We start from the raw sequence: 144179 nt of genomic DNA, 5'->3' as shown, positions 1-144179 counted from the left end.
ATATTTATCAGCTGTTATTACATTACCCCCTATATGTTTGTGTAAGAAACAGAAGACCACACTTTACAAACAGCTTTTCTTTCTTCTAAAAGGACGTTGTGATGAAGACATTGGATTCATAGAGGACAATGGACGTGTGGTAGGAGGAATTAATGCTGCCAAAAACTCTTGGCCATGGCAGGTCAGTGCTAATCTAATTTAAATGCCTCAGCTTAACTAATACTGCACAGTTATTCCATGAAAAGGGGAAAAACATCATGTTGGAGAGTCCATTTACTCTTTATAAATAGGTAGTAAAACATGAGAAAACAACATATTGGGTGCAACATATTATTATTAGTATTACATTTTTCATTGTGTGTATATTATATTACGAAGTTGCTATTAGCAGAGCTGTCAAGAAACTCTATGTCATTAGGGTGATAATGATTCACTCCAGTCATCTTTGAGATCTTATTTTATGTCAAACCTCGTTTCGTGCAATATTCGGTACATGTATGGTGGCTCCACAAGACGACCGATATCCCAAAGGCAGGTTAAAAGATTTTGATTGGGCGCTGTTGAAGGCGCCCGAGCAGAATCTACATTTAGGGCTGAATCGGCAGGTGGAGGTAGAATTTCTATTGTTTCTACCCACATATCTGACAATTCAGCCCTGAACGTCAATGGAGGGTGGGAACAATCTTTCCTGTGAACAATGGTCCCACGAAAGTCGTTATTGCTACGTGTATAACCACCTTTACTGTTTTGATTGAAGAGGAATTGGGTTAATGACTATATGATTATCACCCTAAGGGCATAAGGTTAGTTGACAAATAAAGGCGACATGGTGCATTATCCTTTTGAGAAGCATTCAAGGCATTACAGAGCTACTGAGAGAGCACCTAGATTGGCAGACAGAGAAAGGTCTTGAAAGGGGTCCTCCAGCTTTTGCCAGGTTTCTGAAATAACAGATGAAATGAGAGGAGCCATGGATGGATCCTGGGGTACAACCTGAAAGGTCAATGTACTGTTTATAATTCCTAAATTGTTTTAATAATATCAAAAAAAATGTCCCTGAAATGATATAGGGCTAAGTTTACTGCTATTATACAGTTTTCTGTATTACTGCTTTACATTAAGGGATCTTATACTAATACATTTATATCTCTAATTAGCAATACATATAGATAAATGCTGAAGACTGCAATTATTTCTTTGCAGCCATAATTGCATCTAAACTATTTTCTAACTAGCTCTTCACCAGCAGATTGTATAAGGGGTCAATTCTGACCTCCTGGGCAGTGTGCAAAGTGCAAAAAACTGGCGCAATGAAGAGGCAATTGCACAATGCTTCTGCTATTGCAGATAAATTTCAGAGCACAGAGACCTGCGTCTACCAGCATTCTATTCAAAAGAGCTATGCACCAACATGATGTGTCCCCTAGACAAAAGTGCTGCCTGAATGATCACTAAGTATCCTATTTAGTATCCTGTTTAACCCTTACATATTGCCATATGATATGCAACAGAAATGATTGCTTAAAATAAAAAGTGGCAAAAAATCCAACTTCAGAAAAACCCAAGCAGCCCCTGATTTATTGTATTTTATATATTTGCGGTTTATCATTGGTATAAAAACAAAATCAGGTGCAAAAGGAATATAACTGAAAGCTTATAATTTTCCTGCAGAATGTTATTTCCACAGTGGTTCAGACTATTTATTGCAAGGATTTTACTATAACTACATCATATTTGTAGATCTGTTACATTGACTCACACATTAGTGCATATCTAACTTTATCTGAAAACCAGGCCTAGAATAGTTTTTGTTACTCATTGTTAATATTGTACTATGTATTTAGTTAAACCCAGGTTTAGAAGCATGATGCAATAAACAGTAAATATAGACACCTTAGTATAGATTGGCCCAGGTCACATTTGCTGTTATAGAACTTGAACTCCGACCCCCTTCCAAAAATGCTGACGCTGTCTTTCCATGAACTACTAAATTATAGAGACCACATACACCTATACCTACATGTTTAGGAGACACATAAATAGTACTTCAATTGAATATTCAATAAGGCAGTGATCCCCAACCAGTGGCTCGGGGGCAACATGTTGCTCACCAACCCCTTGGATGTGGCTCCCAGTGCCCCCAAACCAGGTAGTTATTTTTGAATTCCTGACTTGGTGGCAAGTTTTGGTTGTAGAAAAACAATATTTACTACCAAATAAAGCAGAGGGCAACCATTTTGTAGAAGCCGTTATCAAGAGAAGGTTTGAATCATTCCAAAATCTTGTTTATGTGCTAGAATGGAGGACCTGCTTCCCATGCCCAGTTGCAGGCTTCCACAGTGATAGACTGTGAGGAGAGAGGGGGCATCAAGGAAGTGCAGAATGAAAGTGATTTCTGTGCCCAACGTATAGAGGAGGGGCAGGCAATATATGACTAGCTGTCTGGATGATGGGTCCCCGTCAATGTCATATTCAATCTGCAATCTCATACCATTTATGGCTGTTTTAACAAGATAAACACCACACAATGTAGTTATGTTCAGGCAAACTCTAGCATGGGAAAAGAAGCTCAAACTTGTTATGATTTGTTCCAGCCCAATGCCATGTTTTACAATAAATGGGTATCGCTTTCAGACTATTGATCAATGTACACTTGACAGTCTTTTAACAAAAGATTCATTGTCATTAGTCATTTGTTCCTTTTAAATTGATTTGTTTACTCTCAGTGACTATTACTTGTGTCAGCAATATCTTTTCTCTATGTTCTCCCCAAGGTTTCTCTCCAGTACTTGTCTAGTGGTTATTGGTACCATACCTGTGGAGCAAGTCTCATCCGTGCCAACAGAGTCTTAACAGCTGCTCACTGTGTGGACAGGTAATAGTCCATCCAATGCACTCTGAGTACATGCTATCAGGTGCTTGTTGAACCTAAATTTAAAAAATACACTTTTCACTGTGTTTTAAAGGTCTGTTTCCTTCCGTGTTGTTTTGGGAGATCATAATATCAATGCAAACGACGGCACCGAACAGTACATTTCTGTTTCAAGAATTATAAAGCATGCTAACTGGAACACAAATAATATAGCAGCTGGGTAAGAATCTTGCAAATACTTCTGTGATATAGTCCTGGTTTAAAGGAAAGCTAGAAATAAAATGTAAACCCACTGGGCATTGAAAACCTAGGATTCGGGAACCTAGGAATCTTTTTAAAAGGTTGCAGCCTCCTAGGATAAATCCAAGTACACTTCAAGTACACAAAGGGCCCAGACAGCCCAATAAATAGTGACTGTCTATGGCTTCTTACTGCAGCCCTTCTGACATTTCCCAGAACCCACAGATTGCCAGTCCAGGACTGGACGTATTTATTACTTGCATGTGTGAATACAGAGTATGTGCTACACAATGCCTGGACTTTGAGGACAGATGAGGCACACAACTGTGACTGACTTACAGAAGAACTAAAGAAGCTGCAAAAGTGCAAAGAATTTAATTCACTAAGTAAACAAGGTATATCTTGGTTCCATCTTATAAAGTCTCTCTCCCTTGCAGGTATGATATTGCAGTCCTTCATTTGGCCTCCAGTGCCACCCTTAACAACTATGTGAGACTGGCCCAGCTGCCCGCTGATGGTGTAGTCCTGGCCAACAACCATGGCTGCGTTGTTACAGGATGGGGCAGAACCAGCAGTAAGTTGCATTAATATGAGGGTTTTACAGGCTGGGCAGCTGATACTGCAGGGCCCTTAGTAAGGTATATTTAGGAACCTAAAATGGATGCACATTTAAAAAATGGGAGGTAGTTCTGTTCCAGGCAGTAGGTATAATTTGTTAACTCCAGGCCTATACAATGCCCTGCAGCTGTCAATCAAAGGGGAAGGAATGAAGCACACAGAAAACTAAAAGGTCTTAATAAATCCATGAAAGCTTCCGAGGTGAGGCAAACCTAGCTTGGTAGCTGCTAACAATAAATGATGTTGTATAGCCAATACAAATGTACTCTGATAACTAATAAATATTGTAATTATCTTATCTAAAGTTGTGCACCCCTTGTAAAAAAAAAAAGGCACCTCATAATTCCATGGTATGTGACCATATACAATCACATATCTCTGTGTAAAAAAACAACACTGATTACAAGAGTGCATATATTACCCAAGACTCTTAGCAATGTTAACAGATATGTAGGTTGCAGTTTGCATGGAAATTGAAGCATATAATAATAACATTTAGCATCAAGCTGCAAGGGACCCATAAAATATTGTTTATGGTTTTAAATTACTGAGAATACTAAGCTAGTTATGTCTCCTGCAGCTGGGGGATCTCTTGCCGCTATCCTGCAGCAGGCTCCTCTCTCTGTGGTTGCACACTCAACTTGCTCCAGCAGCTCCTGGTGGGGCAGCAGCGTGAAGACCACTATGGTGTGCGCTGGTGGTGATGGAGTCCGTTCTTCTTGCAACGTAAGTTAATTACAGAATGACAATCTCTATCCTGCAACACATTTTACACATCAAATGAACCTTAAGGGAAAAAGTTTAATATCAAGGTAGGGTAGAAATGCTGTACCTTTTTGTTTTGGGCTTCTGTGCCACCAAACCTATTTCATGGTGAAGATCTGTGCCTCCAATGAATTCAAATTCACATAATATGCCAGCACAAAAACCAGTGCATTTGATGGCCCTGTAGTCTCAGCTTAAATGATAGATGTAACTTCAATTTCTGCTGATGTTTTGATGATCTCAAACCTAAAGCTTAGCTTCTAAACAGCAGTCAGAGAACACAGAGCATGTGCAATGCCACAGAGACCCAAAAGTTGGCCTTACAAAATCAGATGATGGGGCTATCGTTGAATTTATGGATCATTACTGTGATAGGGCTACTGATGCTCTAGGCTGGTAGAGTAGTTTAAGTATATAAACTCCAGCATTTCTAGTTATAGTTTTAGGCTTTACAGTAATAGAACAATTAACACACAAACACACCTTACTGAATTACAACATACCTACTTGTGGTGCAGTGCAAAAGAACTCTGTGACCTTGCATCACTTCATAACCAAAACAAGGCACAGAACACAGCATTTTTTTCAAGCGATACTTGCATGTAAAGAAATGTTGGACCATTATATTGAAGCAGACAGTCCCACAGTTTGGAAATATGTATTTGGAATATGTATTTCTACATGCATTTTACTATTTAAACAGCTTTTTCTGGTGCTTCCTCCACCTATTCACTGTTCCCTTGTATAACAGGGAGATTCTGGTGGCCCCCTAAACTGTGCTGTTAATGGAGTCTATCAAGTCCATGGTATTGTCAGTTTTGGATCTGCCAGCGGATGCAACATAAGTCGAAAACCATCTGTATTCACCAGAGTGTCAGCCTACATTGCCTGGATCAACAATGTAAGTTCTACATGTATTTTATATTCTGAATAAATTGGCTTAACAGTTAAATATTGCCACATTTACTTAAGGCTACTGGATTCTTTCTGTTTACTAGTATGTGGAAATGTAATATATTCCCCCATAGTTAACGAGATGCACATATTCTTTGCACCCCTGGCCCAGAATGCGCAGTACTGCACCATACACACCCCCAGGTTGCAAGAAAAATCTCCCAAAACTTAAGACTATCGGCAGCGAAGCACTCAGAGATCCAGATGAAAACAGCACATAAGCCCCACAATGGGGAGTGAATATTATGTATAGACCACAATACAGAAAAGATCATCATTGTCCTTTTCTACAGCTGTGATTATACTGTACACTCACCTTTATAAGTAGGCACAGTGGGCATTGCTACCTCTTAGTGGTGGGGTCTTTGGGTTATTTCGGAATGGCATTTGTATGCAGGTTTTTGTGGATGTTCTGGTTTCCTCCCACACTTCATAAAGTCTACTGCTAGGTTACTAGGCTGACCCCATTTTGTATTAGTGCTAAACAAGGGTCAGTGAAATTCTTTATAAAGCACTGGGAAATAGGTAGTATTAAAGAAAATAATACAAAAAAATAACAGAAGAGCAACTTCTAATAAAGTTCCCAAATAGCATATTTGATTAACTCTGAATTCTAACTTGTCATTTTGTTTTTCAGGCTCTGTAAAGAGACTACAATCAACATATGTGAAATTTATTATACTTATCGTGTTAAAACAGCAATAAAGAACCAAATGCAAATATTCTGTCTGTTTTGGCCTTCTTGCATGCAGATATTACAAATGAAGGTATGCAGAATAATTAAAATATATATTTGTGTGCTCTCCTGCCTTCTATATGTTCTTATTTATATTGGTTGTGAGATCTCTTCTAGCCATATTGGCAAATGCATCAACTAAACACACCTGAAATGGGGCTGTACAAAACAGGTGTGTAACAGGCAGGACTGAAGCAAATATTGGTTTTTTAATTAAATTCAACACAGTGACCTTTGGCTTTGTTTTTTTTGTGTGTTTCTAATTTTGAAAAAAAAAAACTTATCAAGGACACAGGATATTTTTCCATTAAATAGCCTAATAATAATAATAATAATAAACAAGCATATAACTGGGCTACTATGGGGTTCTGTTTGTCCAAAGCACATTTTGTCTACAAAAATACATTCTATATACAAAAAACAATCCTCAGTAAACAGAATTAATGTGTGGACATATACACTGGTAAAAACTATACAAAAGATATATTTCTAGTGAAGAATGACAACAAAAATCAATTTTGTACACAAAAGGATATTATTATTATATTACAAACTCCATTCTGTAAATTTTAACAAGCATTCTATCTCACAAATGTATAATATTCATACAACAAAACCAATTATGTGTAAAGTTACATAGAGAATGAATTATGTAAAACAAAACTTCAACAAAATATATAATGGTGTAACTAAATAGCATATTCTAGCTAGATTTTTATAACAAAATAAATGCTGGTGACAGAAAGCAAGATTCTATACCACAGAATTCATTCTATCAACAAAATGAATACTCAGTTCCACAAAACAGATAAAATTCCATTCTGTGAAACAACACCGTCAATCAAATTTGCCTCTTCTGCCTACCCCTAGTTCTGGCCCTGGCTTCATCATATTTTTGTATTGCATCAGTCATAGGGTAAATGCTGTTGTTACAATATCGACCTAGGGACATATTTATTATAGTGTGTAAGCCAGTTGTTTGGTTATTTGGTTGCTATGGGTAAGATCACCAGTGATGTTGGCTTCAACAATATAATACATATGCCTCCTAATGTGTATGAACAACTATTGAATTTACAAATAGCAATTGTTTGGTCTATAAACACATTTGCAAGATCAAGTGCATTGACTTTAATCTCCCAATGCAAAGCACTGCGGGTTACTTTCAGTATCCTGGAGAGCATTTGCTTTGCATGTGACCCTGTTTAAGACAATCCATGAAAACCTTTACTACAGTCAAAACCTTTACCTTTGTGTCACACAATATCCTGAAAAAAAAACAATAGAAGAATAAGCAAATATCATTTTGAGTTGAAGTATAGGGTTTTTATTATGGCTTTTAACCCGAAATGTGAAGATTAAGCGTCAGTGTCAATACTACCAAAGGGGCATTATTTAATGTAGTTTCATTTGCAGACTATTTTTACTGAAATGCAATTCCTGTATATTTTGATAATTTACACAGTATCTCATATTAGTACTTGAGTAGTTTGGAATACAACTTGGTTTTATGGAATGAGGGTTTAAATATAAAGATTGTGCTGTTGTGTTAAAAGAGCAGGGCAATAGGATATGGAAATCTTAATCCCTTCAGTTTTCTTCACACAATGTAGGATAAAGGCAAGTGAGAGTGGAGATGTTGCTTGGGCAGGATACTGCACTTGCTCATACATAGCAATCAGGATCCTTCAGCAACTCCAGAACAGGCTGTGAAACTCCAGAAATTCTAAGAACATTCTGGAATTCTCATTTTTCCTGCAAAAAACATCAAGCCATGTTGTTCAGACTGGAAACTGCTACAACATCCAATGGGAGTGGAATGTCATGTTCAAGAAATAAGGACAAAGATGCACAGCGTTAACAAGGATCCTCTAATATTCTCCTTGTGCAACATAGTTATATGTCTACTGTAACTGTAATCAAAACCATTCTCCCCACCAAAACACCAGCATGTGCGTTGTTTGGGAATAATTGCATGTAAATTACTATTTCTGGCATTTAGGGTCGGGCAGAGAAGGTATTTGCCCAAGGTAAATGTGCTAGATATCTCTGACTTAAGTTCACCCCCAAGTTGCCTGAAACTGGCTCTCACAGTATATTATTGATATGCTTTGTCACATGCAATTAGTATTTTCATTTTTTTTTTTTTTAAATGACCGTGCCATAACAAAAATCATCAGTCCAGAGATTTTGAATACTGACCAAAAATGCATTCATGGAATTTTGAATCTTTACAATAATTTATATTGTTCTAAATGTGGCATCAAGGGTTGAAAGTGGTGCGGTGGCTTTTAAAGTCACCCCTGTTCTCCCGCCCCTAAGCAATATCTGTCCGCTATGCATATTGGGCATCAAACTCTCCAAAAGGTCCCTAGCATTTATATTTTAGATGTTTTACACAGTATAGTCAAGCTTTTGTGTGGATTTTTAGAAATTTCATAAAATAAAGAATGACATTTTTACCCACTGTGAATTTGCAATATGTGTACTTTCTAAAAATGTCATTTTATAGGGTAGACTTACTGTTGGTGCCATTGTTCATTGTCAGGTATGGGATCCAGTAACCCAATTTCCAGCAATCTAGGAATTATGGGAAGGCATCTCCCGTGATTTCCTTTGCCTCTGTTATAAGACAGGACTTTGAACTTGATGGTAACTAAACTGCATGAATCCATATTAGTGGCAAAACGATCCTGTTGGATCCAAAAAAACTATTGCTCTTTCAAGCTACAGTGTAATTGTTATTGTTACTTTTGACTACTTATCTCATTCAAATGACTCCCTGGTTGCTAAGGTAATCTGGACCCTAGCAAATTTCAAACTGAGGCATTGCTGAGCAAAAAGTAAAATAATTTAAAAACCACAGATAATAAATACATTACTCTCAAAGATGAACAACCCCTTGAATGTTTAAATTACCAGTGATGTAACCACCAAGGAAGCAGAGCCCACAGCCAGGTGGGTGCCAGGGAATATCCCCACAGACCTTCAAAGAGGGGGCCCAGAACTTCCTACACAGGGGGGCCTGGGCACCAGAATTCACGTCCCTGCCTGTTACACAAACATATTCATCCAGCAGCCTTTGGTTGGATATCCCTGTTCTAGATTGTAAATGAACAAAAAGAAGACCACATGTTTGGCGGTCTCACTCACCTGTGCATGGTTGTGTGGGAACAGCAAAACCATGAAAAGCATGTACTTTTTATCTGTTCTCCCTGTGCAGTAATGCTGCTCCATCTGCTCTGATGAAGGTGAGAGGAACATGTAATATTACTTACTCAGCCTACTGTTTTACAGTTTCAAACAAAATGACAATTTGGTAGATTCCTGATCCCTACAGAAAACATTTTCTTGCCTTTTCACCTTCAGGGAAAATAGAGTATTCAATAGAGTATGAGTATGAATTAGGCTTTCCTTGTCCTTTACTGAGACTTATTGCAATAGTTTTCACACTCTCTCTTACCTACACTGATACAATCACATACAAACAGACACAAAATCAATATTGGCAGAGCCATATAGTGGCTGGTGCCTACCCAGAAAGTGGCTTGTTTCAGTGTCGGACTGGCCCACCAGGATACCAGGAAAACTCCCGGTGGGCCCAGGGGTCAGTGGGCCTTCTTGGTCACCCAACCATTTGCCTTGTATGCCTATACCATTGCCATTACTCAATTCTATATGAGAAGGGACAGAAGAAATGGAGGAAAGGATAGATAATAGTATGTAAAAGTAATTAAGAGACTAAAGAAAGTGAGTGAACAGAGAAGGCAAAAGTAGGCCAAAGGTCTAAGGTTTTCTGGTGGGCCCTTGGCACCCCAGTCCAACACAGGCTTGTTTCAAACCAACTAATTAGAGTTTCTGTTCCTTAAAGTGGACAATAACAAGACAACACAAATCTCCATACCTCTACACAGAGTATATTGTAAAATATTGTAAGTACAGTCAGTGGCATTATTGCAAGGTGCAGCACATCATATAATCAGCAATGGAAGATTATTATCTTTTACTGGTATAATAATGTCTCCTTTAATCTTAGTAAGCTGAACTTACATAAGTAGGCTGCAGTCCTTGAGTTAGGTGTAAAAATATCTTTGCTTCCACTCAGTTGACACCTGTTACAGCTTTAACATCTGTAAATATTCTCACCGCTTGAGAAAATAATCTTACCGCCTAACACTGGAGTATAAAAACATGGCCATATGTGCCCAGAAACCTTACTGGAAACAAACGCAAGATGTTCCGACTACTGCTACTTGCTGCCCTGGTCCTTTGCGGTAAGCCGTTACCTGCTCACACTGTGCCAACTATCCAGGATGCACATGAGAGTTTATTTACACTTTCTAGAGAATGTTACTATTACATAATAACTAATTTTAAAACATTTTCCCTATTTCTCTGTAATAAAAAAACTGCCCAGCTGAGACATAATTAGTCCTTATGGGTGACAAAACAATTATATTGGCTTTATTTAATGTTTAAATGTTTTTTTAGTAGACAAAAGATATGATCCACATTACAGAAGGCTTCCCTTTCCGGGAACCCCCAGGTCCTGAGAATCCTGGATAACAGATCCCTTACATGTACTTCTACTACTGATACTCTTACTACTACTTCCCCTTTAAGTAAAACATGAAACAGCAAACGTTCCACTGTTTAATCAAAAAATTTATGAGAGCAGGATAGCTTTAACTGTGTCCCACTGGCTTTTTGTTACATAATAAATCCATTTTCCAACTAGCAGTCCATTGAATGTGTGGAACTGGTAGAAGTTCTAAGTGATATTCCTGTATAACAGTCAGAAGAGAACACTTCATAAACAGTTTTTCTTTCTTTTTCTTTCTTCTTCCCAAAGGACGTTGTGATGTAGATGACAGCTACGTTGAGGACGCTGTACGTGTGGTAGGAGGAACAAATGCTGCCAAGAACGCTTGGCCATGGCAGGTCTGTAATACTCTTACTCTATTTGTAACCCTAAGTCACACTGCAAAGTTATTCCACGAAAAGTGAAAACAATTCTATAATTGAATTTGGCTCCTCCTAATACGCTAGCAGTAAAACATTATAATTTATTGGGTGCACGTGCCTGCCAGATGATCTCTGGACTTAAAATTATTCCTCAATAACTGCTGAAAGGAGGAACCTTCGCACAACTTCAGGTTAACGTAGCGATGCAAAGAGCTTTCCACCGGTGACTCCTATTGTCGCTGACGGAAAGCTTTTTTGGAGGGGTTTGTCGCCCGCAATAGTAGAAATCTATCACAGGCAACTTAACCGCTCTGTGGGTTCCCTAAAGGTCACCAGAAACCTACACAGTACTTTACAAAGCTTAAAAACAAACAGAAGTATAGTTGTTATACATTAGACAGTGAAAATAATCTCGCATTCGGCTATGCGAAAATTAACACCTACTACAGGCAGGCGAAAAATTATACAAAAGTAAACAGTAAACAGTAAATGAGTTTTTGCAATAAAATATGGACTTTGCAGTGTTATTTATTCAAGTCTGTGTTTCCCCTAGAGTGACGCAGCCGCCAGTTTGCAGCGAAATGTTCATTTTTAATACAGTAATTTTCTGCAAGTATTGGCGTGTATGGCTAACATGGCGTGCGTTCATTTGCGCGACTATTCATATTCGGCTACAAGTGATGAAATGTTTCGCCAGGCATGGATTCGCAGCAAATTTTTGGACGTGCGTTGAATTTTTTTGCGGCGGATTTTTTCATGCGTTTCGCAAAACAATCCGCCAATGGCAAAACTCATGAAAAAATTTGCCACGCAAAAATTCACCACACATACAAAAATTTATACAAGCGTCAAAAAATAATAGTCACAGCAACAATTTTTTTGCCCGCACAACATTTTTGCCGTTTCGTGGATCTTTCGAAAGATTTGCTAATTTTTCACTAAAGATAACCAGAACACATTTGCTCATCACTAGTGGCTACTATTTATAAGCATCTACTATTTATATGATACCATTTATATGTTTCTAATATTTATATACACCATTTATATGCGGCGACAATTTTTATACACTATTTCTAAGCTACCATTCATATGCGGTGACTATTCGCGGGCGTAATTTAGCACATGTACCAGCAAATACCGCATTGAAATAGTCTTCGCGAGTTAAATAACACATGCAATATCGCGCGTAAAAAAGCGCGAGTATGCTTATAGTGAATCGTGCTAAAAATCGGCAAAATTAAGCCGCGGTAAAAATTTTAGCGCACAATAAAAATAGCGCACGTTTTATCGCCCTTTAGTGAATCAGGCCCATTATCTGTTTTCAATAACAGAAACTTTATATTATTTACAAAATACAGATCCAACCAAAAGGGATCTTGAAACTTCTCTAACTGCACAGGCTCTTTGGGAAGTAAATCTGCAACTCAGCAACTTTATCCCACTATAACCTCATCCCTGTTCATGACTGTAGTGCACTAATATGGAAGCAAAATAGTGATCCCTTGACAAATTGCTAAGAATCACAATGCACACAGTTTGCCCTGTAATTGTGCTGGAATGGCATCACTTTATGGGCAAGGAGTTTCTAGCATAATTAGAACACAGTTTATTTAGCACATTGGCTATTGTGGCTATTGACGCAATTTACTAAAGGAACTTTGGAAATACCACAATGTCCAGGGATCCTGGGATACTTTGCATCAATGTGCTGACTTGCATGTAGTTCATTACATAAGGCTGGGTTGGCACATTATACATTTGGAAACAAGACAAATGACTTGTATGTTCCTTTTACTTTTAGACTGCAATTTTTTCAGAATTCCACCTTCAATGACCATTTCTTATAGTAATATCCTTCCTCTATTTTCTCCCCAAGGTTTCTCTCCAGTACTTGTCCGGCAGCGCTTGGTACCACACTTGTGGGGCAAGTCTTATCCGTGCCAACAGAGTCTTAACAGCTGCTCACTGTGTTGACAGGTAAAAGGAAAATTTCCAACTGATTGCACAACATAATGCACCCGGTTTATATAAGTATACTTTGTGTATTTTCCTAATAAAGATACTTAAAGGGATAGTTCATCTTAAAATTAATTTTAGTAGGCTATAGACTTCAATATTGTTTTACCATTTGCAATCAGTCTTTAGTTTGTATTTTTGTAGTTTCTGAAATAGTAACAGTTTGGGTTCAGCAACTTTCCAAATGTCACTGTTATCCAGTTCCTTATTCTTGATTACCCTAACAACCAGGCACAAAGATTAAAAGGAGAAGGCCTGAGTAATCACAAATAAGAGTTTGAGTCAGTAACCCTGAAAACAAGACAGCATATTCAGCTGGGGAATAAAACCATTATCCATAAAGCTAGTTAAAAAAAGTACATCTAGAGAACATACTTAAAGTAAATAGAAAGATGAATCTGTAACAGCTATAACAGAGCTACAGATGTATTCAGTATAAGAGTAGTTATCTCATATGGTTCAAACAATGACAATACATGACAATGAGTCAAGGAAACTAAGAGCCAGTGTTCTGCAGCCCACCCAATGTACTCTGGGTACATTCTGTATATGGTACATGCATGAATATGTGTATAGCACAAAGCTATTCAGTTGCTTGTTGAACCTAAATTAAAAAACACACTTTCCCTCCTTCTCTGTGTCTTATAGGGTTGTTTCCTTCCGTGTTGTTTTGGGAGATCATAATATCAATGCTAATGATGGCACTGAACAGTACATTTCTGTTTCAAAAATTGTAAAGCACGCCAACTGGAACACAAACAATGTTGCAGCTGGGTAAGAATTGGTTAAAACTAACCTGTCCTATAATCTTTTAAAACAGTAAGGGCCATTCTCTAATGCAGCGCAGTGCACAAAGTACAATTTTTGGCTGTGAATCGGCATGCATATTTCCCTTTAATACAGTCTTTTCCTATTGATGCAGCCCCCTAAGGGAAACCATGGAATTACAATCACATTTAGGGCGGTGGTAGATGCAGGGTTTCCTAGCGTCAAAAGGTGCACTTGTTCATTATTCATCAAAGCAGGCTGGGTGGTCCCATTGCTGCAAGGAATATGTTTAGATGCAAGTGAGTGTGTTTTGGCAAAGAAGAGGCACACAGATGTGTCTGCCTTACACTAGAACTGTCTAAAGCTGAACAAGTGCAAATAAAGGGGATCAAATGAGGGAACCAGGCTTGATTCCATTGAATAAAGTCTCTTTTTCTTGCAGGTATGATATTGCAGTCCTCCATTTGGCCTCCAGTGCCACCCTCAACACCTCTGTGAAATTGGCCAACCTGCCCGCTGATGGTGCTATCCTGGCCCACAACTATGGCTGCATTGTTACAGGATGGGGCAGAACCAGCAGTAAGTTGCCTTCAAAGGAAGGGTTTTACAGACTTGGAAGCTGATACTGAAAGGCCCTTTGAAAGACACATTAAGGAACCTAAAATGAATGCACATGTCAATGTATCCATTTTTTAGAAGGGGATATGGAAGGCAAATGGAAATATTGGATGCAGTAGTTCTGCTCCAGGGTGAGGGTCAAAGTTTATTTTTCTCTGGTCTGTACATTGTACTGCAGCTTTCAGTTGGCATTTGAGGAGGTAGAGGAATGAACTACCTAGTAGGTTGACCAGTATGGGCAGGAGAGGAAAGAAGGTGACTTGTCTTAATAAACACATATTAACTAACCATTGAGAATGCAGCACAACAACATATGAACACCCTTACAGGTCAGTGGCACACACTGATCATCCATTGCATAAATGTTATCCCTAATACAAATCTAATTTGTTGGTTCTACCAGATTGTTTAGCTCTAGTATAATCATTATGAAGATTATAATCTGACAACTAATAACTATTGTTATTAGTTATGTTATAAAACCGGCAATGTGTGAATGCTGAGAGTTCTTAGTAACATCAGGGGAAATCTAAAACTCAGCTACCCATTGCCACTGAACCATATGCCAGTTTAAAATAATATTTTGCATTAAACTGTTAACATGAACATTAATATCAAGCCTCAAGAAACCCAAGCCTAACACATCCTTTAGGTTTTATGTTAGTGAGAATACTAACTTAGTTATGTTTTTCTGCAGCTGGGGGAGCCCTTGCCTCTGTCCTGCAACAGGCTCCTCTGTCTGTTGTCCAACACTCAACTTGCTCCAGCAGCTCCTGGTGGGGCAGCACTGTGAAGACCACTATGGTGTGCGCTGATGGTGCCGGAATCCGTTCTTCTTGCAACGTAAGTTAATGGTTTATATATACTATACTGTAACAGCTCTTACACTCTAAATGAAGGAAAAATAAAGTTAAGCAAAGAGCTAGAAATATTTTGGGATTGTTTATACACACATATATACATTTTTTACGGAACTACATGATTTTTTTACTACATTATACAGTACTGAACAACATTGTTTCAGAATTCTACCTTTCTCCCATCTATAAGACTTGTTTATGAAGGGGTTTGCACAAGCAATGGCTCATTAAGGAGTACATACCATATACTTTGCGCTTGTGCCTACTCCAGATGCAGTGCAACTCTGTTCCTATGTGAGTTGTGTGTTTGTTAGCACACCCAAAACAATCAATTCGAGCAAACAAAAAGAAAGTAAACCAAAATAATAAATAAAAATAAATTGAAACACATTAAGAAAAGGGATACGAAATAGTAAAGGTATTCGTACCAATATGATGTAGAGAACCGGGTGTATAAACCCCGGGTCTGTCGCATGAGTAGTTAAACCAGAATCCCAATACAGTCAAAGTTCAACTTGATTCAAGTAAATGAAATAAAGCTCACCGCAGTCCAGAAGTGGTCCGGGTGCTCAAAGCCCCGAACCCGTAGCTGGGAAGGCAAAATCATGCATAAACAAAGAGACTCCAAATGCACCGGATACAAGAGGTTCACTAAAACTTTATTAAAACTTCACTAAAACTCTTTATTATTCCATTAAAATCTAATTGCCTGACACGTTTCGTGCACTTGCGCACTTAATCATAGGCATTATGATTATGATTAAGTGCGCAAGTGCACGAAACACGTCAGGCAAGTAGATTTTAATAGAATAATAAAGATCGAGTTTTATTGAACCACTTGTGTCCGGTGCGTTTGGAGTCTCTTCGTTTATGCACATCCAAAACAAGGCACTATAGAATGCAAGGGAACAATGTACATAATGCCATAGGCAGGAGCAAAGTAGAAAGGGTCCCTCTGTACATTGCTCTTACCTGTGTTAGTGGCACAAGAAAATGGGTTGTTGGAAGAAGGGAAAATTATATATAAATAGTTTCTGGACCATAACAGTTTGTACTTTAAAGTGTCCAGTCCCACACTTAGGTAATATATGTATTACTGTATGAGAATTCTGGGCATTTTTTATGCAGTTTGATGTGTGCTTTACCCACTAGCTGTTTTCTTGTGTAACAGGGAGATTCTGGTGGCCCCCTGAACTGTGCTGTCAATGGAGTCTATCAAGTCCATGGTATCGTCAGTTTTGGATCTGCCAGCGGATGTAACATAGTCCAGAAACCATCTGTATTCACCAGGGTGTCAGCCTACATTGCCTGGATCAACAGTGTATGTTCTACATTGTATATCCTATTTCACAAAACATTTATTTTATACCTATTGGATTTATCCCATTATTTACTGGTATGCATTTATTATAGGGCAGATGCATTTCACCATCCATTTGTGTTTTACAATACCATGGGAATGTATTATATTAACCTACATATAAAGAGGGACACATAATCTTTGCACCACTCTTATGCCTTTGCCTGCCCAGAATGTGCATTGCAGCTTCTTTTAAACTCTAAGCTTTCCCACTGTGTTGAATTTTGCAACTTCAGAAGAAAGAGTCAGCACTACAGCTGTGATTATAATGTACATTTTCCCTTACACATAGGCACAGTAGGCATTGCTACCTCTTAGTGGGGGAGATCCCAAGCAGCAGATCCAATTAGCTTTGAATATTAACTTGTAATTTTCTCATTTCAGGCTCTGTAAAGAGATCACAATCAACACAAAAAAATCACATCATATGTGCAACTTATTTTACTTATCCTGTTAAAATGGTAATAAAGGACCAGAAGCAAATATTCTGTCTGTTTTGCATTTCTTACATTATTGTCATTAGTTATATTGCACTACTGTCTCCTGCTGCACTTTACAGAGTAAAGGGACACAAATACAAGACATATCAGTTACATATACAGACACTTACCAGAACTAAATTGTTAGGAGACAATTGGGCATCTAAGAGCATGTACATGTATTGAATAAGATTCAAAACACTATATCTGTCAATATTCCTATTTTCAAATAATGTGAATGCTAAATACAGTGACAAGTAACAAGCATGAGAAAATGATTTTGCATATGGGCAGCCAAGTTAGCAATGTACCTATATGCACCCCCAGTTTGAGATTTGTACCATTACCAGGCTATTAGCAGCACCAACCTTAGCAACCGACAGCAGTTTAGTAGTAGAGATGAAAAATTAGCAGGAGATGGCCTGAACTGAAAGATGAGAAATAGAATGTTGTAAAACTTGGCTTTGCCATCAGTTTGTATTCTTGTTGCAGGGGTCCCTGATCCTAGAAACCATTTTGAATTTAAAGGTAAAAAGAGGAACAGTAGAAAAGCAAATAATACAAAATTCTAAAGTCCCTTTGTCCAATAAGATTTTTACATAACTTACATATAAAACACACTAAAGTGAATTTAAAGGTAAACTTGAGCAAAATAAAAAATGCCACAGCATATGCAGCATCACAGCATATGATGTGTCCCAATTTGTGAAATAACACAATTTCATGAAACAGTTGTCAGCCATTGTCAGCCTTCACCTTCCTATATTTGCCAGCCAGTATATGGTATGCATTTGCCAAAGTTTAATGTCTTTAATAATGCAGAAAGGTGGCCATGCACAACCTTCATAACAATAATAACTAATGCCCTGACAATAATAACTAATGCCCTGACAATGTGTGGCTTTAGTGAGGGTATGAGAACCAGGAAAGGCCTGAGTGAGAGACACCATTTTACTTTGTAATGATCAGAAGAAAGGATAAGTGTCCATTGGACCTAACCAAGAAACTCACTGGCAACATTCATTAGAGCATATCTATAATGCAACAGGTTCCACAGTTCTTGACCTCAGGTCTAACACTACCCAATAAAATGTATCTCCCATAAGTGAAGGTGTAACATGTTCACACACAGGGGGCTATTCACCATGCATTGGAAACTTATTAAAACACCAGTGAAACATTGTAAAAAGTGGTGTAGGATAGATAGCAAAACTGTACAGCTAAGTATTTTCATTTACTCCAATCTATTGTCATATTTTAAGTGATTTTGTTATGCCATTATATTTATGGCTTATTAACCCATTCAGTAGAAAAAACAGTCAAGTCAATCAGGCAAGTAATTTCTCACAGTAAAAAACAGCGATTCGTGTCACTGGAGGATCACTGTTAGATCTTAGACAAAATATTTGCAAGCAGCTGCTGCTTTTATACTCGTTGGAGGACAAAGGTTTCAAATGCCTTTGCTTCAGGCAGTCCCCATAAGGGTTAAACCATTTGAGAGCTGGTCCTGTTTTGCAGTTGACCTTCATCAGGTTCATGTCACTTTGATACCTAAGGGATAAACTACAGCATTTTTGATCATGTGTCTTATAATCATGTGGGTGTAGGCTGCTTAATCTTCCTACCTGCAAACAATTAGTGATAATGTGAGCCCTATATAGCAGCAGGGTCAGATGAGGGATTATATGAACCAGCACAGCATCACTAGCAGAGGACAGGCTAGTTCAAAGTTAAAAGAGGGGTTTATAGGTGGAATGGTGGAGTGGGCATATAGTTGAGTCAAAAGGAGTGGTAGCAATGCACCATTTAGAGTGGGCAGCATAAAGAAAGATCCCCATCCTCCCTAGTATTAGGGGGACAGTTTTATTACTTTAGTTTTTTATTTTCTAGTTGTCACACATGTGGCCTTGCAGGGTCAATAGATACACTAGTTATTAGATCACTAGTTAGGGTTTGGAAAGGAGTTAAGTAAATTTGGAGGGGTGCAGTCTGCAGTTGGCAGTCATCACAGCTTCGGCAGTCTACCAGGAGGGAATCTGTTATGGTATGCCTGACCAAATTGAGTGGGATGGTTTAACCTCTAAGGTGGGTGACCAGTGGTGTGGCTGGAGTGGAGTTGTGGAACAGCAGATTGATGGGGAACTGTACTTATATTTGTATCATTATGTATTGCTTATCTATGTTCATTAAATTGTGTTGGACCCGTAATAGCTGTGGCCATTATAATTTCCAACAATGATATAGTCATGCACGTTATTGGTTATTTAGGTGAGTGAGTGCGGGATGATGCATGGGTCATAAGCATTCGCAGTTGAAGTCCATCCAGACCTGACTTTAGCTATGAGTGCTCTGGGTCTGAAATCACTTACAGCGGTGCTTTTATGTTTTTTCCTGAACATGTAATGAAAACAGGGCAGTATTGGGGGAGGTGCACTGGTTCAGTCAGGGAGGGAGGCCTCTCCAAGACTTCTACATTTTATCCATAGCTTTCATTCTTTTAAATTTGTAATCATTTTAAAGTTATTACAAGTTCAAGTTTATTGCCTTTTCTACAAGAGCGCATAGGAAAGAGTTCTATGGTACTGGGCACAACATTGTAAATGTAACTACAGTTGAAATCAGAGTCTGTTTATCCCTTTCTCTTCTCTGGGACTACAGTTGACCTAATAGAATGCTATGTAAGATTTATAATCAGTTCAGCACCCGTGCTGGTACATAAGCCATACCATATCTCACCTACAAAACTGCACTGCCATGCAATGGCCAGTTTGCAGATCTGGTGAAAAAGTGCTACTGCAACCAATGTTAAAGGAACAGTAACACTAAAAAATAAAAATGTTTTAAAATAATTAAAATGTAATGTACTGTTGCCCTGCACTGGTAAAAGTTGTGTGTTTGCTTCAGAAAGACTACTGTAGTTAATAGAAATAGCTGTTGTGTAGCCATGGGGGCAGCCATTTAAATTGAAAAAAGGAGAAAAGGCACAGGTTACATAAGAAGATAACAGATAACTGTGTACAATACAATGGGAATCTATGCTACTTACCTGTTATCTGCTTAGTAACCTGTGCCTTTTCTCCTTTTTTCAATTTAAATGGCTGCCCCCATGGCTACACAGCAGGGTATTTATATAAACTGTAGTAGTGTTTATGAAGCAAACACACAACTTTTACCAGTGCAGGGCAATAGTACATAAAATATTAATTATTTTTATACACTTTAATTTTTTTGTGTTACTGTTCCTTTTATCTATTAAAGTTAACATTACTTTTGAATGAAGAATTGCCAAGAACTTCCCCTGCGTTTACAGCTGTAGCTGAAGGCGAGGGTGCAGGGAACAGTACATTAATGCTGGCTAGAATACACCGTGTGTCCAAGGATATTGCTATATTGGTTGTTAGTTTATCTTCTTTTACAGCAATAAGGTTTTCTAAAAATATAAATAAAGAAAGTAACTTTGCCACCTGTCATGTTTGTGCCGTTTATATACAATGTCACCTGGGAATATTCACACTAACTTATGGCAGCGAGTATTTAAAGGAGAAGGAAAGGCTAATAAAGACTTAATCTTAAGCTGCAGGCATACCTTCAGTTCTCTCAATAGTGCCCTTAAGTCTCCCCAGATTTCTCCCATTCAGATGATCAGAAGCTGAGCTCTGTGAAGAAAGTTCCCATAATGCCTCACTCCTACACCAAGGGGCATATTTATTATGCTGTGTAACAAACGTCGAGAAAATTCGCCACACATCGCCAGGCTTCGCTGTGTAAAAATGGCGTAAAAACGGTGTAAAATTGGCGTAATTGTTTTACGTGTTTTTTCTTCCACTGGAACTTATGGAAAATAATGGTGTAATATCCGGCGTTCAGATGACGATCTTTTCCATTTATTTTACACAGCTTTTTACTCCGTTTTTTCGGCGAATTAGTTATACACAGCATTATAAATACACCCCCAAGACCAGTGTACATGCTCAGTTTGTAAGACTATGAGGAAGCTTCCTGCTGATTGGCTCAGATCACACATTCCTGAGTGGGGGGAGTGAGTTCTTAGCATTCTTGAGGGAAGGGGGAGCAGGAGAGAGGAGAGATGTGTGTCTCTGGCACAGGAAAACAAAGAGACAACAAATCCTGTTTCTTTTGACAGAGAAGTCAGTGCAGCATTTCTGTGAGTGCCTATGGCTGTATTTTCATAGACCTTTCTGATAAAGCATATATCTAAAGTTGGCCATACACAGTCCGATTTTTGCCACCAACTTGTCAACTTCCAGACTAAACAAATAGCTTGACTGTGTATAATGATACATAGGACTTTTTGACATTCGTATTAAAGTGTGACCAACACAGTACCCAGAGTGCCTTACCATGTCAATTTTGTGTTTCAAAATACATTGGCAGGCATTTCCATGTGATTATGTGATTGTGCAATTGGAATAACTTACCTGAGGCACTTGAAGCATTCCAACAGGTAAATACCTCATTTAGTATTACAGTTCCCATACTTTTTATTCTTAAACACCCTGCCAATTACATTCAATTCAATCCCTGGTGCTTTAATAGAAACACACTTAAGAGGTCTGTCTAACAAAACCCTATTCAGTGCTTCATCGTTAAATAGTACAAGTAAATACTTTCTAATGATGGGGGACATGTGACTCTTCTCTATATGGAAGGTGCTTTATGGAGGGTGGTGTATAACTACACCTTGCACTGCAATGTGTATTTGAAAAGTGCAATAATTAAATAGGTGGACACCAGGAGCTCTTGCAAACAAAGATAACTGTTTATTTGTCCAAGACAAATGGTGGTAATGCAGGGCAAATCAATACTCACTCTCTGATGAGGTATAACAGGATTTCAGTAATACAACTGATGATAAAGCAGATTAAGCAATTAAAGTATGGTGTAGTTTAGGCAGGGTAAAGACAACCAACAGAGAGACTGGAGGTAAGTCCACCGGTTTATCCCTCTCTTGTAGAGTTAGGGCAGGGTTAAGACTGGCCTAGTCCCTGGCACTTCTATGTCCCTATTCTAAGGCAGGTAAGCTTGTAGGAGACTACTCCTTAACTCTCCTCTCCTGGGTGGAGCAAGAAAGCTGCTCTTTCTAAATACAACTGTCTGACTCACTTTCCTAGAAAGTGCTCTGGTATTATTTAACCTGTTTTTCCTTTATTTCGTTCACAGAGCCCCTGCTCCCCGACTTCACTAAGGATATTTGTCCCCTTAGGGCCTAACCTTCTGGGCCTTGTGGATCACAGGCTTCCTGGACACATCCACTTAGATCAGATGCTGCAAGCCAAGAAGAAAGATCCACCCCTTTCCTAACACTATATTAAAGTGTGGTCTAGCCTTGGGCCAATAATACGGTATATAGTAATACCAAATAGATACATTCATCCTTGCCTAGTGACAAGGAGAAAAGGAAAGGTAGGGTTTAAAGCCATAGGCTTTACCAGCTAGGCTTGTAAAATATGGCTGGTTGGCAACCCTTGTAATGTCTCGGGGAAGGGATCGTCAATACCACTGCACTCTGTATAGCACTCTCTAAATCCTAACCTTTCTCTTTCTCTTTCTTCTACAGATATTTGAGCACTTGCATGCACTGTGATACAGAGTATGCAACTTTTAAAACTCACCATGTTGTAGAACTACAACCTTCTCTAGCTCCCCCTTCTCCACACACACACAGACAGCTATGAAACAGCTGGATGCTGGGAGTTGTAGTTTATGACAGCTAGAGTTCCCAAGGATGCCTTATTGTTATCTTTCGCAATGAAAATGACATTTATTAATGGTAAGGGCAAACCAGTTTTCTTTTTAAATCCGTCATTGGTTTCAGTAGTGGAAATATCCCCCTTTAATAAGATTCTAAACATCTGAATGCACCAAAAATAGGATGTAAAAATGTTGTCATATCAATGAATATCCTTGAATTGTTGTGTTCTTACGTCTACACATATATATGTATCTGCTTGTTTAACCCTGTCCCTGACTGCATTCAGGCGGTTAAACCAGATGATAAATAACTTTCTCAATGCTGAAAACATAAATATGCATTAAAGGGTGAGGTGGTTGCAAAAATAAAAACCACCCTGACATATTCTCACAGGAGGAAGTGCTGCTGTATAGGAGGAGCTGTCACTTCTGCCTTTCTCTGCAAAAGTCTGCAAAACACAAAAAAACCCTTCAGAGGAACTGTCAGAAAAGACTTTGCTCGGAAGCAGCAATGGCAGAGGCCAAGCAAGGAGGTGCTGGGGGGTTTGCTAAAAATGTCCAAAAGAGATTCACCCGCGCACAGGAAAAGGTAATGGAAAGGCGTTTCATAATAACTGCTGTTTGGCATGTGTATTTGTATGTGCTAATCTGATAAATTAAAGTAACACGGCTTTTAATAAAAGCCGCTGCTGCTTTCACATTATGTTCCCTAAACCCTTCTTTATTGAATGCATGAGCAGGGGCGTCTCTCCCATGGGTGTAAATATAGTGTTAGCCGAATATAATGAGAAGCTGGGAAGCTATAAGGGCCCAGTGTTTAAGGTGATCTCCACTATACTAAGCAACTTGCCAGTATACATTCATTAGATATTTTCAATTGTTTTAAAGCTGTTGGTAAATGAAAGCGGCTATGGAAATCTGCCTGACATTCTATCTTTTGCACTTCTGGTTCTGACTTGTGAAACAATGTAGCATAAGCCCACTGGAGGAAAATTGAGTTCTGCTACATTGTTTTGAGAGTCAGAACCAGAAAAACAGAAATAAATAAACACATTTCAAAAATACCCTACCCCATAACAGCTACATAGACTAGCAGAATTAAACACTGTTAGAACAGCACCTTGTTCTAAGGTCCACATATAGCAGTTTGGGGTGTTTCCCCACTGTGTTTATTAGCAATTTAAATGCTCATCTACAAAACACAAAATGGCTTGTCAGAAGACTGTGACACAAGGACTTTACACAAGATAGCTACTTGCAGTGTATTGCTTTGCATACCCTTGAGTGAAGTGCTTCAGAGTTCATAACTTATATTATTAGTCTGCATCCTCTTCATGGCTTACATTCAAATGATACTATTTATTAGACATGCTACATACTCATTTCATTTAATAGTTGTTTTCTCTGACACTTCTGTCTCTGCATTCTCACAACATAATGCATTCTCTGCCAACTTGTTTTACTTTTAACCTTCACTGCAACCCAATACAGGTGCTCCTTTCTTTAACGAAACCTTTAGATCAAATGTAACCATATTAAATTACAATTAAATTACAGTATCTTTATATGAATAATGTTGCAGCCTTAGTCCTGTTAGTCCTGTTACACATACTGTATGTGATGATCCCCCCAGGTACAGTTCCAATGATATTACAGAACTGGGTTTTCCACATTTTTCTGACATTTAGTTGAAGGCATATTTTGTCACCCTTTTGCTGTAACTGTTTTACACATTATATTCAAAATTTGAATCATAGTTTGCTATATTAATTCTATTAAATAGGCCTTCTTTCTTTACTGGTAGACCTTTTGTTCAATGGTAGAGCTTTCATGTCTTATTGCAGAGCTTCATGGTTCCATAAATTTTCTTTGTTCCATAGTACACCTTTTTTCCATAGTAGAACTTCCAAGTTCCATGGTAGATTTTCATTGTTCTATGGTAGACCTTCTGGGTTTCATGTTCCATGCTAGAGCTTCTAGTTTCCATGGTAGTCCTTATTTGTTCCATGGTAGAGCTTCTGTGTTCTATGGTCAAGCTATGTTTCATGGCAGGATTCTATGTTTTATCGCAGAGATTCTATGTTCCATGGCCTGAATTAGTTAATCATATTAAAGGAGAACTAAAGCGTAACTTAAGAAGTGGGCTAGAAATCCTTTTCATGGGCTCCTGGAAATGCTCTGTCACTTACTGAGCTCAGGGACCGATGCACATATTTTGTATCCAAAATAAAATGTCATAATATATGGCAGATTAGTAATTATTTCAGAATCACATTACATGGCAACTCCATAACCAGTTAGCATTCATGATGAGCAATTTTTCACATTTCGCTATTGGCAAATTTTATTGTGAAACTGCAGCAAAAATTCACAGAGTGAGGAAAAAGTAAAAAAAAGATGGGTTGCGTCAAAAAAAGACATGGTTGCATAAAAAAAACACAGTCGAGTCAAAAAAAGTTGCCCACATGGTAGACCGCATTTCTCAATTCACTCATCACTAATTAGCACCAGAATTTACTAACCACTAAGGCTTTACTTTCTGCTTGATAATTTGTGACGACCCCTGAGCTGAGCTTTTTAACTGCTGCCCAGAGCCCACTGAGCATCTGCAGTGTCACAGACACTTTCTAAGATGGGGAGCTCCTGTTACAAGTGTAAAGACCTGGATTATTGCTGCTATTGAGATGCTGAATCTTTAGGCTGATTCAGTAATTTCAGTATATAAAATATGGCATTTTTCGGCCTACCCCTAGTTCCCCTGGGTTCAGTTCTCTTTTAAAGAGCCTTGATGTCTTCAAAGCCCAGAATTCTTCACTTTAACAAGGACCAAGGTGATAGAAATGGCTGAATTACTCCACCAGTCTAGGAAGGTGGTGAAACAGTGTGTACAAGTCAGAAGCAGACTATTTTATTTTTCTATCAAATCCCAAATGAATGACAAAAAGGGAGGTATCTAGTCTACCAATTTGGTAGTTGGACAGAATGTGTAGATTATCAACTATTTAGGCAGAGGCCGCCCCATTTTATGTGATATATTTTTATAGAGACCTACATTATTCAGGGGTATAACTTTCCTTCAAGGTAAAGTGAACCTCCTGCCAGACTGCTGTCAGTCCAATAATACTAAATAGCACCACATGGTGCAACAAAACACTGGGCAAAATTAAAAAATGTCATCAACCATGCCTGTTCCACATAAAATCAGCACTAATTACATTCCTACGGAATTAGGCCTCAATCGTTATTGCTAATAGGAGACATATTACCAAATATTGGCCTTACAGGGGGTTGTGGGGCTGCGGAGTCTGCTCCCTTCATTGTTATACACACAGTTTGTATGTCTATGGGGCAGGGACCTCCTTCATCTTGTGTTTCTGACTCTTATTGCAACTGTACCTTGTATTTATTTGTATTTATTGTTGTACTTTGTATTTATCCATTATCTTTAACCCCCTGTTTGTATTAATGTATTCTACAGTACAGCGCTGCGTACATAAGTAGCGCTTTATAAATAAAGATATACATACATACATACATGTCACTATGTCTGTGCTTGATAGCACAAAACATGTTGTATTAACAAAGGGATTTTGCATTAATATTCAGCATTTCTACATTTGAATGGATGTGCAGTTTGGGTCTTGGATCTGGCCTTATAGAGAGCTGACCTCAGGTATCTGCGTTTTGCAGTTATAATACAAGTGTATCTACAAGAGTTTCACCAGTACATCATCTCAACAGAAAGGGAGTTCCCAGCTTATAAGGCTTCAGCCATCAGACACAAGTGCCACACAGAGCACAATGTAGGTTGGCATACAGTATGTGGGCGCTACTGGCAAAGCTTAGGCACATGACAGCATTCATGGTAATGTTTATTAATAGTATTGGTTACTGTTGTACAACACAAAAGGAAAAAAAAAAAATAAGGCCTTACTGTTAGGTGACTGCCCTGGGACCTTTCTACTACATTGTGGTTTTCATTTCCTGTGTAACCACAAATGCTGTTACCAAACATTCACAAACCTTTAAGTGTAAAACTTAAGTAGGATCTACTTTGACTCTTTAACATCAAAGTGGTCTTATGGCTCATGTCATCTTTTGTTTCAGGATATAAAAATGCAGCTACATGTACATAAAACATTTAACCCATTATATAATAAAAGGCAACCAATACTGTGTATGTGCTTCTAGTTTTGTTACTGATGCTTACGAATACCACAGATGTTTTCTCTGAATTCCCCCACCTTCTGCACCCCCCTTTTCTTCCTGTGTTGGAAAATAAAATAAAGAATATTTTTCAAAAAATATATGTGCTTTTGAATAGGTGATGGGTAAATTTTATCTGCTGTAGTTACTGCAACTTGGCAAAATTTGTGCCTTTTACCACACAACCCTATTAAGACCAAACATTGTGCCTTCTATGCATTTGCCTAATTTCTTCAGGCCACAGTGGCACCTACTGCAATGATTAACTACTACTCCTTGTTTGGGATCCCCGTCTCTTCACCCTAGCCTCCATGAAACCTGCCCTACAGATGTGGTCAGCAAAGACTTAAGGCAGTGATCCCCAACCAATGGCTCAGGGGCAACATGATGCTCACCAACCCCTTGGGTGTTGCTCTCAGTGCCCCCAAACCAGGGAGTTATTTCTGAATTCCTGACTTGGGGGCAAGTTTTGGTTGAATAAAAACAAGATTTACTACCAAATAAAGCCTCCTGTAAGCTGATAGGGTGCATAGAGGCTCCCTAATAGCCAATCTTAGCCCTTATTTGGCTCCTCCATGAACTTTTATGGTGCTTGTGTTGCTCTCCAAGTCTTTTTACATTTGACTGTGGCTCACGAGTAAGAAAGGTTGGGGACCCCTGACTTAAGGTGACTTTGTTGTGATGACTTTGTTTCATTTAGAGAGCAGAAGAATTTGTTCTTGAATATTATCATTGTTCATTGTCTTTGCAAACACAGACCACTGCCTGGGGTAACTCTACTCTTTTTATTTGTGTCATACAACAATATAACTTGTGGCTTACTTATCCCTGCTATACACTTTGGTTTTCAGCAGTAAAACAGATTTAAAACACACCAAAAGCTTTTGAACTGTTTAACCCACAAAATTTCAGTTAAGTACAGCACTCTGAGCAAGAGGTCTCCATGTATTTACAGTATATATCAGACTTTACTGTATATCTTATTTGCACTCCAGTGTCTCCAGCTTCAGTCAGCATGTTTTATTATTATTATTATTATTATTATTATTATTATTATTATTATTATTAACATTTATTTATAAAGCGCCAACATATTATTATGGCCTGAAAAGTGGGGCCTGATATCATATGAGACTGATACTGCTGATTTATGAAGCTGTTTCACCAAGCTGTAATGATAGGTACCACTAGGCAGAGCTAGAGCAATGTGTTTCAGTGTGGAAAATAAGCCATTCTCCCTGCACGTGATACACAACACAGAGCCAGGATATGGATTTAAGACATAGTATTGCTGCTGGCTTGCATAATTCACCATTATTAGCAGGCCAACAAACTGATACATTTGCCCTACATTGATGGGCACCACATGCCCCCTCCCACCCTCAAAGAGGACCCTTTCAGGACCAATCACCCTTACAATTTAGATTGCTGTGAACTGTCCCTCTCACTACTAGACTACAAAGGTGGCTCTTTTTAATAGGTATAATCCAGGTTAAAGAGGTGGTTCACCTTCAGGTTTACTTTTAGTATGTCATAGAAAACCCACCGAATTGCGCCTGATGGACACAATAAACCTGACCCTGATGTCATCATGCAACCAGAAAACGTCATTGCATGATGACATCAGCAACACACAGTGACAATGTCATCACACACGCCTTTGTCTGGGTTTAAAAAACAGCCACAGGTGGTAACCCTAGTCCCAAACAGGCCCTTTGTGAGGGAGGGGGCTTCCATACAGAACTGATCCACATTCTCTCTAACTTCTTTGATGTGACTGTAGGAGCTGCAGACACCAACCATTTCAGGTTCCAAATCAATACGCTATCATCATTTCCCTTACCTGCTAGCAAACCGTCTTCCGGACTGGCTACAGGTTGGAAATGGCTACACAATTTCCAAGATGTGCGGTGAGCAGAAACACATATATATGTCTTAATTTTCTAACTTTACATAGAAGTCAAACCAGATTTCAACAGTAGTTCCAATAAGGAAATCAAACATATGATTAGTTGCCGTGGGCTACTTGACTGGGGAAACTGTAGCACCTAATCCCCAATGTGTTTTGTTATTTTTCCCTAGGTTCTTCAAAAACTGGGAAGAACACTAGAAACTAAGGATGAGATGTTTGAGCAGTGCGCATATCTATTCAACCAGCAGCAGGTAAGTAAGGCACTGCATCAGTAAGAGAGGCATATACACATAAGTACAGAGAGAGCCGCTATTGCTTTGTGCCACTATTCATGGAAATGGCAGCCAATGTACTGTATATAGCTGTCAGGTTTCAGCAATTGAACATTTAAGGGCTCATACTCATGAGCATTTCCTTCTGCGCCTCTTTGCATTGTGTTCCAGCCCAGGGGAGTGCAGAAACAAATTAATCCTATTCTTTCTTACCAAGTGTAAGTGCCAAACGCAGGTTGGACAAAAAATGCTGTATTCCACCTGCACTTACATGTGCCTGTGGGAGGAGGAGCACATTAGGATCAATGAATTGAGTTTTACCCTGGGCTTGCCTGAGGTGGTGCGTTCCACCACAGAAATATGCAGGCCAAAGCGGTTGTAATGAGTCCTATAGCACTATAGGCATGTTTGTACCTTGTGTCATCATGACCCCCATGGTTGTATGGTTCTTTTTTATTTTGCCTGTAAGCACCCAAAGAATAAACCTTTGCATGCAATTATTACATTTAAAAGCTGTATATCTATGCTTTGCACTATAATGTTGTGTGCCTGTATTGCATTACCCCTTGTATATACTGTGAGGGGGGGGGGGCTTTAAAAACCATGGCACTACCATTTGCTTTTATTTTAGAATGAAGGAAATAGATTATACAAAGATTTGAAGGCAGTCTTCAGTGCTGTGAAAGGTAAGAAACTTAATGTCGTATAAACTGACTATGAATGGGAATGTATGGGAAGCCATGGCACAATGCATGAATATGTCTCTCCCCCACCTATATTCAGTTAATTCTACCACCTGTAATAAGTACCATGTTGTACAGTTTAATAAACTGCCCTATAGTCCCGTGACAGTGATCGGTTGTGTTGGTGCAATACATGGCTCCCATAGCTCAATGTGAACTTCTAACTTTATGTGAGCATTGATAGCTGCACCAGTTTGTGACAACAGGAAAGCATTTAAAATTGCAGGCTGAAAAGAGGCAGAATAAGAAGGTTAAGTGAAAAAAACATTAAAACAATAATAATAATGAAAACCAAAAGTTGCTTAGTATCCTTCCATCTATAGCATACAAAACTGAACTTCCCCTTTAAATCAATACCTGCCCTCCCATTCATTCTATCCATGAAGCATTGGTCAGGAATATACTTCAGCGTTTGTGATGTACTGTGGTATTTCTTCCAGCAATGCATGAAAGTTCCAAGAGATTATCTGAAACACTTCATGTCATTTACAAACCAGACTGGGATGGATACAATGATCTACGGCCAATTGTGGAGGTAAAGACAGAAAACAGACCTTTGGACCTGGTGCTTAAGGTCATACAAAACATTTGTAACTTTTCTGGATTGTGTTATCAATATTAATACTGAACAGAACTTATTATAGTTGTATTTTCTTTGTTGGGTAAATTTAAAATACTTAGCAGCACCCACTGGTCGTGCATAATATCTACTGATTTGTTTGAGAACCCCTTGACTTAGGGTTGAGGCTGAGCATTTATTTATATCTGATGTTGCTATAGGCGGTATGAGGGGGGGTTTATCATATATATTTTCGTTGATGCCAGTTTGAGGTCATTAGAATGGTGATACAGGTATGGCATCTGTTATCCAGAAAGCTCCAAATTACGGGAAGGTCATCTCCCATAGATATTAATTCAATTAAATAATTTAGTTATTCTTTATTATTTTACATTAATGTTAATTTTAAATTAATTTCCTTTTTCTCTGTAATAATAAAACAGTACCTTGTACTTGATCCCAGCTAAGATATAATTAATCCTTGGCAAAACAATTCTGTTGGCTTTATTTAATTTTTAAATGATTTCTAACAGACTTTAAGTATGGAGATTCAAATTACAGAAAGACCAGGTCCCGAGCATTTTGGATAACAGGTCCCATAGCTGTACTGACATTTGGAGGAGGCGTGGTTGTGCTTAGGAGATTGCTACATCATGTGCTGTGATTGTGTTTATTTTCTAGAAGAAACTAGCAATGTTAAAACAGTCCAATTGTACAGCCTATAATGTCCCATCAGTGGTAGATCATTTTATGAATGCAACAGACAGGGCTCCACGTTAACACCCCAGCTCTGCCCCAGCACATCCCACTCCTCACCACTGAGTAATTTTGCCACCTCACCCCATAAATACCGGCCACATATCGTATCAACATGCTGCATGGCTAAAAACAATTAACAAGTGCACGCTGCAGACTGAACTAATTTATGTGCAGCCATGCAGCATGCATCAAAATTAATTGCCATGAAGGATGTCGATCCAGCATAAGACCAGTATTAAAGGGGTGAAGTGGCAACCCTAGTCCTGAGCAAGCCATTTAACCTGTCTGATCATTTAATTAGGACAGTAAACTCTACAGGGAATATGCCTGAATTCACATCATACCAGTAGTGGATAATGGGTCGGGTTCGACGCAACCCGAAGAGCTTGCCTGCCTTCTTCTCCCAGGTGCACCCTATAGAACCCAGCACAATTATAAATAAATATTAAAAGATTTAGATGGGGCCCTGATCACACTGGCCCTCTAGGCTATAACCTAGGTAAGCCTATGCATTATTGCAAAGCCTATTAACCTGCCTGTATGTTTTTGGGGTGTGGGAGGAAACTGGGGAACCCTAAGGAAACCCACGCAGACCCAGGAGAACAACTTCCGAGGTGTTTCAAACCTTATTAATTTGTTGTAGCAACAAAAGCATTTAAAGAAACCTCCAAGAGATAATGATATCTGCACATACAACCTGCAAGTAATTAAAAGAAACATTGCAATACAAGGGTAAATATATTATTTACTGTAGCACCCAGGATGGATTCTTGCATGTAACTGAGTTTCTTGATTTCAGGAATCTGTTCCAGAAACCTTCTACTTCATATATTTTTATATTTTGTATTTATTTCATAGAACGATGACCTTCTCTGGAATGACTATGAGGAAAAAATGTCTGACCAAGTGGTGCGGATCATGGATAATTATATGGCCCAGTTTCCTGAGTACAGGGTAACGTACCAGTAAATCTCCATTCTGTTCTTCTAGTTTGGTTTCAGATGTATTTAGCAAACAAGACTGTGTATTACCTGTCATTTTCACCAAGAGGTAAGTATAGGGTTTAGATTTAGCAACCCTGAAGTTCCTGGACTACCTATGCCTGCATGTTATAGCCATTGTTAATAAATTAAAGTATGCTGAGATTTGCCATCCAGCACCAACCTGAGTAAAGTGTGGTTAAGATCCTCTTATAATTTCCCTTACTCTTATTTCTATATTTTATGGAGGCATTTCATCCTTAAAGGATAAGTGATAACATTCAAAGGGACAGTAAGGTGAAAATACATATGTGCTTTTACATATGATTTCCACAAGATGGCAGTATGATACCAGAAGGTTTATAATGACACAATTACATTTATTCAAACTGTGTACTGTTACTGTTTATAATATACACTTTTTAAAGTAGTTCACCTTTAAGTTAAGCTAAGGTTTAGCCCAATTTTAAGGAACTTTTCAAATGATCGTCATTATTTACTTTTTTATGTTTTTCTTAATGATTTGCCTTCTACTGACAAACAATTTTATTGTTATTGTTACTTTTTATTACTCATTTTTCTATTCAGGTTCCTCTTCTATTCATTTAAACCAGTTCCAGGTAGCTAGGGTAATTTGAACCCTAGAAAGCAGATAACTTTTAAAAATTCTTTTTTGTAGTGGTACTTATATTATTCATATTATGAATCTTCCCCCACAGGAAAGGATTGCCAAACGAGGAAGAAAGATGGTAGATTATGACAGTGCCAGACACCATCTGGAAGCATTACAGAATGCCAAAAAGAAAGATGAGGGAAAGATCACTAAGGTAATGGCAAATCTCTCCAAAATAGTGACACATGTACAAATACTTTCCTGTAAGGATAAGAGGGATGAGCAGTTGGGATAGGGTGACCAGATTGCTTGAAAATATCTAGAAAATCCAGCCAGCAGGGCTGAACTGATTGCAGTTTAATTAAAATTAAACTGGATTAGAGGAACAGAGTTTCCATTTGAAGCAGCGTAGGTGTTTTTTCATGGTGAGGGCAGTGAGGTTGGGGAATGCCCTTCCTAGTGATGTGGTAATGGCAGATTCTGTTAATGCCTTTAAGAGGGGCCTGGATGAGTTCTTGAACAAGCAGAATATCCAAGGCTATTGTGATACTAATATCTACAGTTAGTATTGATGTTTGTATATATAGTTTATGTATGTGAGTGTATAGATAGGTCAGTATAGGTTTGTGTGTGCTGGGTTTACTTGAAAGGGTTGAACTCGATGGTCTTTTTTCAACCCTATGTAACTATGCACCAATGTATGGAACTAAACTTAATATCACTGACCTCTAGGTGTTAATCTGGTTGTATGAAAAGTATGTAACAATCACCCTGAAGTTTTCATGACCTGTATATAAATACTGTGCAGCCTTCTACAGTGACTTTAAATCGTATTATGTTTAACAACAGGGTGTTCATTATGCTCTATAGTTGTTTCAAAGCTAATTGAAATATTGGGATAGCTTTTCATCAGGAGAATTCTAACGCCCATAAATACTGGATGCCAAATACATAAGTGAGACTGAAGGGGGATTAAAAAGGTTGGTTTGTGGGCCCAGTATATGAAGGAAGTAAACATCCCATTTTGGATGTTACTGAGCATGTTTCAGGTGTGGGATAAAGCAAAGAAGAAAAGGGTCTTTTGCTGTTACGGAAAGGTTTATGGTGGTAAATGCCATATTAGCAGGATTAGGCTTCACTGCTGTACCACATACTGTTCATGTTTCTCCACAGGATATACTAATGTGGGGGTGTAGCACTTTGTAGGGTACTGTGGTGGGATCTTACAGCTTCTAAATACAGTTAGAATCTTTTTTTTTTATCAGGCTGAGGAAGAATTTAATAAAGCACAGAGCATCTTTGAAGACTTAAACAAGGAACTTCGAGAAGACCTGCCAGTTCTCTACAGCAGGTACTGTCTATTTGGGGCAATGGCACTAGGGTCATTTAATGCCCAGAGGGCCTTTCAGGGAGGCTTGTGTTGATAAATACAACCTTTCCTATAGGCAGTTTCCCTCCATTCTGGTCACACTGTAGTGTTTATCACTTGAGTATCACTGAATTGGGGTCAGTCTCTCCTAGGCAATACATAATAGCAATACAATGTGCCATAGGGCAAAGACTAGGAAATGTAAATTGATTTAAAAAGACATTTTAAAATTTAGCAGGGACACAGGAAAAACATTCTGCACAGGCCTGTTAATAAAAGAACATACAGGGTATTTTGGGGAATTGGGGTTTTAACTGGAAGTGAGCTACTATAGTGTCCTTGACGTGGAATAGTGGAATAGCAAATGGTGCATACTACTTCAATTGCAAATACATTTACAAGTAACTTTAAAATGATTGAAAATCTTTCATTAATGTATATTGGAAGGTTGCTTAGAATCACATTTGCTATAATTTTGTAAAATTGTATTTAGGAAAATTAAAAATCACTGGTGGGTGCCAAATGTTAGGCAATGTTAGGTAATCGCTTACTTTTTACTCCAGGCTGGTGCTCCGAACACTGCACGAGCCCGGGGTAGCTACGAGCCAGATATCCTCTTCCTTCTTAATGTCACTTGCGCAGTAGAGTGAAAAGCCGAACTTTAACAAAAAAGCCAGCTTTCTCATTCTACTGCGCATGCGCTGGCCCCAGGACCCCGAAGAAAGAGAAAGAAAGAACATCGCAGACTCGCAGCTACCCCAGGCTGGTGCAGTTTTCTTCTAACAGGTGCACCCACCAAGGTAAAAGGTAAGTGATTACAATCCTTCTCCTTTACCAGAAATAAACAATTTTACACATATCACATGATACACATTACCTTTTTTGTGTAAGTTTCTTATGCAGTTGAGATGACAATAAAAAGATCTGAATCTGAATCTTCTGTTTTGCAGCCGAGTAGGATGCTATGTGACTATATTCAAGAATATTTCAAATCTGAGAGATGTATTCTACAAAGAGATGAGCAAGGTAAAGACTGGGGAAGTGAATGAAATATGACAATGGTGTGATCGCCATCGTATGCCACTAAAATATGCTGTACAACACAGTGGAACTTTTTAATGCATATTTGCAAGGCACATCAGCCTTCCTGACTTACATATCTGTGTTGCTCAAATGAGTAGGTTTTCAGGATGCTGATATTTGCATATAGTGACCCAGTAAATATGTGTCATGAAATACTATACTTAATCCTTAAATTGTTTTAACCTTGTTTAAGTAGATTAGAGGAAAACACTGTGTATAATGCAGTGTATAATGCAGATGACTAAAGGTGGCCATACACAGGCCAATTCTAGCTGCCAGTATCAGCCCTTTAGACCGATTAGGCAACTTATCAGCCTGACCAATTGATATCTGGCCTGAAGGTTTGATTTTTCATCGGATCTGGAACCACATTGGCTCACTGACATGCTGCCCAAACTGAAGGGTGCCTATACCCACTGTTCTAATTCGATCGTTTGGTCTCGGGGCCAAACGACCGAATCAGCCCAATATGGCCCACCTGCAGTTGGGGATATTGGGGGAAGATCTGCTCGCTTGGGTACCTCACCAAGTGAGCGGATCTTACCATGTTCACCTTTAGCCACTCTGTGTGGCTCTGTCTTAAGTATCAGTTCCAGTTAAGCTGCTAGATGCTGGGAGGAAGGTGTAAAAGTAGGCAAGTCCCTGCTGACATCAATGGAAAGATGACTACAATAGTATCATAGTATCACCTCAAAAGCTAAGCTGGCCATATATTGAAAGACCTGCTCATTTGGCAAGGTCACCAAACTAATGGATCTTTCCATAATCGTTTCCTAGATATGCCTACGATATCAGGCTACAGTCAAACAATTAAACGGGTATACAGGCCATCAGGGAGAGGACAGCATCAATGAGCCGACACAATCATCTCCCCTGTATACCCATTGTTGTGATCTGTTGTGAGATTTTTAAACCTGTCTGATCAACATCTGCCCGATTTTCAGATAGATATCAGTTGAGTAGGCTTGTCGGAGTAGGCTTGCAACTCGGACTGAAGGAGCCGAATCAACAGCTAAAATCTGGCTGTGTATGGTCACCTTTAGTTATACAGTATATCAGCATCAGGGCGCCGGATTTCTGTTTAGGGCGCCCAAAAGCTGCCTACAGTTTAGTGGTTTAGTGGATGTCAGTTTATTAAAATATTAGTGTGGAGTTCATCTTTAAAAATTGATGCACTTCTGGCCCCAGACTCATTGTGTCAGACTTGCCAATTAACAGTTTACCTTGGTCATCTATTTCAGTGTTCTGGGTATTTTTTCCATTTATGCCCTAACCCCAGGCAAGGTGGAGGTGTTTGTTGGCAAGCAGCTGACACCATAAAAAAGTAAATTTTAAGTGCACGGCTGTGCATTCCAAACTAGAGCTAGCATAATTCCTACTGACTTGAAAAATATTTGCCTTTACGTCTGAGCATTTTACTACCATTTTTGAACTCTTTTTACAGTTGAATCATGAGCTCTATGATGTGATGAGCAAACTAGAAAAGCAGCATTCAAACAAAGTCTTTGTCATTAAGGGAGTAAAGAGGTAAAGACAGTAATATTGTACTAATCCATTTCTGGCCAAAGAGACAACATATAAAGCTGCAGGGCTATTTACTTAAAAGTAATTATTTTTGCATTATTTCTTCATTCCAGTAACAGAAAATCTCTGGTGATCTCTTCTCCTATAAGCTCTTCTAGTTCATTTTTCATGGCTTCAATAGATCCAGAGGCAAGCACCCCTAGCGTTAACACAAAGTCAGTAAATCAGACATGTGAGAACAGTTCACTATCATCCAATTCCAGTGAAACTCAAGACTCCATTTCTATGGATGGGAACTTCACCCAGAGTTTAGAAAATTCATCTCAAGAGACACCAAATGAACTTTCTCAGAGTTTGTCAGATAATTCTGGTATAAAGAACTCAAATGAAATGGAACAAGAAAATAACATGAGCACCATGGACCCTATGGCAGGGAACAAAACGGACACACAAAAACACCAAGAGGATGCAAAAACTGGGAAATCAGAGGAAGAAACTCAAGCTGGTCCATATAATATAATACAAGAGAGATCAGGTGCTATAGACCAGAATAGCTCAGCTTTCTCATCTCAAAAGGGTTTAGGTGAACTGATGAAGAGGAATTTAGAAGCTTCAGATGAGGTTTCAGATGGCACAACAATATGTTTATCCAGGGACCAAAATGGTGATACAAACAAGGAAATCGACAAGGAGTTAAATGATGCAAAACCAAGGGAATTATGTCAAAAGGCACAGGTAGATTCACAGGATGAAACACATGACAAAAAACAAGAATTTCTATCAACAAATGGCCTGAAAGACACAAAAGAAAAGTCAGAAATCATAATGAAGGGCGGTACAGGAGGCTCCACACAGATGAAAACAGCAGCTTTAGTAGACATTATTCAGAATGAGGACACAACACAAAGTGGTGTGGGCATTAAGCAGCAGGAGCAATGTGAAAAGGCAGGTTCAAATGATAAGACACAGGAAGACTCAGTGGGTTGGAAAATAGAAAGTCCTTCACTTAATGCATTGATGCCATCAAAAAATGGATTATTAGACATAACTGAAGACCAAAAAATGTCTGCAGAGGGTGAACCACTTTCCAGTGCTGAATTGGAACAAGGAAAAGCTGAAAGCAAAACAGCAGAACCACATCTACCTACCACCCTAACTGCAGGTGCTGGCTTAAGTGATGAAAGTGACCGGAATCAAATTATAGCCAGCTCCCACCAAACACCTTTGGATTGTAATGTCTCTGCTGAAAAACAGTTGCATGACCCGTTTAATGAATTAGGTGAGAGCGTTTCCTTAGCTATACTTTTTGTTTTTTAAACACATTTATATCTAATATTTGAATAAAGGTGAGAGAAGAACCTGCCACCCTTGATGTTGCTAAGTTAGATGCCTTACTCCATTTGATAGGCAGCTGCTGTTGAGTTAGGCTAGGCATTGTGGGCCAGCAGCATATGAATTAAATGTAATGAATCCTCAAACACAATATTGAAAATAAATATTTCTAAATAGCTGTATTTCTCAATGTCATTACTGACATATTCCAATATATGCCTTGTGGGTGCCAAATAACTTCCAAATGTAATAAAAGTCACAAAGCCTGTTAATAAGATGTTTGCTTTGAAACAGATGGCCAATAAATGCTACTTGCTGATAGGCAATAAGACATGTAGCAAACTCTGCTCCATTTATTACACAACCCCTGCAATTAATTTCTTTAAAACAATGTAGGAGCAGGGTTTTTTTGCTACATTTATTTTTCTTTAATGGTTTCTCCTTAAACAAAATGAAACTTTCATAAATGAATGGAAGGAAACAGTTGTGCATTATTTATAATGAAAGGTTGATGTATTGTAAGGTTTTATTATGTATTCTAGCAGCCAGTGAAAAATGTTGGGATTATAGGGAGAACCAGAATAGGGCAAAATGAGCAAAAAAAGTCAGGGATTATACAGATTCAGTTCACAAAAGGGAGAGAGGTGCATAGAGACAAAGCAAGGAAATTGAGGTGGTGAGATGTTACAGCAGCCCATGGTTGTATGAGGTTGAGTTAAACTGGTTGGCTAAACTGGGTGGAGTTTTGTCAGCTGACTTCAGGTATACGTAGATCTTGGTTAGTATTCATTCACCTACTACTGATGATACAGTAAAGGACTAAGAATGAAGGAATGTTGAGACAAATTCAAAGCTGTGTGATCTCAGCCATTGGGTGTTTTAATATATTTAATGATGTAATTAGCTGAGACTTTTTGCTTTAGGGCTGCAGATGAAATTTTTTCACCCAGACGCAAATTACTGGCTGAGCTCTAGCTCCTTACACAAACCTTACAAACACAGTGCCCTGGGTGATCTCCTATCCTTATTCTGAAACTAGTAACTAAATCTGAAACATCTTAGTCTGATATTTATAAAATGTCCAACTGGATGTAATGTCTTCATTATAAAACAAGTAATCTACAGGCATACAGGACTTTGGTACAGTATATTATATGGTAAGGCATACTCCAGTTTAATACAAATTATGAAAGATATCTGTATTTTGTATAGCAGATAAAGCATGACACTCTCTGGGAAAAGAAATATATTATTTCCTAAGACATGTGAGCAAATGAGGAAGGATATGAGCAATGCAGCTGCTAAGAACTACACATACATGGGTGGGGTGAAAGGGAGAGGTGAAATTGAATCATTGCCAATACAGTCAATATTTTTGCTACTTTAATGAAAGCAGGAAGATATAGCAAACAGAAAGCTAAATAAGCAAAGGAAAGAAGGTACCAGCACTCCAAGGCAATTGCAATCAGGAGTTGCATTTTTTGGGGGGTGTCGGTACCTTTTTTCCTTTGCTTGTACAGCTTGGGGGAGTGCCATCTCTCCAGAGGATCGTGAACCAGGCTACTTTATTCCAGAGGCACAGACATGCCTATATATTTTATGGTTAGCCTAACTATAGAAGTAGGCTAGAAATGTTGTACATTATGTCTTGGGATTCTGTACTGGCCCAAGGAGGCAATTACAGCCCTTTAGCAGGGAAGATTAGTGCCCCCAAAGATGCCCCAGTAGCTCCCCATCTTCTTTTCTGCTGATTCAATGCACATGCTCTGTGCTTTTACTGAGTTTAGGGACCAACTCACAATATACTGTATACACAGAATATAAATGCCACAATATAAAGCTGATTAATTAATACAGGTAATACAGATACTTACTAAATGGCAGCAATTAGCATCAGAAATTAGTAATCAGTCTTGTAGAATCAGCTTATATTACAGACCAGCCTCATTTTCTGCTTGATAATTAGTGAAAACCCCTAAGCTCAACATCTCAACAGCTGCTCAGAGCCCACTGAGCATATGAGTGTCACACTTTCCAAGTTGGTAACCCCCTGTGACAAGTTTAAAGTCCTGGCTCATTCCTGCAATAATTTCAGTATATAAAATATGGCATTTTAGCCACCCATTTTTAGGGTTGAGTTCTCCTATAAAAAGCACTGGATTGTTTCACTGGCAGCTTGTTTGGGGCTGGATTTGGAGCAGAGGCTGCAGTCCTGGCACCACTGAGGCTGAATATTTTAAACATGTGCATAAAACCCAGAAAAAAAAGATTTACACAAGTATTTTTGGGGTAGAGCAATCTCGAATAGTGAAACCCTAAAGCCACCTAGAATTTGGTAGGTTTAAAGTACAATGTAACTTGTACAAGCTGGGACACTGATAATGCAGAGTTATTGTTCCAAGGCCAAGACAAAGTTATAAAGACAGGTGTTGTGCGGAAGGGACTGTTTGTTTTCTTGAGTTCCATAAGGGTCATATTCTGGACCAACAGAGGTAACTGCATATCAGATTACATTACACAGACATAAAGTTAAAATTCTGCATGTATCAAGATGCAAGAGCAAGGTTTACAAACTTCCCTTAAGAATTCAGCCTTGTACCATCCTCAGCAATGGGGGGAAATTGCAGCTATCTCACAGGCCATAAAGTTGTACGGCATATATGCCACTGGGAACCTGTCTGGCTGTAACTGACATCAAACTAGCTAATTCTATGGGTCTACTAAAGACAAGTTGCCATTCATCAGTATTAGATAACGGGTTCTTGAATTATCACATTTTAAATGTATTTGTTTCTTTTCAGGATGTACAGCTGGGGATATTAATAATCAAGACTCGATAGAGAACTAGAGCTTCACATCAATGCCAGTAAGAAAGATGAAGGCACATATCTTGGAAGCAACAGTATCAGTTACATGCTTCATACTGTAGATATGTACGATAAAATGTACAGCTATACCATTTGTTATAAATGATACTATAGATACAATAAGGCAATAATTTCTGCTCAGAATATCAATTGCAGTAGCAAATGTGCGTGTGTGTTTGTGCATGATAGTTTTTAAAGTAAACATGTTTTTTTATTTCTACATAGAACTTGTTGCAAGCAGGATTTTCCAGTTACTTGTTGTTGTTATTGTATTACGTAAGTGATATTTGCCCTGCTGCGTGTTACTGTCTGGTACCTATTACAGCTGCAGAACATACTGGCACTGTTACATTAAATAAACACTTATGAAAATATCATTGTTTTTCTTGTCTTTGATTTTTATATCCCTATTTCAGGCTAGAAACTTACTTTCCTTTCTGAAATAGATAGGGAGAACTGGCACAGAAACAGCAGGGCTGAAAGCCAGGAGATGAATAGAAATAATTGAAGATGAATGGAATGTCACCACATGTTTAGTAATCAACTGCCCTGTTTTAATGAGCTACATGAATACATTACATAAAAGCAGGCCAGCCACAAAAAAAAAGTCATATTTTTGTACATATATGCCTATAACCTTCTAAATAAACACAAGGAGTAATGGATTCAAGCCTCATTTGAAACATACAAAATACAAAGCCATACTGGCCCCTAGATTACCAGACAAGCACAGTTTTATTGTCTTATAGTGGCACCTACCTGCTGGCAGGCCCGGATTTGTGGAAAGGCCACAAAGGCCCGGGCCTAGGGCGGCACAAGTTTAGGGGCGGCATGCTGCCCCGCCACAACAAATTTTTAAATTTGTCTCCCATACGGAGCAGTCGGGACCTCTCCCCACTGCTCCGTATGGGAGTTTAAATGCGCGAATGCGCATGCGCATTGATCGCGCATGCGCACTCAGGGGGAGAGGACGCCGCACAATTGCGCATGTGCACTCGCGGGGGCGGCCTCGGGGCGCCGCCAAGTGAAATCCGGCCTTGCCTGCTGGCTAAAAGGAGAAGGAAAGTCATTTTGGCATTTTACTGCCAATAAATTCGACACATTAGTGTCACCTAGAACCCTATATTTATTCTGCAGAAAACTTTACCATACCCGAGTAAAAAAAAAACAGAATCTCAGTTAGCAGTTGCCATTTTTGCTTGGTCTCCGTAGCTTTCTGCTGCAGTTGGTAGCTCAGATCGCACATTCTGATGGGTGGGGGGAGTGAATTCTTATGAAGTGGGGAGCAGGAGATGGGAGAGAGGAGAGAGCTGTGCAGACTCCGGCCCTGGGAATGAAGGATTTCTCTGAGAGACGAAGTCAGATACCCTATGAACATGTTTACAAAAAAGAAGACAAGAAATTCAGTGTTTCTTTTGATAAAGTGAAGCTTTTCTGTGTTTATGGCTGTATTTACATAGACCTTTCTGATAAAGCTTACTTAGTTTTTACCTTTCCTTCTCTTTTAAAAGGGGCCATTGACATATTTTACAAAATACCCAATAAAATCCATTTCATATGTAAGCTGCTTGGTCCACCCCAGCCTACATTTAAGTAGCATGTTTCTGGTCGGTTGGTCAATAGGGCAGGTTATAAATGTCCACTATCCATCTTAGTTTCCAGCTGGAAAAATAGAAAAAAAGAGAATAAAAAAAATTAGTAAAAAAGAGAATTCTCTATGGTAGCACAGTTTTCCTATGTTAGGAACACTATGGGGCACATTTACTAATCCACGAATCCGAATCACGAATGGGAATAAATCGGATTGGAAACGAAAATTTCTGAAGATCGCAAATATCACGAAAATGCTTACGAAAAAATCGTATTAGTCACGAAAATATCGTATTGGCGATCCGAAAGTCACTAAATTTTCGTACCGAACAATTGTAAACAGTGGTAAAACCTTTCCGATTTTTTCATGCAAACGTCCGAAAAAGTCGTGCGGCGTACGAAAAAGTCGTCCGGACGCCCGAAAAAATCGGCGAAAATACGCTCGGATCGTTCGCATGAACGCTCGAGCATTCGTGCCTTTGTAAATGTGCCCCTATGTCTATAGCAATAGCACTCACCCAGGATTGCTCAATGTCAGCTTTAAAAATGTCTAACATCCAGTAACATACAGTATGAAAATAGAAAGATACTTTTGGCTGTACTCAATCGATACACTGCATTATGAAGCTCCACACATGCAGAACTTCTTAAATACACCATAAATTCAAGGCTTCAAAAGAACACAATGGCAAAGAGATGGCAGCCTTGAGGATCTGTTTTAATACCTGTAACAGCTGTTGGGTTTTGTCCAGTGTCTGCACAATGAATCCCTTTGCAAACTGGAAAGCATTGAAATTTATATGTTGCCCCTAGCAACAATTTGCTTCCTATTCATTTTAAAATAACCATATTTTGCTAATTCTACTAAGGTCTCCATTTGTTGCAAACAGAAATACTACTGTAGGTTTTGTAGAGGGACAGTTGTTGATTGAGTTATGGATTTATCTTTTCTCCTTTACAAAATATTTGCACAAGCAGAATATAATGGCACAGATTATCTTCTAATTCAGTTCAGATCTTCCTATAGATTTCAAGAGACAAAGTGTGAGGTCATTTTTTGTCATTAAATTAATTCTGGCTTTATGTGAGTGTCACATACTGTAGCTGGCACACCTAAAAAGAACATGAGAATAGAACTGGGTGCAACTTAAAGCCAATTTCATTTGTAGGCAAGACTGTACAACCCTACTCTACATATATTGTTTTAATAAATTCACTGTGACATACTAATGAGCATTATCTATCCACATTTACATCTACATAAAGATCTACCTTATTCACACATTGGGTGGCTTTATTGCATACAGTAGTGATAGCCCCCTGGTAGGGTTTGGAGCACTGATGGAGGGAGGGGCCCATTCCGAAGGCCAGTTAAGATGAGAAATGGGGAAAATGGCCATTTGCTCTTCTAGATACACCTGATGGCTTGAAGGTAAGGGTTACAATGAGATTTGAGGTGAATATGCATTTGCTGTTCTAGATATTTTTAAAACTATAACAACAATAAATATTTTCTTTCTTATATCTGTACTTATGAGCTACGGTAGGCCCTGACTAACATCTTAATTACACCTAATAAACCTGTCAAACTTTGTGGTGGGGGGGTCTACATACTTTACCTATACACCAAAATAATTCTTTAAGAGGAAGAACACTGGTGTCTCTGATTCTGAGTGTATATCTGAATTCCCTGTCATAATGCAGGATAGGCTTCTGTTGTTTGCCAGAAAGAACCCAAAAATTCAGATGGGTACCAAAAAATAGATTCTCCCATGCAAGCACAAAAGTGTACGTTACTTTTAAAACAGTAAAGGGAAACATTCCTTTCCAAAATGGCACTAGACTACACAAAATTAACACAGATTTCAGGTAAAAGTAAACATTTTGTACACTGATGATAGTACCTCTTTAAACATGAATAAATACATTTTCATAAGTTTGTGTAAATGTGCAAAATTTGATGTTTGTCTGTTCACCCATGGCAACCAGCGGGTGGCATTTAGTGTAAAAAAGCAAATATCTTATTGGACATTATGGGTAACTGCTCCAGGGCAAATATTGTGCCTTTTATTAGAGCTGCACAACTTAGCACCTTCAGGACAGCCATGGGGGACCCATCAGCCTGGCAAGGAGGGTGGCGGGGACCCAGTACTCTGGTGGGGAGGGTAATGGTAGGCTTAGCTCTCATGGAGGGCAATAGTGGGACCAACAGCAGGGTGATGGAGTTGTTGCTGTGGGAACCAGCAGCAGGTTGATGAAGAAGGGGGTAGATGGGCCTGAAGGAAGACAGGCTGGGCACTGTGATCAGGGCCCAGCAGCCTGGCACCTTGACCTTAAAATGTGCACATTTTAAAATTAGAGGCTAATGCCCCATGGAAAGATTAGTTGCCTGTGATAAATCTCTGCTGCCATGGGCAACTAATCTCTTCAATGCCTTTTGAACTGGCAACAAAGTGAATTGCCGGTGGAAAGGCATATGTTTTCCTGAAGTTGCGCAAAGTTGCCTGAAGTTGCTATCGCAGGCATCGAAACGCTCCATGGGGTATCAGCCTTAAACAGTTATTTCTGCATAGTATATGTTTTCCTTAGGCTGCTATTTTTAGCTTTACGGTCACCAGTTTTGATTGTTTTAGGCACATTTTTAGTCATCTTTGAGCTCTACTCACTAGGTCACATCCCAAGCCATTATATAGCACAGGATTAGCATACAAGGGAACACCCTGTAATAGGAATATAATTATACATTATTCACATAATAGTTCCTTTAGACAAAAAAGAAGCTTAAACAGCAATACACAATGGGGCTCATGTTCTTCTAATATGAACATTACACAAAGTAAAGTTGTTTCCAGCTATAATTTATTAGAAATGTTGCAAGACAGAAAGGGAATGTAAGAACTTGCTAATACACAAAGTGGCTAGAATGTACAGCTGTTAAAAAAAAACAACAAGGATGTTGGAAGTTCCACAGTACAGCCTTTCTGCTGCTCCACTTTTAGCATTTGATATTCAAAAAATTTCATTGGCTAATGAATTCATGACCAGCTTTGGTCATTGCTAGGACCTGTGTTCTATGCATCCACGCTACCATATGCCCATGTCTCCCCTATCAGGGTTCCCAGATGCTCTGATCATTGTGGTGAGGAATGTGCTGGTGCTGGAACAGTGGATAAAGTGTTAATATCTGTATGGATAATCTTCTTGTTTCTATAGTGTTACCACTTTATATTTCCGATTATATGCTTGTCTGCTTCCTGTTTGGCCCTCAGTACCTTGCTTCTCCTATGCTCTATCTTGTTTCTTTAACATCCTGAATTCTGAAATCCTTGACTTTGGCCCTGGATTCATTTAAAGTGATACTGACACGAAAAAACAACTTTTTAAAATATGAATCTACATAAAAAGTTGCCTATAGGTCGTGTTGATCATTTTTTGCTGATAGGTTTGCTTGTGTAAGTAATTGTTACTTGAAATCCCTAAACCTGACTGTTTTGCCAACCTGACTGTCCCTTCTCAGCCTGTCAGTTATAGCTTCTAATGCTAACGGCCCCCTGCTGGACAAATATGGCAGCCCCCTCATAGAGGAACATAGGGGTTCAGATAGGTAATGTAAAAGCTTGGACAAATACTTTTATGGCAAAATTATAAATAGCATGCAAAGGCAATGTTATGACAATGTTATAAAAAAGGTTTAATTTCTGGTGTCAGTATCACTTTAAGCCATTTTACATGCTTTCACCTGGGAATTACCAATTCCTTGGTATTTCATTCATAAATCCATGTGGCACCCATGCAGCAGATTGATCGCTCCAATCACAAAAGACAAAAGCACAATGAGAAAGTAAGGGAGCCAAAATGAAAGGCAATCGGCCAGCAGGTGTGTTTTATTTACTCAGCACCAAAGTTTAGACATGGATATTATACAGACTCTCCGAAAAGGCCCTTACAGCAACTGGTTATTCTTAAGTATTATTAAAAAAAAAAAAAGCAGTTCCTTCTTTTATGCCACATGGAATCACTATTTTTTTTTTAGTAATTCTGGTAATAATTCTAGGCTTATATCACTGTATTTGCTTCCACTGCACTGACCTGTCTGTCTCCGTTTTGAAACCTTTAATCTCTCCTCTTTTATAAGTTGTGTGCACAGTGTTTAAAAAAAACGACTGGTGACTGTGCATTCCTCATCTCCCTTGAAGTAAAACTGGAAAGGTAAGAACAAGGAAACGCCTCAAGCTTGTGCGAGCAATAACATTTCTACTTACTTACCTAGTAAGGATCAAGGTCGGACTCAAGTTGCCCAGAAATCTTCATTTAAGGTCAGTGCCCTATGTTTCTATGTAGCTACATTCCAAATGCTAAAATGCTTTGACAATGAGGTCCAGTGGCATTTTGTATTTTCTGTGGGAGGGAAATGTTTTTCCCCCTGGATGAATTAGATATTTACTGTATGAAAAAGAGACAGGTAGGAGGATTTAATTCCTCAGTTGTCCCTAGGAGCAGGAATTCCCAGACTTCTAGGTTTTTAGAACTTCCAACTTCACCCAACTTGCACACAAAAGGTATTTTTTGAGTGTTTTGTTTTTAATGCTGTAACTAATTTGCTATTACTCTGTCATTGTTCATCTGTGCATAGTTTTCTGTCTATTCTGACACATGTACGTACTCGTCTAGTTATCACTGTTTTCATGATTTGCATTATGTTGCCGATAGGTGAATATGGCTCTGTGGGTCACTGAATAATTAGTTGTCCTTAGCAGTATGTGTTCTGTAGTAAGTGCCTCTCAACAGGATGATTCCTGTGGTGGCTGCATATAGTTACAAATACGATAATTCAGTTACCCAGGCTCGTTGTGCTCTCCGGGTAACTGAATTATCGTATCTGTGGGTCATTGGTCTAGTCGCATGTCACAAAATATGTTTCTATGAGCTACTTAGTAGCAGCTACTTGTCACAGCTACAGAGAATTGCCTCTGCTAAAACACACGTAGAGACAATTATCAGTAAATTATCAGCTTTGCCTATTTTTGTAGTCCTGACAAGTACCTGCTACTAATAGCTTTGTGTGTCTTCACCCTTATATGATATCACTTTCAGTTTTAGGGTTAAGGGCTGTGACAGATGGGGAGATTAGTCACCACGCGACAAATCTCCCTTGTCATGGGCAACTAATCTCCCCGAAATGCCATCCCACCGGCGAGAATGTAAATCACCGGTGGGATGGCATACACGGCACGGAGATTTGCCGAAGTTGTGGAAATTGCCTTGAAAGGAAACTTTACATTCTTGTGGAAATGCAAACACCTTTACAGTCTCATTCTTGATATTATGCTGTTGCATTTCCAAAAAGCCCTGTACAATTGCACCCCTAGCATCCTGGTAATAATGCCATCAACTACCCATAAACAGATTAAGCCCAGTGGTGAACTAGCATACAGTGCACCCTGTGACTGCATGGGGTCCCTTGGAGAAGATTCCACCAGCTTTCCTTTCCAAAGCCCCACTGAAGCACAAATCTTATTACTGGTGGTCCCAGGGCAAAAATCCCATTGGTATATGTAGTCAGGACTAAAAGGGATAGCAAACGACGCTGCTTGTGACAGTACTTCCTCCAACTAGGGGGTGCATTTAGCTCTGGTGCCTAGGATGGAACAGGACCTAATTAAAGCCTTGATTTTGCTAAACAAGTGAAATAGACAAAATAGTAAAAAATAGGCCTGTCCTAACAAAACACTATTTAGTTTCCTAGTGATCCCCATGTAGGCGTGGGTTTCCTCCACATTAGGATTGCCACCTTTTAGTGAAGTTAACTCCAGGCAGGGGGGGGACATGATGTCAGTGGGCGGGGACATGACATCACACAGGCGGGCTGCTGATATTGCGGACAGGGCTATGACATGGCAATTGGTGTTTGGTCAAAATTGCCTTTTCATTTTTGGAGAGTCCTGACGGTCTTCAAAACTGGGAAAATTGATGTCACACAGGCAGTTTCAGAAAACCGGCTGTCTGGGTCAAAACAGGTAAAGAAGACAGGGGTAAGGTAATGCGAGTGGTCCGGGTAAAAACCGGACATGTGGCAACCCTTCTCCACATGCTTTTGTTTCCTCCCACTCTCCAAAACATACAGGCAGGTGAATTAGCTCCTGATAAAACTGACCATAGTCAGGGCCAGAACTAGGGGCAGGCAGAAAAAGGTACATGCCTATGACGCAATGGTGGGGGGACACCAGGCATATACCTCTTTCACCTACCCCTAGTTCAGACCATTGTCCCTCCACTGCACGCAGGTCCCCATCACACCATGTATGACCCACTCACGACATGCATGACCCACTCACCCCATGCCTAACTCCCTCACCCCATGTATGACCCCTTCACCCCATGCATGACCCCCTCACCCCATTCCTAACTCCCTCACCCCATGTATGACCCCCTCACCCCATGCATGACCCCCTCACTCCATGTATGACCCCCTCACCCCATGTATGACCCCCTCACCCCATGTATGACCCCCTCACAACATGCATGACCCCCTCACCCCATGCATGACCCCCTCACCCCATGCCTAACTCCCTCACTCCATGTATGACCCCCTCACCCCATGCATGACCCCCTCACCCCATGTATGACCCCCTCACCCCATGTATGACCCCCCAACCCATGCATGACCCCCTCACCCCATGTATGACCCCCTCACGACATGCATGACCCCCTCACCCCATGCCTAACTCCCTCACCCCATGTATGACCCCCTCACCCCATGCATGACCCCCTCACCCCATGCATGACCCCTTCACCCCATGCATGAACCCCTCACTCCATGCATGACCCCCTCACCCCATGCATGAACCCCTCACTCCATGCATGACCCCCCCCTCACTCCATGCATGACCCCCTCACTCCATGCATGACCCCCTCATCCCATGCATGACCCCCTCACCCCATGCATGACCCCCTCACCCCATGCATGACCCCCTCACCCCATGCATGACCCCCTCACTCCATGCATGACCCCCTCACTCCATGCATGACCCCCTCACTCCATGCATGACCCCCTCACCCCATGCATGAACCCCTCACTCCATGCATGACCCCCTCACCCCATGCATGACCCCCTCACCCCATGCATGACCCCCTCACCCCATGCATGACCCCCTCACCCCATGCATGAACCCCTCACTCCATGCATGACCCCCTCACCCCATGCATGACCCCCTCACCCCATGCATGACCCTACCCCCTGTGTTCATTACCACCTCTGTGCAAGTTTGTTTGCGCCTAGGGGGCCCAGCTGGCCTGGCACTGACCATAGTGTATGTGAATGTGATAGGCTGTAAACTCCACTGGGGCAGGGTCTAATGTGAATGATGTATAATCTCATGCGTCAGGCATATAAATAACTAATAATAATATTTATAATAAAACCAGCCCCAAAAATGTTCCTAAAATACAAGCACAGAAAATGACCAAGCGTTTAACTCAAATAAAGCGCTGACACTTAATATTTGAAATTTAAAGCACATTTAAGACACTTTTTCTACATCTTATTCCCAAAACAAACGCACCAATCCAAGCAGCGGATCCTTTTCACTCAAATAACCAGGACTTTAGTACGTGTAATGCCTTTACCAGTGAGTGAGGGCTGGGCGGGGCAATGTCCGAGTAGTGACGCCCCTGTGGCTTTTGGTTGCGGCTGGGGGAGGTACGCCCCGCAGGGCTTGGGTTAAGAGGAGTGGGTGGGGCACAGGGCGCTGATTATCGCCGCGACTGCACCTGTGGCTGCCGTGTATCCGCCCCGCACTGCGCAGCAACCGGCCTCCCATGAGTGCAACAGCGGTAAGTGACTTTCTACTGGGGGCTTTCATGCTTTTGAGGCACTTCAGAACAAATACATGGAAAAGAAGCGGTGTCTGCCAAACAGGACGCACCTAATGTAACATTCCCTAATGTAACATTCCCTAATGTAATATTCCCTAATGTAATATAGAGCGGAGAGTCGCGCCTTCTGAATACACAGCGAGGCAGCCGTGCGGGATGCGGATGTGCCGGACTAGCGCCAGGCTCAGGCTTTAGGGAGGGAAAGGGATTATATGGAAGAGCAAATCCTCCTTCCGTTCCCATAAGTTTCACTCATTACCCCACTCTTCCTATTGGCGGACATGCCGAAATACTGCCAGGCATTCCCAGCGAGGGAGTGACCCCCCGAACGACTGCTTTCCCCACAAACGACTGCTTTCTAAGCTAAGGTCTATTGGTCTTAGTGAAGTCGTTTGCACATGGATAGAAAACTGGCTACAGGATCGGGTACAGAGGGTGGTTGTTAATGGCACATTCTCTACTTGGAGTAAGGTTCTCAGTGGGGTCCCTCAGGGTTCTGTACTGGGTCCACTTTTGTTTAATTTGTTCATAAATGACTTAGGGGAGGGTATTATGAGTAATGTATCAGTGTTTGCAGATGACACAAAACTCTGCAGACCAGTCAATTCTATCCAGGATGTGACATCCCTGCAGCAGGATCTTGACCAACTGGCAATCTGGGCAGCTAAGTGGCAGATGAGATTTAATGTGGATAAATGTAAGGTCATGCACCTGGGATGTAAAAATATGCAAGCCCCGTATAACCTTAATGGGACTGCACTAGGCAAATCCATAATGGAGAAGGATCTTGGAGTCCTTGTAGATAATAAACTTGGCTGTAGCAAGCAATGCCAGGCAGCAGCTGCAAGGGCAAACAAGGTTCTGAGCTGTATTAAAAGGGGTATAGATTCACGGGAGGAGGGGGTTATTCTTCCCCTTTACAGAGCACTGGTAAGGCCCCATCTAGAATATGCTGTTCAGTTTTGGTCTCCAGTGCTCAAACGGGACATTATTGAGCTAGAGAGGGTCCAGAGAAGGGCAACTAAGCTGGTAAAGGGTATGGAAAGTCTCGGTTATGAAGAAAGACTGGCCAAGTTGGGTCTGTTTACACTGGAGAAGAGGCGCTTAAGAGGTGACATGATAACTATGTATAAATATATAAGGGGATCATATAATAACCTCTCTAATGTTTTATTTACCAGTAGGTCCTTCCAACGGACACGAGGGCACCCACTCCGTTTAGAAGAAGGGAGGTTCCATTTAAATATTCGGAAAGGATTTTTTACAGTGAGAGCTGTGAAGTTGTGGAATTCCCTCCCCGAATCAGTCGTACTGGCTGATACATTATATAGCTTTAAGAAGGGGCTGGATGGATTCTTAGCAAGTGAGGGAATACAGGGTTATGGGAGATAGCTCTTAGTACAAGTTGATACAGGGACTGGTCCGATTGCCATCTTGGAGTCAGGAAGGAATTTTTTCCCCTCTGAGGCAAATTAGAGAGGCTTCAGATGGGGTTTTTTGCCTTCCTCTGGATCAACTTGTAGTTAGGCAGGTTAGGTATAGGCATTATGGTTGAACTTGATGGACGTATGTCTTTTTTCAACCCAACTTACTATGTTACTATGTTACTATGTTACTATGTACAGAAGTAACGGGGAGGGGATCATGGGATGGGAATAGGGCGTTAAACAAGGGGATGTCGGGCCAGAGTTAGGTAAACCCAACAATGAGTGAAAGTGTAATGTATTGTTTAACTATTCTTATTTTCGGTCGCTATGTAAATTCATCCATCTTTCTTTCTGGAAAGTGTAACTTGCAACCTACTACCCAGCATTCCAGCTACATCCAATGCAGTTGGGTGGGTTGTTTGGGTAGATGAAAAGCAGTAGTAGGTGCTACAGAAGAGACGTCTCTAGGGTGCACACAGGATAGCAACCCTTATCTAACAGGTGAGATGCCCTTGGGGTAAATACAGGAGGCACATCTCTGGGGGGCACACAGGATAGCCACCCTTATCTAACAGGTGAGATGCCCTTGGGGTAAATACAGGAGGCACATCTCTGGGGGGCACACAGGATAGCCACCCTTATCTAACAGGTGAGATGCCCTTGGGGTAAATACAGGAGGCACATCTTTGGGGGGCATACAGGACCCCTATGTAAAAGGAGAGACATCCCTGTGGAGAGATTACAGGACAGCCACCACTATCTTAACAAGGGGGAGGGGAGGAGTTGCAAATTTATTATGCACCCCCAGTAAATGCAGTCACAAACACACACTCCAAACTGGGGTGCTTTTCTTCTGACCACCACTTCACCTCTTCTTTTCCATGTATTCAATTTATTTATTGCTTCTGTCAGTGAATGGCACATTCAGTTTTATAACATGTCCAATTTGTGTGTGTGTGTGTAGAAGTGCACTGCTACATAACATGAACAGCTACCATGGATATACATACTTCAGCTAAAAATAACAGCACTCGTTTTGTATCAGGCAGCCTACAGTAAGGTGACAAGTGTGTAAGTTGCACGTTCAGGGATCAGGTGAGGACAGCTTGGTTGATAGTGAGTGTTCTTCTCTATGGGTGCTCCATGTAGCAGTGGTCTGCTTCCTCTCATTGCTTAAAGGAATACTGTCATGGGAAAACAATTCTGCTTCTCCTGCAGAATCCTGCATTGAAATTTGTTTGTTTTTTTAAATATTTAATTTTGAAATTTCACATGGGGCTAGCCATATTCTTCATTTCCCAGGGTGCCACAGACCTGTGCTCTAATAAACTTCAGTCACACTTTACTGCTGAGCTGCAAGTTGGAGTTATATCACCGCCTTCCCAGCACGATCAGCAGAACAATGGGAAGGGAGCAGGATAGCAGCTCCCAGTAGGTATCAGAATAGCACTCAATAGTAAGAAATCCAAGTCCAGTTTATGACTCATCCAGTTACACAGTAGTAGGAGAAACAATAGGTTACCTGAAAGCAGTTCTAATGTGTAGCGCTGGCTCCTTCTGAAAGCTTAGGCACGATGCACTGAGATGCCTACACACCAATATTACAACTAATATTCTTGAACCATTTGTTGCTATGTAAACGGTGTAATTTTAAAATACAAAGTACCCCATAATAATCATGACGGTATCCCAGTATGCCTTGACAGCAACATGCAGCACTAGTATTACAGGTATGGGATCCCTTATCCGGAAACCCGATATCCAGAAAGCTCCAAATTACGGAAAGCCTGTCTCCCATACACTCCATTTTAATCAAATAATTCAGATTTTTAAAATTGATTTCCTTTTTCTCTGTAAAAATAAAACAGTGCTTTGTATTTGATCCCAACTAAGATATAATTACTCCTTACTGTATGTAAAATAATCATATTGGGTTTAATTAATATTTTGATTACTTAGTAGACTTAAGGTATGAAGATCCAATTTACGGAAAGACCCCTTATCCGGAATACCCTTGGTCCCGAGCATTCTGGACAACGGGTCCCATACCTGTACTATGTTTCATTTTTATGTATCTAATGCTGGTTATTCAATATTGTTCTCAACCAAGCCCTTTAAAACTTCTAGCACACAAGTTATTTGCATTGCATGTTGTTTTTAATTTAATTGGTTTTTGGGGATTTAGTTGGTGATTCTGGCACTAGATGATATCTTTATAAAGGTCTGTGCTCAGACTGAAACATTGCTGATGCCAGTGGAGTAGCAATAGAGGAAGCAGTCTGCGCAGTTGTGAGGGGGACAGGGGAAGCAGGTGTCTGTTTTCTTTATAGTCATAGAAATCCTCCCCCTCCCCAGCCACTCTTACCTGCACAAGTGGGCGGGGGGCATGAATGATTGGGCGGGTGGAGGGAGGTACAGGTAGGAAATTCTGTGTGCGCTGGGGCCCAGTGGGGCCCCGGGTGTAGTTGTTACGCCACTGGCTCAAGCACAATAAACTTAAGTGTTTTGTTTTTACTAATCCTATGATTGCCAGATTTCTTAGTGTGTGCACTAGTATTCATCTCTTTGGCCCATTCTCTGAAATGCAAATCCTATCCTGAAATTCTGTATTTTTATTTCGAAGCAATGAACAATTTTTTTTTTTACGTAAAAATTGTTAGAATTAAAAAACAGTGAGGCAGATTTATAAAAATGTGAGTTAAGAGCTTAATACAAAAAAACTAAGTTTCACCCACTGATAAATACACAAATCCCATAGGAATAAATAAATAGGGCAAGGTTTTTTGTTTTTTTTTTCTTTTATTAAGCTCTAAACTCACATTTTGATAAATCTGCCCCAAAGAGAAACTGAAACATGCTGTTTGCCAAGTATTCAGCCCTCACACTGAATTTTCCTTTAGAGTCACTTTTTTGCAACAGTATTTTGGTGCAATTAGGAACCAGCGTTGCACACTCTTTGGGAGTCATGTTGGCCCATTTTTTCATCTTATTCAGCTTTGTCAGATGATGCTTGGGGACATCAGTTCGTTACACAGATTCTCCGATTAACATCTGGGCTTTGACAAGGCATTGTAGGACATTAAGAATTTTGTTCTGCACTGCTCCCGTTTTGCTTTTGACACAAAGTGACCCGAGTGTCTCAAGAACAAAAGTCAATGCTCTACAGTGGCCCAGTCAGAATCACTAGATGGTAATTTATTAGGCAACCCTTGATGATTATAATGCACTTACCCCAGACCCTGGCTGGCACTTGTCTTAGCTAAAAAATACCCCAGCCCGGGGTACTATTTCAGTATGCTCCACTATCATCTATCCTGTTGAGGGATCTTCCTTCCAGCCCAGGGCCTTTGGACTAGTTTGCTAGTAAGCTATGGATTAGCTTTACTTTACTGCGCGTGCACACAGGCTAGCCACGAGGGATCCCTGCTACATTCAAAAAGCGGGCAGCGTGGCACTCAATAGGATACAACCTAGGCTGGTGTGTTTTTCAGCAAAGGGGTACAACATTGGCTTGTAGTAAATTATTATAATCATTGGGAGGTTTCTAGCAAATCTTCATAGTCAATCCTAGTGATTCTCCTTTGTGAAGACCAAAACATCTGTAAATATTGTAAATATATATATATATATATATATATATATATATATATATATATATATATATATATTATATATTATATATATTTTATTTTACAGGTATAGGACCTGTTATCCAGAATGCTCGGGACCAAGGGTATTCCGGATAAGGGGTCTTTCCGTAATTTGGATCTTCATACCTTAAGTCTGCTAAAAAATCAATAAAAGATTAATTAAACCCAATAGGATTATTTTGCACCCAGTAAGGATTAATTATATCTTAGTTGGGATCAAATACAAAGCACTGTTTTATTTTTACAGAGAAAAAGGAAATACATTGTAAAAATCTGAATTATTTGATTAAAATGGAGTCTATGGGAGACAGGCTTTCTGGGTATCGGGTTTCCGAATAACGGATCCCTTACCTGTGTGTGTATAATAAATTATATTTATTTATATCTTTTTTTTTTTTTTTTTTTTTTTTAACATTTCTTTATAAAAGGACTGAGATCAGTTCTTTTTGATATTCTGTTAGTTTTGGATCTAACACCCAGGCATATGCTTGTTAAGCAGTGCTGCCTTATTTGGTATTTGGCAATGGGATGATCATTATGGGTAACAGATGTCAGACATATTGCACAGTCCGTCCAAATTTGGCACACTAGTTATATGGAAATTACAATGTGCCTAATATACATCCCAAATTATAATAATAAGTCTGCTGCTGGGTGCTATTTCAAGACTTGTGCACCTTGGATTTGCATCTCAAGCTTTTGACTGGTATTATTTCCTTGGATCAGTGGCAAAACAGTGTGGTTTGTTGGTAGCTTTACCTTATCTTATGTAACAAGACTCTTTGGGAAGGTTCTTAAGCATTACAGATGCTTTATTTGTATGTCAGAAATACAAGAATCTAGCTGGAGGCTTTTTGGCAACACAGATCAACGGCTGAAGTATTACAACCAAAGTTTCAAATGAATCGCTATATGCCACAGATCTATATATAGACTACATGGATAACACAAGATGTGCATAGTTGCTTGTAAGAATCCTATAGGGTGAAACTGTCCACCAGAACATTTTTGGGTGGAGTAGTATTTGTCATGGCATGATAACTGCTTAACTGCAGGGAAAAGATAAGGATGATTAAGCTTGGTCATCTTTCATTCTGTACACCTTGTGTTTAGCATATGTAACAGTTCTGTTTTATATCAAAACTCCCTTCTCATCTGCCTTAGGTTGTCTATATAGGGGACACAGGTTTGGGGGTCTAAAGGTGGCCATACACGGGCAGATTCACTTATTTGGGGAGGTCACCAAGCGAGCAGATCTTCTCCCATATGCCCACCTAAAGGTTGGCTATATTGGGCTAATTGATTGAATTACAATGGCTGGCATAGGCACCGTTGCAATGGGAAAGTCCAACCTGCCAAATTGAGATATGGACAATTCCAGACCCCACATCGGTCAGGTAGGCCGTGTCTGGTATGCCCACCTAGGGCCAAACAATCTAATTAAAACGGCAGGTATAGTCGCTGCCAGATTGGGGACAGAATCAACAAGCTGATGTGGTCCCTGATCCAACAGAAAAATCAAACCTGCCCGTTCCAGATCTGGTCAATTTCGGGCCAGATGTCGGTGGTGCCCATACACAGGCAGATAAGCTAACGAATCGGTCTAAAGGACCGATATCGGCTGCTGAAATGAGCCTGTGCATGGCCACAATTAGAGCTTGAGCAAGTAATCCCTACCAAAACAAAGTAGGCGCTTGCATATACCACAAACGAGCATTTGTAAAAGAAAAGTACATTATATTAAAAAAAAAAAAATAGGTCTTTGCACTTCTGTCTTCATTTGTCTTTTTTTTTTTTTTTTTTTTTTTTTTCCAGATATACCACTAACTTAAAGTTGAAACTGTAAGTTTACATCATGAGCATTTTACCAACAACAGACAGTGTACCAGGTAAGGGCAAGAATCTTTCTCTACTCATATGAGCAGGCGTAGCTAAAATCCAATTGTTAACCTACTTCTAAACAGTTGTGGCACACAGGACATATTTGAGCTGGCATGGAAGCACGGAAAATTATCACCACTGCCTTTTTATATGGATTTGGGCACGTCATCACCGACACTCTAATGCTGACAGAGAAACACTATGTCCCACATTGGCCAGATGTTTCTGCCTGTTTTCAGCTAAGCATTCTCTAGTGTGAGCGACAAGTTACTGTGTGCCATTGCACAGCCAAGGTTAAATAAGTTCATAATATTTTTGTATTGACTAATTTTGGGCAGAAAAAGTGGCAGATTCCTATGACTGGAAATAATATATAGGCTCCCAGTACAACAGTCTCACTCACAAAAATCTTGAAGCATAAAAGATATGCCAGCTGTTTATATTTATAGCTCCCCCTAGGGGCACACAGCGCATTTTGGTTCTGCAGTATTTTGTTGTTGTTTGTCCAATTTGTCTATCCTGTATCCAGAATGTTTTTGTTGTGATAATGTGTACTTTGCCCTCCGTTATCCTGTTTTTATGCAGAGTTGTTGTGGTTGGGTAAACTCCTGTGTAATCATTGGCTCCTTGGTGCTGGTAGCAGGCTTGCTTCCTCTCTTGGCTGTTTGTGTTTGGAGTCTGTTTTTTCCCTTGAGGAAATGTATCTTTTGTATTTTAAGGAAGCATAGCAATTGCAAAGGCTGTGTGCTTTTAAGTATTTTTTTTTTTTTTCCCTCTTTTTGAAACCTGATTACTTTCCTCCCGCAGCCCACCGAAAATGACCTTTTGTTTTGCAAGCTGTTAAAGAAGAGCAAGCTTAATTTCAGGTCACCACCTTGTTATGAAGTGCAATGTACTATCCTAAACGCTAAGGAAACTATGTTGGAAATGTTAACCATTTCTAAAAACCTTCAGCAGCCATATTGGGGGGGAATAAGGAGTCCTAAAGGCTATATTGTAGTATCTTATGCTTTTTAGATTTGGGGGCCTATTTATTACACTGTGTAAAATGAAATTCGCTGAAAAAACAGTGTAAAATAAATGGAGGCAGTCCAAACACCAGATTTTAGGCTGTTATTTTACATAAGTTCCAGCAGAAGAAAAAAAGATATGCACATTTTATGCTGTTTTTTTTACACAGCATAATAAGTCTGCCCCTTTGTGTACCAACTTGAGTGGCGTTACTCATTACAGTGCAAGGGCACACTATGCAGATTGACTGACTGCTTTTCTTCCACAGGCATTTTTAATAGACATGGAGGAAAGTGCATCTGCTGATATGTGCATACCCTTGTAGCTCCTTTCTGGCCTGGTGTTGGCCTATGTGGAGTTACACTGAATGCATATTGGTACGAAAATACAAATGTAGGCATTTCCGCTTCCATATCAGCTCTGTGTAGCTCCACACCAACGTCAGGCCTGGCAATGGAGCTACAGGGGTATTAACTTTCCTACACATCTATTAAAAGGTAACTCCTGCAGAGGAAAGCAGCAAATCCGCTAAGTAACTTTCCTCCGTAACTCCCTAGGAAATCTACAGTTTCCGCACTCTGAGATTTAATGGAGTGTATTATCTGTTTTTGTCAGTATTTCTAATATAGCTTGGTTGGTGGGAAACAATTAAGTCTTACACTCAGGTGATACACTAAGTGGCAGGCCTGCACTAGCCCATATGCAGTAATTGTGGATCATACGTGCAAATGTGCCAGCCAGCCCCTGTACAACTACCCTCGGCGGGCTGCCTTGACGCAATAAGCCCTTACCTGAAAGGCTGGCCAAGGGCTCTCCTCCAACAGCTGGGATTTTTTTTTTTAAACTCATACCAAAAAGATCGGGTGGATCAGCCACCCTAGAGTACTTTGCTTCTCCTGACTACCAGCAAAATTGTCATTGAGCTCTGAAAGGTATCCCTTTTATAGGCCATCTATTTGCATGCTTTCTGTTTATGACCTGCCACTAGGGAATTAACCAATAAGGGGCTAATACCTCCAACTAATAAAGGGGTACTCTGGGTTTTGACGCTATGGTACCAGAGGCACTGCTTAGGGGCACATTTATCAAGGTATGATTGTTTCTGAACACAAAAAACTCATAGTTTCCGTAATGTGCATATTTTTTGTGACCTTTTTCGTTAATTTGAGCTATTTTTTCGTACTTTGCGACAATTTGTGCGTCAAAATCGTATTTGTTGCGCCGAGTATGAAAGTTTCCGATTTGTTAAAGCTTCGTTATTGTGACTTATCTTGGGGGTGTTATGCAATTTTAATTAATCCTTTATTTTCTTTGTAGAGGAGGCAATAACCAAGGCATCTGGTGATGTGGATGGTTTTGAAAAAGCTGTCGTCGGAGGTAATTCTTGTCCTTTTTGACAGTTGTTCCTGAGAAGCAAGGTTTGAAGAAATGCCCCCAGTGCAAACCGCAAAAAAAAAAATGTTCCCCCCTTAGGCTCACAGGGTCATGTAACCACCATGTTCATCTTATTCTGTTATGAAGTAATGTAAGTTAGGTTGAAAAAAGACACACATCTATCAAGTTCAACCTTAATACCTATATAATCTGCAAAAAAAACATTTGAAGCCTCTTATTGGCCGCAGAGGGTAAAAAAATTCCTTCCTGACTCCAAGATGGCAATCGGACCAGTCCCTGGATTAACTTGTACTAAGAGCTATCTCCCATAACCCTGTATTTCCTCACTTGCTAAAAAGCCAACCCCTATATATATATATATATATATATATATATCTATATATATATATATATATCTATATATATATATCTATATATATATATCTATATCAGCCAGTATGACTGGTTCAGGGAGGGAATTCCACAACTTCACAGCTCTCACAGCAAAAAATCCATTCTGAATATTTAACTGGAACCTCCCTTCTTCTAATCAGAATGAGTGCCCTTGTGTTAGTTGGAAGTACCTACTGGTCCTTAAGTGCTTCTTCTAACTTGGCCAGCCTTTTCTTCATAACTGAGACTTTTCATACCCTTTACCAGCTTAGTTGCCCTTCTCTGGAAGCTCTTCCACAATAATGTCCCGTTTGAGCACTGGAGACCAGAGCTGGACAGCATATTCTAGATGGGGCCTTACCAGCGCTCTGTAAAGGGGAAGAATAACCCCCTCCTCCCGTGAATCTATACCCCTTTTAATACAACTCAAAACCTTGTTTGCCCTTGCAGCTGCTGCCTGGCATTGCTTGCTACAGCCAAGTTTATTATCTACAAGGACTCCAAGGTCCTTCTCCATTATGGATTTGCCTAGTGCAGTCCCATTAAGGGTGTAAGTGGCATATTTTACATTTATCCACATTAAATCTCATCTGCCACTTAGCTGCCCAGATTGCCAGTTTGTCAAGTAATGGTTTCTGGGACTTGATGTCCACCACCTACTATGGAAAGCAGAGATACTTGAAGTTGGCAAATGAATCATGGTTGCCTTTTAAACTTTGAAATTTGGGCTGGTCCCATAATACTGCTTAACTAAGTTATTTACATTTTAAAATCTTGGGAACAACAAATAACTCCTGTAGTACTTTGATATTATCCATCCTTATGCCAAAATATCCCAGAAACCAGTGGCATGGCTTGTAACTACCTTGACATATTTTCTTCTAGGTGTAATTGCTGCAGTGTTCATAACACTTATTACTGTTGTGGTGCTGATCACAGTCTACTTGTACAAGCATAAAGGCAGCTATCGTACTAATGAAAATCTAGAGGATGTGGAGGCAAGCAAGACCCTACAGATGGAGGACAGTGCCCTCACCCCAGAAAAAAAGGAATATTTCATGTAGCTGCAAAATGTTTTGGACAGTTAATGAATCTTAATATCTGGAGGACTCTTTTGCTGTGGACTTCTATATTTGTGGAATATTTTGACTTGCCCCCTCCCCCCAGTCATGGTTGGCTGGACTGTAACTGTGAAGTATAGAGGATCCATTCTTCCACAATGGTGGTCTCTCTGGTCCCTGGCAAGGAGATGGGTGAAAGATTTATTTTTAAATTGCTGCATATGGAAATGTAATGTAATGCATACTTTTGGTTCTTAAAGCACATTTTGAATTTTGTAACACACCAGCACACCTAAGGTTCTTGGGCACTGTTTTAGTAGAAGCAACGAGTATTTCTGCCCCCTCCTTGCCCAGCACTTTTATTGCATTTCATTTTTCAGCACTGGAGCTTTCTATTCTGGAAATACCTTTTTTTTTTTATATAATTTAATAATGTTGCAATGGATTTATTCTAGTCAAGGGGACCTCGCTCTAGTTAGAAGTGTAGTGATTTGTTCCTGCAGAGCATACAAATACAGTGTAAGTCCTTGCTTCAGCATATTTACTGAAGAAATAAAAGATTCTCATTTTAAACTTTTCGAAGTATTTTTTTTTTTTACAAGTGCCTCACATTCTTTTCCCTCCCCCATGGAACGACTCACACAATTTGTATAATTTATCTTGAGAGCTGGAAAACTAACCTATCCTTTAGATTGGTCACATGTAGCAAGGCTTATGTTTGGGAGGAGAAAGCCGAAGAAAGGTCAGCACCACTAATTAAAAGCTTTTCCTTAAGGGATTCTGCCATGGGAACATATTTTACAAAATACATCAGTTCTCTAACAATCCTACATTGAAATTCATTTTTCAAAAGTTTTTTTATTTTTTTATTTATTTCATTTTATACTGAGATGGGGCTAACCATATTCTTCATTTCCCAGGGTACCACGGCCATGTGACCTGTGCTCTCATAAACTTCAATCACACTACCGCTGCACTGCAAGTTGCAAATGCTTAAGAAATCTAAGGAATGTTAGGCTCTTGACTAATGAGACTGAATGCGTATTTTTTTTTTTTTTTTTTTTTAATAGAATAGTTTTTACTGGGTTTAAACCATAATGAGGAAAGAGGTTGGCTAGTCGTTAGTATTACATTTGCAGATGAAATCCAGGGCCTTCATGTATTGTCAAACTTCTGTGGACTTCCCTGTGCTAGATAAGTTCCAGTTGTATCCACTTAGTGAGCATAGGTGGCGACAGGACCATTTAGTTTAACACGATTGTTCTCTTAGCATAAAACAACAACAAACACATTAAGCATCTTGTGTGAGTCTGGGCACCTGGGAGTCAATCAGACCCAAGAGACAGGTGGAAGGGAAAACAACCGTGTGAGATCCAGTTCACTTGCCAGTAATGTCCATTACTCATCACCAGAAGCTGTGTGTGATGGGACAGTCCCATATGAGTCACATGATGGGTTCAGTGTGTCGAGGAAGGGCAGGAGAGTCTATTTGAATGTAAATTAAATGGCACTGCTTTCTTTTATTATTAAATGTGTCCAGATATCTTTAGGGATGCACCAAATCCACTTTTTTCGGACACAGAGAGTTAGATTCTTTGCCCATGCGAGGAACTGTAAACACTACATACGTTTTTCCCATTAGTGATATACTTTTTTTTGCTGGTGGGATAGTGCAGATTTAACTGTGGGTGAAAAATGGCCCTGTCTGTCATAAGCCTTCATTTCTAATCTTATGTTGATATTCAGCAAGATTAGCTACAGTGCCATGGGCCTCATAGCATGGACAGAGACCTTAATGTCCATCATACTGTCTTATGATTTCTCTTTCTGTTGGGTATAGGTTACAGTCTATGATTAAGTGCCTTATAGCATAAAACACAAGGCTTTTATGAACATGTAAATGTTAATAAAGATACATGTTTAATTTGAACTGGTCACATTGGATTTTTGAGTGCGTGCTCATCTTTTGTGTATATGGTGTTATCCGCTCCTTTTGGCTATAGGTTCCACTTGTGAGTCTGGATTTATTTTTTTTACATCTAGGGGGTTAATCCTCCTTTCTTGAGGTTATATTTTACAGTCTGCTTGGAGTAGTGGAGATCAAAAAACCACCAGTTTTGGCCACATAAAAATCTAAAATTGCTCGGGGGCTTTTTTCTAAGCAATTTTTGCAATTAACTTTTTTTTTTTTATGTTTCAGAGCTACACTTTTTATCAACTAATAAAATTTAGTGACAATAGTGCCACCTGCTGGTCAGTAACTGTATGACATGTTTAGAAGGAAAAATAGAGAACTCTTCTGATGTTTCTCAGCTCCAGGGAAAATTCAGTGGACTTTCCTCATCTCTTTCCTGAGCAGAAAGACCACAGGTAGCCCATAAGGAGGTGATAATAACACTGCTGCTAATGCTGAAGTATATGCACAGGCATAATAAATGTAATGCAGCATTAGCCAATAATAGCTACCGTATGTACTTGAGTATAAGCCGATCCAACAATAAACGGAGGTACCTAATTTTACCTAAGAAAACTGGAAAAACTTATTGACTTGAGTATAAGCCTAGGGTGGGAAATGCAGCCGCTACTGCTAAGTTTCAATAATCAAATTATTTAATAAAAGGACACTCAAATGGACTAATTAGTGTAAATCACCAGCGCTTGTTACATGGATACATTCTCTGGCCATCTAACAGCATTAAGCTGCTAATGTAACTCTGACCAGTTGGCACAGGACTAACTCTACTTTATGGAGCCACAGGGGCCATCATCAACTCGACAGATGTAGACAAAAAAGAGGTGTGGTCAAGTGATCTATATAGATGAGCAATTTGTTTTACCTGGGTCTCCATACTTATTAGTTGGCAGAGTCCACTGCTTCTGTTACTTTATAAATCACTTTTAGCTGTAAAATTGAAAGATGAAGGTTTTAGCCCATAGGAAACAATGGAATTTGACTGCTCAAACCTGGAGAAGAAGCCAGCGATGGAAAGGAGGCCAAAGCTTTGAGGCCGTCGCCGAGCATGCACAATGTTGTCCCATTGCTCTCCAAGCAAAGTGCCAGTTGCAGAATCAAAGCAACCTTTACCTGTTAAACAAGCTATTTTCCCATAAAGCCTTCCATTCTTACTTACCAAAGACATTGACTTTCCTGTTATTTCCTGCTCCTGTATTATGATCCTGTACCAGCACAGAGCGCCAAGCCTTAAGTTGCCAAGCATTCCAGATAATAGTTTCATACCTGCATGGCATATTTATTATATTTAAAATTCACTGTACAACTTAAATGGACTGTAAAAAATATTAGCTGGGGTTTTGCCTAGGGTGCTATATATTGTTAGTGGTGCTTGCGAAGCAAAGCATCACTACTGTTATCTCACAGGCTTATTTTTCTTTTTCTTATTATTCTTCCGTACAAAAGTTTGGCGCATAACTAGTCCCGCACCGTTTGTCGTAGACCCATGAGTGAGGTGTCAAATTGTGCGGCCTATTCAGGAATGGGGTGCTATGACTCTCCTAAGGGGTGGCCGGTTAATTGCCCGCGCAGGGGGCAATTAACCGGCCCAAAATTCCCATTGACTTAACATTGAGGCCAAATTTGACGGATTGTAGCGCAGAGAGGGAATTTTTTAGAAACGTGAAATTTACCACATTTGAAGAGGTTTGCAACCTGTGTCAGAAGATACCCCGCACAAGGGTATAAGTTTTACCCCCGGGGCAAGAGAGGTCCCCAAATTTGCCCCATTGACTTATAATGGGGATTTTGGCAAATAACTAGTTTGTCGTAGATCCATGGATGAGGTGTCAAACCGTGCGGCTTATTCGGGAATGGGGTGCTATGACTTTTCTGAGGGGTGGGCGGTTAATTGCCCCAGCAGGGGGCAATTAACCAAACTGAAGGAAACATTGTAATATTGGGGCACGGGTTTTGCCACAGCAAGCACCACTCACATTTTCTTCAGGAAATGTACCTCTCTAGTTATTATAATGTTATAGTCTGATAAGGTAAATGAAAATGGAGAGACAATATAATGACACAGTACTATTCAGTGACCAAACTACTATTCAGATTGGTCAAGTGCCTATTTGGCTTTTACCAAGCAATTGTGATTGAACTTATAACCAGCAGCCTGAGTCTCATACGTTTTCATAGGAAAACAGGCAATTAGTTAAACCAATTATTTAAGCACTTTCCTCTATATAAGTGTGTGATTCTATACACACTGGCACGCACCCCCCTCCCCTCATGCATGCATGCTCGGGGGGGGGGGGTGCGCACGACATACGACGTACAGCCAAAATACTCTACTAAACCTAACCCACGTTCAACTACCCACCCAATTAACACATTTTCTGAATGGACCAGACCCATAAACAGAGAGATTACACAACAAATTGGAGATTATTAATTTATGAGGTTTATTTAAACTTCAGTTTATTCCAATCTTCAAAATAGTTTTCAATCTACATTTGTTTTAGTATAAAAAATCCACGAGTGCACCACAGTGTATTAAAGACTTTGGGGGTCATTTTCGAAGGTGGGGCTGTGCTCATTTAGACACAGGTCACACATGAAGTGGCAAGCTGGTCCTGTGCAGGTTCAATCTTTGCAAATGAGGTAGCACAATGCCTTATATCCACCAATTAGTGGCTACATTTGCACACACAACTCCTTTAACTTGCTTCTGCCGCCTTCAATCCGCTAATGAGGTTTACTCTCTAGTTCTGTGTCACCGGGTATATACGAGCACAACCATTTAACGCAAATGATCCCCATGAAATGCTTAACTTCCTTACAACATCAGTCACAACAGTATGGAATAATGGACATTTGTTCAATAGATGCAAGGCCGCAGCTAAACAGTATTTCAGATTTATCAGATACAGGGGGGTGATATTCAATCTTGGCATAAAACAGGTTTGCTAGAATAAGGATCTTTAGTGTGATATGCAGTGGATCTGTGAAGCAGCAAACACACAAAACATATTTAAAGGCATTATACCCTATTTAATTTTAATCTCCCTTCTATATTTAGATATAGGAGCATCATTTATTATGACCAAATAACATTGTGTCCCTATTTGCATTTATAAAGATGTGGAAGCTCCCATATTGCTTGCATTCTACATAAAAAACACTAGCAAATAAGGTGCCTCAACAGGCCCAATCATCTAAACCAGAAGCTATCCCTTTGAGAAAAATTTCTATCGTATATAAATGCAAATATACTGAATAGGATATTGAGTGCTTATGATGTGACATTAACTATTTATGTAAAGGAAAGAAATGGAAAAGAAACTCTTGATTAACAAATAGGGTATATAACTCCCCTTTAAATAAACTAGATCTCTTAACCACATATCAAACATTAGTTATTTTCCAATGCATTCTGCCCCAAGGTTAGAAAACAGGATGAATGAACAGGCTCCTATTGTACAGTGTATTCATTCTCAGAACCATTTCCCATATTTACCTGACAGCAACAGCATTTATTAAAGGACAAGGAAAGATAAAAGCAATCTAATCAATTTGTTAGTGAGCAAAATCAGTAACCTGAAAAACAACTGAACTGGCCTTGGGTACTCTTCCATTATACCACCATTTTTCTTCTGATCTCAAGTGCTTTATGTGCAGGATTGGGATGGGTGCCGAACAGTATAGCAATTTCTGCAAGTCAGTCACTATGTATAAAGCCAGCCAAAGCCCACATAATAAACAACAGTAGAAATATGGAAGTGCTACATGACCCAGCAAAGTTCTCCAGCCCAGGGCAAAAGGAAGGAGGTGCTTAACAACTGGCAACCCCAGTGATTCTTACTTTCCTTGTCCTTTTAATAGGTACCATGCTATGTTCAAAGGGCAAAAACTATGTAGGAAATCATTTGTACTGCAGCATAAAATGCAACACGTTTCAAAAGAAAAAAATCATTTTAATCCAGACAGTTCTTCTAAAAACAAAGCCAATAGTTTAGGGAACTGAAATAACCTTGGTAATTCTTTACACTGGTAGTGCTTAATCTGATTATTATTTAATATATGTGCCAAATTCACTGGGTATTGCAGCAGCTCTGTAAAACTGTAAATGAGTTCTATTATAACATTTACTTGCCCAAGCCAAGAATGACATCTATTCTCACTAGAAGTCTCCAAGTGATAAATGATGTATTAGAATAGTTAATGCTATTTGCACATTTTTATAAATATTTCAAAATTCCAATAAAAATGTGGCACGCATATAAATGCTGCCTTTGCACGTAAAATCAATTTAGACTTTTTTGCTTATTGTATGAATAATACAATATTTGACATATCACGCACAAGTGATATATATTATAAATGAAAGCAGATTTTATATTTGTTCCAGTGTAAAACTTTTGTGAAAAAAAGTATCTTATTTATATGTGTAATATGAATTTAACCAATACATTTTGTTCTGTTAATGAGGATGTTCATCCAAAGGGCACACAAGGAACACCTAGCGGCAGAAAGAAAATTGAGGTTCCTGCTCCCTGCTCTTTTAAATTTCAAAAGACCTGCGTAAAGAAAATTGTTGGTAGAACCAACCGTGTTTTTTGTTTTTGCTGGAACAAATGTATGAACAAAATGCTACAGGGTATCAAAAGGATCTTTAATCATATTCCATTTCAAAAATGCATTACTACACCCACAAGTCTAACTCTTGTCTTTTACACTGTAAAGAAGCATGTCAGGCCTCATAACTCTTTGCACTTGTTAAGCTGTCAGTGGTTCTTAAGTCTGACCTCCAAAAACATATATACATGTTCATTCTTTTCATAAAAGTATGCATTATACATTTATGTAGGTTGGCAAATTACTTAAAAAATAAAGTGTTGCTGAATTACCATTCCTTGACCAAAACACCATCCCTTTAGAAGAACAAATAATTTAGATTTAAGAGGTGAGCAGAAAATGTGTTTAGGCTGGCTTATTATATACGCTATTTGGTGGAAAAGGCACAAAAAGCACCATGCTTAGCAGCCTTGCCTATTACTTCCATTTCCCAGTGCTACTTGAGAAACACCAGTAGTTAAACCTAAAATCATTTTAACAAAAAAAAATATATAGTATTATTAAGTATTGTAAGTTATATGATTTGCATCTGAAAATGATAATATAGCACCCTCGTGTGTAGTCTAACTGCTAATCTCTACAATATCCAACTATTCTATCATGCTGCTAATTAAAAGGGCAAATAACCCTGAAAAGCAGAAATTGTTTCAAGCAGCATTCAGAAATTAAAAAACAAATGGTTGACTTGCAGAAGACAGAAACAAGATGCATATATCTGAAATCTGGGGATTGAAAAGAAATAGGACTTTCTGAAATACATAGAGAAATGATGATAGGACATTCAGCAATAGAGGCCAAATATATTTGTCTATCTAGGCATTTCATTTTGCTTTCTTTAAAAGATACAATATGCAGTCCTAGGTGTTATTAATACAGCTGTGTCCTATTCCAAAGCCAGCAACAGTTATAAAGCACAACAATTTCTCAGTTATTTCAAATATTACTCCTAACGCACAGTCCTTCCATCCCTCATCTAAAGGACTCGGTGAGCCTAAAATCAGCCTGTAATTTGAAAGTTTATTATTAAGTGAAGGTGCATGGGAAGAGGTTAGAGGTGTTTTAAAGGGTTGCAAAGCATTTTCTTTCCTTATTAAAAGGACCTCCTTTAATATATAGTAGGAGTACTTAAAGAATGAGCACCAGGAAGACATCCCACGACATCCGTGACTAAACAGCAAATCTGGGTTAATATTCTAAAGCAGAACATTGTGGGAAGTGCTCACAGGGTGAGATGCCATTCCTTGTACAAAGGCTAGCCCATTGTATTATGTTTATTTTTTTTGTTTTATTTTTGCTTTTTAACCCCTGTTTTCATGCCTCTGGTTCCATCTCACCAAATGGTGTAGCCACCATCTGAGCCACCCATGAAGTAATTGCCTTTCCTCTGTGTGACCAATACATTTGCACCCTGCATGGCAGCCAGCTGAGCCGCATTCGGGGGGCAGCCCGGTGGAGGTGGCTGAAAGGAAAAAAAAAAAGAGAAAAGACCATTAAAATGGTAGCAGATTTTATAGTATAAAATGCACAAGGTATACCACCACAAATTACTAAATTAACATTAACATTCATAGCTATCATTTGGCTAGGAAGTTAATATGTATTCAGAGTCAAAATAAATTAAGAAGCACTGTCAGAACCAAGATGTGCTCACTACTTCACTTGTCTTCTAAATATCTGATGCAGAAATATATGTTATAAAGCAGGGTTCTCCAGGGGCACTGTCACTAAGTTCTCCTCCACAGGCAATTTCTATTTTCTTTCCACATAATGCAAAAATGTTAACTATAACAATTACTATTTTTTTTTCTGTCAGGGATGTATTTAAATTTGTATTCCTGTCTATTTATACCCTTGCATATATATATATCCATGGTACAAAAATAGGTAAGAGGGCACAAGAACCAGTTTTAGAAGGTGTATATAAAACTTTGTTACATACCAGCACTCTCTTAAAAGGGTTGGTTGTTCAATTTTAAATTAACATTTGGCATGATGTAGAGTGATATTCTGCCACAATTTCCAATCGGTTTTTCAATATTTATGGTCTTTGAGCTATTTAGCTTTCTATTCAGCAGCTCTCCAGTTCAGAATATCAGCAGCCATTAGCCATTCTATACGATACTAAAAGTTAACTTATAAGTAAACCACCCCAGATTTAACAAAAAAAAATGTGTTTTCGATCCTCATTAGGACTTTTATCAAGGAGTGTTACAGGTAACACTCAGTATTGCACAATAGATGTTGGTATTTAAAGAAAGAGAACCATTTATAGCAGTTACTTTATATATATATATATATATACACAGTTTATATCATGCTCTGTATGCTCCTTTCCCTGCAGCAAGATATAATGTCTGTATAAAGCTGGAAAGTGCTGGAAAGAATACTGCATGCAGTCTGACAGTACTTGTATAACATAAACAATGCAGTAGAACAGCACTCACAGGATTTATTGAATCAGTCTTCCAAAGGTTTATCTTGCACCATTTCGGTCCCCCACAGGCACCTTCTTCGGAAGATAAAAAAAAAAACCTTTGGAAGACTGATTTAGCAAATCTTGCAAGTGTCGTTCTTCTGAATTGTTTATGTTGTTTCTCAGGCACCCAGGTAAAGCAACTGTTTATGGTGTGCGCCTTATGTCTCCCTACATACATATACATTTGCAAAAATAAATTAGATTTTATGAACATGAATTTAATGATAGCATTATTAATACCGATATAACATACAAAAGCAGATATATTTGTCTCTAACACCGATTTAATAGCCTGTTATAACACTTACTGGAACAGATGGGGAGCTACCAACACCAAATCTAGCGCCTGCATCATAGCCCCCTTCAACAATGACTGTGGAGCCAGGTGGGTACACAGGACCAATAGGGTAATAAGCCATAGGTACTGATGAGGCCATTGGTGCAACTTGCATAGCCTGAGCCATAGGAAGATACATTGATGTGCTGGGGGGGTAAGCTGCAGACAGAGGGGCCATATTAGCTGCTGCTTGATGCACATACCCAGATCGGTAGAGCTAGAAAAAAAATATATCTGTTAGTGCCAATAAATTACCAATAAACTAAAACTATACTTTAAAAGCATAATTTGTTACCAATAATGGACAAATAATTGACCACCATTAAAAATAAGAATAATTTCAAAATGCCTACTATATATATGGCAGACAAGTAGTGAAACCATTGAAACACACACCCATACTACAATTACAGGGCAGTGCAACACAAAACCCCATGTTTCCCCTGTATGTTGTCCCCTCCCCAAACTACAAGACCAGCCAGAATGCTGTCTTTTGTAAGGTCAACAGGGTTTTATATAATAAACTATCAGCACCTTGTGAGCTTAAAGGGACACTACACACCCTTTTTCAACATGAGCTCGATAAATAAGGCATGTGCTTAACATACCTTTGCCTATTGTTTTAATAACCAAATATCTATGTTTTCCATTATTTCTGGCACAATATGAAGTCCGTTTCACTTTAACACTTCCTGAACCCAAAAGAATTTCAAAGATGCTGATAAAACTGCAGTTCCCAACAGATGGGAAAACAATGTGTAAAATCAATTTGGGCATACAAAGTACAGCACAATATTTACAATAATAATGGGTTCCATTTTGAGTTCCATTGGGTAATAAATTACTGAAGCAGGAAGGTTTTAAAAAGGAATACATTAGGATGTAGCGGTATACCACAAACCTAGCTATACAAAATAAGAAAAATGTTCCTGTAAACCAAGTACAAAATTGACTATACAATATATTTTAAGGTAAAGTTATTCTTTCTGTAAAATTTTATCTTTTTTATGATAACAGGATGCTGCCGCTTTGCAGAGCGATTTGACAAAATTGGAAAACTGGGCAGCAAACTGGAAAGGTCAATGTGGACAAGTGCAAAGTTATGCACTTTGGTAGAAATAATATAAACACATACTATCTACTGAATTTTAGTGTGCTGGGGGGATCCTTAATGGAGAAGGATCTAGGGGTTTTTGTAGATAACAAGTTGTCTAATTCCAAGCAGTGTCATTCTGTGGCTACTAAAGCAAATGAAGTGCTGTCTTGTATAAAAAGGGCATTGACTCAAGTGATGAAAACATAATTTTGCCTCTTTATAGGTCCCTGGTAAGGCCTCACCTTGAGTATGCAGTGCAGTTTTGGGCTCCAGTCCTTAAGAAGGATATTAATGAGCTGGAGAGAGTGCAGAGACTCCAACTAAACTGGTAAAGGGGATGGAAGATTTAAGCTATGAGGTTAGACTGTCAAGGTTGGGGTTGTTTTGTCTGGAAAAGAGGCGCTTGCGAGGGGACATGATTACTCTGTACAAGTACATTAGAGGGGATTATAGGTAGATAGGGGGTGTTGGGTTTTCCCATAAAAGCGATCAGCGCACCAGAGGTCCCCCTATAGATTAGAGGAACGGAGCTACCATTTGAAGCAGCGTAGGTGGTTTTTCATGGTGAGGGCAGTGAGGTTGGGGAATACCCATTCTAGTGATGTGGTAGATGTGGTGAAGGCAGATTCTGGTAATGCCTTTAAGAGGGGCCTGGATGAGTTCTTGAACAAGCATAGTATCCAAGGCTATTGTGATACTAATATATACAGTTAGTATTAGTGGTTGTATATATAGTTTATGTATGTGATAGTATAGATTGGTAAGTATAGGTTGTGTATGCTGGGTTTACTTGGAAGGGTTGAACTTGATGGACTCTTTTTTTCAACCCTATGCGACTTATATAATTTTGATGGTGATGTTCCATATCATTGAGGCCCCAGTGCTCCAAAGTCTTTTTTCAACCCTATGTAACTATATACTATGTAACTGGTTATTGTGGCACATTTCACCTTCATCTCTTTCATACTTTACCTCAGAATAAGCTGGAGGTGCATCTGTATAAGGAGGAGCCTGTGGCAGATGCATGGTTGGTGGGTACACTGACTGAGGATTTGGAGTCTGGGATGGGTAGGCTGGGGCAGCAGGGTACTGTCCTGTAGAAAGGAAAGCACAAGTAAGGATACAAAAGACATTAAATAAGAGCAAAATAACATTTCATAAGTCAATGTATTATTATTATTATAAGCACTACTGATGAACCACAATATAAACATGAATTATATTTAACCATACACTTTTTCTATGCAATATATACCTGCACCCACGCTGTTAATAACAGACTGCAGAGAACATAGCTAATACCACAACATTTGTCAATTTTACTGCCAGATCATCTCCCAAGTAAAATGATGGCAATAAACTTCTGACAATCCCTATGGCCATAGAAAAAAATAATGATGATTATTTTTGTTGTGCATACCAAAGGGAAATCAACCCAATAACATCAGTATATACATCATACCTGTCTATAATCTCTAAACAATACAGGTCCTTCTCAAAAAATTAGCATATTGTGATAAAGTTCATTATTTTCTGTAATGTACTGATAAACATTAGACTTTCATATATTTTAGATTCATTACACACAACTGAAGTAGTTCAAGCCTTTTAGTGTCTTAATATTGATGATTGTGGCATACAGCTCATGAAAACCCAAAATTCCTATCTCAAAAAATTAGCATATTTCATCCGACCAATAAAAGAAAAGTGTTTTTAATACAAATAAAAATCAACCTTCAAATAATTATGTTCAGTTATGCACTCAATACTTGGTCGGGAATCCTTTTGCAGAAATGACTGCTTCAATGCGGCGTGGCATGGAGGCAATCAGCCTGTGGCACTGCTGAGGTGTTATGGAGGCCCAGGATGCTTCAATAGCGGCCTTAAGCTCATCCAGAGTGTTGGATCTTGCGTCTCTCAACTTTCTCTTCACAATATCCCACAGATTCTCTATGGGGTTCAGGTCAGGAGAGTTGGCAGGCCAATTGAGCACAGTAATACCATGGTCAGTAAACCATTTACCAGTGGTTTTGGCACTGTGAGCAGGTGCCAGGTCGTGCTGAAAAATGAAATCTTCATCTCCATAAAGCTTTTCAGCAGATGGAAGCATGAAGTGCTCCAAAATCTCCTGATAGCTAGCTGCATTGACCCTGCCCTTGGTAAAACACAGTGGACCAACACCAGCAGCTGACATGGCACCCCAGACCATCACTGACTGTGGGTACTTGACACTGGACTTCAGGCATTTTGGCATTTCCCTCTCCCCAGTCTTCCTCCAGACTCTGGCACCTTGATTTCCGAATGACATGCAAAATTTGCTTTCATCCGAAAAAAGTAATTTGGACCACTGAGCAACAGTGCAGTGCTGCTTCTCTGTAGCCCAGGTCAGGTGCTTCTGCCGCTGTTTCTGGTTCAAAAGTGGCTTGACCTGGGGAATGCGGCACCTGTAGCCCATTTCCTGCACACGCCTGTACACGGTGGCTCTGGATGTTTCTACTCCAGACTCAGTCCACTGGTTCCGCAGTTCCCCCAAGGTCTGGAATCGGTCCTTCTCCACAATCTTCCTCAGGGTTCCGGTCACCTCTTCTCGTTGTGCAGCGTTTTCTGCCACACTTTTTCCTTCCCACAGACTTCCCACTGAGGTGCCTTGATACAGCACTCTGGGAACAGCCTATTCGTTCAGAAATTTCTTTCTGTGTCTTACCCTCTTGCTTGAGGGTGTCAATGATGGCCTTCTGGACAGCAGTCAGGTCGGCAGTCTTACCCATGATTGCGGTTTTGAGTAATGAACCAGGCTGGGAGTTTTTAAAAGCCTCAGGAATCTGTTGATTCAGATGATTAGGTTAATAGCTCGTTTTGAGAACCTTTTCATGATATGCTAATTTTTTGAGATAGGAATTTTGGGTTTTCATGAGCTGTATGCCACAATCATCAATATTAAAACAATAAAAGGCTTGAACTACTTCAGTTGTGTGTAATGAATCTAAAATATATGAAAGTCTAATGTTTATCAGTACATTACAGAAAATAATGAACTTTATCACAATATGCTAATTTTTTGAGAAGGACCTGTATATTGCTTGAGCGCATGAGTCCTATTTTGTTTATAGAGCCATGAAAGATATTTAAAATATTATATGTCATCCATTGGTTCCTTCCCCAATGGAGCTTACAATTGTAGGTAACACATACATTAACACTACTGCCAATAAGCTGCCTATGTGCTTTAAAGAAGTCAATATGGCAGCTGAACCCAAAAGCTGCCAAACTCCACCTATATGACCCTGGTTTTAAAAATTTAGATCATCTTCAGTTCCCATAAAAATGCAGCTAATCTAGGGTTGTGAGGAAAGTAAAGTTGCTTAGATATTTGTCTGAATTCCATGGTTTGTTTCAAAGATTTATATTAATATCATAATTATCACAAGATTGCATAACAGAAAAAAATTAGTTTTCACACAAACAGAAATTTTGACAACTGCAAAATTTGGGAAAACTGGAGATAAATATTAATATACCAATTAAAATTCAATTTGGCTTATAATCAGACTCATCTAATCAATTTGACTTGGGATTTGGGAGATGATGGAAAACAATATTTAATCAGCCTAAAGGAAACACAGAGAATCCAATAGTCTTTATAGTCTGCATATGTTTGTGTTGTATTGCTTACCTACCAAGGTTACCAAAATCCTTCAATGATATTCTGGCCTCTGAGTAACTATTTGAACTTTTCAGGTCAGTCACTCAGAGGCCATCATTAAAGAATGCTAGACTTCATGCTTAAAGATTTTGTGGTGTACTTTTTATTTCTAAATTACACTGTTTAGCAAATAATTCACTCTGCCATTTAAAATTTTATTCTTGGATCAACATGTATTTTTTTTAGTTGTAATTCTGGTGTGTAGGCGCCATCTCAGTGCATAGTGTCTCAGTCTGAGCTTTCAGAAGGAGCCAGCGCTACGCATTAGAACTGCTTTCAGGTAACCTATTGTTTCTCATACTCCCATGTAACTGGAGGGGGCCCAACCCGGACTTGGATTTCTTACTATTGAGTGCTATTCTGATACCAACTGGGAGCTGCTATCTTGCTCCCTTCCCATTGTTCTGCTGATCAGCTGCTGGGAGGGGGGTGATATCACTCCAACTTGCAGCTCATTAAGAATATGGCTAGCTCATGGGTGACCAGACCTTTTCCGTCTGTGATCGACGATGACCGGGGAATGCGGAAGTGCAGCGTGAATGCGTACTGCTGCCTCCAGGCATGCCCAGAAGGCTCTCCAGGTCAACTACAGGTAGTCGAATTGAAGAGAGAACTGAACAGGAAGTGGGGGCGGGGCTTTACTCTGCACAAGGAAGCAAAGAAAAACTATCAACTTCTAACTGAGGAACCAGGTCAGAAAGAATGCTGGGACAAAGGTAGGTAATTCTGGAGGCTGTTTAGAGTAATTTTACTGATAGAAAAAAAAGGTTTACTTATTCTTTAACCTAAAGTTATGAACAAAGTAGCACTCTAATTTGCTCAGCAGAAATAATCAAAGATAAAAAGACAAAATACTATTCTTTACCCATAACAAGTTCAAAATAGGCAGAACATTTTTGGTTCTAGACTAGAACAATAAAATCAAAAGCACTGTAAAACTTCAAGTCTCAAGTATGAGATTCTCAAGAATGTCACTCTGAATAGGCAGAAACATTGGGAAGACCTTGAGAATCATTAGAGAACAACCCCCTCTGCAATGAAAAAGTTAAACAAGTATTATGACATTCTTTCATAAAGTCATCCATATAATAATTTATTTGATGCAATCTCCTCTTTTTGCTGCTAAAATGGGCGAGGAATTCCTCTTTGTTAAAACTGCAAATTGTTTTTGCACCTTATCAAATGTATATTTATGAAGCTATTCTGAAGGAGAAGGAAGCTCAACACCCCAAGCAGTGAAGCGATATGGAGTGGCTGATATTTGTCCATGCACAGGTGTGCAGCAGCATTAAATTGGGCACAGTTCCACAATGACAATCTGTGATTCTGGCAAATGCCAGAGGGGCTGCTGTAAGATACCATAGACCAGGAGTCCCCAGCCTTTTTTAAAAGTGAGCCACATTCAAATATAAAAAGAGTAGGGGAGCAACACAAGCACTATGGCTATTTGGTAGTCTCTATGTGGACTGGCAACCTACAGGAGGCTCTGTTTTTTTATGCAATCCAAATTTGACTTCAATCCAAAAATATGCACCTGCTTTGATGCCACTGGAAGCAACAGGGAAGGGGATGGGGAGCAACATGCTGTATGTGAGCCTCTGGGGATCACTGATATAGACAGGCACTATTTATTGGGGGTTGTGTAGGGGGGCTGTTTGGGCCTCTGTGTATTTAAAAAGCCAGGGCCTGGTTTAAATCCCAGTCCAAGTCTGATTAGACAATGTTTCCAGTGCAGTACTAAACTCTACTACAAATGTACTTTGTTACTGGATTACTGCTCTTCAGTAGCAGAGTTCTTGTTAATTCAAGAGTGCCATGCACAAATACCATCAGCCTGAAGCCTGGCATGGTTGATGATAGATTGGTAAATATAGGTTGTAAGTGCTGGATTTACTTGGATGGGTTGGACTTGATGGACTCTGGTGTTTTTTCAACCCTATGTAACTATGGTACTATAGTTGCCGACTGGCCTACTTAGTGATCCATTTGCCACTAAATCCTTTATAAAGCGCTGGAATGGAAGGCAAATGACACGTCCGATGTTCCTTAGCGAGGCACATACACAAGGAGTTACACAATCCCTGCCTTACACGGTCAGAGCGGTGCGCACACAAGCAGGACGGAGCCGGAGCTGGTTACCAAGGTATAAACGTATTCTATAATACGTCCGAATTCCTAATATTTATATATATATATTCACTCGCTCAGTGACTAATAGAGCCCGCCCCTAGAATATACCCACCCAAACCATATACTTCCTAATAATAATAAGCAGAGGGACTCGGTTATAGAGTAAGTCCCAGCAGGGCCCCAAATCACTGGTATCAGTGACATCATAACGCCTTGCAGCAGCAGCAGCTCCGCCAGGTCGCAGTCTCAATCCCAAGGTGCATCCTGATCAGGACAAACAGCCCTAGCAAGCGCAAAGCACAGTGAAGTTGCCGCTGAGCTCCGGAGGGGCCATTACTTGCCTTTATTATTCATTGCCCCGGGTTCACGTCTCTTGCTCGATCTGTATTTTCTCTGTGTTGTTGTGGGAGATGATTCCACTTCCGCTTCTATCTACTTCCTTGTTGTGTTTTTTCACTCTACGCAGATACGAAAGCGCATTCCTGCTGAGCAGCGCCCCCTACCTGCACTTTCATTTTGCGCGGCTTTATTGCAGGCTGCAGCTTTTGGCTTGCCTAAACACGCATTTTGCTTTTCATAGACCCAAGGAATGGTACAACTTATGGTTATAATTAGCCCATTAGGTAACATAGTAGCTGCTTTACTGGAAATGAGTAAAATTTTCTTGCTTTTGTATCAACAGATTTTTACCATTTTGTATTAACACTGGTCTAGGATATCAATTTAGCTCTTTCCCTGTTGTCCAGGTTATGGGCTGTTTGTAAAAAAATTGCATTGTTGGGGAATGCATTTTTCTTGTAAACGTAGGTGCTATGTCATTGGTTGGCTGACACGTTTCTTTTCAGGTAAAGGGAAAGGCTTATGTCCCACGGAGTGGTTTAGTCGCCCACAATAGATCTGTGTTATCGCGGGTGACTGCCCTCTACGAAATGCCTATCCACCAGCCACGCCGGTAGAAAGCCATTGCTTGCATTGCTTCAGTTTTCATAAGTCACACAAAGATGCCTGCTGGAGGAAACTTTGTATGACTTTGGAATACCAAAGCCATGTGAAGGGCTTTTCACAAGCAACTCCTATTGTTGCCAGTGGAAATGCATTTTGGAACAGTTAGTTGCCTGCGATAGCAGAGATCTATTGCAGGTGACTAAACCGCTCAGTGGAACATCAGCCTTAGTCACTAGAGTCAATATATTAATATTACATGCATGCAGTATATAATGGAATTGGTATACATTGGGTAATGTAATAAAGGATGCAAAGTTCATCTGGGTCAATTAACCCATAGCAACCAGTCGGATTCTTGATTTTATATAGCTGACCAGTAAATTCTATCTGCTGATTGGTTGCAGTGGGTCACTAACCTAAAGCAAATTTCGCACCTTTTATTATATTGACCCCTTAACACCCAGATACTGACCCTCACTACTCTATGCTACTATTGGACCTGACAGGAACTGTAGCCCATGCAGTGCTAGAACCTAACTCACAACTCTCCTGTAATTTCTGTGTGTTTCCTTCTTATCATCACCTTTGCAAATAACCCCAATGCACTGGCCTTATTGGCTGGGACTTCTCTCCCCCAGCTGAAAAATTTTTACGTAACAAAGGTGTCTAGGAGCAGCACCTGCTGTAAAAATTGTGAATTTTTTTAAGGTTATTATTTTTCACCTTCACCTACTTAATTTATATTGAGAAAAAATACCCCTTATTGTAAAGGGATATTATAAGTCACTGAAGAGTTTCAATACTATGTAAAGGCACAATATTGCAAGAGCATCTTCCCTTTTGAATCAGTTTTGACTAACAGGAGGAGTCAGAAGTCAGGGGAAGATGGTGCCTCTGAGCTTGGAGGGGGAGCAGTGAAGGATGGCTGAAAATGGGTTAGGGTTTTTTTCTACTTTAAGACAAGTGCAGGTTAGAGCTGAGGGGAAGGCCTACTTGGTCTCTTGAAAGGTCACATTGAAATTCAGTTACAAAGAGATTTAAGGTAAATCTTTGTTGTCTTAGATATTCTTCAAACTGGCTGAATGGCTGATGACTAACAGAACCTGTTTATTATAAAACAATAATGAACCCCCTGTTGTAAAATATTAGGATTTTATCAGTGGATTAACTACTATACAACATTCTCTGTACTGAAGCCTTGTGCCCAGAATCATGCCTTTATTTCTGTAAACCATAGGGAACTTTGGCCTAGTCAGGGACGTAAAAGGAATGCAGGCGCAATTCAGCATTCCTCAATGACTGGAAAAAAAAAAAAAAAGCATATCTTCTTTTACATGATTTAGGTGAGGTCAGGGCGTATCTAATAGCAAAAATCCATTGTTTGGTAATGCATGCCAGAAACCTGAAGAACTGCAATGGTTGGTTTTAAAAATTCTTAAAGTTTATTTAACCATCCATTAAAGTGCATCCTACTGCATGAGGTCTGACGCATTTTGCGCTTATGCAGTTCCACAAAGACTCACAGCCTCATTAATCAAATTACAAAGTTTATACCATTCAAGCCCTCCCATAAAATTTGTATATTCATTGCTATTATAAAAGATATTTAAACAACAGTATCAAGTTCATAAAAATGTTAAACCACAAAGTTCATTATGTTCTAACTCTGTCTTCGTAGTAAATCACATTTCATAATAAATACATTGTAGCACTTAAATATTTAAAAGTAACAAATCAAAGACTAAGTTTAACCACTGGAGTTGCCTCTTTTACAACAGAGCACGTCATACACCTATTTGCTCCATATCTAAATATGTCAACCGGCCCTTCATAAAGAAGAACTAAACACTAGCCCTACTACTACTATTTCCAGCCACACTCCACCCTCTTCCATTGCTCCCTATCCAAGTTCCCCCCTCTTCTAAAGTTCTCCTCTGTGCTGACCTGCCATAAATCTGCAGCTCAGCATAGAGGAGTTCAAAGATGCCATCTTCCCTTGACTTCTGACCTTTCCTGTCAGTTCTTCTATATGGATCTTGCTGGAGAATGCGCAGACAAAGCTGATTCAAGAAGTAGATTCTGCTGTGCATGCTTGCGCAAGATCCATGTTGGCAGTCTAACAAGAGGATCAGAAGAAAGGGGAAGATGGCACCTTGGACCCTGCAGTGCAGCTCTGCAGATTTATGGCAGGTCAGCACACAGGGATGTTTTTAAACAGGGAGCGCAGAGGATCTCTTGTTGTTGTCTATATGTATTTTGTGGTCACAGCCCTATTGCACCCCTGCCTAATGGTTTAAAATTTAGTGGCTCAACTTTTCCTTTTTTGCTACACTTTTATACAGAACAGGTGTTTTGGCAGGGAGCTTGAACGGGGGACAGTGGAAGGGGTTGGAGTGGGGCTGTGTATGGGTTAGGGTTTATGCTGGGGGCCAAAACAGAACCTAATATTGGTGATTTTATAGCTACAACCCAATAACCAGATTCTAAGATTATTTTATAGCTGTCATCTGTGTTGACACCAGTAATGAGTTAGTACCAACCATAGGCAGAGGGTGACTTTTTTGTTTGGGGACGCTAAAGATGGGCCATACAGAGACTGACCTAAAGCTAATGTGAGACTTAGTGGATTTGCTGCTGGTGTAAAAAATTAACCTCCCAACTACCTCTTGCCGTTCCCATTGACTTCCAAGGATTCTGTACAAAAGTGCGGGTGGGGGTGCTTTTTTTTTACCCTAAAATGCTTAGGATGTAAAAGTATTCATAAGTGCACTTCTGTGAGGGGTTCTGCAAACATTTGTGTTTGTGATCAGTTAGCTTAAAGGGGTAGTTCACCTTTAAATTCACTTTTAATATAATATAGACTGATATTCTGAGACAATTTACAATTGGTCCTCTTTTATTTTTAATGGTTTTTAAGTTATTTAGCTTTTTGTTCAGCAGTTCTTCATTTGGTAATTTAGCAGCTATCTGGTTGCTAGGGTCTTATTTACCCTAGCAACCAGGTAGTGGTTTAAACACGAGATGGGAATATGAATAGTTAAGGGGCCTGCATGGAAAAATAAGTAATAAAAAATTATAGCCTCGCAGAGCAGTAATTTTTGGCCCCCATTTGAAATCTGGAAAGAGGCAGAAGAGAAAGGTAAATTATTCAAAAAAATGAATTAAGAAGACCAATTGCAAAGTTGCTAGTAATAGGCCTTTTTATAACATACTAAAAGTTAACTTAAAAGTGAACCACCCCTTTAGATGTGGTTACATTAGTTTTATAGCAAGAAAGGCAGTGGCACCCCAGGAACATTATATACAGTGAGATGCAGTCTGTATTTACAGAACCAGCACATTATATGCAGTGGTCAATTTTACTGTCTGTCAAGAAAGCTGTGCTCTGATTGGAGAATCCACAAGAAGAAAGATTCAATCAGAGCACAGCAGAACGGGCTTGCAGGAACAGAATATTTCCAGGACAGTGCAGAAACGGAGTAAGGTTTTTTTTTTTGGTTTTTTTTTTTTAATGTGCCAAGCAGGTTTGGGGAGGCTTAGCCTCCCCTAGCCTTATTGAAAATCCGCCTATGGTACGAACAATTCTTTTATTTGCTATTAGAGTATCACTATCAGTTTCCAGTGCTGTTTTAAATGTGTCACAAGGTATCTTCATGAAATAACCCTTATCAGTAGCTTTATCTCACCGTTTACAGGCTTCTTCTATGACCACATAATCCAAACTACAATACAGTTTGTACAATAAAATTGTCCTTTTGGAATCCCACTATTAAAATGGTGTGAGTCCATCTTTAATAGGGAATTTCCAGAGCATTGCTTATTATAAACTGTTGTCATTATTTTATTTCTCTTAATGGAGATAAGCAAGTCCAGACCATTTCTCTCGCACGAAGGGCTACGACAGACCAGGAGATTAGTCACCCGAGATAAAGCTCTGAAAACTCCCTATTAAGTGTATTTATTATGAAATGTGATATGCTACTAAGATGGAGTTAGTACATTATAAACATTTTTATTAGCTTTATATTGTGGTTTAAACACCTATAATATTTATAATAGCAATGAAAATGTTAATTTTACAGGGAATTGAAGGCTATACATTTTGTGATTTGATTAATTAGGTTGTTAGTTTTTGAGGAAGTGTGTAAGCACAAAACATGTCAGAGATTTTTAAATAAACTTTAAGTTTCCGTTCTGTAGCGTCGAACAGTGGATCTTCATTGATTGTGTCTTCCCTAGCTATGGAATCAGGGAATTTGCATCCAGGTCAGAAGAAAAGGCAGGTAAGCAAGATTTGTCCAACTTGAAGTATATTGCAATATATGGACAAACAATCCTTGTTTTGGTTAAAGGGGAGGGCATTTCTTAGTAGCTTAATGCACAGAATGTCTTAATGTGATACTGACACCAAAATAATTCTTTTCTAAAAATTATTCTACCTCCAAACATACCTATAAGTCATGTGGACCGTTTTTTTTCAGAAAGCGCTTGTCAGTCAAAACAGGAGCAGGCTGACATCAGTAACTGAAAGGATCCTCCCCTTTCCTTTTCCCTTACTTTGAGCAGCTTGCGTCTGAGCGCCAACGTGTGTGTGATGACGTCAGAACCAGAAGGGCAGCGCAGAGCAAGAGTGATGAAGAGAAGAACTAAGATGGCTGCCTCATGGGACTGATCTTCAAAAGGTGCGATCAGTAAGGTGATTTAACATAATTTTTTGTTAAGTAAATAGTACAGTACAGAACAGTAACACCAAAAAATGAAAGTGTATAAAAGTAATAAGAATAAAATATACTGCTGCCCTGCACTGGTACAACTGGTGTGTTTGCCTCAGAAATTTATATAAACAAAGATGCTGTTTAGCCACGGGGGCAGCCATTCAAAGGAGAAAAGGCACAGGCACATAGGAGATAACAGATAAACACTATTGTATTCTAGAGAGGTTATCTGTTATCTGCTTTGTAACCCGTGCCTTTTCTCCTTTTTTCCAACTTTAATGGCTGCCCCCATGGCTACACAGCAGCTTATTTATATAAACTATTGTAGTATTACTGTAGCAAACACACAACTTTTACCAGTGCAGGGCAACAGTACATTATATTTTAATTACTTTAAAAAACTTACATTATACATTATATTTTAATTACTTTAAAAAACTCTAAAAACATTTTTTGGTGTTACTGTTCCTTTAATGTCCTATATATATATTGATAATGGGTGAGTGCAGAGGACCCCTTGTTGTTGTCTATATGAATTTTGTGGTCACAGCCTCATTGCACCCCTGCCTAATACTTTAAAATTTAGTGGTGAGCACAAATTTTCCTTTTTTTGCTATAGGTAAGCAATATTTACCACTTTACTGCTGAGCGTGGTTAATATTTGGTCGGGTGATTAAAACTTGAGCAAAGTTCGTGGCGGAGTACACCTGAACCAGATTATACAAGTGGTGGGGCTTTACTTCTTTGGCCAGTTTGAGACATACCGTATATACTCGAGTATAAGCCGATCCGAATATAAGCCGAGGTACCTAATTTTACCTAAGAAAACTGGAAAAACGTATTGACTTGAGTATAAGCCTAGGGAGGGAAATTCAGCCGCTACTGCTAAGTTTCAATAATCAAAATAAATACCAATAAAATTACATTAATTGAGGCATCAGTGGGGTATATGTTTTTAAATATTTACTTACAGAGTTAGCTCTGCAAGTGTAGAAGAGGGTCAACAAAAACAATATGGTATCACCAATGATAACTTAGAGTACTACCCCCCTTAGCTCAATCCTTCAAAACTGTAAATAGTTTATAAAGAATATAAAGTGCCATGCCTAGTGCAGAATGGGACAGGTGAGGATGGTAGATGAAGATAAATTTGGGAGCGGGCCAGGGCACTGGAGGGTCTGGTTGCGGGTGGCCTAATTTGCACACAAAGGACAGAGGGTGTTAGTCTGGAGTGACCCATGGCATCCAACTCAAGTATAAGCTGAGGGTGAATTTTTCAGCACATTTCGGGTGCTGAAAAACTAGGCTTATACTCGAGTATATACAGTAATTTGATCAATACCTGCCTCTGATAGCTCACTGTTATTGTAATTTGCCAATGTGTTGAACATACTTGCAACTGAAATGTATTATTATCATATATATTAATTATCAATATATATAGGGCATTAAGATATGTTGCACACTAAACTAAGAAATGCCTTTTCATTCAAACAAAATAGGATTTAAATTGTGTTCCCTTCAGCCTTGGAATTCACAATAACAGCAAGCAAGCAGTCGCCATTTTGTGGGCACTGTTATTAAAGCAAGTTTTGTATCACCATCCCAAAATCTTGTGTATGCACCAGAATGAGGGACCTTATGCCCAGGCTACACAATTATAGACTGTGAGGATGGTGTGGTAATGTGAGGAGTGCAGATATATCTAGGAAGTGCTGAATGGAAAATGAAAGTAATTTACTATGCCTGATGAACAGATGAGGAGCAGGCAAAATATTATTGACAGCTCAGGTTTTTAAATACATTTATAACAGGTATGGATGTTTTAATAAAAAATTAATTAGGGTTTCATGTTTAATTTGTCAATGATTTTTAATATAAAGCTTTCTATGTATAGGTGACAGGTCCCCTTTAAGAAAGTTACTGCTTCATTAAACATTTAACAAAGGGAATGAGTTTTACCTGCAACCCAGTTTTTAAGGTTAAAATGGTTGCATTTTTTATTGGCCACCATTGGGATCACCAGACTGTAACTGGGAAGGATAGGATCTACAACAAGGAGCTGGCAATAACAATAAAATTGTAGCCTCATGGAGAAATAGTTTTTTGACTGCTGGGGTCAGTGACCCCGATTGGAAAGTTGGAAAGAGTCAAAAGAAAAAGGCTAATAATTAAAAAATTTAAATAAATAATAAAGACCAAGTGAAAAGTTGCTTAGAAATAGCCGTTCTATAACATACTAAAAGTTATCTTCAAGGTGAACCCCCTTTAATTATTAGAATTTAATATTTGTGGCGTTAAGCAATTGCTTAACATCAGATTTAGTACTGTATTCCACATTCATCAAGAATAAAATTCTTACCAAAAGTGTTCTGTACCTGTCAGGCATGGGGCACAGCCTTGTAAACTTTTGTATACAGCATTGTGTTTTATGTATATTCTATAAACAATTCCATCACTTCTTTCTGTTTATATGAGTACTTATGAATAATACATGACATTCTGATGAATATGCACACATACCTGCAAAGGCTTGATAAATTATTTATTAGTATGGATTGTTGTTCACCTTGCTTGTGTACAGTGATAAGCAAAATGTAATAGAAAAGCATATATATATCTATATTTATATATCTAGCTTACATTTTACACATGGATCCTGCTAATTATTGCATGGAGCTCTCTTTCTAGATTGTGTCTTTCTGATAATAAAGACAACATAGTCACCATATCACTATGTAAAAAAGTGATGCCAAGGTACCTGAAAGGATAGGCCTAGGATTTTGTATTCTTTTTAAAGGACATGTAAATGCCCCACAAAAATATTTAATCAGTGAACAGCTTCTTTAAAAAATGTTAAATACCTGCCACTTAGGTTATTCAAAGGTTAAGGCTGCAGCATCTCCTTAAAGCGATATATTGGATAAATGGAAAAATCCCTAATTTTGTAGGCAATTATGAATAATATATGGCTGGTTTCACTTTGATCTAAACATTAATCCTATCTGTAAAAATGGCTCCTTTATTGGAGCTCCCTATAGATCCTATCAGTTTTAACAGTCCCTGCCAGAAGCAAAGCAGGAGGGGGATAGCCAATCACAGCCTTGCACTCACACGAGCAAAAATAGGCTTAAGTACCCTATCAGATCAGCCTAGCTGCTGATTGGTTCCTATCCTACAGTGCAGTGTACTGAGAGCCGCCGGCTCCCCTGAACATCCAGAGAATTCAGCCAGCAGGAAGTGGAATAGATGGACTAGTGGGGTTTTGCTGGAATTTCTCAATAAATCAGTCCGAAACACAACTTTTTTAAGCACAATCCCTCTGTATTTAGAGGAGTAAATTCACTGGTACATTCTTAATTTTTATATGATATGTCTCCTTTAATCACTTGGGATTCTCTCTCCTCTTTTAATCCACTTGGCCCCCTTGGCTACTAAGCATGCTCAGTTCTTCTCAACTCAGTTTACCGAACACGCTCCCTCCAGTCTAGCAGCCAATTAAGAGATGGCATTGCTGGTTTCCATAAAAACTCTGCTCTAGCTGTGCACTTTGCTGGAGAAACATATTTTTTTCTCCTAACCTACTTTCCTGAGCACAGCTGTTTAACTGGTACAGGGCAAAGTTTAACTGTTACAGGGCTTTTTATTAGAGTTCTGCCTGTGTAAGCCTGCATTCTTCATTGCATGAACTTTATAGCACATATGCACTGTTTGCACATTGAAATGACATTGATGATATGTCAGAGGAAAAATGGCTGCCAGGTAAAAGCTGCTATTTGTTTTAGGAAAATGTGACGAAGCGGTGAACGTAAAGGATATATGCAATACAAATGGTGTGGTTTGGGTGGGGGAGATATACATGGTAGGAAAATGTAGAGTTTACATGACCTCTAAAAACAATGCATTTTATAAATGCTAGCTGTCCCTTTAAAGGGGTAGTTCACCTTTAAGTTAACTTTTAATATCTTATAGAATGGCCAATTCTAAGCAACTTTTCAGTTGGTCTTCATTTTTTATCTATTATAGTTTTTTTAATTATTTGCTATAATGCCCTAAATAAAGGCATTTTAATATATGAAGAAATGTGGCGCTGTTCAAAATTGATTCTCCATCACTGACCCCAGCTGGAGAGCTTCAGAACAAAAAGTAAAATAAATAAAAAACTATCAGTGATAAAAAATGAATACCAGTTGCAAATTGTCTCAGAATAGCACTCTCTACATGATACTAAAAGTTGACTCAAAGGTGAACAACCCCTTTAAATAAGTTTTACTGTTTGCTGTAATTATTTTAAATGACAGATCATTATGTTTTGATCTTAAAAAGTGGTAATTTCTTTTGTATATTATACAGTTTAGAAGGTGATTGGTAAAATCTTTGCAGAGGGGAAGAAGCACACCAGTGTGTCAGCAATACCTTTAAATCATTTATTTGCAGAAATGAACAAACAGCACAAGCTTTCGGGGGTGACCCCTTCTTCAGGTGCAATACACACAGGTGAACAATTTACTCATTAAATACCTTAACAGACCATGTGACACTATCATGTGACCCATTAACCCCATCACGGCTGCAATACCAAACAGTCCCAAGCAGCCATTCAATTATGTGAATCGACAATCCCCTTCATAGGAGTCCTTTACACTTCATAGTCTGTAAAACATATAACCATAAATACAAAGTATCACATATAAAAACCAATTATACAAAGTATCCTACATTAAACAGTTACAAAGTCTATAAAAAAACATTTCAAGCTAAAGCTTTCGTTTAAACCTTGAGGGGAAAGAGAATCCAGTTTTTTAATCCACACTGCCTCTCTTTTTAATAATTATTTAGTCAAATTTCCACCTCTAAGTAAATGGACATTTTACGTGTAACAGCTCTGGGGTAATTTATATGATAAAATGCCCATGTGGGGTCCCTTATGTGGGGCAGACAGCTAGAATAATAAGAACCCATTTAAATGAACATAAAAGCAATATAAGGACCTATAACCAGATAGAGAAAAAGAAAAATCTGAACAAGAAAGTGGAAAGAAGTATGTATCTGAGTTATCTGTGGCCAAACATTTATATGTAGCTAAGCATATGGTGGCACAGGTTAGATGGGCAGTATTAGAACAGTATTAGATCAGCATTAGAACAAGTCCATTTACTTAGAGGTGGAAATTTGACTAAACAATTATTAAAAAGAGAGGCAGTGTGGATTAAAAAACTGGATTCTCTTCCCCCTCAAGGTTTAAACGAAAGCTTTAGCTTGAAATGTTTTTTATAGACTTTGTAACTTTATTGTAGGATACTTTGTATAATTGTTTTTTAAATGTGATTATTTGTATTTATGGTTATATGTTTTACAGACTATGAAGTGTAAAGGACTCCTATGAAGGGGATTGTCGATTCACATAATTGAATGGGTGCTTGGGACTGTTTGGTATTGCAGCCGTGATGAGGTTAATGGGTCACATGGTAGTGTCACATGGTCTGTTAAGGTATTTATTGAGTAAATTGTTCACCTGTGTGTATTGCACCTGAAGAAGGGGTCACCCCCGAAAGCTTGTGCTGTTTGTTCATTTCTGCAAATAAATGATTTAAAGGCATTGCCGACACACTGGTGTGCTTCTTCCCCTCTACAAAGATATATGGAAAAAAAGGCTTGGGAGCGGCTATGGAAGTCAAGCACCCTCTGAGAATATGTATGTAAGTGGTGTGCTGAAGATTTTTTCTTTATGCTGATTGGTAAAATCTGCCGTCAGACTTGACACAACATATATAACAGATAAGAGTAAAAGAATATTATGTAATGTCCTATACAATAGCTTTAATTTTTGAAAGAGAGATTGGGGGAGAAGAAACTTTGCAGTGAACTTGAAGTTAACTCCACAAGAGGGAGCCGTGCTGCAATGTGAATATAACACGCTGTAGGGAGTGCTCAAAGTTGAAGCATCTGCATCAGCAATAAGCGAGCCCTTAAATAAATTAGAAGATAAGGAAAAGCAGGGTGTCCTAAAAAAGCCAGCAGATACACACTTATAGATGAATATGATAAAAGTTGGTAATGGAAATAAAGAATATGCAAAAATAATGGAAATGTAAGCATGATCAAGCAACATTCAGGTTTTCAATCATAGGAAATCTTTACCCAGTCTTTTAACCTGGAGATGATATTTAGGGGCCTATTCATCAAAGCACAAATTTCACTGGTTAAAAGCACAACTGGAAAAAATTCTCAGTAACTATGATAATTTCTGATGTTCGAAAATGTCACTAAAAATCTTTTCCCGGTCACACGAAACAATCGTGGTAAACAGTGAGAAAACCTTTCTGGCTTTGAAACTTTATTGCATGATTTTGGAAGCCTTCAATGGCACTGTACAGATCCAACCTGGCCAAAAGATAGTCAGCATTCTGAAATGGTCGTAGACTTTGCGAAAAATACGACTTTTCATGGAAGTTAACGAAAACCATGAAAAAGTCATGCAATTTTAACGATATTATCGTGGTCATTACGTAAAGTCTGAAAAAATACGATTTTTTATGATAAAAAAGATTTGTGCTTTAATGAATGGGCCCCTTGGTTTAAAAAGTACAGCATTAATATAAAATCATTATCAGTTATGATATTTGAGTGCAATGCTTTTACACAGAGCCTACATAGAAGTGATTTAAATCATTAATATGAGAAATAGCAGTATAGCAGGTGCCAGAAATTAGAGACCCGGAATTAAAAGGTTTAGCTAGTGGAGATGGATTAGGGGATATAAGATTATGTAGATATTGTCCTATGCCACACTAGGATTGTAATTAATACAGTTACTAACCTGAACCAGTACATTAATTAATAGAAACCAAGCGTGGAGATCTGATTGGTTTCTATGGGTAACTACACCAGTGCTAATTAGCACCTATGTAAATAAAGTATCCTCCTTACTATTCAGCTTTATGCATCTCCCTCTTGCCTCCTGTTACTTTATGTGTAGACAATACCATGGGGTCTGGATGCCAAGCTCTAGCAGTCTGGCTATGCCAATCAACAAAATGTCCAAAGTATGCTGCAACAAAGATAAAAACAGATTCAGACTATCAATACTCAAAGGAAATATGATTACGTTTGATAATAAATTTAATTAAATAAATTGAATAGCCAATACTACAGACATGGGAGAGAAAAATCAAAGATAGCATGGTACAGGAAAACATATGGTGTGACCGTGAAAGAAAACTCAAGGTAATCTTCACAGACTTACCTATGATGGCACCAACAGACAAGAAGTGCAAAAGATTTAATGCCTTTAGGCCATCTTAATGTTTTGTCTGACCACCGCTGCCACATTGGTAGGGGTCACTTAAAATGATAGCTTGAATTATACAGCTAAACATAACAAAAATGTAAAGGACTCAAAAAAATTGTATTACCTAGATATTAGGGATGCGCTGAATCCACTTTTTCGGATTCGGCTGAACCCCCAAATCCGTCATAAAGGATTCGGCCGAATACTTAACCAAATCCAAAGCCAAATTACTATATGCTAATTAGGTTTTGGAAGGGTTAAATGAAACATTTTGAACCTCCTTGTTTATGTGACAAAAAGACACATTATTTTTAGGATTCAGATTTGGTTCGGCCAGGAGTGTGAATTCATCCAAATCCGAATCCTGCTGAAAAAGGCAGAATCTTGGCTGAATCTGAAACCGAATCCTGGATTCAGTGTATCCCTACTAGATATCACTTGGATAGTTGGGTAACACACTAAGGGTGGAGACACATGGAGCTACTAGAAGCAGCTACTTGTCACGGCTACAAAATGCCAGAAAATACCCTGCCATAGACAATTACTGAGAATTGCCTCTGCTAAAACACACGTAGAGACAATTATCAGTAAATAATCACCATTGTCTATTTTAGTAGCCACGACAAATAGCTGCTACTAGTAGCTCTGTGTGTCTTCACCCTAAATTGTAGTAGAAGTGAACTGAGAAAGGCGAAGGGCACAGGCACAAATGTGAAGAAAATCATATAGTTGTATTTTGCTAAGCACAGCAAAAAGAAAATACATCAGCTTACTGCACTCCTTTCATGCATCGCTCTCATTCAAGGACACAGGGGTAATATAATAAAATATGCAAAATAAAAGATCTTTGCACTCTCACTCAGACCCACACTGCTTAATCTCTAGTCCCATTCCATCCAATGCAGACGTTTAAGATTATGTACTATTCTCACCATTTTTTATCCCATTCCCAACATGATGCTAGCCATCTTTCCGTATAAGAACCATAGTGTAGCATGCATGGTCAACAAGCAGACATCTCCTCTGGATTTTGCAGCATTAAAGCACCTAGATGGGTGAAAATGCAGAAACAAAATCCTGAGACATTCTTTAATCTTTTCAGAATTGTTTATATACAGACACATCAAAATGTAGAGAAGAGGAAGGAGGCCCCGGTCCCCACAGAGCTTACAGTTTAATTACAGTGGTGTGAAAAACTATTTGCCCCCTTCCTGATTTCTTATTCTTTTGCATGTTTGTCACACAAAATGTTTCTGATCATCAAACACATTTAACTATTAGTCAAAGATAACACAAGTAAACACAAAATGCAGTTTTTAAATGAGGGTTTTTATTATTTAGGGAGAAAAAAAATCCAAACCTACATGGCCCTGTGTGAAAAAGTAAATTGAACCTAATAACTGGTTGGGCCACCCTTAGCAGCAATAACTGCAATCAAGCATTTGCGATAACTTGCAACGAGTCTTTTACAGCGCTCTGGAGGAATTTTGGCCCACTCATCTTTGCATAATTGTTGTAATTCAGCTTTATTTGAGGGTTTTCTAGCATGAACCGCCTTTTTAAGGTCATGCCACAACATCTCAATAGGATTCAGGTCAGGACTTTGACTAGGCCACTCCAAATTCTTCATTTTGTTTTTCTTCAGCCATTCAGAGGTGGATTTGCTGGTGGGTCATTGTCCTGCTGCAGCACCCAAGACCGCTTCAGCTTGATCGAACAGATGGCCGGACATTCTCCTTCAGGATTTTTTGGTAGACAGTAGAATTCATGGTTCCATCTATCACAGCAAGCCTTCCAGGTCCTGAAGCAGCAAAACAACCCCAGACCATCACACTACCACCACCATATTTTACTGTTGGTATGATGTTCTTTTTCTGAAATGCTGTGTTACTTTTACGCCAGATGTAACGGGACACGCACCTTCCAAAAAGTTCAACTTTTGTCTCGTCGGCCCACAAGGTATTTTCCCAAAAGTCTTGGCAATCATTGAGATGTTTTTTAGCAAAATTGAGACGAGCCATAATGTTCTTTTTGCTTAAAAGTGGTTTGCACCTTGGAAATCTGCCATGCAGGCCGTTTTTGCCCAGTCTCTTTCTTATGGTGGAGTCGTGAACACTGACCTTAATTGAGGCAAGTGAGGCCTGCAGTTCTTTAGATGTTGTCCTGGGGTCTTTTGTGGCCTCTCGGATGAGTTGTCTCTGCGCTCTTGGGGTAATTTTGGTCGGCCGGCCACTCCTGGGAAGGTTCACCACTGTTCCATGTTTTTGCCATTTGTGGATAATGGCTCTCACTGTGGTTCGCTGGAGTCCCAAAGCTTTAGAAATGGCTTTATAACCTTTACCAGACTGATAGATCTCAATTACTTTTGTTCTCATTTGTTCCTGAATTTCTTTGGATCTTGGCATGAAGTCTAGCTTTTGAGGTGCTTTTGGTCTACTTCTCTGTGTCAGGTAGCTCCTATTTAAGTGGTTTCTTGATTGAAACAGGTGTGGCAGTAATCAGGCCTGGGGGTGACTACAGAAATTGAACTCAGGTGTGATAAACCACAGTTAAGTTATTTTTTAACAAGGGGGGGCAATCACTTTTTCACACAGGGCCATGTAGATTTGGAGTTTTTTTTCTCCCTTAATAACGTAAACCTTCATTTAAAAACTGCATTTTGTGTTCAATTATGTTATCTTTGACTAATAGTTAACGGTTTTTGATGAGCAGAAACATTTAAGTGTGACAAACATGCAAAAGAATAAGAAATCAGGAAGGGGGCAAATAGTTTTTCACACCACTGTATGTGTGTAATCTACAGACAACCCTTGAGTTTAGTTTTGAAGAAACTGAGGGGGATTGAATGGAGAAATTATCTATGCAGGCCTTAATGGTATCAGCAGTAGCTATTTAAAGGGATACTGTCATGATTTTGATTTCTTACTATTGAGTGGTATTCTGATATTCTGGGAGCTGCTATCTTGCTACCTTCCCATTGTTCTGATGATCGGCTGATGGGAGGGGGATGATATCACATACCTCCCAACTGTTGCAGGATTTTTGTGGGACAGTCCCAATTTTAACAGCTCAGCCTACAGTCCTGGATTCTTACTGAAAAATCCCTCATTTTAAAAATGGGAGTAGTCAAAAAAATTTTGCCACACTACGGGCGGCATTTCTTTTTATCCCTCTTTGCACTTTTCAAATGTTGGGAGGTATTATATCACTCCAACTTGCAGCTCAGTAGTAAAGTGAAATGAAGAATATGGCTAGCCCCACATGAAATTTCAAATTTAAATATAAAAAAGTCTATGTGCATGTTTTCCCATGCAGGCTCCAAAGACTAAAAACATTCAGACTGAAAATGTAGAATAAAGCCGAAATCAGAGGGTGTTCTGAACATTAAATAGTTGGCAGACACCAAATGCATGAAAAAGACTTCCTGGAAATGCATTTTAGGTTCCCCAAGGATATCATCAGATACACAATACATGCACAGAATGCATTTTAGTTATTGGTCAGTCATTTTCTGTCTTTAAATATAATTTTGTTTTTTAAATAGTGCTGCAGTTTTGCTTTTGCCTTTTTTTACAGCTCTTTTCTATATCATTACTGTACTGAGCATTGCAAGCTTCAGTCCCATCTCCTGGATATATCATAGATAGGGTTGGATGATGTATTGTGTTGAGACACCTACATTTTTGCCCCCTGAATAATGAATTTCTCCTTATCTATTCTGCTTGACACATAGGCAGGAAACAGTGGAGGGAGGGGGACTCATAGAGAGCTCATTATATCTGTCCTTGTCCCCAAGATTCCTTGGGGGAATGGGGGTCACTGGTATTCTGTATTTCTTTTTGTTTAAAATCATAATTTTTATAGTGAGAGGAGGTATATTTATTTCTGTTTCAAAGTATTATTTTATTGCACATGTCAGGGTGCAGGCACACAAGGAGATTTGATTGTCTCAGTAAATGCACACTACTGCAGACAACAAATCTTGCAGCAATTTCTTGGGAAATCTCTGCAAATCTCCTTGTGTGCCATCGCCCTTAAGGGTAATTTACAAAACAGCTCTTAGAATGCAAAAAGTTGAGCCTTGTTTTCAATAGTGTTGCCAGTGTGCAGCAGTGCTTTATTCAGAGGATGAGTGGTTGGCAGCCAACAGTGTCCTCAGCCAACAGTGCTGCATTCTGCACCTTAGGCTTTTTGCACACGTGGCAGATTCTCAGCCTGTGCATAATATAGGCTGAGAATCCACCACTATGCTGGCATCACCCTCCTCCCTTGTCTGTGCCCAGAACTGTTGCTGTGGCCCAGGTGCAGGCATACACGGCGGATTTCTGCAAAGAAGAATGCAAGTATGCATTTCCACACTGAAATCTGTTGCCTGTGTCTGCAGCCAGGCCAGCACAATAGTTCTGGGTGCAGGCAAGGAAGACGACTGATGCCAGCATAGGGGCGGGTTATGTATCCGAACTCTGCCGAAAAAAGGCCAAAACCTGGCCAATACCAAACCTGCGGGTGGGCGATATCAGGCTAATTCGATCATTTGGGCCTAAGGCCAAACAATTGAGTTAAAATGGCGGGCATAGGCGCCGTTGGTTTAGGGACCGCATCAATGAGCCGATGCAGTCCCTGATCCAATGGAAAAATCAAACCTGCCTGATTGAGATCTGCCCAATTTCAGACCAGATGTTGGTCGAGGAGGCCACTGCTGGTGCCCATACATGGGCAGATAAGCTGCCGAATCGGTCTAAAGGACTGATATCGGCAGCTGAAATCGACCCATACAGCCACCTAAAGTCTTGTCATGACTCCTCCACTTATATTGAGTAGGAACAACATAGCTTATCTGAAAGCAGCCCCATTGTGAAATGCTGGCTTCTTCTGAAAGCTAAGAATCAGGCACAAAGCACTGAGCTGCTTACACACCAATAATACAGCTAAAAAAATTATAGTTATTGGTTCAAGAATATTAGTAGAATTAATTCTTTACAATGTACACAGTACGCTAAAGTAATGGCTATCTAAGATAAAAGTAAAAAGATATTTAAAAAATGTGACATACAAGGGTATGATGTTCTATTGAAAGATCATGTATCACCTTTTTACTTTGGCCATGAGAAATAGTTTGTATAATAACTGGGAACAGTCACATTTTTGTAAAAGGACATCATGCAGTTTTTGTAAGCAGTTTAAACAATATTTAATAAATTAGGCAGTTTTGTTTGTTAAAGGCTAAAACACATATTGGACCAAGGGTTGTGAAATCATTCCCTTGCAAATGAAATCATTAGCCAGCCTGAAAATTGTGCAAATTTTTAATTTTTTGTTGGGTATCAAATATTATCAAGGTCTCCTTGTGAACTCCATAATAAGAGAAACAGCTGTTGGTCAATAAAAAACATTGTCCAAAGTGTCTGAGTATGAGACAATGAAGGATCAGAGGATAATGGCTTATATAGTATTTATCACTAACTGCCAGCTGTAGTAAAGCTTGCAGAAGATATTGATATACTGGTGTCTATAGAGATGTCAGCTAGCTCATATATATATATATATAGAGAGAGAGAGATGGTGCCTATAGAATCAGTGGGATAATAGCCTCTGGGAAGGGACTGTGACTGTGGGATAGCAGATATAGTAGGGAAGGATGGTGCCTATAGTAGCAGTGGGATAATAGCCTCTGGGAAGGGACTGTGGGATAGCGGGTATAGTAGGGAGAGATGGTGCCTATAGTAGCAGTGGGGATAATAGCCTCTGGGAAGGGACTGTGGCTGTGGGATAGCAGGTATAGTAGGGAGAGATGGTGCCTATAGTAGCAGTGGGATAATAGCCTCTGGGAAGGGACTGTGACTGTGGGATAGCAGGTATAGTAGGGAGGGATGGTGCCTATAGTAGCAGTGGGATAATAGGCTCTGGGAAGGGACTGTAGGATAGCAGATATAGTAGGGAGAGATGGTGCCTATTGTAGCAGTGGGATAATAGCCTCTGGGAAGGGCCTGTGGCTGTGGGATAGCAGGTATAGTAGGGAGAGATGGTGCCTATAGTAGCAGTGGGGATAATAGCCTCTGGGAAGGGACTGTGGGATAGCAGGTATAGTAGGGAGAGATGGTGCCTATAGTAGCAGTGGGAATAGCCTCTGGGAAGGGACTGTGGCTGTGGGATAGCAGGTATAGTAGGGAGAGATAGTGCCTATAGTAGCAGTGGGAATAGCCTCTGGGAAGGGACTGGGGCTGTGGGATAGCAGGTATAGTAGGGAGAGGTGGTGCCTATAATAGCAGTGGGGGGATAATAGCCTCTGGGAAGGGACTGTGACTGTGGGATAGCAGGTATAGTAGGGAGAGATGGTGCCTATATTAGCAGTGGGAATAGCCTCTGGGAAGGGACTGTGGCTGTGGGATAGCAGGTATAGTAGGGAGAGGTGGTGCCTATAATAGCAGTGGGGGGATAATAGCCTCTGGGAAGGGACTGTGACTGTGGGATAGCAGGTATAGTAGGGAGAGATGGTGCCTATAGAAGCAGTGGGATAATAGCCTCTGGGAAGGGACTGTGGCTGTGGGATAGCAGGTATAGTAGGGAGAGATGGTGCCTATAGTAGCAGTGGGATAATAGCCTCTGGGAAGGGACTGTGGGATAGCAGGTATAGTAGGGAGAGATGGTGCCTATAGTAGCAGTGGGATAATAGCCTCTGGGAAGGGACTGTGGCTGTGGGATAGCAGGTATAATAAGGAGAGATGGTGCTTATAGTAGTAGTGTCTGCTTCCTGTATAGGTAAATCCATGTCAACATTGTTTTAAGCAACTGGTCATTTTAAAAAAACTTAATACTCTTTGCCTCCTTAAACCTTCCCAAACTAAACGACTTACAAACACTAAACAGAGACATTGCGGCAGAATAGGTAAGTGAGGCTATAAAGCAGTGGTCCCCAACCTTTTTTGTGCCAAGGACCGGTGGCAAGCAGGTAAAATTTTCCACGGACTGGGGGGTGGGTGGGGTTGCGTGCACGCTTTTAGACGCGCATATTCAGCGCGACCAGGAACAGAGGCAGCCCACTACAAAGCAGCCCGCGGACCGGCGGTTGGGGACCTCTGCTATAAAGAACATGAAAGCAAAATCCTGTCTGGGCTCAGGTGGCTTCTCCTTAAGCTACTATAAAAAAAATTAGGCCATTATTAATATCACACAAGACAGCTACTTACAATGAAATATTGTCAGGACATACCATTCCCCCAGATTTATTAGAACCTATTATTTGCTTAATTCCAAAATGTAATAAACATCACACGGATCCACAAAATTTCAAACCAATATCAATGATAAAGATAGACGTGCGAATATTCTCTCGAATGCTATCCACTAGACCAGTGCTGTCCAACTGGCGCCCCCCCTTTGTGTGGCCCCCCACCTGTCTGGCTGCTTTGATGGCTTACTTTTGTGTAAGATTTAAATCGTATCAATACTGAGATTAACGGGCCCCCTGCATGGTTCTCACCTCAGATTCAGGCTGTAATCCCTCTTTATTGTTTTAAAATGTAATCCCCTGTGTGGTTCACACCTTTTAATCCCTGCATTGTTCACCCCCTGTAGTGTTCACACCTCAGGCTCAAGATGTAATCACCCACATTGTTCACCTGTTCACACGAAGGCAGCATAGGGCAGGTAGAGTATGGCACACACAGGCAGCATAGGGCAGGGAGGGTATGGCACTCACAGGCAGGGTAGGGCAGGAACAGCATGGCACACACAGGCAGCTAAGGGCAGACAGAGTATGGCACACACAGGCAGGGTAGGGCAGGCAGAGTATGGTACACACAGGCAGGGTAGGGCAGGCAGAGTATGGCACACACAGGCAGCATAGGACAGGCGGAGTGCTGCCTGTGTGTGCCATACTCTGCCTGCCCTATGCTGCCTGTGTGTGCCATACTCTGCCTGTCCTATGCTGCTTGTGGGAGGTGAACCTGGCAGGGGTTTGTTGTGGGAGTTTGTTAGCAGTTGGAAATAGCCATTAAATGGCCCCTAATGTGTATAATTATGTTATGGGGATTGCTGTGCTATCAACAGGGGAGAAGGGGAGTGGTCAAAACTGGCTTCCATTAGCAGCCCTCCACCATGTATGCTAGTGAAATTCCGGCCCTTGGTACCGCGGAAGTTGGACAGCACTGCACTAGACTAAACCAATTCATGACCAAATTAATTCACCCGGATTAGAAAAGTTTTATCCCACATAGACAAACTGCAGACAATGTCAGGAGACTAATAAGCACAACTGACATCAACATCAACAATCAACAAAGCCTAGTGCTCCCTCTGAAAGGCATTCAATACAGTCATCTGGTCCATAAATACTGCTCTTTTAGGCTATTTTGGGATTAAAGGTGACTTTACAAATGCAATAAAAGTTTTATATTCCACCCCAAGTGCCAGAATTAAATTAATAGGCCTACTTTTGCCCAAATTTCCAATTCTACAAGGTACACACCAAGGGTGTCCTCTATCCACCCTAATTTTCGCACTTGCGGTTAGATCCCAACATTACAGGAATACACAAATTTAAAGTGTCTCTACACTGACGATGTATGCTTAACTCTCACTAGATTCCAAGTTTTTCTGCCCAATCTTTAATTTATTAGAAAATTTGCTCACAGAAGTCAACATTCCCAAATCCCAAGTGATGCCACTAAACATGCCCAAACATACAGTCAAACTCTAGCAACTTAACTTTCTATTTCTCTGGAAACATTCTTATATAGAGTGTTATTCTACATTGTACAAAGCTAATTACCCCAAACTCATCAGAAAATTGACAAAAGATTTAGAGGAATGGTCACATTATCATGTGGATTGAAAAGTCATTATTACCAAATGACATGACATTACTACCAAAACTACTATACAAATTCCAAATGTTACCAGTGTCAGTCAGCAAGAAAGATATTACATATATGCAGAATAAATTAAATAAATTTGTCTGGTCTAACAAAATTCCACGTATCAACAAACACACCATGTATAGAACCCAAATCAATAGAGGCTTATACCTAACTTGCATGCTTATTACAAAGCAGCACAACTTCACACTACAAAGAAACTGGCTGGGTACACCTTAAAATTCTCTTAGATTACCCAATTGACTTGACAGCACTTTTGTGGATGAACAGAACGCAAATAGGAACAATAGGAATCCCATCTCATTCACTCCTAGCCCATACCATTTATACTTGGCATGATATTGTACAGAAATCACATTTGACCTCATTAGATAAAATTCTTATCCCCATACACAACAACCGACTCTTTACCCTGGATACACAACTCAAGCCTTCAGCTGTTAAAAGATAATCACTTTATCAGAATACAAGACTAAAGGTCCCCATACACGGGCCGACTATAGTTGCCGATATCGGTCCCTTGGACCCATTCGGCAGCTAATCGGCCTGTGTATGGGGAGAGCAGAGCGGCCTGGCCGACCGATATCTGGCCTGAAATTGGCCAGATCTCGATCGGCCAGGTTAGAAAATCCGGTCGGATCGGGGACCGCATCGGCTCGTTGATGCGGTCCCCGATCCGACTGCCCCATTGCCGCCCACATAATCCGATCGTTTGGCCCTTTTTTTACCTAAATTCTCCCCGATATCGCCCACCCGTAGGTGGGGATATCGGGGGAAGATCCGCTCGCTTGGCGACATCGCCAAGCGAGCGGATCTGCTTGTGTATGGCCACCTTAACTTCTTTCCTCAGGACTCAAATCACTCCAATATATGCAATTTACCCAGGACATGCCTGACAGAAAAAGCCTTTAGGTACTTTCAACTATGTCATTTTGTCAAAACAATCAATCCCTCTTTCCAAATCACCTACAATACTAGAAACATGCTTTCAGCAAGCGGGCAACCTCAAAAATACTCACTTTTGTATAAACAAATAATATTACAAAGCTCTGATATCCCCCTAAAATATATGGTGGAATGGGAGAAAAATGTGCGACATTCAATCCCACTGAATAAATGGAATTTAATATGGAACACAATAGCCAAAATATCCCCAAATACTGCTGCCAAGGAAGCAGCATTCAAAGTAATGGCACAATGGTACCTGACCCCTGAGAGGAAACACAAATTTGACCCCTCCACCTCACCAACTTGCTTTTGGGGTTGCACGAATATAGGAAATGTCTTACCCATATGGTGGTCTTGCGAATATGCCATATATAGCTTTAGGGCAGTGGCACACTGGTAGATTAGTCGCCCCACGAGATGGCATACGCGTTGCTACGATTTCCCAAAGTTGCCTCTCAAGGAAACTTCAGGCAACTTCGGGAAAGTGGAGCAACGTGTATGCCATCCCACCAGCGATTTACATTCTTGCCAGTGGGGTGGCATTGCGGTGAGATTTGTTGCCCGTGGTAATAAAGATTTGTCGCAGGGCGACTAATCTCACCGTGTGCCACTGCCCTAAAGCACATTCACACTGTGAACAAAAATTTTGCAATTATGTCTGCCCATCAAATGCATCAGTCTTGTCCATCTTTATAAATTAATATGTTCACTGTGTGAATAATTCTGCGCTGCGTGAATTTTATAAATGACCCCCATTGTGTCTTTAATAAATCCATAGCGACAGACATCCGACAGATCAGATTGACAAACACACTGAAATATGGTTGCCATGGAATACATATTGTAAATCCAAACAATAGATAATGGCCTTTCTAGGCCATTACTAAGCCGGTTACTTGTTCTTTTCTTTATTTGACAAAACCCCTACTAACATTCCCCATACCTTAAAGCTGGCCATACATGCACTGATAATATCGAACGAAACGTCGTTTCGTGCGATATTTGGTGCGTGTATGGCAAGTCGGTGAGTCGACCAATATTGCAGGAGGCTGCTGATATCGGTTGACTCGCCGATCGGGCCAGTTAAAAGATTTTGATCGGGCACCATAGAAGGCACCTGAGCAAAATCTGCTTTCAGGGCTGAATCGGCAGAAGGAGGTAGAAATCCTATTGTTTCAACCTCATCTGCCATTTCAGCCCTGAACGTTAGTGGCCGATTGAATGATCTTTCCTGCGACCGATGGTCCTATGAAAGATTGCAAATCGCCACGTGTGTGGCCACCTTAAGGGCTGTGACACGGGGAGATTTTGGTGCCGTGTATATGCCATCCCACCTGCGATTTACATTCTAATCTTCCTTGTTGTGGGCGACTAATCTCCCTGAAATGCCATCCCACTGGCTAGAATGTAAATCGGTAGTGGGATGCCATACACAGCACCGAAATCGTCGTAGTTTACTCTCAAGGCAACTTCCGTGACTTCGGCAAATCACAGCGCTGCGTATGCCATCCCACCAGCGATTTACATTCTAGCCAGTGGGGTGGCATTTCGGGGAGATTAGTCGCCCATGACAAGGAAGGTTTGTCGCGTGGTGACTAATCTCCCCGTGTGTCACTGCCCAAATTGTAAAAAGCTAGCGACAAGTCTACTGCTATATGTTAATGTCTTTATCTTGATGTTGGACCAATGTTTATATTGTGAACTCTGAAAATAAATGAGATTAAAAAAAAAAAAAAACTAGATACAATTTCATGACTGGATAACCAAAACCCAGAAACGTTTCCAGAGACAAACGTTTCAAACAAGGACAAGGTAAAAGCGTGGTAATTAGGGTGAGTTGGCAAGTATATGCTTTGGCTGTTTATTATGAGGAGCCCTCCCCCAGCGGCCCTGTTCATATGCGGAGCGTGGCTCTTTAAGAATGCGCCCCCCCCCGCACCGAGCCCTCAGTATGCTGCACTCGCCTTGCATATATTATGTTCATGACGCAGCAGCAAAAAAATGTGCATGTAAAAACTGCACTCAACTTTATAAGAGGAGACGGCGCTTTTATTCTATTTTCCGTTGTATTTCCCACACAGTGGTACCCGCAGTTTCGGCGCAGCAGCGTTACCGACAGATTGGGGAATTTATTCTGATTAAATATTAATAAGGTGTTTGTGGAGCCCCGTTTTTTTTTCCTGGGAACGCGTCCCCCTTCCCAGCGCCGAGCCCTACAAGTGAGTTGTGAGGAGAATTTAAAAGAGAGGTGGGATGAGACCGCCAGCCCCAAAACCTCTCACAAAGGCTAAGAGCGCCGAAGCTCGATGGAAAAGCGCAACATTGGTGAGTAGACATGAAATAACCCATCGCTTAGTAGTGAGGGTGCTATCAGAGCGGGCTCAGGGACGTGGGAGGATTTTTTTGTTTGGGTTTTGTTAATATGCAATGCTCTTAATTAGCATAATTTATATATTTATGATAAAGAGGGGTTTAGGGCAGGCCGCCGCTCTTTCCGCTCTACACGGACGTGCTTGCAGCTAACGCCGCTCCTGCGGGGGCGGATTCCTAAATGGGGGATCTTGTACGATGGCTGAGGGGCTTTGCGTCGCGGCTGGGGGGGAATATTACCTGGCGGGATCGGCGCGGAGGGATTTTACTATTCACATCGTATCATTCCGCCGCCTGTGCCCGCTGTGTGCCTGGGGAATGTGTCAGGGAAATGCAGGGGGGCTGGAGAGGGCAGAGCTTGCATACACATGCAGCACAGGGGCCGCCCGCCTGGCTTACTGACTGCCCCACTGAGGGACGAATGGCTTGCACTGAGGGGAAGAGCTGTATAAAGATAAGGCGTGAGAACAAGGCATGAGGTGTGAGCTCAGTTAGCTGTGGATAATGTGCCCCTGGGGTGGGACAAAGCGAGAGGGGGCGGATGATTGTGCTGTGTATTTATAAAAGGCTCGTCTGCACCCTGCCTGCACAGAATAGCTCAGGTTATGCACTGTGTGCTTCATGGGAAGCTTGTCTCTTACTGTTTGGGGTTTTACTAGAGTCACACACAGATCCTTAAGGTCCCCATACACGGGCCGACTATAGCTGCCGATATCGGTCCCCGGCAGCTAATCGGCCCGTGTATGGGCAGGGCAGAGCGGTCTGGCCGACCGATATCTGGCCTGAAATTGGCCAGATCTCGATCGCTCAGGTTAGAAAATCAGGTCCAATCAGGGCCAAACGATCGGATTATTTTTTTTTTTTACCTAAATTCTCCCCGATATCGCCCACCCGAAGGTGGGGATATCGGGGGAAGATCCGCTCGCTTGGCGACATCGCCAAGCGAGCGGATCTGCTGGTGTTTGGCCACCTTTAGGCACAACTTTACCACTTCTATGCTGTGCTGGCAAGGCGCTCAGGGATTTATAAGAACACATACAGTACATGGGAAATACAGCACAGCACACATACAGTACATGGGAAATACAGCACAGCACACATACAGTACATGGGAAATACAGCACAGCACACATACAGTACATGGGAAATACAGTACAGCACACATACAGTACATGGGAAATACAGCACAGCACACATACAGTACATGGGAAATACAGCACAGCACACATACAGTACATGGGAAATACAGCACAGCACACATACAGTACATGGGAAGTACAGCACAGCACACATACAGTACATGGGAAGTACAGTACAGCACAGCACACATACAGTACATGGGAAGTACAGCACAGCACACATACAGTACATGGGAAGTACAGCACAGCACACATACAGTACATGGGAAGTACAGCACACATACAGTACATGGGAAGTACAGCACAGCACACATACAGTACATGGGAAGTACAGCACAGCACACATACAGTACATGGGAAGTACAGCACACATACAGTACATGGGAAGTACAGCACAGCACACATACAGTACATGGGAAGTACAGCACAGCACACATACAGTACATGGGAAATACAGCACACATACAGTACATGGGAAGTACAGTACAGGGATGTTGCCCAGGGCAACCAATCAGCAATTAGATTTCAACAGTTAGAAAACCAAAGCAAAGCATCTGATTGGCTGCTATGAGCAACATCACCGGTAATGTTTTACTCCACTTTTTATACAGCATGATAAATATACCCCATACAGTACATGGGAAATACAGTACAGCACACATACAGTACATGGGAAATACAGCACACATACAGTACATGGGAAATACAGTACAGCACACATACAGTACATGGGAAGTACAGTACAGCACACATACAGTACATGGGAAGTACAGCACAGCACACATACAGTACATGGGAAATACAGCACAGCACACATACAGTACATGGGAAAGTAAAGCACATACAGTACATGGAATACAGCACAGCACACATACAGTACATGGGAAGTACAGTACAGCACACATACAGTACATGGGAAATACAGCACAGCACACATACAGTACATGGGAAGTACAGCACAGCACACATACAGTACATGGGAAGTACAGCACAGCACACATACAGTACATGGGAAGTACAGCACAGCACACATACAGTACATGGGAAATACAGCACAGCACACATACAGTACATGGGAAATACAGCACAGCACACATACAGTACATGGGAAATACAGCACACATACAGTACATGGGAAGTACAGTACAGTGATGTTGCCCAGGGTAACCAATCAGCAATTAGATTTCAACAGTTAGAAAACCAAAGCAAAGCATCTGGCTGCTATGAGCAACATCACCGGTAATGTTTTACTCCACTTTTTACACAGCATGATAAATATACCCCATACAGTACATGGGAAATACAGTACAGCACACATACAGTACATGGGAAATACAGCACAGCACACATACAGTACATGGGAAATACAGCACAGCACACATACAGTACATGGGAAATACAGTACAGCACACATACAGTACATGGGAAATACAGTACAGCACACATACAGTACATGGGAAGTACAGTACAGCACACATACAGTACATGGGAAGTACAGCACAGCACACATACAGTACATGGGAAATACAATACATGGGAAATACAGCACAGCACACATACAGTACATGGGAAGTACAGTACAGCACACATACAGTACATGGGAAATACAGCACAGCACACATACAGTACATGGGAAATACAGTATAGCACACATACAGTACATGGGAAATACAGTACAGCACACATACAGTACATGGGAAGTACAGCACAGCACACATACAGTACATGGGAAATACAGCACAGCACACATACAGTACATGGGAAATACAGTACAGCACACATACAGTACATAGGAAGTAAAGTACATGTATAGTATATGGGAAATGCTTTACAGTACACATATAGTACATGGGAAATACAAATAGCTGCAGTACAGGGGGGAGAAGTAAAAGTGCATCAAAAAGCACAGGGAAAAAAACAACCAATACCATAAATATCAAGTTTAGGGTAGAGCAGATAGGATTTCTGGTCTGGGCCTTCCAGTATCGCAGACTGCAGGGTAAAAAATTGATAAAGGACATATTATATTGTGTAAAAATGTGTACTGTACATTCAGGTTATAGATTAGTGAGGTTGTGCTACTGTACACAAGAAGATTCTGGGAGCTGTAGTACTGGAGAGTCGCAGGTTGCATCCCTGAATTATATAAACCCTCCTCAACTAAGGCCCCAAGTTTACACACAGCTCCCCTGCGCTAGCTCTGCTCCTGGATTCATAGAGCCCACATGCTAAAGCTGGCCATATACATACTGATAAAATTGGTTTCGCACAATTTTTTGACTGTGTATGGGCTCAGAATTACCTTCCTGATAATTTTCATACTATGGAGTTCAGTCATCTAGTCAACCAAACAGGTTAGAAAATTTTGGTTGGATAACAATAAAATCTGTGCATGTATTATGCATGGGACGATATCCTTGGGGGACCTACAATAGAAGTCACTTTCGTACGATTGGTGTCTGCCAAGTATTTCATGTTTGGAACATCCTCTGATTTGTTATATTTAGGGCTTTATTCTACAATTTCAGTCTGAATGTTAGTTTTAGATTGTCGCATTTAAACATACGACCAATATCTGAACATCGGAAGAAGACTAAAATCTGAATGTGTATGGCCAGCTTAAAGTGGGAATTCAGAAAAGTAGAGCAAACTGAAATTGGAGTAAGGAATAATATAATATTGGCATTAAACTAAAGTTAAAAGAATCTCTAATTCATCTCATCAATATGGTGGTTTTGTACACCTTGGAGTTTATTTTGTTTTCCCAGAATGCCATGAGTGAATTTGAAGGACCACATTTCACCAGACAAATCTGGAGTACAACTTGCACCAACTTGAAGTTGGAGCTAACAACTCCATGTTGCTGGAATCCAATGCAAAAAGATTGCATGAAACCGGTGAATTTCCTTTACTCCAACTTTTTAATGAAAAAAAAAACATGGCAAAGGGGAGGCATTCAAAAAACACATTTTTTAAAAACAATTGTGATTTCTGGAGTAAAATAACATTTGACTACAAGTTAAACCATAAAAATGCCCACAATCCACCCACGCCTTTTCCTCTCCCTGCAAGCCATGCATCTTCATGACCCTTAAATGGCACTCTTACGTCTCTTGGGGCCCATGACTGCAGTACCAGTGTACCTCCCTGATGCTATGGGACAATGGGGCATGGTACTGACCCCATCTAAACACATACTCCGGGTGTATGCGCTGTGCCAAATTTATTAAGACACAACCACGTATATGACCACCCACTTTAGACACTATTTGAAGAACAGAAACTCAATTGCCAAAATATTTGCCTGACCACACCCACTTTTAGAGACCACACCCATTTAAATATAGTAAACGTTTGTGTTTGAATCCACACTCGACTCTCCAAATAAATTGTCATACATGATTTCTCCTGTCTGCAGTGTAAATTAATAGAATGAACAAAGGTCACAGTCACCCTCTTCCAGTTGCTGAATACCAACACCACCAGAATAGAACAACTTTGTGACTCGCTCTGGTTTAGTGGCAGCAGTATTTTATAACACAATTACCCCAGCATTTCATGGTGCAATGATCCCAGCATTTCATGATGCAATGATCCCAGCATTTCATGATGCAATGATCCCAGCATTTCATGATGCAATGATCCCAGCATTTCATGACACAGTAGGGCTCATTTATAAACTCTGGACAGGCAGAGCAATGAAAGCAAATGATTGGTTGACATGCCCAAGTGCTAATTTGCCCAGTGTTTATAAGTGACCCCAGTAATATATGACACAGCAGCTCTAACATTTTTTGATAGACATTTATGAAACACTTCCCTTTTTAAGGTATATTTTGTTGAAATAGTAAGCTTAACACAGAAATATGCAATGAAAGTATATGCAATAGACAATGGGCCTGATTCACTAAAGTGCGATACAAATTATCGCACGCTTTTTTGTGGTAAAAAAGACGTGATAATTTGCGCGCGATTCACCATAGTATTATCGCGTGCGATAAATCGCCATTTTCGCATGCGGTATTTCTCGCGCTAGTTTTACCGCATGCGTTAATTTCCGCACTGAAAAGAATACGATCGCATGATTCACTATAACTTTTGCGCACTAAATATCGCATTCGCTATGCGAAAATTAACTCCTACTACAGGCAGGCGAAAAATTATAGAAAAGTACAGTAAATGATTTTTTTGCAATAAAATATGGACTTACAGTGTTATTTATTCAAGTATGTGTCTTTTTACTCAATTTTACTCAAAATTAACACCTACTACAGGCAGGCGATAATTATAGAAAAGTACAGTAAATGAGTTTTTTGCAATAAAATATGGACTTTGCAGTGTTATTTATTGAAGTCTGTGTTTCCCCTAGAGTGACGCAGCCGCCAGTTTGCAGCGAAATGTTCATTTTTAATACAGTAATTTTCCGCAAGTATTGGCGTGTATGGCTAACATGGCGTGCGCTCATTTGCGCGACTATTTATATTTGGCTACAAGTGATGAAATGTTTCGCCAGGCATGGATTCGCAGCGAATTTTTGGATGTGCGTTGAATTCTTTCGCGGCGGATTTTTTCATGCGTTTGGCATGAAAGATTTGCTAATTTTTCACTAAAGATAACCAGAACACATTTGCTCATCACTAGTGGCTACTATTTATAAGCATCTACTATTTATATGATACCATTTATATGCTACCATTTATATGTGGCTAATATTTATATACACCATTTATATGTGGTGACAATTTTTATACACTATTTCTATGCTACCATTCATATGCGGAGACTATTCGCGTGCGTAATTTAGCGCATGTACCGGCAAATACCGCATTGAAATAGTCTTCGCGAGTTAAATAACGCATGCAATATCGCGCGTAAAAAAGCGCAAGTATGCTTATAGTGAATTGTGCGAAAAATCGCCAAAATTAAGATGTGGTAAAATTTATAGCGCACACTAAAAATAGCGCACGTTTTATCGCACTTTAGTGAATCAGGCCCAATATGTTTTTATATTATCTATACAAAGTAAATTATCATAGATGATAGCAAAAGGGGATAGTGTGATTTCCTACAGATTTGGAGCTAGTTCCTGTAGAAAACCAATCACAGCCTCAAAGTAAATATATTACAGTCAGAGCATAAACATTGGCAAACAATATAAGTTATATCTATAATATAATTGCTTGGTTTGTGATGATTTATAAAAGAAAGCATCAAACAATTTGTCAACAGAATGTTCTATGATGCACATTCACTTGTTAATTACCTATATTATATCTTTTCAAGTAGCTTTTCAGCCAGTTAGATTATGTCTTCTCAATGGCCCACTGGAACAAAAGGCTGGCCCAATACACATCTAGCTCAGAAAATAATGAAATAAATGGGTTTGTTCAGCTTTTGCTTAGATTTCTCTAACTATGCTGATTATTCCATTGGGAAATGAGACAATGACTCATTAACATAAGTAGCTATAGCAACTAGCGTAGTGTCACTTATGATTTTCATGTCTTTTTAACTCATGAATCAGCCCACAACTTTGAGTATAATATAAATATATACTACACATGCATGTTTGTATTAGTAACCAATACTAATAGTGTATTGCTAAATACTTACATTGAGGAAATTATAAAACGCATACAACGGCTGAAACTCTGTTCCTCTTGAACACACATAATGGGTACTAAATGTCTTCTAATGCAGGGGTGGGCAAACTACGGCCCGCGGGCCACTTTGCCTTTTTAATCCGGCCCGCCGACGACGCCAAGTCTCATCACGCGAGACTTGGTGTCATTGGCGTGCCGGAATTAAAGAGAGAAGGGGGCCCGCCCTGGCCCGGTTCGGCCCGGGGGAGAGTAAATGTGGCCTGTGAGCCAAAAAGTTTGCCCACCCCTGTTCTAATGTGTAGCGCTGGCTCCTTCTGAAAGCTCAGACTCAGGCACAATGCACTGAGATGGTGCCCAAACACCAATATTACAACTAAAAAAATACATTTGTTGGTTCAAGAATAAATTTTGAAATCACAGAGTGAATTATATTTTATGTAAACAGTGTAATTTAGAAATAAAAAGTACACCATAGAAATCATGACAGTATCCCTTTACACTGGTCATACTTTGGCATATCTGCTCTTTTTGTCGAGGTTTCCCTTCAACTGATTCCTACCTGGTTTGAACAAATGGTGTCAGATTTTGCTGATAAAATCATTTTACCACATAATTATTATTATAATATTAAATATTAGGGTTGATTATGATACCCTTTTTCTCTGTAATAATAAAACAGTACCTTGTACTTGATCCCAACTAAGATATAATTAATCCTTAATGGAGTCAGAACAATCTGACCACTTATCTGGAAAACCCCAGGTCACAAGCATTCTAGATCCTGTCTGATCCCCCATGTTCCCCTATAAGGGGGCGGCCATATTTGTCCTGCAGTAGTCCGTTAGCATTAGAAGCTATAACTGACAGGCTGAAAAGGGACAATCAGGTTGGCAAAACAGTCAGGTTTAGGAACTTCAAGTAACAATTATTTACAAAAGCAAATCTCTCAGCGAAAATCAATCAACATGACCTATAGGCAACTTTTTATGTACATTCATATTTTGAGGAATCGTTTTTTAGTGTCAGTATCACTTTAATGCATTCGTGGGTGCTTGGTCAATTTCTAATATGAACATTTATAAGTGTATAAGTGGCTTGCATATTTTTAAATCCAGACATATAACATTATTTCTGTCCAGGATGTGGCATCCATGTTGCAGAATCTTACAAACTGTCATGCAACTGGATTCAACAACAACAGGATCCTACAAAATCTGATCTCCAGTAGGCTGTAATGTAATGTAGGATCAAATAAAGTTGGATATTTTCTTTTGTTCAGAAGTCTATATCCAACAGTCAGTGTATTTTAATGAGGAAAAAAAAGGTTTTATCTCATTGGATGAAGACACAGTATGCAGTGTTCATATTTGGTGTGTTTTGTCGGATGACAAAAGTTACATGTAGTTTATACATCCGATAGATTTTTCTATCAGTCCCATTATATTTGGACTCGCGCGACTGCATTCAACTTGTCGGATTTGTTCTGTTGATCTGACAGATCTGACAGAACCACTCATGGAATTTAGCCCTGAATCTCATTTGCCAGAGCAACCCAGAATGACATTGAATGCCATCTACTACAGCTGTACTGGGATATCCCACTAAAACCCCCGCTCCAAGTAGATCATGTACCAGTGACAGCCCCCCTCTATACAGGATCCTGTAGCCAGTTTCCTATCCATGGACAAACAACATTACCAAGAGCCTAATTTAGAAAGCAGTTCTTTATGTAACACTGTTTGAAAGGCTTTGGCAAAATGGAAGTAGATCACAACTACTGCAACGAAGGCCAAATTCCTACTTACTTAAAGGGGAACTTATAACAACTTAAAGCTCACCTATCACCCCCATATTGTTTCCCTGCTAGTGCTAGGAAGGTGGGCTTGTATGTTTAGGCTGCTTTAGGGCTCTGGCACACGGGGAGATTAGTGTGACAAATCTCCCTGTTTGCGGGCGACTAATCTCCCCGAGTTGCCATCACTTGCCAGCCCACCGGAGACAATGTAATTCGCCGGTGGGATGAATCACGCGGCGGCGTGATTTCGGCAAATCGCCGAAAATACCTCGCGAGGCAACTTCTGCGATTTGCCGAAATTGCCTGCTCAGCGTGTGCCATCCCACCGGCGACTTACATTGTCACCAGTGGGATGGCAATTCGGGGAGATTAGTCGCCCGCGAACAGGGAGATTTGTCGCGGGCGACTAATCTCCCCGTGTGCCAGAGCCCTTAGCCACAGTAATCCAAACATCCTTTTAAGCTTAGCTGTATTTATTAATGACCTACATTTATAGGATATCTTAAGGCCACCTGTATGATAAAACATTTAATTCACTTCATATCTTAAAATGAAGTTTTAGGCTGGGGATCTTAGCACCTGTATCTTAGTACCAATGCTAGAACAATCATATTTATCATTTAACCTATTTTGGGTCTATATATGTGCTAATACAGTTATATTTCCAAATTATTTAGACTGGTTAGTCAAATCCGAAGAAATACAATATAATATATGTGCAAATAACTGAGGGATTAGGTTGGAGGATAGCACCTTTTTAGAAAACACGGTATTAATTATTTAAATATGTCCCAGCAGCCCTGCATTTATTTTGTAATTCAGGCAGATCATTTAAGTGACATTGGAACCAAACTGAATGACTGCCTTTGACCAGGGCTACCTTTATTGTATCCCTATTAGATGGTTGTGGGTGGATTGTCATTTCTTATAAAATCTATGTCACTTTGCAAAGGAATCAACATGCATATATCATTTGTCCCTAAAGGCTAATAGACTTTAAATGTGTTTTTTTTCTGCAGTGAAATTGGACAGTTTAAATATAAATATATTTATTATGTATTCAACTGCTGCTCCCAGTGGGATTCAGATAAACGCCTTGGAGACCTGATCAGCTACATAGCCTTGTGGTTTGCAAAGAGACCAATTAGAGAACGCCTCAGATAGACACTGCCTAATGTTGTGCAATAAAAAATTGTTACAATACCTCCAAGATTTTATGAAGGCATCATCTTAGCACAGACTAGCACCCTTGGATCTCTCAGCCTGTAATTAACATGATTTACACTCTTGGCCAGATGGCATTTATCAGTTCCCTAGGAGATACATGCTGTTATAAAAGGGGCTAAAAAAATATAAACTGCTTCAAGATTATTTAATAACATAGTCAGTACCAAATGATTGGAGAATAAACAGGTTTCACTCTATCTTATACATACAAACAAATGTGGTTTTACTAAAGTGGAAATCCATTTTTTCTGAGAGTTCTAATTTAAGCAGCTTTAAAAGGGGTGATTATAGAGTCACCTTGTAACCAGTATGGCCATTCAAATATTCAGTTACTTAGACTTCTCTGTATTCAGATACATTATTAAAATCCTTTCAGATTGTAACAAAGCCAACAGCCAATAGACTTAGCGAAAAATGTGTTGAAACACAACTCTATAAAATCCTACTAACATACTTTTTGCCTACTGCGTTAATATAGTGACATCTATATTTTTGTTGTTTAATGCAAAATACTACTTTCAGTTTCAGGGCAGTTGTGGGTAGTAGAAGTCAGTTAATCAGCTTTCCTCAATTAAATACCAGTATAATCAATCTCTCCTTGTTACTTGAGGAACTGGCTGTAGTTGGGGGAAGGGGGGGGGGTTGTTTATACAAGGCTCCTAATTTAAGGGAAGGGTGGGGGAGGTAGTAATGCAAAATTCTAATAATGATCTGTTAGTGCTTAAAAAAAGTAATTAAAATGTAATGTACTGTTTCTTTGCACTGGTAAAACTAATCTGTTTGCTTCAAAAACACTACTATAGTTTATATAAATAAGCTGCTGTGTAGCCATGGGGGCAATTGAAATAGGGCTAAATGTACTGCATTGAATTTAGTGTTTTTATGGTGCCTTTCACCCTAAGAAATAATTTCAAATTATTTTTATTGTTTGTTAAGCAAAATAAATACTAACACTTTACATTTTTTTAACACTTTACACTTTTTCATCTTGATTCCTTCAGTTTTAGAATTCACAGCAAGCAGACAGGTGCTATTTTGTGGGCACTGTTATTAAGGCAAGCTATTTATCATCCCAAAATCTTGTTTATGTGCCAGAATGGGGGACTTTATGAACTAGCTACACAATTAAGTGAGACAGTGAGAAGGGGGAGGGAATAAAAGGAGTGCGAAATGTAAAGTGAAAGTTTATTTATTTGCATTTAAAAACTGTTACTTATTTATTATTATTTTTATTTCTTTCTGTAGATCTGTTTTGCTAGATTGCCTCTGTCTTTCCTGTAACAATCCATTGACTGGTTCAGTCTGAATAAGAGGTCCTCTGGGAGAAGTTCTGCCACAAAGCAATATTAAGCTGTTATAGTAAAGAAGGGGGACAGAGCTACAAATAACATGATGAAAATGAAGTAAGTTACAAAAAAGTCATAACTGCAAGAAGGAAACCCCAAATATCCTCTATTTTACCAGTTAATTTCACAATGCAGTGTGTTGCAACAATATTCATACACTTGAGTAATTCTCCCATTATATTGAAAAACAAGTGCCCATCTGTGACGTGGTTTTATGTTCTTGCCAGTATCTGTCCCTGCACTTTCATATTGTATAGAACCCATAGCTAAAAAATCTGTTGGGTAGTACCCAGCTTTGCAGCTTTTAGTATAAATTTGGCCTATACTTTCGGGCACATTTACTCCAGGTTTTTCAGGTTTAGTTTTCTTATGGTGCCATAGAGTCTCAAAGGGATTAATAGCAGGGGCCATTTTAGGACTTTCGCCATTATTCTTCAGCTACTTTGTTATTTCAGCCAAGTGTTTGATTCTGCACCATCCAATATTCTTTCTTTATACCAACATGCTCAGTCCTAAAAAACCATCACATCCAAAGTTTGCCTAAAAGTATGAAAATGTCCCAGGTATGATGTGAGACAAGATTTTTTATTTAGGTAAGACCAAGTGAGAGCTTTATAGCTTTATAGCTTTTAAGGAGAGATCAACATGCCCACACTTCAAAACAGAATACCTGCAGTTAATTTATAATTAATGTTTACAATAAATATTTTTATTCATATTTCTTTTGTATTTGCTTTCTCCAGCTGTGCTACATGTGACCTGCAATGTTTTATTAACTAAGAAATGTTGCTTCAATAGCCAGATACTATAAAAAGGTAAGTTATGATCCCATTATTTTGCATGTAGTAAAAGCAGGGTCGGAACTAGGGGGAGGCAGAAGAGGCACATACCTAGGACACAACAGTCAGGGGGCAGGACAGGCACATACCTCTTTCTCCTAACCCTAGTCTGGACCCATGTCCCCCTCACTTCCTGCCTTAACTTCCTTCCCTCTGTCATCGGAGTGGCTGTAAATGCTATGCCCATGCACATGCATGCTCACGTCGAGGAGGGGGGAAAGAGCAGTTGGCAGGCTGGATAGCTGGGTTGCCTTGGACGCCCAGCTAGCTTGGCCAGCACCGAGTCAAGGTTGCAAAGAAAACATGACAATTTACAGACATGTACCTACAATGAGGGGTTGCAGGGTCTACTACCGGCTGCGACAGCAGACTCAGTTCTCCCCCCATTGCTAGTGCAGAAAACAGAAAGCTCATCACCTGAAGTTTCACAGCCCTGTTAAACTTCCTCCTGACATAAGGTTCTCACCTTACTGTATGGCTAAAATAAAAGTGCACTTATTTTAATCTGACCACATTTCTTTGATTATATAGCATCAGACAGCCCACCAAACTTCATACCCATGCTGGCTTGAACAGATGCTGCTACTATATTCATTGCACATTAAACAGACCCCTATTGTGTAGATTTGCATAGATTCCCTCATGGCCCATATTGCATTTCCCAGGACCCCTACCCCCATGTGAATCCTGCAGTTGGACAGAGGCACCTGTGACTCTGATTCTTCAGTACTATGGCAGGCTTCTTCTTTTATTGCTAACAGGTAGATAAAGGGCTGTACCCCAAATAACCCCTTTCTATAAAATACTTAACAACAAATATAACAACCTTTATTACACATAGAAATCTGTTTCTTCTCTTAGTTTGCCAGTGATGCAGAAGGAAAAACATCAGCTTGTATACTGAAAAAATCCAACTTACTTTAGATTCGTTCCCTAGGTAACACATTGCTCGCTTTGCTAAAATATTCAATAGGTGAAATATATGCTTGCAATAATTAGGCTCTGAATGTCACCCAAACGAATGATTCATAATGGCAAAATAAAAAACAGCAGCTAGGCAGATAAATCTGTTTACTAGTGATTTTTATGGTTGTTTCACAGACCTTATTTTCTGCTTGCTGGTAAACTTTCCAGGGTGATAAAAGTGACAGCCGAATTAAGGATGGCCACTTGAAACAACTGTACAAAAATAACAGATCACAGTTAAAAGGACAATGTAACACCTATGTAAAACTTAAATAAAGTAAAACAGACAAGGGTTGAGAAAGTCCAAGATGAACTAACTTTGTTCCCTCTGTGCCCCACCACTTACATCCTCTACATGTTAACTTGTATGTGACTTCCGTTTTCTGTATATATTGTATTGAGACATTTGGAGCACTGAATAGAAACTGCCTACAGAGTCATGGTGCTTCACTCAACATATGCCATTAGCCTAAATCAATGATCCCCAACTAGTGGTTTGTGAGCAACATGTTGTTCACCACCCCCTTTGATGTTGCTCCCAGTGGCCTCAAAGTATGTGCTCATTTTTACCTTTCTGGCTTGGAGGCAAGTTTTGAAAGCATAGAGGCACAGTTTTACAGTTTTACTCCAAGCAGAACCTCCTGCAGGCTAGCAGTCCACATTTCCAACTAGCCAATCACAATCCTTATTTTGCTTCCCCAAATTACTTTTTTCATGCTTGTGTGGCTCACCAACACTTTTTACATTTGAGTGTGGTTCATGGGTAAAAAAGGATCTCTGGTTTAAATTATATTAGCACTTAGAGTAGCCTCCCAAAGGGACTAGATTTAGTTATCACTAAATTAGGTTTTCTTACAGTATTTCTTTGTATTTTAGACCCTCTATTCTTGGGCCAGTGCAGTAGTTTAACATTTCCAGTATCCATATAGAAGTCAGCCATATCAAAAGTACTGCATATATAGGAATATAAGTCAAAAAGACTCATGTGAATGAAAAAGCATGGGAGTGGCTTCACTAGTGTGACGATGGTTTTGTGACAAGTTGTGACCAAATCAACATACATACCATTCAACGTACCTGCAGTAAAGTATAGTGGTTATCAGCTGCCAGTATTGGGCTTCTTTAGTATCAGAAGTGAGGTCATATAGTGCAAAATGAAGGTATATAATACACGAGAACCTTTTTCAGTCTGATAAGCTGGATGATCTTGGGTGAAGGTGAATTTTTCAGCATGACAATGACCCCAAACACAAGGCCAAAGTAAAATTGGAAGGGCTCAAGAACTAAAAGGTGAATATCCTACAATGGCCCTCTCAAAGCCCAGCAGAAACATATTGGTGTAGGGTTACATGGTCAACGATCTAAATGCCTTGGCAAGGTACTGTGTATATGTAATTGTATTTTAGGGATATAACATGTTCTAATAAATTTAGATGTATTTTAATGTCACTGATGTAGTCTTAATATTAACTTCACTGAAAGTAACACTCAACAAGTCAGTAACATATTTTAATGACACACACCCTTTCCTAGTGCCTTTGGGTTACTTGTAGACACTGACTGATCACAAACTAAAACAGACTTGGTGTTTCTGTCTTCCTTTCATAAGTAAATTGCTCAGGAACATAAGATGCAGGGTGGCCTGAGCTGTCATAAATACTGTATATACATGTAGCATAAACATTTAGAAAAAAATTGGGGGAAAAAATGCACTTAGATTATTCTGTTTGTTTAATATTATTTAAGTGCTTTTAATGTCATTCTATAGAAACTAGAATGGAAATCAACCACATACGAAGGTGTTTTCTTCTTCTCAGGATGCAGGAAGCATAAGGGCTGTGTAGTCCAGACTTGAGGATATGGATGCCGGAACCTTACAGCAGCATGATGGATCACTTACTGTCAATGAACAGGTATAATGTTTTTAGTATATATTTTCTATAGATGCCCAAATTATATGTATATAAAATTATTATATGTATAAAAAATCAAAGACTTTATTTTAGTTTCCCAACATTTTGTTTCCTTTTTCAAGGGAGAAAAAACAAACAAACAGTGACCAGTAATTTACTTTACATTTGAGTGCTCCTTTTGGCTGTTATGAATATCTATATATATAATTTTTTTCCCCTAACATTTAACCCTGCAGAATGCTAATTGGCATATGCTAATTATGATCCAGATTCGGTTTGGCCAAGACCGTGGATTCGGCCGAAACCGAACCCTGCCAAAAAAGGCCGAATCCTGGCCGAATACCGAACCGAATCCTGGATTCGGTGCATCCCTAATATATATATATATATATATATATATATATATATATATATATATATATATAATAATATATATATATAATATATATATATATATATATATATATATATATATCAAGAACAAACGGAGCACACCCCTATTGAAATTCAAATGCCCAGGGTGCTGGCTAAAAAATATAAAGCAAGAAAAAAGAGCTGCACTCACCAGGACTTGGCAAAAATATAGTAAGTTTATTTAAGCAAAGAGATCCAACGTTTCGAGCACCAACTGTGCTCTTCCTCAGGGAAAAAACCCTGAGGAAGAGCACAGTTGGTGCTCGAAACGTTGGATCTCTTTGCTTAAATAAACTTACTATATTTTTGCCAAGTCCTGGTGAGTGCAGCTCTTTTTTCTTGCTATATATATATATATATATATATATATATATATATATATATATATATATATATATATATATATAGAAATCTAGTGATATTGGTGCACACCGGGAATCATTTAAAACATAACTTTTATTATAATAAATACATTACACGACAGGCCAACGTTTCGGTCTGTATCTGAGACCTTTATCAAGACCATAGTCACCTTAAAACCAATTGAAATATAAATAGTAAAAACAAGACAGACACACCCCCCAGAGACAGGGTTCCACCCAATCCTGTGACTGAAACAGGCACCAAAGAGACAGAAACCCTGTACCGAGGAGAAACCATATTAAAACACATAAGGAGGAAAATTAGGAGAGTTAACCCTCAGGTGTGGAGTGCAAGTTAAAGTGAACTGACAATATAGCATAGAACATTACGAAGAAATACAATGTAGATTTGCCACAACATGCAAACAAACTTGCATATGTATTGCTAAACACTGTAAAATAACATTATCAGAAACACATTAAACAAAAAATGTATACCACAAGCCACTTGGAGCATACTTTAACGTTGCTTCAAAAAACACGTGTAGGAACAATACTCGTTCAGTCCAAAGGGGGATAATGTATTGAGCGTTTTGATCCAAAAAACTTCCCTCTGCATAAGCAATTGAGACCTATCGCCCCCCCCTCCTAATTGGGGGAACATGGTCTATCGCAATAAACCTGAACGTGGGTAACCTGTGCCCTCTCTCAAGAAAGTGCTTGGCAACTGGTTTATTTGTAGTGCCATCCCTGAATGCTGTACTGATGGCTGAACGATGGCCATCCATCCGTAACCTAAGGGTCTGATCGGTTTTGCCAACATATGACAGACCACAAGGACAAGTTATAAGATAAATAACGTGCGTAGTAGTGCAGGTAATGTGATGTCTAATAAGCAGGCGTTTGCCAGTCTGTGGGTGTAGAAAGGATTCACCCGGAGTCATACATCTGCAAGATGTACAACTAGGGCACTTGAAACATCCCTTTTTGTCTCCCCGTAACCAGGACCCCGTTTTTTTCTGATAGCATGCAATAGGATCACTGTGTACCAGCAAGTTACGCAAACTCGTGCCTCTCCTGTAGCTCACCAAGGGGGACCGGGGCAATACTCGCTTAAATTCATCATCAGCCTGGAGAATATTCCAATTCTTATTTATGACTTTCCTAACATGGTCTGATCTGTCATTGAAAGCTGTACTAAACACAATACTGGGATGGGGCTTAGAAGCCTTATCAGTTACAATACTCCGGGTACGAGCACTAGATAACGCAGCCGACAATACTGCGGCCGGGTAACCCCTAGCCTCAAAGCGCGCCCACATCTCCCTAATTTGTAGTTCAGCAATCTGTTCATCAGAATTATTCCGCAATACCCTACAGAACTGAGAAATAGGTAAAGATCTCTTTAAAGATGGAGGGTGACCACTACTGAAGTGGAGGAGCACATTTTTATCTGTAGGCTTGCGGAACAGAGAATAGCCAATCCGATTATCGGACACCCACAATTCGATATCTAAAAAATGTAAACGCTCCCTATGTATTTCGGCCGTGAATTTAACAGGAGTATCTAATTCGTTTAAATCCTTAATCATACTGTGAAACTCTATTTCCGTACCACACCACAACATTATCATGTCGTCAATGTAGCGACAAAAAAATATACAGTTGGAACCATATTTGGGAACAATATGTTCTTGCTCAAAACAATGCATGTACAAATTTGCGTAAGATGGTGCCATCGCAGCACCCATCGCCGTGCCGGACACCTGCAAAAAGAAATCATACTCAAAACGGAAATAATTCATAGTTAATGCCAACTCCAACAGTTCAATCACAAATGGAACTGGGGGCCCATCATAACTCTCCAGTGCTTCAAGTGTGCGACGTGTTGCATCCAAACCTCCTCCGTGGGGGATGCAAGTATATAAGCTAACTACATCCAGGCTAGCCAAAAAACAAGGTTTCCCAATGGGCAAAGTTAAATCCTTGAGACAATCCAAAAGGTGTGGGGTGTCCCTCAAATATGTGGGAATCTTTTGTACAGCCGGCTGTAAAATAGTGTCAAGGTACACACAAATAGGATGTAATAGAGAGTTGCGTCCTGAAACAATAGGCCGCCCAGGTGGATGTGTCAAATTTTTATGTATTTTTGGCAGCGTATAGAGTACAGGGCATACAGGGTGCTCAAGTTTTAAAAATTCACCCAATTGTTTAGTTAACACTTCTGTATTTACTGCCAAATCAACAAGCTTAAAGACCTTGGCTTTAAAGGATGTAATAGGATCTCCAGGTAACCGTCTATAGACATTCTCATTAGCCAGCTGGCCCAAAATCTCTTTCCTATAGTCACAATAATCCTGTATCACGATCCCACCCCCCTTATCAGCCGGGCGGACCACAATGGTTTTATCATCCATTAGGGACTTTAAAGCAGACCTTTCAGCCAAAGTCAAATTATTCCCATATTGAGAGTTCTTGTAGTTCAACACATCCTTCTCCACAGACTGTTTAAATAGCTTGATAGCTGGATTGCTCACAGGAGGTGTGTATAGACTTTTTAGTTTTAAGGTTGTTGTATCATTTTGCCCAGATTCAGAATTCATGAACTGGTGTTTTAAATTGATATTACGGCACAATTTAAAGAAATCAACCTCCCATTGAAAAGCATTAAAATGGCAAGAAGGCACAAAAGAAAGACCTTTCTGCAGCACATTAGTTTCACTAACCGTTAGGGTATGCTTAGACAGGTTGAAAATCGGAATGTCTACATCTTGCGTCCACGACCCCTTTTGCCCCCTCCTCGTTGGGTACCTCTTCCGTTGCCGATTCCTATGGGGGGTTTTTTGCCACTGACCGGAGACCCTTCCAAAAAAGGAGAAGTGGAAACAGAGCTGATTTCCACGCCAGGTACAGGCGTTTGCGAATCTGTAACCCCAACATCATCTCCCTCAGAATCCCCTGAACTGGTGTCCACGGTGTTAAGGGGTTTTATCAATTTGCGTTATATTTCAATTGGTTTTAAGGTGACTATGGTCTTGATAAAGGTCTCAGATACAGACCGAAACGTTGGCCTGTCGCGTAATGTATTTATTATAATAAAAGTTATGTTTTAAATGATTCCCGGTGTGCACCAATATCACTAGATTTCTATTTTTAATGCTTAATTGGTAGCACCCGGGTCTATGGACTACGCTTAGGAGTGCTGAATCTACGTATCGTGTATATATATATATATGTAGGTATGGGACCTGTTTATCCAGAAACCCGTTATCCAGAAAGCTTCAAATTACGGGAACACCATTTCCCACCATAGACTTCGTTTAATCAAATAATTAACATTTCTAAAATTGATTTCCTTTTTCTTTGTAATAATAAAACAGTACCTTGTACTTGATTTCAACTAAAATAAAATTAATCCTTACTAAATTTTTTTTTGTGGAAATACACCTTTACAGACACCTTAGGTCCTGAACATTCTGGATAGCAGGTCCCATACCTATATATATATATATACAGGTATAGGACCCATTATCCAGAATGCTCGGGACCAAGGGTATTCCGGATAAGGGGTCTTTCCGTAATTTGGATCTCAACACCTTAAGTCTACTAAAAAATCAATAAAACATTAATTAAACCCAATAGGAATGTTTTGCATCCAATAAGGATTATTTATATCTTAGTTGGGATCAATTCCAAGGTACCGTTTTATTTCTACATAGAGAAAGGAAATCAGTTTTAAAATTCTGAATTATTTGATTATAATGGAGTCTATGGGAGACAGGCTTTCCGTAATTCGGAGCTTTCTGGATAACGGGTTTCCGGATAAGGGGTCCGATACCTGTATATATATATATCTGTTTTATCAGTATGATGCAATAAAAGTCATGTTTTATATTTAAAATCCTGGTGTGCACCTTATACTTCTGGATTTGTGTATATATATATATATATATATATATATTCAAGGCAAAGTGACAGCACTCACGGGATTTCTCAAAAATAAGTAAAAATAACAAGTGTAGAGTTGCAATGAGGTGAGGTTTTATTGATCCTACGTTTCGGTTTCTTACTGGAACTTTCGTCAGGGACTTTGCCTTGAATATTTTATTTATTGTTCTAGCACCCGGGTATCGCTAAAAAACTAAAGGAGTGCTTCCAAACCCGCACCTATATATATATATATATATATATATATATATATATATATATATATATATATATATATATATATATATATATATATAATATATATATATATATATATATATATATATATATATATATATATATATATATATATATATAAAATATACTATTATACAATCACCAATACTTCTTCACATTTACTACTATACAGTCAGTCTTGATAACTTTTTCTTGATCTATTTTTCCACATTAAAAGTGCCAGATAACTGCATGTACATTTTTATATTTGCAATGTTTTATTATGTATATTTTAACACTATGGGGCCTATTTATCAAAGTACGATTGGCTCTGAATACAAAAAAATCTTATTTTTTTCTAAGTTTTCATACCTTGCGTATTTTCGCATTAATTTGCGCAACTTTTTCATACTGTGCGTCAAAAATTATGCAACAAAATCGTATTGGTGCAACGGGTACCAAAGTTTTGGATTCATTCAAGCTTTGGTATTGTGACTTTCCTTGGGCCAGCTTGGAGCTGCATTGTGCCATTGAGCCATATGGGAGACTTTCCTTGGGTCAGGTTGGAGCTGCAGAGTGCCATTGAGCCCTATGGGAGACTTTCCTTGGGCCAGGTTGGAGCTGCAGAGTGCCATTGAGCCCTATGGGAGACTTTCCTTGGGCCAGGTTGGAGCTGCAGAGTGCCTTTGAGCCCTATGGGAGACTTTCCTTGGGCCAGGTTGGAGCTGCAGAGTGCCATTGAGCCCTATGGCAGACTTTCCTTGGGCCAGGTTGGAACTGCAGAGTGCCATTGAGTCCTATGGGAGACTTTCCTTGGGCCAGGTTGGAGCTGCAGAGTGCCATTGAGCCCTATGGGAGACTTTCCTTGGGCCGGGTTGGAGCTGCAGAGTGCCATTGAGCCCTATGGGAGACTTTCCTTGGGCCGGGTTGGAGCTGCAGAGTGCCATTGAGCCCTATGGGAGACTTTCCTTGGGCCGGGTTGGAGCTGCAGAGTGCCATTGAGCCCTATGGGAGACTTTCCTTGGCCCAGGTTGGAGCTGCAGAGTGCCATTGAGTCCTATGGGAGGCTTCCATAATCATGCACAGAAGGATCAAATTCAGAAAGGTTTTTCCGCCGTTTACGATCGTTTGAAAACTTCAATCGCCAATACGATATTATCGTGACTAATTCGTTTATTTTTGTAAGCATTTTTGTGACATTTGCGAATTTTTCCCATTTTGGGATTCAAACTCGTACTTTGATGAATCAGCCCTTGTATGTCACTTCTTTTGTTTATTTATATTTACTTTACTGGCATTTGTTTTATTTTAAATGCTGCCTTTTCATTTGTGTAGGTGATTGTTATGTCTGGTCATGAGACCATCAGGGTGCTTGAAGTTGGTGTTGATGCTCCAGTGCAGTCTGAGGAAAGTGGGAAAGCTGCATCTGAACCTGCTGACACAAGTGATATGACAAGGGACAATGTGCTATGTCATGCAGAAAACACAGGTACTGAACCAACAGGTATGGATCCAGTAATTCCAGGTTTAACTGTGGAGTCAATAACCTATGTAGTGTATTGCAAATGTGGATTGATAATGTTGTTTTGTTGCAGCAAGTGGAATTGCTAGGTACTACAGGTATAGGACCTGTTATCCAGAATGCTCGGCACCAAGGGTATTCCGGATAAGGGGTCTTTCCTTAATTTGGATCTCCATACCTTAAGTCTACTAAAAAATCAACAAAACATTAATTAAACCCAACAGGATTGGTTTGCATCCAATAAGGATTATTTATATGTTAGTTGGGAGCAATTACAAGATACTGTTTTATTACTACAGAAAAAAAAGAAATCAGTTTTAAAATTCTGAATTATTTGTTTCAAATGGAGTCTATGGGAGACGGGCTTTCCTTAATTCGGAGCTTTCTGGATAACGGGTTTCCGGATAACCTGTATTTGATTCCATATGTATGACTCCATATGACACGACTTCCATATAGTGCACCACACATTATTTGTATGGCATGAGCAGGAGTTTGGAATTTTTTATTTAACTGGTCAAACATCTATTAAAAACAAGTACAGTATGTGCGCTGAGCAGCATTACATTTATTCAGTAATCAGGTAAAATACTAACAAGGTGGTAAACCTAGTACTAACTGGGACTACATTTAAAAAATAGGCTACAAGTTTCCTTGTCTTTGTGTACGTTGAGTACTATGTCAGTCACAAATTATAATTACTATTTCATCTATTGCCATTTCCTACATCACAAATCTGAACCCAGAAATCTGGTATTTTAAACCTCTCTTTATCTTCTATTTGTACATTTGCTGTTTTGACCAAACTATAACTGTAAAGTTTAGGAACGTCATATTTTTTTGTAAAACTGTCACATGTTTCAGACCAGTAGAATGGCCCTTGGATTGTTGGGCAGCTAATCTTTCATGATAAAAGTATCTTTCATTATATAGGCATAATCTAATTGTTTTTTGTTTGTTTCTTTTTTCCTTTCCTGTAAAGTAAAATCAACAGCTGGATTAGTAACTACTTCTATCCCAACTCTTTTCACCCACGCCTCAAGCCAGCCACAGCCCACTATTGCATCGTTTGCGGTGCAACCTGCACCCCAGGTGAGCCTCTGACTGGTCATAAATTTATGGTGGTATATATGTAAGATTTCACTTTCCACTTGTAATATATGTGTTCAAAATTGTATAATACTGGCCATACCATATCTCAGACTGTGTGAATGGTACAGTCTCAAACAAATAGAGCTTTTCCCCTGTAACTAACAGTACTGCAGAATACTGCATTGAAACCTGTTTTTCAAAAGAGCAGATTTTTTATAATTAATTTTGGAGTTTGACGTGTGCTGCAAGTTGGAGTGATATCAGCCATCCACCCTTTCCCCTCCAGGAGCTGATCAGCAGAACAATAGCAGAAAAAAGATCCCTGACAAGCTGGATTGCTAACAAATACTCCCACCTAGTGATAGATATGATAATAGCACTCAATAGTAAAAGTCTATGTCTGGCCATGGCTCCTCCAATTACATGGGAGTAGGAGATACAATAGCTTACCTGAAAGCAGTTCCACTGTGCAGTGCCTGCTCTTTCTGAAAGCTCAGGATCAGGCACAATGCACTGAGATGGCTGCCTACTCACCAATATGACAGGTAAAAAAATGCATTTATTGGTTCAAGAATAAAATTTTAAATGGTAGAATAAATAATTTGCAATCTTCCCAGTGTAATTTAGTAATAAAAACGATACCATGAAAATTATGACAGAATCTCGTGCTACTATTGTATGTTGATTGCTTCCATTAATATGCCTATATAGATGTTTAACTTCAGAAAGGCAAACTACTAGCGACAGATGGCCCCCCTCAAGTTTGCACGCAAGCACATCGCTCACACACAGGATTGTGCTAGCATTGGTGCTAGCATTGACAGCTTTTTTGTTAAGGCATAATTGTTGCTATATATATATATATATATATATATATATATATAATATAACAAATGGCGATTATGAGGGATATCTGCTCAAATGGACCAGTGTTGAGTCTGGTGTTATCCGGGATGTTAATATGATAAAGTTACACATTTTTGTTCAAATGGAATGCTTTTGACCTTTGAGCTACTGGTTTTCTCTTTCTCTTTGGTATTTTTAGTACATGATTTTAATATTAGAATATATTGATATTTGTCTTATGTATTTATTACACTCGTTTACACTTTGTCACTCTTACTATGCCACCCTTGTAAGTTATGGCGATTTTTAATTAGCCATTGACTTATTATACTGTACACCTATATATTGCTATGTTCTGCTTTTTTTCTCTTGCGATGCAACACTTGGTTTTAATATTTCACATTAGCACTTTCTCTCTATGAGACTTATGATAACTATATATTTGCACGTTTTTTACCTTCATGTCCCCGGAAGGGACATAATTATTGGAACTATATTACATGATTTTGATGGTCAAAATGGGTCTGATATGGGTGGCATATCGCTTAGTTGTTATACATAGCGATTTACTATGGGATTTTACATTTATTTTGCACTTAATGAGTTAATTGTGTTTTAAATTGCTTCTATGCACTGATTGGATCATGTTTGTATTTAACCGTGCACCTCACTTCCTGATATTGTCCTGATGACGATCCTATATGGATTGAAACGCGTAGACTTTTTTGTTTAATAAATTATTTTATTTTTATATTGGTCCATGAGTGCTTTCTTGGAGAAGGTATATAATATATTTTTCCAATAAACCTTTTTTGTTTTCATAAAGTTCCTTTGTGTGCGGTACTCTGCTTGTTTATTGAACTATTTGACCAGCACCGAAGGCAGTTGATTTTTGCTCAGAGGGTGTGCTCCTCTCTGTTCTTGTATATATATATATATATATATATATATATATATAAATCGGCTGCAGTTGGCTTGGGGCCATGAGGATTTTCACAAAAGTATCCAAATAAGTAGGGGATTTCTGAAGTATATTCATACCATGTTCATAACATGCTGCCTTGTAATGTAATGACCCATACACAGAGCACAGAATACCATGCCAAAAAAATGTATGTTACTGATTAGTAAGACTTTGACCATAAGTGTCTTGTTTTTACAGGTTTTGACTCAGGAAAACTTAGCTACACTTGTGACAGGAGTTATGGCTCCAGCAGGGCCAGTTGCTCAGCCTGTTCTTATCCCAATAAGTATTGGTGGTCAAGTGGCCGGTCAGCAGGGTCTGGCTCTCTGGAACTTTCCCACTGCAACAGTTGCTACATTGCCAGGTTTAACAACCGCTCCTCCTGCTGGTGGTGTTTTTAAACTGCCTTTAGCCAATCTGCAAGGTGAGTCTCTAACCCTGAAAATCATCATAAGAAGTCTAATTATTATATCCTCAAAAGAACGAAAGCTTGTTTAATCCGTTTAATCCGCACGATGGGAGAATCTGTACCCAGGCAATAGCTGACTGCAACCAATCAAATTCTTACTTTCATTGTTTCTCTTGCAGCTGGCTTTAAAAAGCCAATACTTGGTTGGGTTACTTACCAGGTGTAAACTTATCTAGTGTTATTAATGACTCCCAGAAAGTTTGTGTGTGATTTGGTAAGTTTTGTATTTAAGTTTGCTATTGTGCTATTCCACTTTTTATTCTTACAGTTATGGAGGAGGTAAAAAATTCACTGTGCAGAGCTTAATTATTTCTCAGACAATTATTATTTAGAATTTGTGCCATTAAATTTTGTAGCCCGCTTTACAGCATTATAGAATAACCATGTCGTTATCTAGTTTGTTAAAAGGAGCCAAAAGCCCTCAAATATTACTTTTGTTGAATTTTTGGCTTGCTACTGTATTGCACAGACTAAATGGCACTAATTGTAAATAATTACAGTGATTACTCTAGGTGCCCAACACAGTAAACCAACATACTTCTCCACATTTGTACCGTACTGGTGGTTTTCCTTAAGTAAGAATGTTACATGAGTGTTCTGGAATGTTTATACTTAAAATATATTTGTGACTGGTTTGGGTGAGGATAGAATCTTCACTTGCAATAGAGAGAAATATGATGCCTGTCAGATACTGGCCATCTGAGACTGGTACTGCTTGCCTGATATAGTGATGATGGGCAGCAATTGCAAGAAAGACATTTCAGTATATATTTAGCTAGTCCCAACAGCCTATTGCTCAGACCAAAGGTAAGCCATACATATCGGGCTAATTCGTAATAAAATAGCGGGTATATGGGCTGTCGGACTGAAGCAAATGTGGTCCCCAATCCAACAGGAAAATCAAACCTGCCTGTACGAGATCTGGACAATTTTAGGCCAGATATCGGTGGGTAGGCCTGTCAGGGGTGCCCATACACAGGCAGATAAGCTACCGAATACTCAGAGTCTGGCAGCAGACTATACCAGACCAGCATTAAAGCTTTGCCTCTCATCTTTTCCAGCAGCTTCACTTTTGAATACTGCTTTGCAAGCTCCAATGCAGGCTGCCCAGGCCATTCAGACTGTTTATCAAACACAACCAGCACTCCAGGCCCAGCCTTCCCTACAGACAGCTGTTCAGCCAATGACCACTCTGCAAGCTGCTTCACCTTTACAGGGGCAGACAGCTGTGCTGCCAGGCACACTACAGAAAGCAGCCGAGCCACAGTCGCAAATCACAGTACAGCCAGCAAGCTTCACCTTCAATCCAGCCATTGTAAGCCTTTATTGTGTAACTATTATCTCAACACTTGAATTATACTGGTTATAGAACTAAGTCCTCTTTTATCAATATTATATAGATTTGTGGATAAAAAGTAGAGAATGTAGTGGGGTGGGCTGGGATTGAGGACAGCTGTCGCATAATGCCAGTTTTAGCATAATTTAAAATTATTGATCTTGACAAATGAAGATCTGTCAACTGCACAAAAATCTTGATGCCAGGGCACACAACAAATTGTGGTGCATATTGTGACCAGGGCACACAATTGGAAAAAACATTGCTGGGAGGTACCCCTGAATGGCTGTATTTACTTACCTGATACCCCAGGCCAGTGCTCCTGTTACAGGAAAATTGCACCAGCCTGGGGTACTTTTCAGTGAGTACCACTGAGTGATTCTCTTTTTTTTTACAATTCATATTTCTTCTAGGGCTCAGGTTGATGTATGCACAGTAGAGTGAAAAAGTTGCTTTTTTTTTACAGTTTGGCTTTCACTCTACTGCACATACACTCCTGCACAAAGAAATCAGAAGCAGGAAGAAGATTGCTTTTCGGTGCTTGCTGAAAAGTACCCCGGGCTGGTGCAGTTTTCTCCAAGCAGAAAGACTGGCCCTGGGTATCAAGTATGTAGCTACAATCACTAGGGGTAATGATTTTAGACTTTAAGAAAATGTAATAAGAATTTGGAGTTAAAACCAGCAGAGAGAATATAAAAAGGCAGACAGATACTGCTTTTAATAGCAATTACATTTACTTTCTATTTACAAGAACTTAAAAACGAAGTGCCAAATGATGCATATGGGAAAAATGCTTAGACTTACATTACAAACATGTGTTAATGTACTACTAGCACTAGGACAAGGCTTTGTATATTTCCTAGTGTTAGGCTAACCCTGATATTTGTTTTGCAGATCAGTGCAGCTTCTCTTGGTGGTCAGGCACAACTGCTAGGCTCGCTGGCCGCCACTCCAATAATAGCCAATGCCATTCCTGGAGTACAAGGGATTACAAGCCAGATAATAACCAATACCCAGGGCCAGGCAAGTAAATAACACTGTATTAACTGAAACTATGAAGTTGCTAACTTATTTTTGTGTGCCAGCTTCCATTTATAACTTGGTCTGCTTTCATCAAGTTTAAACATTCTCCTTACCATAACTCTCACTTATATATTTAAGCTAACAAGAAAATAATTTACCCCTAAATTAGATGGCTTTGGGTCAATTTAGGTGGGGTTTATTTTAGGTGAGGGGGTTACTAGACTTTACATGATTGTATATATGTATGTATGTATTTTTTTATTTATCATTTAATACATTAACAATAAATTAATAGAACAAATGGGTCATTAAAATAATGAATACAAGTCAATGCAAAGTACAAGTACATTAAAGTGTCATAGAGACAAGAGGAAAAAACTTTTTAAGTATTAAAGCCTGCCCTCTGACCAGTATGTGACACTGTGATAACACACAGCCTAAAGGCACACATACATGCTAGGTTACATTAGCCAATGCATAGACAGAGCTGTGTGTTTTCCTCCCACATGTCCTGTTACAGCTAGAACCTCCATTGTTTTCTGTCTGATGTCCAGTTAATGACACACATGACATCACAAAATAGTTGCACCAGTAAAAGATGTAAAAGGGCAATTTTCTTATTTGTACTGTATTTGCCAACAGGATAAGAATATTTCATAGGTTGTCTTATGATATAAATGATTTGTTGCTTAAAGGAGGAAAGCTACTGGCACTCTTACTCCCAATAGATTAGTCACAATAGTGCAATCTAGAACACTATAGGGTTGATTCACTAAGGTGCGTTAAAACGAGCGCTATTTATAGCATGTGTTAAAAATGTTATCGCGTCTTAACACACGATTCACTAAAAGGATATTTGCATTAATTTAGACGCGATGCTGTTTGTGTTATTTATTCTGTAGAATGCTTTACCATATCTGAGTAAACAGCCCTAGAATAACTCTGTTTAAGTTAGCAGCTGACATTTTAGCTTGGTGTGATGTAACTTACTTCTTCTCCTGCCTGTATCTCTCCCTGCTCACTGGTAGCTCTAGGCTCAGATTACAGCAGGGAGGGGAGGTGGGAGAAGGAAGAGGGAGAGAGGAGCAAGCTGTGTGGGCTCATGCCCGTGCCCTGGAGGTTTGAGCTGAGAGCAGGAAGTCTGATACAGAAGCCCATGTATACAGAATAGAAGCCAGGAATGTTTCTTTTGACAGAAGACACAGAGCATTACTGTAAGTGGTGTATTCTTTCTGATAAAGCTTACGTTAACCTTTCCTTCTCCTTTAAGTACGTGTTCTGAAGGTATAATTTTTCCTTTATTGACTTTTGTTGATAATTCTGGGACAACAATGGATACAAGTGTAATATTCAGTAAAACTGGATTATATTACATTTTAAAAACAACCTAAGGCATTGCACAGTTATATCACTGAGCTCAGTGATTAGAGTTCATTATCTAATTTTGCTTTATTAAAAGAAAATAGAAATTAGTTTTGTTTTATCACGCCTTTCCATTTAATAATACTGTGTTGAATCATATTATACTGATAAACTACTTTTCTACAATATAGGTTATTGGTACCCTACCGTGGTTGCTGAACTCACCGGGGATCACTGCAGGTGCTGCAACAGCTGCTGTCTCTGCTCAGAATCTGGTACAGACCGTGACTCCTCAGTTGCTGCTAAATGCCCAAGGGCAAGTCATTGCTACTCTGGCTAGCAGTCCCATACAGCAAGGTGCTGTCAGAAAACAAACTCCTCAAGATTCACCAGCTCACCCCAAGTCAGAACAACAGGTAATTAAGAACTGAGAAAATGGGGGGGGGGGGGGGGGGTTGGATACACACATGCTTTTTGAACATTTACAATTAAAAAAGAAAAAATCATGCATGATACTTCTAAAAGAAGGCTGCATATAGCAGAGTCTTTCCTATAAAAATTATAGCTTGCCTCTAACTGGCAGCAAAGGTATTCAGTCACTCCTCATGCCTGCACTGTTTTGTGTACAGTAGGTCTCAAAATAAAAGCTCAATAATAGCTGTAATAATTATAGATACCAGATATCATGTTTAGCTTTTGAGATAGAGATTTCTTAATCCTGTATTAAATTGCATCTAATAGGGCGGTGTACATGCTGCACAAAAAAATCTCTCTCTAAGATGATATTCTATAAGGTAGCTACTGTAAGCTCCCCACAGTTCTCAGGCAGTGTCATATCTACAGGCTTATTCATATATTCTTTTTATTTCTAGGTAATCCAACCTACACCAGCTATTACGCAACCTTCTGTGGTTGTGGCAAATCCAGCTCCGCCCACCACATCAACTTCTACGCAAGTCCATATCAGTTGTTCTGAGCCCCCAACTGTGGGTCAGCTAGTTTCCAGTAAGTATATGTTCCCTCTGGCAAAAACAAGTTGTAAGGGTAAGAACCTACAGAGCGCCCGCAATAGATCTCTGCTATTGTAGGCGACAAACCGCTCTAAAAAGGTTTTCCACCAGCAACAATAGGAGTTGCTGGTGGAAAGCCCTTTGTCATTGCTTTAGAAATGTGAAGTCGTGTAAAGTTTCCTCCTGCAGTCAACTTTGTGCGACTTTGGATTACCAAAGCGATGCAAAGGGCTTTAAACCAGTCATGGCCTGGAAGCTTTATGTCTTTATTAAAATCTTGTAGTATATCAGTATATCAATATAAATAGTTCCTATTATTCATTAGCCCTATGAAGCAGGGACTTGCAGCTGGATGGGAAAATACAATGTTAAAACTGGGTTGTTTCCAGTCTATTCAATGGAAAACATCCTTCTATCCAGTTAACCTTTTTGCATACCTAATATTTTCATATTTCATGTTGAAATTACATACATACATACAAGGTAAGACATTTCACCAGCATTACTTTTCTAACTTTGTTGTGGTAAAAGGTGGTAATAGACACTTGGGAGAAAATTCCTAAAAATGTCGTATTTGTGCTGACTTATTCACAGATCAATTTTCTATCATTTTTTTGCCTCTACCAACTATTTTCAAGAAAAATCATTAAAAAGTGGGTGTGGCTATTTTTTGTCTGTATAGAGAAAACTTTTTGGCACACAAATTACATTTTCAAAGCACAATAACAATAGTTGTTTACAACGTCTACAACACTTTTTAAAATTTGGCAGCATTACAAATCGATTAAACTATAAGATACCTTCTGTGAATTAATTGTGCTTTTACAATTTGGTGACCAACACTCTGAGAACTGTGTACTTACACTTTTGTGAATTCTCCCAATATAGTTACATAGGAATTAGGTTGAAAAAAACACACATCCATTGAGCTTAAATATATACAACCTGCCTAACTGCTGGCCTTTCCAACTCCAAGAGGACAGTTAGACCAGTTTCTGGATCAAATGTGTGCTAAAAGCTAACTTCAGTAACCTTGTATTCTCTACCTTCTAAAAATCCACCCAGTCTTTATTAACATAACTCACCCTACAAGCATTTCACAGGTAGCGGTAATATTCTTGTTTTAAAGTTTTAAATTATGGTATTTCTTTTGATAATCTCTAAAGAAGATAATTTACTCCTGATTACAACTCTCCTCTTAAGTTTGATTTGTGCAAGTGCCGTGGCTTCCTATTTATTGAACAAGGACATTACATACCGCTGGAATACATTCGGAAGTATAATAAACAGAGGACAGGATAATCCTGTGGGTTTATTTACCAGAAATACTTATAATTTTAGAAGCACATAGTGGGAACTATGATGACGATGGAATAAACCTGGAGGAAATACGTGAATTTGCTAAAGAGTTCAAAATTCGACGCCTGTCTCTGGGTCTGACGCAGACACAGGTGGGCCAAGCCCTGACTGCCACTGAAGGACCAGCATACAGCCAGTCTGCCATATGTAGGTAAGGAAATAGCTTGCAGACCTTGTCCTTGTGAATGTACTGTGCTTTACCCTCATATTCACTTATCTAAATGAAGTGTGCAAAGTTTGTGTAGTTGCCATTTTTTCCACAGAATTTTCCCAGAATTTCAGCATCATTGCGGATGTAAACAGGTGATTCTCTAGACGTAGTTGTGTCAAATTAGCCAGTTCGTTCAGTTGCCCCAAATATTTTCCAAGTCTTCCTGGTGTGATTTCCAGTGTTTGCTGGAATCATTTCTGTTGTTTGGTGTGAAAGGACTGTGCAGTGCCGAGCACAACTAGAGCAAGGACTAAGGAGTACATTTTGTTGCAAGTATCTATAAAGCTAAACTAGTGCACTAAAAAGCACTGGTGCTTTTGTCGAATGGTGTTGGATAAATAGAATGCATCCTACAAGTCGGATGTAGTCGAATTGGTCAAACTGTTATTGGACTTCTAGAAAAATCTGTGTAAACTACATGTCACATTTGCCATCTGATGTGACATGCCTGACAGCAGGGAACACTGCATGCTGCGTCTTTATCCGACGAGATAAAATCTGATGGTGTCGGAAAGACTTTTTTTTCTTCTTAAAATATATTGACTGTCGGATGTAGACACAAAAGACTCCATTCAAATCTCTTTGCTGTTATAACAGCTTTTCTCATTTTAATTGTTACGAATAATAGTGGCTTTAAGTATACTTTGTCATACAGTATACAAATAGGAAGGAGGTGGGGCTGATAAAAACTGGGGGTGGGGTGGACACTGTGCGCTCTAGGTCCTGTCATACCGAACAGTATAAGACAGGTTGCTTTAGCATTACAATTATCATCCAAGTGTCAATGATAATTGATGACCTGTTGAAGAGGAATTCTAGTGTCGGGTGTCCAAATACTTTCACCTCTAAACTGACTACTTCTGTATTTTTAAGTATTATTGCCACATTGCTTGTCCTTTACGAAAAGTGTGGCACATACTGTATACTTATACATCTTAGACTGTATACTTATACATCTTTTAAATAAATATATATTTTTACATATAAAATTGGTACTAAATTGTCAAAAAGCCCATTGTATGTGCTTGTTGAGCTTTTTAGACCACACATTTGATGTTTGTAAACATGAATTATGTTCCAGTTATGTTTACACGGAGATAACAGATGTCTTTTTTACTACAGGTTTGAGAAGTTGGACATTACACCCAAAAGTGCTCAGAAGCTGAAGCCTGTATTGGAAAAATGGTTAAATGAGGCAGAAATGAGGAATCAAGAGGGACAGCAGAATCTAATGGAATTTGTAGGTGGAGAACCTTCAAAGAAGCGAAAAAGACGTACCTCTTTCACGCCACAGGCAGTAGAGGTTCTGAATGCCTACTTTGAGAAGAATTCATTGCCTGCTGGGCAGGAAATCACAGATATTGCTAAAGAGCTTAACTATGACCGAGAAGTTGTTAGGGTGTGGTTCTGTAACCGGCGCCAAACTCTGAAGAATACCAGCAAGCTCAATGTCTTTCAGATCCCTTAGAAGGGAATAGGCAGTCTTGCTGTCACCACCTTATCTTCTTACATTTAATGGTGGTGATGCTATGTGACATTCTTTTGTGAAAGCACTTTGTGACTTGATTTTGGCTTTCTGTGTTATAACGAGTTGCCCATTGGAGCCAACCCCTTTTCCTGTGTATTATTTTGCAACAGGACAGATGCCAAGCATGACAAGAGGTCGATAGCCATCACAGCGGGATGTCTCCGGTCAAATTGTGTTCCCTCTGTGGTGGGCAAATATCAGCTTCTGCAAACAAAAGAAAAGACAAATTAATGTATGCTGCTGCTCATTTATACTTTTGTGACATGCTTAATTCAGCCTAAGCAGTCTAGGAAAGCTTATGAGCACAGAACCATCCAGCACCCAACAAAAACATTTTTGAAGAAGAAACCCCACTTTATTTCAGTATATTTCATATTTACATGCTTACATTGAAAACTACAACAGATCTATTGTTTGGGTTTCAGGCCACGGAGCCAAGGGACGAGGACAAGTAGAACGCATCAGATTACATAATGGTTATGTAGAACTTTCCTTTCTATGTTGACAGCCTCAAAATGTTTTTTTTTTTTTAATAATTTGCTTTTGGTTTAAATCAGGGGTGGGCAAACTATGGCCCGCGGGCCACATCCGGCCCCTTGGCCTTTTTAATCCGGCCCGCCGACGACGCCAAGTCTCATCACGCAAGACTTGGTGTCATTGGCGGGCCGGAATTAAAGAGACGAAGGGGGCGTAACGCTAGCCTGGCCCTGGCCCGGTCCGGCCCGGGGGTGAGTAAATGTGGCCCGTGAGCCAAAAAGTTTGCCCACCCCTGGTTTAAATTGTGCTTTTTGTGTACTACAGTAAAGGCCTTACACTGTATGAACAGCAAGGTATGTGTAAAAACAAAATATCATTAAATGATAGTAGAAAATCTTTTCTGCTCATACAGAATAAGATTCTTAATGAGTAGATTTTGTATTAAGTTGATGAGTGGGCAAACAGATCTCCATTTGTAATGGTGCTACCTATTCAATGTATTTTTTTTTTCAATTCATGTGTTTTTGTTTTTGCAGTGGGAGGAACTGTTCTGAAGCTCAGAAAAAAAACAATTTACATCCCCACTACAATTATTTATTTTTACCTTTGCCACTATATTTTTGGTAGAAACAATTTGCCTACCCTTTAATCTTGCACTTGTTTTGCAACAGAATTATATCTTAAACAAGAAATGTAGTAGTTCAGGTATTGTAACTCGGGTCAATAGGGGGAGAGGTGACAATAAACCATACTGGGTAACAAAAAGTATAATGGGAACAGCATTACCCAATAGTGGGAAAAAAAGCTGGGAGCACACAGATATGGAGGGGGTGGGGTGGACAGAACCAATCTAAATTCTTTTAGATTTTTCAAAATCTAAAGGTGGTCTTACACTATAATACCTGCCAAACTTGTGAATCCACCGATATGCCCTCCTAAGGTGGGTGGTATCAGAGTAATACAATCGTTTGGCCCTCGAGGCAAATGATCAAATAGGAATAGGGAACAATATGAATAGGGCCTGTCGGAGCGAGGGCCACATCAATGAGCCCATATGGCCACCAATCCGACTTGAAAAATCAAACCTGCCCGATCAACACCTGGTAAAAGAAGAAGGAAAACAATCCAAAAACTATTTTAAAAAAGACCAGTTGAAGAATTGCTAAAAATAGGTTGTTCACCAATAAATTAACTTTTAGCATTATATAGGGAGTTTTATTCTGAGACAATTTGCAATTGGTCTTAATTTTTTTTATTTACATATTTTTTATTATTTAGGTTTTTGTTCACCAGCTCTCCAATTTAACCTTGCAAGCAGGCAGAGATTTGACAGAGAGACAGAATTATGAATAGAGGAGGGCCTAAATAGAAGGATAAGTAATACAAAGTAAGAGAGAAATAGTTTTTTTGGCTGCTGGAATCAGTGGCCCCCATTTGAAAGTTGGAAAGAGACAGAAGAGGAAAGAGAAATAATTTAAAATCCAATTGAAAATTGCTAACAATAAGACATTCTATGACATACTAAAAGTTAACCTAAGGGTGAAACACCCCTTTAACATATTTTTTCTGTTTATAGCATCAACACCGAAAACATACTTCAAAACAACTTTGCGATCTACATTACTTACATATTTGTAATGGTTTTTGCTATTAAAAGCAGTGTCTGTCCTTTCTATTCTCTGCCCTGGTGGCTCTGGCTCTTCAATCAATGTAACACAAGCAGCAGACTGACAGACCTGACTTGCTGGAGGAGACTGAGCTTTGCAACACTGTTTAAAAAGTAACAACCAGGAGTTCAGCAAATGCTGCTTTCAATAGCAATTATATTTACAAATAACATTTAAAGCACTAATATTTTTTTAAATAAATTCATTTTGCAAAGTTGCTTAAAATTATGTTTGTTTTATTATATTATTATTTTATTTTTGTGGTCAACATGTCCTTTAAAAGGATACTGTCATGATTTTTATTATGTGCTTTTTATTTCTAAATTACACTGTTTACATAGCAAATAATTCACACAAAAAAAACATTCTTTCCCATAACAGTATAATTGGAGAGAAACATTCAGTTGCACTCCATAGTCCCCTCTCCAGACACAGCAGCCCTGGAATGAATTCCATAATTTGTTGAATATAACAGAAAGCACTTTTCTGACCCCATCTTTGATCTGCGTACAAGCACTTTAATATACTTTTATTCATATATGTTGAAGTGATGCTAGGGCCACACCTGGTCTTCGGAGACAGGCCTTAACTATCTATGTATGATATGAGCCCATGATACATAATTATGCGCTTAGTTACAAGGGTAAGACACATTTTTAGCACAACAATCCCCCCCCACCAATTTGAATAGGTGTATAGATTCCTATGCTTTCTGTATGCTGTATGCTTTCATCTGAATAGTATAGAAGCTCTGTGGTACAAGCTTTTGTACAGTTCCCATACAGTGCTAGAATAAACAAGGGAAACCGACATTTTGCTGACAGAGAGGGCATCCTACTGTGAGTGTGTGGGGGACCCACCATGCTAGGACTGCACACCGATTCAGTCCTTGCCAATGGGTTTTTCAAACCTACCTAATTTGGGATCTAGTGAAAAGCTTTTCAGAAAGCCCTTCCCCCATGCATGCAGGGCAAATGGGCAAACGGGGCATTTGTCTGGGGCCCACCAGCAGACTTTTCATCCGGTATACCTTTTGAAAGAAGCACAATGCATAGAGTGGTAGAACCATCATTTCAATCATCTGGGAGAGCCCTACAGAATGTTTTATTTATTTCCTTTTTGTCTTATGGCATCTCCATCTTGAAATTTATCTGCTCCCATAGCTATTGGTCCAGGGCGGCACTACTTCAGTAAATGCAGACCATTTCTTCACTGCCTGACCACCAATCAAATATTTGCCCTGTTGGTATCTTAAAGCAGCCCTGCATACATGGGCCAGTAAGCTGCCCCTGTATGGCTAGCTTGATAAGATCAAGTATGGCTATCTTGATAAGATGTGGACATATAAACGAAAGGGTGAATTATTATCAGTTCTCCCGGGATATTAACCCACAGTGTAAGATCCACAAACACTTATTTAGTATGGAGCATTGATTGGCCTGTTAAGAGTAGCTCAGTCTATCACATGGGGAGCATCTGCTGGCACTTTCCTTGTCACACTTAAATAGATCTTTATTTACTGTCTTTTTCCACAGTGATAACAATTATAAGAGGAGCCTATTGAGAATATTTCTGCACTTTGTAATCATCTTTTAACCCTTTTCCTGCCAATGGCTTATATGCAGGCAAGTGACAGCCTGCTGACAATGTAGCATATACATTTTACGGTTAAGCTGTTACATTTTTGGGTTAAGCTGTAGGGAGATTGCATTGGTTACCAATGCACTTTTCCTGAATTAGCCTTAATCTGCCTAAAATTGTTGTTAGGGAAAGGTTAAAGGGAAGACAATCAACATCAAAAACAATTTAAATGTTAAATGTAAATGTTTTGTATAGGGATGCACCAAATCCATTATTTTGGGATTCAGCCGAACCCTGAATCCGTCATGAAAGATTTGACTGAATACTAAGGGGCTGATTTACTAATCCACGAATCCGAATCCTGAATGGGAAAAAATCGGATTGGAAACGAACATTTTGCGACTTTTTCGTATTTTTTGCGATTTTTTTCGTCACTGTCTCGACTTTTTTGTAGCCGTTATGACTTGCGCGAATTGTCGCGACTTTTCCATAGCCATTATGACTTTTGTGAATTGTTGCGACTTTTCCATAGCCATTATGACTTTTGTGAATTGTCGCGACTTTTGCATAGCCATTACGACTTTCGTGAATTGTTGCAACTTTTGCATAGCCATTACGACTTTTGCGAATTGTCGCGATTTTTTCGTATTGAACGCTCGAAAAAGTCGCAAAATACTGATCATTCCGAAAAAAACGCATTTGGACGCTTTTCGGACGTTCGTGGATTAGTAAATGTGCCCCTAAATCTCAAAAGAACTGTGCTCTGAAAAATTTTCTGTGTTTATATGACAAAAAGTCATTTAAGGTTTGGCCAGGCACATGGATTCGGCCAAATCTGAATCCTGAATCCCAAAACAATTCCTGGATTTGGTGCATCCCTAGTTCTGTATGAATTTGTTATTCTTTACTGGGGAAAACTGTTGGACTGATTTATTAAATATTAAACAGGGGAATCCCCATTTTTCAAACCTGAAACCTGTGTTGGTTCATCAGAATGTGTTTGACTGTACTAAGCAAATGCTATTCTGATTTATTGGGTAGTAGTGCTCAGTGACCTGTGAACATTCACCTCCCCAGATACGTTCTCCCAGGAGCAATCCAGGATGAAAAGGATTGTTCCAAGCTGAAAGGAAACGTGTTAGGTTTTTACTTTATTGCACATCAATGGTCTTTTAATAACAGAAGAGCTTACAATGATGCATTTCTAGTTTTGTTTTAAACAAAATCATGTATAGCATCAGCCAATGAATTTTATCCCTCCTGTTTCTCCAAATAAATATATTTTTATCTTTGCTTGTGCAAAATGACTATTGAATCATGTGATTTTTATGTCCTCATAATGCAGTCCCTATTAGTGGGGGTGGGTTTGAATATGGACATAAAATAAGGATACAACATCCCTAGTTCAGAAATTTACACTGCAAACTTCATTATTTTTGAACTGTAAAACAAACTTCCGCAATTGAAAAACAAAATTGTCCACAAGATTCAGAGGCATTCCAGAACTCTGGAACTGGAACCAATATACTGGAATTGTAAGCCACTATTCTATAATTCATTATTCTGAAATGAAAATGAACATCTGAAACCAACACTAGAAAACACACTATTCTGGAGCCCGGAATCATGAAATTAGATCGCAACATTTCTTAACTGGAACCGAAAATTAAGACTTACAGAATAAAAATCTAGCATTTCAACATCCTGTATCTCAGCATTCTGGAATCAAACTGGGATTGAAACAACAGTATGCAGACTGCAACAATCCTGAATTAAAAGAGCATCAGAGCCCAGAATCGCAGACCCCAACTTTCTAGATTCCAGAATGTAAAAACTAAGCGTTCCAGACTGAGAACTCAGCCATCTGAAACCCAACATATTCAAAGCACAACCTTCTGTAACTGGCATTCCAGCATTCTCTTATCCAGCATTCGAGAGGGCCACCCTACATTCCAAACCTGGAACCAGGCATTTCAGAGTAATGCATACCAAAGAAACAAATAAACCAGAATGTAATATTCCAAAATCCAGCATTCGAGGGGGGATACCCAGCATACCAGAAGAAACAAATAAACTAGAATGTAATATTCCAAAATCCAGCATTCGAGGGGGGATACCCAGCATACCAGAAGAAACAAATAAACTAGAATGTAATATTCCAAAATCCAGAATTCTAGGGGGGATACCCAGCAACCAGAAAAGGAAAAGTCTGGATCTGGAACCTGAAACTCTGGATTTGTAACTCCGCATATCAGAACATTTTAGAACAAAACACTCCAAAACAGAACATTCCAAAAGCTGACATCCCAGACTCTGAATGCGACGTTCCAAAACCCATCATTTCAGAGGAATCCGAATACAACCTTCTGGCATTAGACCCAAAAACAACATTTTGTAACTGCAATCCAACATTTTTGAATCATTCAAGAAACTAATGTTAAAAGGGCAATTACATACTTTTCTCTACATCCACAAAGCATTTTGAGATTCAGAATGAACAAATCACAATTGAAAATTAATTTAAAGGGATGCGGTGTCATTTTTATTATGCTGTAGTATGTTGTTATTTTTATAGTGAAACTCAATTTACATGGCTGTGGACACCTAGGAAACTGAGAATATGGCTAGTCCCACATCGAATTTCAAAATTAAATATAAAAAAATCTGTTTGCTCTTTTGAAAAATGGATTTCAATGCAGGAGCAGCACTATTAACTAATGCTTGACTAATGTGTGACAGAATCCCTTTAACCCTTTAAGTGCCAGCCGAATTCGTCATTTCGGTTCCCCCCAGTGCCAGACGTTTTTTAAGCATTTTGTACTCATTCACTTTAACAATGTTTTTTGGTAGGAAAACCTCCACGAAACTAGGGAAATTATATATCGTTTTTTTCGTCACTAATTGGGCTTCGACATACATACCAAATTTTATAACTTTTCTGGAGATATGATGTGTATTTTGGGTGAAATATGTAAAAAAAAAATAAAATTATGAAAAATTTCTGTATATTTTGAGGTTTTTTTCCATAGAAAAGTTAATTTTACTCACTTTTTTTTATTGTTTGTAAAAGCCCTGATACTCCCAATTCCAACGATACCAAATATGTGGTGGTACCCCACAGTTCCTGTCCAGAAGTAACCCCCAAACTAAGGCAATACTTAGTACAATATCACACCAGAACAAAGCAGAAAAGCGCTTGTAACAGTTAATGCAGCATAACTTATATGTAAATCTAAAATATCCCCTCATGTTTGGTATCTTTAGAAACTACAGACCTTCAGGTTTCTAGGTGCAATGTAGTTTTCACTCAAAAGCCAAATACCTTTTGTCAGTGCATTGTGAAATTTGGAACTTTTTATGACATTTTTTTTTTTTTTCTAAAACGTAAACTTGGACGCATGATCAAATGTGGATTTGACAAAAAAAAATCTCATAAAAATTTTCTAACAAAGGCATATTTGAAAGACAAACTTCTCCTGAATAAAATGATGCCCCATATGTATGGGTGCACATAAAGACATGGGCACCAAACACTCCAAAGCAGGGGCAATGCACAAGGGCAATTACAGCTAAAAATGTGGGGGCTGCGCTCTATGTGCACTTCCTGCAGTTTTTCAGTGTTAACCCCCCCTACCTGTGAAATAACCCCCACAAACTATATATTTCTGAAAAGTGCACACCTTCAGCTATTCAGAGACACCACTCTTCTCTTTCTACATGGAAAATTGTGGCCGCAGTCCCTTGCAGAAGTCAGCGCTTTGGTCAGAAATCAAGGAAAAACTAGATACAAACCTAGATTTCTCCCCAAAATCTCCATGGCAACTACCAAAAACTTACTAACCATCAATCTGCAAGTTCCCCTGAATAAAACGATACCCCATATGTATGGGTGCACATAAAGACGTGGCCACCAAATGCCCCAAAACAGGGGCAATGCATAAGGGCAATTTCAGTTGAAATTTTGGGGGCTGCGCTCTATGTGCACTACCTGCAGTTTTTCAGTGTTAACCCCCCCTACCTGTGAAATAACCCCCGCAAACTATATATTTCTGAAAAGTGCACACCTTCAGCTATTCAGAGACGCCACTCTCCTCTTTCTACATGGAAAATTGTGGCCGCAGTCCCTTGCAGAAGTTAGCGCTTTGGTCAGAAATCAAGGAAAAACCAGATACAAACCTAGATTTCTCCCCAAAATCTCCATGGCAACTACCAAAAACTTACTAACCATCAATCTGCAAGTTCCCCTGAATAAAACGATACCCCATATGTATGGGTGCACATAAAGACGTGGCCACCAAATGCCCCAAAACAGGGGCAATGCATAAGGGCAATTTCAGTTGAAATTTTGGGGGCTGCGCTCTATGTGCACTACCTGCAGTTTTTCAGTGTTAACCCCCCCTACCTGTGAAATAACCCCCGCAAACTATATATTTCTGAAAAGTGCACACCTTCAGCTATTCAGAGACGCCACTCTCCTCTTTCTACATGGAAAATTGTGGCCGCAGTCCCTTGCAGAAGTTAGCGCTTTGGTCAGAAATCAAGGAAAAACCAGATACAACACTAGATTTTGGTCAGAAATCAAGGAAAAAACCAGATAAAAACCTAGATTTCTCCCCAAAATCTCCATGGCAACTACCAAAAACTTACTAAACCTCAATTTGCAAGTTCCCCTGAATAAAACGATACCCCATATGTATGGGTGCACATAAAGACGTGGCCACCAAATGCCCCCAAACAGGGGCAATGCATAAGGGGGGGCTGTGCTCTATCTGCAGTTATTTAGTCTAAACACCCCCATACCTGTGAAATAACCCCCGCAAACTATATATTTCTGAAAAGTGCACACCTTCAGCTATTCAGAGACGCCACTCTCCTCTTTCTACATGGAAAATTGTGGCCGCAGTCCCTTGCAGAAGTTAGCGCTTTGGTCAGAAATCAAGGAAAAACCAGATACAAACCTAGATTTCTCCCCAAAATCTCCATGGCAACTACCAAAAACTTACTAACCATCAATCTGCAAGTTCCCCTGAATAAAACGATA

General features: G+C 39.5%; 6 protein-coding genes across 13 annotated transcripts in view; 5 read left to right on the top strand and 1 right to left on the bottom strand.

Moving 5' to 3' along the window:
• Nucleotides 1–6171, top strand: part of cela1.4 (chymotrypsin like elastase 1, gene 4) — a 7147-nt gene extending 976 nt beyond the window's left edge. The window contains exons 2-8 of the mRNA NM_001030498.1: nt 93–181; nt 2775–2875; nt 2967–3092; nt 3550–3686; nt 4311–4456; nt 5247–5396; nt 6087–6171. Of these exons, the coding sequence (NP_001025669.1) occupies nt 93–181; nt 2775–2875; nt 2967–3092; nt 3550–3686; nt 4311–4456; nt 5247–5396; nt 6087–6095 (758 nt within the window). The 3' untranslated portion in view covers nt 6096–6171. The remainder of the gene's footprint in view (nt 1–92; nt 182–2774; nt 2876–2966; nt 3093–3549; nt 3687–4310; nt 4457–5246; nt 5397–6086) is intronic.
• Nucleotides 6172–10414: 4243 nt separating this feature from the next.
• cela1.5 (chymotrypsin like elastase 1, gene 5) lies at nt 10415–17258 on the top strand. Its single transcript, NM_001011481.1, is given in 8 exon segments — nt 10415–10459; nt 11038–11126; nt 13030–13130; nt 13818–13943; nt 14380–14516; nt 15253–15398; nt 16587–16736; nt 17160–17258. Coding segments are annotated over 8 exon segments (798 nt in total). The 5' UTR covers nt 10415–10419; the 3' UTR covers nt 17169–17258.
• A 6120-nt stretch (nt 17259–23378) lies between these two features.
• On the top strand, nt 23379–41559 carry bin2 (bridging integrator 2). The gene is made up of 11 exons (XM_002933704.4): nt 23379–23555; nt 29255–29335; nt 29988–30042; nt 30540–30634; nt 32276–32371; nt 33117–33224; nt 34276–34361; nt 35330–35405; nt 36907–36989; nt 37100–38265; nt 41120–41559. Exons 1-11 carry the CDS (start codon nt 23478–23480, stop codon nt 41164–41166), a joined length of 1971 nt encoding a protein of 656 aa, XP_002933750.1. The 5' UTR covers nt 23379–23477; the 3' UTR covers nt 41167–41559.
• An 8981-nt stretch (nt 41560–50540) lies between these two features.
• Nucleotides 50541–62020, top strand: smagp (small cell adhesion glycoprotein; the record flags this gene model as incomplete). Its single annotated transcript, NM_001045570.2, is given in 4 exon segments — nt 50541–50608; nt 57543–57616; nt 59937–59996; nt 61272–62020. Coding segments are annotated over 3 exon segments (273 nt in total). The 3' UTR covers nt 61451–62020.
• A 6034-nt stretch (nt 62021–68054) lies between these two features.
• On the bottom strand, nt 68055–90487 carry dazap2 (DAZ associated protein 2). Of its 2 annotated transcripts, none has more exon segments than NM_204005.1 (4): nt 68055–69495; nt 70821–71066; nt 72918–73039; nt 78120–78169. In NM_204005.1, coding segments are annotated over 4 exon segments (510 nt in total). In that variant the 5' UTR covers nt 78133–78169; the 3' UTR covers nt 68055–69366.
• Nucleotides 82914–135624, top strand: pou6f1 (POU class 6 homeobox 1). Of its 7 annotated transcripts, XM_031895632.1 has the most exons (14): nt 82914–83006; nt 83290–83405; nt 113933–114090; nt 114777–114848; nt 117656–117751; nt 124027–124195; nt 125196–125305; nt 127314–127539; nt 128646–128899; nt 129815–129943; nt 131497–131721; nt 132178–132310; nt 133657–133825; nt 135008–135624. In XM_031895632.1, the coding sequence occupies exons 5-14, from the start codon at nt 117698–117700 to the stop codon at nt 135351–135353; spliced, it is 1815 nt and encodes a 604-aa protein (XP_031751492.1). In that variant the 5' UTR covers nt 82914–83006; nt 83290–83405; nt 113933–114090; nt 114777–114848; nt 117656–117697; the 3' UTR covers nt 135354–135624.
• Nucleotides 135625–144179: the final 8555 nt, after the last annotated feature.

Source organism: Xenopus tropicalis, chromosome 2 (assembly GCF_000004195.4).
Source record: "Xenopus tropicalis strain Nigerian chromosome 2, UCB_Xtro_10.0, whole genome shotgun sequence".
NCBI lineage: Eukaryota > Metazoa > Chordata > Amphibia > Anura > Pipidae > Xenopus > Xenopus tropicalis.
The sequence above is the reverse complement of the archived record's forward strand: the minus strand, read 5'-3'. Positions and strand labels throughout refer to the sequence as shown.

Bases quoted from the DNA above. Each gene is read 5' to 3' on its own strand.
- bin2 (XM_002933704.4), top strand. From the start codon at position 23,478: ATGGCAGAGGCCAAGCAAGGAGGTGCTGGGGGGTTTGCTAAAAATGTC. The intron at 23,556-29,254 runs GTAATGGAAAGG...ATTTTTCCCTAG, and splicing joins TCACCCGCGCACAGGAAAAG to GTTCTTCAAAAACTGGGAAG. The intron at 30,043-30,539 runs GTAAGAAACTTA...TATTTCTTCCAG, and splicing joins AGTCTTCAGTGCTGTGAAAG to CAATGCATGAAAGTTCCAAG.
- dazap2 (XM_031895816.1), bottom strand. From the start codon at position 72,971: ATGCATCTGCCACAGGCTCCTCCTTATACAGATGCACCTCCAGCTTAT. The intron at 71,067-72,917 runs GTAAAGTATGAA...TTTTTTTTCTAG, and splicing joins CACCTCCAGCTTATTCTGAG to CTCTACCGATCTGGGTATGT. The intron at 69,496-70,820 runs GTAAGTGTTATA...TTTTCCTTTCAG, and splicing joins GTAGCTCCCCATCTGTTCCA to CCACCTCCACCGGGCTGCCC.
- pou6f1 (XM_031895632.1), top strand. From the start codon at position 117,698: ATGGATGCCGGAACCTTACAGCAGCATGATGGATCACTTACTGTCAAT. The intron at 129,944-131,496 runs GCAAGTAAATAA...TCTACAATATAG, and splicing joins TAACCAATACCCAGGGCCAG to GTTATTGGTACCCTACCGTG. The intron at 132,311-133,656 runs GTAAGTATATGT...TTATAATTTTAG, and splicing joins TGTGGGTCAGCTAGTTTCCA to AAGCACATAGTGGGAACTAT.